Source organism: Eurosta solidaginis, chromosome 1 (assembly GCF_040869045.1).
Source record: "Eurosta solidaginis isolate ZX-2024a chromosome 1, ASM4086904v1, whole genome shotgun sequence".
In the NCBI taxonomy this organism is placed as follows: Eukaryota; Metazoa; Arthropoda; class Insecta; order Diptera; family Tephritidae; genus Eurosta; species Eurosta solidaginis.
Genome location: NC_090319.1, coordinates 260,025,733 through 260,168,796, shown reverse-complemented (window position 1 = coordinate 260,168,796; position 143,064 = coordinate 260,025,733). Strand labels below are relative to the sequence as shown.

General features: G+C 38.4%; 5 protein-coding genes across 19 annotated transcripts; 2 read left to right on the top strand and 3 right to left on the bottom strand.

Moving 5' to 3' along the window:
- Positions 1–55,815: 55,815 nt before the first annotated feature.
- On the bottom strand, positions 55,816–96,965 carry Tmtc4 (Transmembrane O-mannosyltransferase targeting cadherins 4). The gene is made up of 2 exons (XM_067760555.1): positions 95,470–96,965; positions 55,816–59,595 (listed from the first exon to the last, which is right to left on the bottom strand). The coding sequence occupies exons 1-2, from the start codon at positions 96,829–96,831 to the stop codon at positions 58,816–58,818; spliced, it is 2,142 nt and encodes a 713-aa protein (XP_067616656.1). The 5' UTR covers positions 96,832–96,965; the 3' UTR covers positions 55,816–58,815.
- A 2,232-nt stretch (positions 96,966–99,197) lies between these two features.
- On the top strand, positions 99,198–105,294 carry LOC137237205 (uncharacterized). Of its 5 annotated transcripts, XM_067760557.1 has the most exons (9): positions 99,198–100,117; positions 100,174–100,588; positions 100,657–101,034; positions 101,105–101,273; positions 101,460–101,572; positions 102,304–102,755; positions 102,825–103,437; positions 103,743–104,043; positions 104,103–105,294. In XM_067760557.1, exons 4-7 carry the CDS (start codon positions 101,148–101,150, stop codon positions 103,172–103,174), a joined length of 1,041 nt encoding a protein of 346 aa, XP_067616658.1. In that variant the 5' UTR covers positions 99,198–100,117; positions 100,174–100,588; positions 100,657–101,034; positions 101,105–101,147; the 3' UTR covers positions 103,175–103,437; positions 103,743–104,043; positions 104,103–105,294. The 5 variants fall into 5 exon arrangements, with proteins under 5 accessions (XP_067616658.1, XP_067616657.1, XP_067616661.1 ...); XM_067760556.1 differs by having other exon boundaries at positions 102,825–104,043; XM_067760558.1 differs by lacking the exons at positions 99,198–100,117; positions 100,174–100,588; positions 100,657–101,034 and having other exon boundaries at positions 101,154–101,273; positions 101,382–101,572; positions 102,825–104,043.
- A 702-nt stretch (positions 105,295–105,996) lies between these two features.
- Positions 105,997–113,471, bottom strand: LOC137237208 (tRNA (guanine(26)-N(2))-dimethyltransferase-like). 6 transcript variants are annotated; one of them, XR_010948866.1, is made up of 8 exons: positions 112,799–113,463; positions 112,533–112,660; positions 112,036–112,476; positions 111,619–111,967; positions 111,381–111,549; positions 109,815–111,194; positions 107,332–107,716; positions 105,997–107,272 (listed from the first exon to the last, which is right to left on the bottom strand). XR_010948866.1 is itself a non-coding variant. In XM_067760567.1 (7 exons), the coding sequence occupies exons 2-4, from the start codon at positions 112,040–112,042 to the stop codon at positions 111,514–111,516; spliced, it is 396 nt and encodes a 131-aa protein (XP_067616668.1). In that variant the 5' UTR covers positions 112,043–112,476; positions 112,533–113,471; the 3' UTR covers positions 105,997–107,272; positions 107,332–107,716; positions 109,815–111,194; positions 111,381–111,513. The 6 variants fall into 6 exon arrangements, 4 of the variants coding, with proteins under 4 accessions (XP_067616668.1, XP_067616665.1, XP_067616666.1 ...); XR_010948865.1 differs by having other exon boundaries at positions 112,036–112,457; positions 112,533–113,462; XM_067760567.1 differs by having other exon boundaries at positions 112,032–112,476; positions 112,533–113,471.
- A 4,343-nt stretch (positions 113,472–117,814) lies between these two features.
- Positions 117,815–136,167, bottom strand: LOC137237203 (tRNA (guanine(26)-N(2))-dimethyltransferase-like). 5 transcript variants are annotated; one of them, XR_010948864.1, is made up of 7 exons: positions 135,945–136,167; positions 123,883–124,069; positions 123,466–123,814; positions 123,228–123,396; positions 121,662–123,041; positions 119,150–119,534; positions 117,815–119,090 (listed from the first exon to the last, which is right to left on the bottom strand). XR_010948864.1 is itself a non-coding variant. In XM_067760553.1 (6 exons), exons 2-4 carry the CDS (start codon positions 123,887–123,889, stop codon positions 123,361–123,363), a joined length of 396 nt encoding a protein of 131 aa, XP_067616654.1. In that variant the 5' UTR covers positions 123,890–124,069; positions 135,945–136,167; the 3' UTR covers positions 117,815–119,090; positions 119,150–123,041; positions 123,228–123,360. The 5 variants fall into 5 exon arrangements, 4 of the variants coding, with proteins under 4 accessions (XP_067616654.1, XP_067616651.1, XP_067616652.1 ...); XM_067760553.1 differs by having other exon boundaries at positions 119,150–123,041; positions 123,879–124,069; XM_067760550.1 differs by having other exon boundaries at positions 119,150–123,041.
- Positions 136,168–139,746: 3,579 nt separating this feature from the next.
- On the top strand, positions 139,747–141,149 carry 140up (RPII140-upstream gene protein). 2 transcript variants are annotated; one of them, XM_067760563.1, is made up of 5 exons: positions 139,747–140,178; positions 140,252–140,417; positions 140,476–140,564; positions 140,628–140,898; positions 140,967–141,149. In XM_067760563.1, the coding sequence occupies exons 1-5, from the start codon at positions 139,988–139,990 to the stop codon at positions 141,018–141,020; spliced, it is 771 nt and encodes a 256-aa protein (XP_067616664.1). In that variant the 5' UTR covers positions 139,747–139,987; the 3' UTR covers positions 141,021–141,149. The 2 variants fall into 2 exon arrangements, with proteins under 2 accessions (XP_067616664.1, XP_067616663.1); XM_067760562.1 differs by having other exon boundaries at positions 139,761–140,178; positions 140,951–141,149.
- The last annotated feature ends 1,915 nt before the right edge of the window (positions 141,150–143,064 follow it).

Genomic DNA, 143,064 nt, shown 5'->3' with positions numbered 1-143,064 from the left:
TTGTTAATTTTCTCCACTACCTCTTTTGCAGAGACCCCGGGTTTGCCGCCCTTGACGACCGCCGACCAGGTGTGGAGCGGCTTTGGTACAGCAGGCGCAGGTACGATGGCAGCCGGGATTGTCGTGACCGGAGGCGGCATCGCCAAACGATCTGCGGCGGCAGGTCCACCGCTTCGCGGGGATGCACCTCCCAGCACGACGCCCCGCAGTGACATCGCCTCAATTTGTCCGCGGAGTCGGGCATTCTCGGCTATAGCCGTCATTAGGAGGGTCTCATATTCTGAGGAAACCTCCATCAGCCTCTCAGCAGACTTGAGGTCTGCACCGCTGTCTCCAAAGACCACCTTGCTAAAGCTAGCGGTGATCCTCTTTAGGGCAACAACCCAGGAGCCGTCCACTCCAGAGGCAGCTCTCGAAGCACTAGCGCTCCCTCCAGCTGTAGGGGATCCCCCACTCGCAGCCTTACCTCCAGCGGACTGGCCGCCGGAAAGCTCGGTGCCAGCGGGTGGTCCACAGCTGTCAACAGCGCCAGCGCCCTTCTCCCCAGAATTTTCTACAGAATTCTTTCCCCTTAGCTCCCCCCCTAAAGACTTCGCCGGCTCGTTTGGGTCATTGCCCGCAGATTTACCACCGTCGATTGCACCCTCAACGTCGGCAGCAGTCTTTGGCACGCCATCGGCTGCTCTACCTTCGGTTGAGGAGCCAGCGACAGTAGTCACCACGGACTCAGCAGCGAATCCGGCACCCCCCACTACGTCTGATTTGTCCCAGCTTAAGGGACATACCCCGGATACCCCGGATTCGGGCAGACTGGGTAAGTCCGCGTCGTCGTCGGATTTCGGGAGAACACTCTCCTCATCCTCTGACTTCGCGGACTTACTCGGCCCGCCCTTGCCTCCCCGTTCAGCGATTTTTGAGGTGGTCGCCCTCCCCGACGCCACCGGTATCCCCGACTTACCCGTCTCCTTTACCGCTTTTCGACCGGGTTGCACAGCGGTAGCCTTCCCGGTGTTCGTTTTAAGGAACTGCCGCGAGCTTACCCCCTTTTCGTCCCCCGAGGTCGACCCATCAGCGGCGGCCGCAGAAGCACGACCTCCGGCGGAGCGCGGCCCCGGACGCTTCCTTACACCGCCCCTTGTACCGCCCTTCATTTCCCCAAAGCGCCTGCCGCCAGAGACAAACTTGGTCACACTTGCACGACACGGATGTGGAAGTAGTCACCAGGAGAAGACCGATGCCCACTGGGCGAATGTAGGCTGTCCTAAATTAGAGGGCTATAACCACTCGGAACCAGTGGTCAGCAGCAGTAGCAGCCCAACCCGTCAGCTATAGCAAAACGCGGTGACGTAGCTCGTACGCTGTTTGTCAGCAAAATGCTGACGTGGTCACTACCAACGCCCCGACGGACGGAACACTGTTCCCCGTATCGGGGACGAGTCGACCGGCACGAAGCTACGCCGAGCTGAACGGACAGACTATAAATGCTACAGCTGATACTGCCACTAATTCGAGTTTGGGTTTATGCCCCCTTACGCAGGCAGTCCACAATTGCTCACTGAGCGAGTAGACCAACACTGGTCCCAAGCGGAACAGTGTATATTCACACACAAGTTTTCACCTGGGTACTCACACACAACCGGTTTAATGCGCGCACACACACAAGTCTACCTCCACGTGCAAGCACTTTGAGGTTAGGGTGAAAATTGGTAACAACCAAAACACGCGCACAGAAATTAGGGCTCCGCCGGAGATTGACCTTCGGCTGACCGCTAACTTGGGGCTCCAATTGTCCAATACTTACAGTAATTGCTGTAATTGCTTACAGTAAGTAACACAAACAACGGTTTTTACAACTTTGTTTTTCTACAAAACGCACTAATCACACTCTCTCGGTATACACACTGAATTTGTTTAGCACAACTGTCCGCGACTACAAAACACGTCCGTACACAGCGAAATCCACACTCAGAGTGAGTGTGATGCTAGTACAATTGGATTTGGTGCTGTCTTACTACAGAGGCAAGACGACAAAAAATTTCATCCAGTTTCTTATTTCTCAAAGACTGCGTCAAGCGCTGAATCCAGGTGCCATAGTTTCGAACTCGAAACTTTAGCGATTATTTACGCCTTAAGAAGATTCAGAACTTACTTGGAAGGTATGCTTTTAAAATAATCACGGACTGCAACTCCTTAGCCATGACTTTAGAAAGGAAGCAGCTGAACTCAAGAATTGCTAGGTGGGCGCTCGAACTAGAGAACTACAATTATAAAATACAACATAGGAAAGGAGCCTCAATGGGACATGTTGATGCTTTAAGTAGGGCAGAGATAGCATTAATTATAAATACTAACGACGTAGAATTTCAGATTCAAATAGCACAGGAGAGGGATGAGACTATTGCTTCCTTGAGAAATCGTCTCACCGAAAGCGCTGTTGAGGGTTTGATCTAATAGATGGTTTGATATGTAAGATTAAGCACGACAAAAAAGGAGGTTGTATGTACCCTCCGAAATGGAAACAAATGTCTTACAAGTGGTTCACGAAAAATTGGGACATCAATCCGTTGATAAGACAGTTAGTAAGCTAGACATGTATTATTGGTTTCCAAATATGAAAGCAAAGGTAGAAATGTTTGTTAGAAACTGTTTAAAATGCCTAATGTACGCAACTCAACCCAGAGCCAAGGAGAAAAATTTTCATGCAATACCAAAAGTTCCACTTCCGTTTGATACATTGCATATTGATTATTTTGGCCCATTACCATCTATAAACTCAAAGAGGAAGCACATATTAGTGGTAGTTGATGCCATTACTAAATTTGTTAAGTTGTATCCAACAAATTCCACTAGCACTCGAGAAGTTACTGCCGCACTTGAAAAGTATTTTAGCTACTACAGTCGCTCAAGAAGAATTATTAGTGATAGATGAACAAGTTTTACATCTTTGGAATTTCCCGATTTTGTTTCCAAACGAAATATGTATATACCATGTTAAGGTTGCTGTCGCCTCTCCACAAGCCAACGGGCAAGTTGAACGCATAAATAGGATTATTAAAACAATGCTATGGAAATTAACGGATCCAATAAACCATGCCGACTAGTGTAAAAAGCTGCTGGAGGTTGAATAAGCTATAAATAATTCGGTTCATAGCACCTGCCGTGACACACCCAGTCGGCTGCTATTTGGGGTGGAGCAAAAAGGAACTTTAATTGATGAATTCACGGAATACTTTCAGGACAAACTATATTCCGATGCAAATCGAGACTTGGTCACTATACGGGAAAAGGCCTCCAAAGAAATTAAATATAGTGAAGAATATGATTCAAAACGGCTCTCGCGTCTGGTACAAAATGCAAGACGTATGAAGTAGGAGAATACGTAGTCATAAAAAATGTTGATACGGCCGTAGGTGCCAATAAGAAATGTTTGCCTCAGTATAAAGGACCTTACGTAGTGCACAAGGTATTAAGGAATGATCGCTATGTCATTCGTGACATTGAGAATTGTCAACTGACCCAGCTTCCATATGATGGGGTCATTGAAGCCCATCGCATTCGGAGATGGGTGAGTAAAGCCGATAACTGCGACATTGGTAGAGAGGATGCAGTGACTGATCCTTTAGCTTAATTGCCATTAATATATTTATACATAGGATCGAGGGCGATCCATGGTCAGGAATGACCGAGTTGTAAACATTGTATAAGATTAGATTGTGAACGTATAATAAGGTTAGATTGTAAACGTAGTATAAGGTTAGTTAAGGGTAACCCTATAAGCACAACATATTCTGTAAATATTCACAACACCAGATACATATATATAGAGGAAGATGGCGGAACACTTCCGACTAGAGGAGAAAAGCGTGGACAACGTGGAAAACTAAAATCCAAATAAAGCAAATAATAAAACCAACATCCACGCATTTTAAAGATGCGAGGTGGAATTCTGTTGTTTTCGCCAGTGTTGTCAGCGAAAATTCCACTAATTCTCTTAAATCTTGCTATTTTGAACAAATAAATAAAGATAAGAATTTTCACTTAGGAATTACTTAAATTACTAATCAAAGTTGCAATTGCCTTTTTGTAGGCAGTACTAAAAAATTTAAAATAAAAAAATGATAAAAAATTTTTAAAGACTACGTTTATATAAATGGACCAAAATATAGAAGGCAACTTTTCCTTTAATATAGACATAGTCTTGTAGAATTTTGACAAAACAAGTTAACAATAGCTCTTGTAAAAGAATTTTGGGATTTAAAATTATAAAGGTAGAGTGCGTGTTAAAATTTTAAATAATCACATAGTTAATCCCAAACAGACCTGTTAAATATGAATTAGCATTAGTGTTGCGGCCGGGGTAGGCTTGAAAATTAACAGGCGTTCGAATTCCGTAGTATTGAGGTAATATGCTCTGTTCTATTTCCTAAATAATTATGATGTTACAACATATGTATAAAATACAAGTACTGAAAATAAACTTACGTTTTGGTTTCGCCTCCCGTCTAGCTCGCCGCAAATCGTAATCGCTTATCGAGGCGAATATATATGTACATGCAACATATAGGGCGAATGGTATATGAGAATTGATCTACACATATTCTCCGGTAAGTATACACACCTGTGCATATTTTAATAAACTCATTATATAAGATAATGTGGGATCGGAAACGGCGGTTTTTCTAATTGCCCAGACAATATGTAAAAAAATATTGGATTCATAGGTGGGCGTCCAAAAGCTTTCATTTAGCAACAATCCTTTATGGTTTCATCCTTAAGTCTAGCCAATTTTGTTATATCCAAAATAAATATATCCATTATTTTGGATAACGTTATGGCTATGTACTGATTATTTTGTACATACAAGTACATTGGTGGATGTAACGGTATATCGTGAGCGTTTATCTAGGCATATGGGTACATACATACCCACCTAAAAGTTATCGTGTCTATAGATGTATCCGACGAATAACTTGCGGGGAAGTGCGTATTGTTTTACGACAAAACAATATGTTCAAACAATATGTATGAGTAGTACTACTTAGGTTGATAGCATCACTTCCAACTGGAGCGATCCTCTAAATTGTCATTCATCATCATGATCACTTGTCTAAGGCAATAAGGCACATTTGTATATACTTACCTGAGAATATGTTTAGATCAACGCTCATATACCATTCGCCCTATGTGTTGCATGTACATATATATTCGCCTCGATAAGCGATTACGATTTACTATTGCATCCTAAAATGTACTTGTATGCCATCAACAAAAGAGAATTTTTCTTTCAACAAAGCGGAAAAATAATCAAAAAGAATTTAAAAAATCAAAAATAATCAATTACTTTAGATTATTTTTTTTTAATTTTTGATTACTTTTGATTATTCTTGATTTTTTTCAATAATCGTCAAAAATCATGATTTTTTTGATTATTTTTTTAATCAATTGAAAAGTAATCAATAAAAATAGAAAATAATGGCAAGTAATCATTAAATGGCGTTTAAAGAAAATAATAAATGGAACGGCTAATCATTACCATTAGTAATCATTATTTAACAGGTCTGCTTTTATCGCTATTCAATTAAATTTTAAACCTATTAATGGTATTCTTTTCTAGGAGCTACAACCTATTAATGGTATTCTTTTCTAGGAGCTACATATAGAAAATGTAAAGTGTTCCATGTTACTGCCCAGTTTTCTATACACAACAACAAAATACATTTGTGAAAAATGTTCTACGGTCTCTACATGTTCTATTCTCAAGCCGATGTATATTTGAATGGTAAATTTTAAATTTTAACAAATTCGTTAAAAACTGAAATTTAAAAGCAAAAATCAATAATTTTTGTGTCTCATTGCAGAAAATCTGCATTTTATTATATTTCATCTTCGCCGCTAATTACATTTTTAAATCGAAAAGAAACTGCTTGTGTAAAGGGTGCGTTCTGTGTGTTACTTAAATTTGGCCTAGAAAGCGTGGAAAATATTCTACATTTTCTACGGATACTAGACTGAGAGAATTACCCTGCTTTATTTACTCAATCCCATGTATATTTGAATAGAAAACTTATAAATGTGAAAAGAATGTTGAAGCTGAATTTTTAGTGAAATAAGCGCGGTCGTTTTTTAAACTTTATGAATGCAGTTAACTTTTAGCTCTAAATGCAGGTGCAGATCGCAACGAAACTAATTGCATAAGTGGTGCATTCTCTGAGTATTGTACATTTGGTCTAGAAAATGTGGAATATTTTCTACGTTTACTACGCTTCCTAGACTGGAAGATGTTAACACCCCTTTACATATATTTTTATACCTTTCATGAAAATGAAATGGTATATTAATTTCGTCACGAAACCCAAAATTGTAAGTCTTAAAGGAAAATAGATAGACCCACCATTAAGTATACCGAAATAATCAGGATGAAGAGCTGAGTTGATTTAGCCATGTCCGTCTGTCCGTCTGTCTGTTTGTATGCAAACTAGTCCCTCAATTTTTGAGATATCTTGATAAAATTTGGTGAGCGGGTGTATTTGGGTGTCCGATTAGACATTTGTCGGAACCGGCTGGATCGGACCACTATAGCATATATCCTCCATACAACCGATTTTTCAGAAAAAGAGGATTTTTGTCATATCTTACTCAATTTAAAAGATTGAAGCTTCAAACTTCACCATATAATTTCGTATATTGTACATATTGTTGCCTGAAAACATTGATGAGATCGGTCATATATATAGTATATATCCCCCACAACCGATTGTTCAGATAAGAAACTTTTCGTTATTACTGCCCTATTTTAAGAGCTAGAGGCTTCAAGTTTCAACGAATGCTTACGCATATAGCATATATTTTTGTCTGAAAAAATCATAAAGATCGGTGGTATATATAGTACATATATAGTGGTATATATAGTATATATATATAGTATACATATATATTTTCGCAATTTTAGCCCCATTTTAACAGCTAGAAGCTTCAAATTTCACCGAATGCTTACGTATATAGCATATATTGTTGTCTGAAAAAATCATAGCGATCGGTTGTATATATAGTATATATCTCATACAACCGATTGTTCAGATAAGAAACTTTTCGCAATTTCTACCCCATTCTAACAGCTATAAGCTTCAAATTTCACCGATTGCTTACGTATATAGTATATATTGTTGTGTCAAAAAATCATAGAGATCGGTGATATATATTGTAACGAATTTACGTGCAAATCCTCTTATTTGCAACCCTCTGCTAAGTTCGAATCACTAAACTGTTGAATAAATAACTCCAATATGTAATAATGCAAAATGGCCTTTATTAAAGTACTTCACAATAACACTCAAACTGTGCAACGAATAGCTTGCTTAATAACCAAACTGATTGATAGCTCAAATGGAAATCTACTATTGCCCGCCAGATTGTGTGCTTAATCAATAACTGCTTGATAGATCAACTCAAACTGAATTCCAGCGCCTCTACATTTGCTGCCTTTTATACTCTCTGATTTCAACGTTGCATCTTCTAGGCGCTTCCATTTCCAGAATCTTCTAGTCCATCAGCTCTCAAACTTCTCAGCTGTAACTACAATTGCACGATTTTATAGCTTTTCTCATTGCATACTTTCAGAAGTATCTCAGATATATGCATGTGTTTGTGCATTGACTCTCCGCTGCTCGTATTCGTACATGGTACATATGTGTAGACGCAATTATTGTTTCGTTTATGTAGATACATAATGATTGAATTATTGATGTGAATTCACGTCACTGCTTAGCATCGGCTTATAGATTGCAGCACCCCTTAGTTTTGCTAATATTCGTAACACTGCCCTCCACCTAAGTCTGATCGTCCCGATCAGACAAATCTCCCGATCTAAACGTTGCTAGCATCGCCAAATGTACCACTCTTCTATTTCGTGATTTCCCAATTGCTTGTATGCGGTAGATGACATCACTGATCGTCTTCACAACTCTGTACTCTGTACGGGCCTTCCCAACTGCACCGATATTTGGATGGAACACCTTTCCGCCGGTAAGGGTTGTATAACAGTACCAAATCTCCTTCCAAGAAGCCTTCCGAATTTTTGTTCTCATTGTACCTGCGTTTCAACTTACGACTCATTATTCTTGATCGTTCCCTCGCACTCTGTTGTTTGGCCAATGAACTTCTTCGCAGAGCTTGCACTTGACGGATTGACTTTGGATGTTTCACAACAGTAGTGCGCGCTGGCTTGAAACCACCCTTGCATTCTTTCTGAAAAATTCTTTTAGTCATTTTAGTGCGTCCATTAGGGTTTGTCGATGCCGGTCTTTTTCTCGCAGGTACTTTTAATTTCGCTTTATTTGGCCCATTCGATCCATCAACCTTTTCTTTTGACTTTCGTGGCCTTTGTCGAGTCTTCTCCACCATTACTCGATTACTACTGAACCCTTTCTCCAACTTGAAGTTAAGTGGTATATCCTGGTTCTCATAACACATCAGCCTTCTCTGCATATCGATCTTGATGTCATGGTCAACCAAGAAGTCCACTCCCAATATGACTTCTTCAACGATCTTCGCCACAACGAATTTGCGTAGAACCGTGACCTTTCCAATCAAGACTTCACATATCAATTCTCCCTGAACTTCGTTATACTCGCCAGTGACCGTACGCAACCTTGCTCCAGGTAACGGTTTTATTCTACTGTTGACCAAGTCAGATCGGATCAAGGAATGAGATGCGCCCGTATCTACAGTCAGTACACGTTCTTTACCATCCACATTCCCTCTGACGGTAAGACTGCTCGATTTTCTACCAATTTGCAACACAGATATCACAGGGCATTCAATAGCTGGATCTAGCTCTCGATCTCTACCTCTTACTCGCTCTTGCTCATCTCCTCCAGCTTTGCGTTTACGGCCACCCACATTGTTGGAACTATTAGGACCAAGATCGCAATGACCGGACTTCCCGCATTTGAAACATTTGATAACTTTTTCACTCCGCTTTTGCGATCCTTTCAGCGCCTCCAATATTGGGTCTACCCACTCTGGCATTTCTACCTCCACACGGCGTGCTTTGAAAACTGGCTTACACAGAAGCAATGCTGTTTCTTGAGTCAGTGCATGGGATACCGTTTCTGCGAATGTGGGTTTTGGGTTTGCATATGTCGCTCGCTTCGTTTCTACGTCCCGTATGCCATTCATAAAACTCTGGATTTTTACCCTCTCGGTGTACTCCACGGGTGCGTTCCCATTTGCCAAATTTGCCGGATGTTGTCCGAGGCAAACTCATGCAAAGTCTCATTCGCTCTTTGGTGACGGTTTTGCAATTCTATTTGAAATATCTGTTTCCTGTGTTCGCTTCCGTATCGCCGTTCTACAGCAGCGATCAATGCGTCATAACTGTTCCGGTCGTACTCTGGAATAGTCTGTAAGATTTCGGCAGCTGGTCCTTTCAATGCCACGAACAGAGCTGCAACTTTATCTTCAGCATTCCAGTTGTTCGCTGCCGACGTCTTCGCAAATTGGAGCTTAAATACCTCGAATGGAACAGAACCATCAAACGTTGGGGATTTTACCTTCAGAGTAGACGTTGAAGTGATTGGACGGTTCAATTGTAACTCCTGAATACGATCTTTTAAAGCATCTATCTCGGGCTCCATTTTATCTTGTCGACCACTGAACCCTTCCTGAAACTGCGTTAGTTTCTCTTCCATACGCGTTTCTAGTTGTGCGGAGATCTGCGATGATACCTGTGCTGAAATTTGTGTCGACATTTCTGATATACGTGCCTCTTGTGCTTCAATTTTAGATGTTATTTCTGACGACATTTCTGAGATACGTGTCTCCTGTGATTCAATCTTCGCTGTTATACGGTTCTCCTGCGATTCTAGTTGTTTTTCCATCTTGGATGTTACGCGGTCCTCCTGGGATTCCATATATGTCTTCTGTTCTTCCAGTTGTGATGACATGTTGATGGATATTTGTGATGACATTTCGGACATTTGTGCAGATATTGCAACCAATATCATGTTCAAGTCTGTGTTCGTCATTGTCTGCGGTGTTTCATTTTTCTCCTCCAATTTTGTTGTCTCATCGCCATCAAGATGAAAGACATACTCTTCCACGTCAATTCCTTCTAATTCCATTGCCTCTCGCAGTCGTGCCTGAAGTTCGAGTTTAATGCCGGTTGTTTCAATCCACGGCTCTCCAACTCCTTCTTCAGTTGCTGGATCTTCAATTCACTAAACTTTGCCATGTCCTTGTTGTCCTCTGGAATTTATTCAACAATTCCTCTTCTGACACCAATTGTAACGAATTTACTTGCAAATCCTCTTATTTGCAACCCTCTGCTAAGTTCGAATCACTAAACTGTTGAATAAATAACTCCTATATGTAATAATGCAAAATGGCCTTTATTAAAGTACTTCACAATAACACTCAAACTGTGCAACGAATAGCTTGCTTAATAACCAAACTGATTGATAGCTCAAATGGAAATCTACTATTGCCCGCCAGATTGTGTGCTTAATCAATAACTGCTTAATATCTCAACTCAAACTGAATTCCAGCGCCTCTACATTTGCTGCCTTTTATACTCTCTGATTTCAACGTTGCATCTTCTAGGCGCTTCCATTTCCAGAATCTTCTAGTCCATCAGCTCTCAAACTTCTCAGCTGTAACTACAATTGCACGATTTATAGCTTTTCTCATTGCATACTTTCAGGAGTATCTCAGATATATGCATGTGTTTGTGCATTGACTCTCCGCTGCTCGTATACGTACATGGTACATATGCGTAGACGCAATTATTGTTTCGTTTATGTAGATACATAATGATTGAATTATTGATGTGAATTCACGTCACTGCTTAGCATCGGCTTAGAGATAGCAGCACCCCTTAGTTTTGCTAATATTCGTAACAATATAATATATATATGATGGTATATATAGTATATATACATAGTATATATATATTTGTTTTTGCGATTTCGGGCCCATTTTAACAGCTAGAAGCTTCAAATTTCACCAAATGCTTACGAGTATAGCATATATTGATGTCTGAAAAAATCATTGAGATCGGTGGTATACATAGTATATATCTCATACAACCGATTGTTCAGATAAGAAACTTTGCGCAATTTCTGCCCCGTTTTAACAGCTAGAAGCTTCAAATTTCACCAAATGCTTACGTATATAGCATATCGGTGGTATATATATTATATACTTCATATAAACTGTCATTTTTGCCCCTTTTTTACGGCTAGAAGCTTCAAAATTCATCAAATTTCATCAAATAGTTACGTTTACGTCATATATTTTTGAAATACGTGATTCGTAGTCATAGTTTTTACATGCAGACCACAAAAAACGTGAAGCTTTGCATCCTCACATAAAGTACCTACCTATTTTTATACCTTTCATGAAAATGAAATAGTATATTATATATATTATTGATATATATATAGTATATATATGGTGGTATATATAGTATATATATATATTTTCGCAATTTTAGCCCCATTTTAAAAGCTAGGAGCTTCAAATTTCACCGAATGCTTACTTGTATAGCATATATGGTTTTCTGAAAAAATCATAGCGATCGGTTGTATATATAGTATATATCTCATACAACCGATTGTTCAGATAAGAAACTTTTCGCAATTTCTGCCCCATTCTAACAGCTATAAGCTTCAAATTTCACCGATTGCTTACGAATATAGTATATATTGTTGTGTCAAAAAATCATAGAGATCGGTGATATATATAATATATTGTAACGAATTTACTTGCAAATCCTCTTATTTGCAATCCTCTGCTAAGTTCGAATCACTAAACTGTTGAATAAATAACTCCAATATTGAATAATGGAAAAATGTCCTTTATTAAAGTACTTCACAATACCACTTATACTTTGCTACTCGCTGGCTTAATAACCAAACTGATTGATAACTCAAATTAAACTGAATTACTTCTTACTCGCTGGCGCCGCTTTTATAGTTTACGCTGCATACTTCTAGGCTCTTCGATTTCCAGAAGTTACTAGTTGTTTCGGCTACAAAATCGCCAGCCACAACTACGTGCACAAATTATTGCTCTCTCTTGTGACAACTCAGATAAGGTATATGCATGTGTTTGTAGTTTACAGTCTCCCGCACACACATAAGCGTATAAGTAAATTCATCGGTGTGTGACATCTCATCTCTTGCTGCCTTGTATGTAAATGTTGCTCGTCGGAATGTGTACATATGTGTAGACGCAATTATTTATTCGTTTATGTAGATACATAATGATTGAATTATTGATGTGCATTCACGTCACTGCTTAGATCGGCTTAGAGCTGGCAGCACTCCTTAGTTTTGCTAATATTCGTAACACTGCCCTCCACCTAAGTCTGATCGTCCCGATCAGACAAATCTCTCGATCTAAACGCTGCTAATCTCTCCAAATGAACCACTTTCATTTTGGTTCGTGGTTTGGTAGTGGTTTGTATGCGGTACACTACATCGTTGATCCGTTTTACAACTTTGTATGGGCCTTCCCAGTTACACTGCAATTTCGGGGACAAACCTTTTTTTCGTTGTGGGTTGTATAGCAGCACCAAATCTCCTTCCTGAAACCCTTCCGAATTAATTGCTTTATCGTACCTCGCTTTCATCTTGTCACTCATAATCTTTGCTCGTTGCCTTACCAGATCGTGTATCTCTCTCAGCTCTTCTTCTAAGACATCAGTGGATTTCTTGACATTCCTCTCCGCATCGGCATCTATCCCATACTTCAAATCAGCTGGCAGTCGAAGGTCATTGCCAAAAATTACCTTTCCGGGAGTTTGGCCCGTTGTGTCATGTACTGCCGATCGGTAGGCCATCAAGAATAATGATATGTGTGTATCCCAGTCCTTATGGTACTTGTCGACTACTTTCCTTAAATGCTCCTCCAATGTTCTATTGAAACGTTCCACCATACCATCGGACTGAGGATGCAATGCAGTTGTCCGTGTTTTTCGAATGCCCAACTTCTTGCACAGTTCTTGGAACACAGCTGATTCAAAATTCCTGCCTTGGTCAGAATGTAACTCCATTGGTACACCATACCTTGCAACCCATTCGTTTTTAACCACTTCTGCTACTGTTTCTGCTTCTTGGTTTGGGATTGGGTATACCTCTGGCCATTTACTGAAATAATCCATAACCACCAGTACGTATTTGTTTCCGCGGTTGCTAGTAGGAAATGGACCTGCGACATCCATGGCGATCCTTTCAAATGGTGCACCTGAAATATACTGCTTCATCTGGCCACGACTTCGGGTTTTGGGCCCTTTCGCTCTGTTGCATACCTCGCAATTGGCAATCCACTCGGTGACCGACTGACGGCAACCAACCCAATAGAATCTCTGCTTAATTTTCTCGAGTGTCTTCGTGATTCCAAGATGGCCTCCACTTGGACCATTGTGCAACTCGCTGAGCACGTCAGGAATCCTCTTTCTGGGAACAACTATAAGTTTCTTCTTGCACTGACCATCCTCACTCTCCCATACTCGATGCAAGCAACCGGATATCAATTCCAAACTGTTCCACTGTGCCCAATATGACTTCGCAATGGGACTCTCTGCTGACATATCCTCTCTGCTTGGTCTTTCGTTTCGTTCGAGCCCTTGCATAACATGTGACAGATCTGTATCTTCTAGCTGACACTTTCTTAGTTGTTCCTTGTCCCATTCATCCGTACACGTTATAGTCATTAGCCGGACATCTATAATGTCTGCTTTAGCCTCGGCCTTTGAACAGTGCTTGCATTCCAAACTACATGGCCTTCGTGACATTGCATCGGCATTTCCATGGGTACTACCTTTTCGATGCTCAATGGAAAAGTCATAGCTTTGAAGTCGCTCGATCCACCGTGCCAATTGTCCTTCCGGATTACGGAACTGCAGAAGCCATTTCAATGCTGCGTGATCTGTCCTGACATGGAATCGCTGGCCGTAGAGGTATTTGTGAAAATGTTTAATGCACTCTACCAATGCCAACAGCTCTCTCCGCGTAACACAGTAGTTCCTCTCTGGTTTTCCAATCGAACGGCTGTAATATGCAACTACCTTCTCCTGTCCATCGACCAGTTGTGATAAAACGCCTCCTATAGCATATCCACTTGCATCTGTATCTAGAATAAATGTTGCTCCTGGAATCGGATATGCTAACATTGGGGCAGTGCACAAACGCTCCTTCAATGTTTGGAAAGCCACTTCTTGCTCCTTCTTCCATTCAAAAGCTTTGTTTTTTCTTGTAAGCTCATGGAGGCTATGGGCTACGCTGGAAAAATTTGGTACAAATCGGCGGTAATATGTGCACAGCCCAAGAAAACTTCTCAATTCATGTAGATTCTGTGGTCTTGGCCAATCCTGTACAGCCTCTATTTTTTCGTTCGCAGTGCAGATGCCCTCTGTCGTTACCTTGTGACCCAAATAATTGACTTCCTTTTTAAACAGCGCACACTTTTTGGGACTTAACTTCAGACCAGCGCCAGCTATTCTCTGGAAAACTTCCTCCAAGTTCTTAAGATGTTCATCAAAGTTCTTGCCCAATACGATGATGTCGTCCAGGTACACCAAGCATGTTTTCCAATGTAGTCCTTTCAGTACCTGGTCCATGAGTCTCTCAAAAGTAGCTGGTGCATTACAAAGTCCAAAAGGCATCACTGTAAATTGCCAAAGACCATCACCGACACTGAAGGCTGTTTTCTCTTTATCTTCCTCCTTCACCTCCACTTGCCAGTAGCCGCTTTTCAAGTCCAATGTGGAAAACCATTTCGTACCAGAGAGCGAGTCCAGAGTGTCGTCAATTCTAGGCAATGGGTAGCTATCCTTTTTCGTAACGTCATTCAACTTCCGGTAGTCCACGCAAAACCTCATTTTTCCATCCTTCTTCTTTACAAGTACTACCGGTGAGCTCCAGGGACTAGCTGATGGTTCGATGACGCCGCTGTCGCTCATTTCTTGTATAATTTGACTCACAACTTGCCGCTTCGCCAGTGGAACACTACGTGGAGCTTGACGGATCGGCCTCGCATCTCCAGTGTCAATTTTATGTTTCACAACGTTGGTGCGGCCTGGTTTAGAACCATCCTGGTCAAATATGTTCGCGTACTTTAGGAGCAGTTGTTTTGCCTTACTCTGATATGCTTCCTCTAACCCCTGCGTCCATGCCGTGATGTCATTTGAAAGATTAGTATTACTAGCTGAAACGTGTTCCTGGAGCTGTTCACAGTTAATAACTACTTCAGCCTCTTGGCATCTTCCCAAAATAGCTCCTTTAGTCAGTTTGAGTGGTGAATTGAATTCATTGAGTACTCTTACCGGAACACGTCCCTCTTGTTTTGTCATAGCCAGGGTTTTTCCTACAAGTATGTTCAGTGCTGATTTGTTTGCTGCTTCGACAACCCACAATTTGTTTGTCCCACAATCTCCATCAACCTTTGCCCAGATGACTGCTTCGGATTTTGGTGGTATTCGCTGACTCTCTTCCACCAGCACTCGTTTACTGCTGTAGCCTCTCTCGTAGCCGAAATTAAGTGGTACATCCATATTCTTATATCGCATCGTCTTGCTTTGCATGTCGATCTTGATGCCCTGGTCGATTAAGAAGTCCACTCCAATTATGATTTCATCAACAATCTCTGCCACTATAAAATTGTGTACTACCGTGACGTTCCCAATTGCGACTTCACATGATACTTCTCCTAGAACCGTGCTGTCTTCTCCAGTGGCTGTACGCAATCTTGCTCCATGCAATGGTGTTATCTTCTTGTTGACTAAATCCGCTCGAATGATGGAATGCGATGCACCCGTATCTACAGTCAGTAAACGTTCCTTTCCATCCACATGTCCTCCGATAGTAAGATTGTTTGACCTTCTTCCAATTTGTGAGATAGAGATTATGGGGCATTCAATTGAGGGAGCCAGCTGTCGCCCCTTGCGGCTGACTCGCTTTAGTTTAACGATTGAGTGGACTTGGAGATTTGCTCATCTCCTTCAGCTCTGCGTTTACGGCCACCCACATTGTTGGAGCTATTGGGACCGGTGCTGCAATGTCGTGCAATATGACCTGGGTTGCCGCACTTGAAACATTTAATAACTCCGGCATTTTTCTGTTGTGATCCCTTCAGTGCTTCCAAAATTGTGTCTACCCATTCTGGCCTTTCTACTTCTACACGATGAGCCTTATATGCTGGTTTGCTTAATAGGGAGGCAGTTTCCTGAGTCAATGCATGTGATACCGTTTCAGCAAATGTCAGTTTTGGGTTCGCGTATGTAGCTCGCTTCGTTTCCACGTCTCGTATGCCATTTATAAAACTCTGGATTTTTACCCTCTCGGTGTATTCCACGGGTGCGTCCGCATTTGCGAGATGAGCCAACCTTTCAACATCTGAAGCAAACTCCTGCAAAGTCTCATTCGCTCTTTGGTGACGGTTTTGCAACTCAATTTGGAATATCTGTTTCCTATGCTCGCTTCCATAACGTCGTTCTACAGCAGCCATCAATGTTTCATAACTGTTCCGTTCGTACTCTGGAATCGTCTGTAAGATTTCCGCTGCAGGCCCTTTCAATGCCACGAACAGTGCAGCAACTTTATCTTCTGCATTCCAGTTGTTCACTGCTGCGGTCTTCTCAAACTGTAGCTTGAAGACCTGGAAAGGAACAGAACCGTCAAATGATGGTGTTTTTACCTTTGGATTGCTTGCTGAAACAGCTGAGCGGTTTAGTTGTAACTGCTCCATACGACCTTTTAACGCTTCTATTTCGGCATCAATTTTGTCCTCGAGTTGTAAAATTTTTGCATCCTGCTCTTCCAGTTTCACAAAGAGCTGCGATGATACCTGTTCCGAAATTTGTGCCGACATTTCAGATATACGTGCCTCTTGCGCTTCCAGTTGAGATGCTAAATATGCCTTCTGTTCTTCCAATTGTGATGTTATACGGGTTTCCTGCGCTTCAATCTTCGATGTTATGCGTGTCTCTTGGGATTCCATCTGTGATGACATTGTCGATGTTTGAGCAGATATTGCAGCCAAAATCATGTTCAAGTCTGTGCTCGTAACTGTCTGCGATGTTTCGTTTTTCTCATCAATTTTTGTTACTTCCTCGCCATCAAGATGAAAGTCATACTCTTCCACATCAATTCCTTCCGCTTCCATTGCCTTTCGTAGCCGTGCCTGAAGTTCAAGTTTAACGCCGCTTGTATTCAATCCACGGCTCTCCAACTCCTTCTTTAGTTGCTGGATTTTCAATTCACTGAACTTTGCCATGTCCTTGTTGTCCTATGGAATTTATTCAACAATTCCTCTTCTGACACCAATTGTAACGAATTTACTTGCAAATCCTCTTATTTGCAATCCTCTGCTAAGTTCGAATCACTAAACTGTTGAATAAATAACTCCAATATTGAATAATGGAAAAATGTCCTTTATTAAAGTACTTCACAATACCACTTATACTTTGCTACTCGCTGGCTTAATAACCAAACTGATTGATAACTCAAATTAAACTGAATTACTTCTTACTCGCTGGCGCCGCTTTTATAGTTTACGCTGCATACTTCTAGGCTCTTCGATTTCCAGAAGTTACTAGTTGTTTCGGCTACAAAATCGCCAGCCACAACTACGTGCACAAATTATTGCTCTCTCTTGTGACAACTCAGATAAGGTATATGCATGTGTTTGTAGTTTACAGTCTCCCGCACACACATAAGCGTATAAGTAAATTCATCGGTGTGTGACATCTCATCTCTTGCTGCCTTGTATGTAAATGTTGCTCGTCGGAATGTGTACATATGTGTAGACGCAATTATTTATTCGTTTATGTAGATACATAATGATTGAATTATTGATGTGCATTCACGTCACTGCTTAGATCGGCTTAGAGCTGGCAGCACTCCTTAGTTTTGCTAATATTCGTAACAATATATATGATGGTATATATAGTACATATATATAGTATATATATATTTTTTTTGCGATTTCGGCCCCATTTTAACAGCTAGAAGCTTCAAATTTCACCAAATGCTTACGTGTATAGCATATATTGATGTCTGAAAAAATCATTGAGATCGGTGGTATATATCTCATACAACCGATTGTTCAGATAAGAAACTTTGCGCAATTTCTGCCCCGTGTCATATAAACTGTCATTTTTGCCCCTTTTTTACGGCTAGAAGCTTCAAAATTCATCAAATTTCATCAAATAGTTACGTTTACGTCATATATTTTTGAAATACGTGATTCGTAGTCATAGTTTTTACATGCAGACCACAAAAAACGTAAAGCTTTGCATCCTCACACAAAGTACCTACCTATTTTTATACCTTTTATGAAAATGAAATGGTATATTAATTTCAACACGAAACCCAAAATTGTAAGTCCTTAAAGGAAAATAGATAGACCCACCATTAATTATACCGAAGTAATCAGGATGAAGGGCTGAGTTGATTTAGCCATGTCCGTCTGTCCGTCTGTCTGTTTGTATGCAAACTAGTCCCTATATTTTTGAGATATCTTGATAAAATTTGGTGAGCGGGTGTATTTGAGTGTCCGAAGACATTTGTCGGAACCGGCCGGATCGGATCACTATAGCATATATCCTCCATACAACCGATTGTTCAGAAAAAGAGGATTTTTGTCATATCTTACTCAATTTAACAGATTGAAGCTTCAAACTTCACCATATAATTTCGTATGTTGTACATATTGTTGACTGAAAAAATTGGTGAGATCGGTCATATATATATAGTATATATCCCCCACAACCGATTGTTCAGATAAGAAACTTTTCGTAATTACTGCCATATTTTAAGAGCTAGAGGCTTCAAATTTCAACGAATGCTTACGCATATAGCATATATTGTTGTCTGAAAAAATTATAAAGATCGGTGGTATATATAGTATATATATATATTTTCGCAATTTTAGCCCCATTTTAACAGCTAGAAGCTTCAAATTTCATACAACTGGGAGGCTAGGGTCTCGAGATATAGCCCAAAAAGTGGACCCGGGTACCCCTAGAATCTTTATATATAAAAAGAAGTGTACATTTTGATTGTCACTCCATAACTCGAGAACGGATAGAAAGATTGCCATGAAATTTTTAGGAAAGATACAGGAAGGAGAGATGATGGTTATTTGATTTTGAAATCCGAAATCGGTTTAGCCATTCTTGAGTTATGATTTTTTTTTAGAAAAAATTCAATCTAATATATAAAACTATTCTGTCACGCTTTTAGCGGCTGAACTCCTCCGAAACGGCTGAACCGATTTTCATGAAATTTTCTGAGCATATTGGGTAGGTCTGAGAATCGGCCAACGTCTATCTTTTTTCGCTACGTGCCTAGGGTCTTGAGATCAAAACGTGGGCCCGGGTACCCCTAGAATGTGTTCATACAATATGGATATCAAATGAAAGCTGTTGATGAGTGCTATAGTATAGGATAATTTCCATCCAACTGGGAGGCTAGGGTCTCGAGATAAAGCCCAAAACAAGGGCCCGGGTACCCCTAGAATCTATATATGTATATAAAAAGAAGTGTACATTTTGATTGTCACTCCATAACTCGAGAACGGATAGAAAAATTGCCATGCAATTTATTTATTTAAGACATCTATAAAATATACATTTTCATACATAAATTTAATTTTTGGTAGAGAGAAATAAACATCATGTACACTTGAGTACAAATTAAATTCTCTTAATGCTCTTAGAATAGGAGAATTAAAAGCATACATTGTTCTAACTCGATCAATAAAAAATATGTCATTACTCCTCAGGCTTCGGGCTGAGATATGAAATGAAATGCATTCTAGCAAGGCAGAGGCATCAATAGTTCCACGAACTATGTCATAAACAAAAGAAAGTGACAGAATGATTCTTCTGGAGTATAACAATTTCAAGTTAATTAGCTGGCATCTAGCAGTGTACGAGGGTAACGGATCCATGCTCGTATACAATAATTTCAGTGTATAAGGGTCCTTAAAATCTGAGCCAAACCGGCGAATAAATGCAAGCATTGAGTAGGATTTAGCAATTATGTAATTTATGTGACCAAGAAATAAGAAGTTGGAGTCAAAGACAACACCGAGATCCGAAATTTCTCTAAGGGAGCAAAGTTGAGAGTCCTCGATACAATATGAGGTGGGAATGGGAAAACGAGACTTTGAGAACGAAATATGAAAACACTTTTTTATGTTCAAATGTAATCGGTTACTATTAAACTAGGCTACAACGTTATTAAAATCCTCTTGTAACTTAACAGAGTCCAGGTGACTGGTGACAGCCGAAAATAATTTCAGGTCATCAGCATATAACAGAAACTGTGAGTGTCGAAAGCAGCTTGATATGTCATTTATAAAGATAATAAAGAGCACCGGACCCAAATACTACCCTGGGGAACACCAGAGGAGGCAATAAAAGAACGTGATGACGTATTGTCAACTTTTACTACACAGCTTCTAGATGAAAGATACGACCTTATCCACAATAAAAACATGGAGTGAAATCCCAAACTAGCTAGTTTGGATAATAAAAGCGAGTGGCTAACTTTATCAAAAGCTTTCGAAAAGTCCGTATAGAAGGTGTCAACTTGACAACGGTTACCAAAAGCTGATAAACAGAATTCTGAAAATATGGCTAGATTTGTTGTGGTAGATCTTCCTGGCAGGAAGCCATGCTGATTAGGTGATATCAAGCTCTTAACGGCAAACAACATTTTCTGTTTAACGATGTACTCAAATAATTTAGAAACCGTAGACAATTTAGAGATGGGTCTGTAATTGGCAATATCATTCTTGTTACCGCTTTTAAAAATAGGGGTAATAGAAGTAATCTTCCAAGCATTGATAAATTCGCCACTATCAAGCGATTTATTGAGTAAAATTAAAAGAGGGTAAGCAAAAGCTGCACAATTTTTAAATAGGCAGGCCGATAAACCATCGACATCAGTCTGTGTTGTGTAACTAATATTCCTAATGCCATCTATTACATCATCAATTATTAGGTTGAGAGAATCAAAATTGATAGGAGAGTCAACGACTGGGCCCTGGTTTGTTACGTTACTGCCTGCGGTGGTGAGTCACGGCGGTATGCAGGCATGCTTGTTAGCCCACGCTAGCTCGTCGGATGGGGGGTCTTTTCCACCGGCCTCACCTGCGGTACTCGTAAACAAATTATAAGTAGATCATGCCTATGCTTGTGGAAGGTGATAACGTGAAATGAAGCGAAAAGAATGATAGGAAAGAAAAGCCCGTCTAGGTCAGGTGGAGTCTGCCCTTCCACTTCTACGTAGTGTACGTAGCCTTGGGCTCCGCTAAGACTCCGTATACCGAGCGAAGCCGCCTTTGCCTGACACTTATCCGTCCGTTAATTGCCCACTACGTCCCTGGTCAACCTAACATCCTGTCTCTACGTCTGTCTGCACACCCACGTCCCCTCTTACGCCCTTGTGTAACGCCCACACCAACCAACCGGGTATCTTATCTACGCATCATGGTATTTTACCCCGTTAATCAAAAAAAAGGTGGAAATCCAAAAAAAACAAAACCAAAGTTATTCCTTCAAAACGTTATAAACATATTCACATTCCTTTATTTAATTCAGATATTAATCTACTCTTATAGCTACACATATAGGCATTAATGATTTTCCTATACTAATTCCTCGTCCAAAAATAAACAGCCGTTGGCATATCTACACTTAGGCCTACCTATGTGCAAAAAAAAAGGAAAAGAAAAGGTGAAACTATCTTACAAGTTAATTTCTAAACAAATCCATAAAAAATTATATTAAACTTTTGTAAGTGGTGGAAACTTCAAATACGTGTGGCTTCAATTCTACAAAATTAATCGAGCTTAGTAGATATGGAGTTACAGAGCCTATCATAAAACTATAAAAATAACATAATTATACTAATAAAAAAAATAAAAATAAAATCCAATCATAACTCCGTTTATTTTTCAGTAGTGGGCCTAGTTCAATGGCCACCGCTGTTGGGTATGTAATCCCCAAACTAATCCCTCTCTTAATATTCCAACAGGCAGAAAAAAAAAACGTATGATAAGAAAGACATGTAAAGTAAAATATGTATGTAAAATTGTATGTATATGTATATACTTAATTATGGGTATTATATTTACGTGCTAGCACTTACCGGTTTATCCCACGATGAGGCGCCGCATCTAGGAGAGCAGTGCTAAAGATTTTATATATATATATCCATACATATGCACATAAAGAAGACTCATTAAAAGGAAAGCTAAGTGAATGATCTGATTTCCAATGCCTAACGCTGGCTGGATCTCAGAGAGGAGTTATTTTGGAAGCACTTCCGCCTTTAGTCATGCGGTTGTGGGCTGGATTACAACAGCCAATTCTATTTCGGGCTTTACGGCGGTCAGAAAAAAATTGTTTAAAATTCGGAAACAACAAAGAAAAAACCCCACAATGGGGTTAAAAGTGCACAGAAGGTGAAGTGAAAAGAAAAAAAAAATTATTGAGTGCCTTGTGACGGGGGAAGATCTGGTTCGTTCAACCGGACCTAAGTGTGGATTACAGGTGGGTCAAAGGAGAAAAAAAAAGGCAAAGGCGGAAGGAATTGGGAAATCTAAATTTCCGATTACCTCAATCGAAATCTTCCCCCTCCCTGTTTTCCCCTTTTTTTTCTTTTGTTTTAATATATTGATTTGACCAAAAGAAACCCAAAAAAAGAAACTGCGGCAAAAAAAATCAAAAGCTAAAAGTGGGTGCAAAGGAAGTTAATCCGTGAGAAAAAAAAAATAAAAAAACGCCGTGACTTATAAAAAGGTGTAACCCAAAAAAACGTTTTCCTTGGAATTCCCCCAAGGAGGGTTAGCCTAACAAGAAAAATTCGCTGCTATGTATGTACATAAGGCTATCATACAGTTTTGATATATATTTATGTATATGTAAATGTTTCGCCGCCAGTCTTTTCTCCGTATGTTTGTTGTTGTTGTCGCTGGGCTGATGCTGTGCGCTGGCCTCGCTGGTCTGGTGATTAAGTACTACTTTATTTGTATCGCCGGTGTCGTTCTCCAAATAACATAGCTTTAGGTGTGTATAAATATGCTGCAATTGTTTATTGCCTCCAGGCAGTTCAGCTGCAGGAACCTCGCGACTGCTTATTAGTTTAATGGCCTTTCATTGAGGCCCAGGAATACTCCTACCGGGTGAGGACCTGAAATAGACGACGTATATTACCATCTACCATTGGCATTGATTTTACACCTTCTAATTATTTTATGTAGATTTTATTCAGTTTCAGTTTATCTCATTAACTTAAAAATTTTTCTTCACTTTATTAGTAGCCTTCACTTACATTTTAAAAATTTTTATTAAATAAATTTTTAGGTTTTATTTAAATTTGAATTTATTTTATTAAATTAAATTTTTAGGTTTTATTTAAATTTTAAATTATTTTATTAAATTTATTTTTAGGTTTTATTTAAATTTGAATTTATTTTATAAAATTTATTTTTAGGTTTTATTAAAATTTTTAATTATTTAAAAATGGGATTTTATTTACAAATAAAAAAGAGGGAAATAGGATTTCATATAAAAAGAAAACGGGAATACACTTCCTTTTGTTTTTCTTACCTCAGCGGCGGCAGGTTACTTAAGTGTCCTTTGGCTGGTGTACCGGTGGCCGGAACCGTAACTGTAGCGGGTTATGGCAAAAAAAACTATCACTTTGTTTTTTTTTTTTTTTTTTTTTTTTTGATTTTTGTAAGTCACTACTGCGGTTTAAAAATTCCCGGTCGCACTTCCTTCGCTGTGTTGAACACTTTGAATAATGATCCAAAGTCCCATTTCGGTTAGTGAACGAAGCCCCAGACAAGTGCCACGAAATCTTTCCTTCGCCATATTTTCACTCAACAGACGAGGAAAGTACGCACACACCCTTACCACAAAACGTTACCTACAGATACATGTTTAACGAGGCATAACCGAACAAACTACAAGCTATACATAGATTATGACGGCCAAAGGAGAAATTGCTTTCGCGCGCATACACCCATACATACACATGAAGTACTTCAGATGGTTTGAGCGTTCGACGTGACTTAAAAATGTTTGACGTAGATATGCATGGTTCGACATAATCGGAAGCGCTTGAAGTTTGACCGTAAATATGTTGCGCACAACCAAAGCGTATACATGGTTGTATATAGGTATGCACCACTTTTTGCCGTAATGCCACAGTGTCACAGGCTGTCGTTACAGGCTCGCGGCCGTCGATGTTGCCTGCAACTTAGAATGTGCGCGTAAAAACGGTTTCCTAACGCAGCCTGTAAGCTTATCATTTTGCCTAACGTGTAGCTTCGACCCATGCCCCAGAGCCGGGCTTCGTCGTTTCCTTTCATATGGTCTGCTGAGTGATGCCCCTGCTTTACTTCGTTGGTATTCATGCTCGACTACTTGCTATATCACCGACTAGTTCTTTAGCTAAGTATATCACAGATGGTTAACTGTCGCTAAATTAAAATAAATAATACTGAAGGGAGATAAATATAAGTGAAAACAACCTAACATGAGGTGGGAAGACACCAGCATACGTAAGATACCAATATCACGAAAAGAATTAAAAGAAAAATTAAATAAATAAGTAAAACAAAATAACTTGGGATAGGTAGTCAATAAAATAAGTTCACATAGGTATACATATCATACTACGTCAATCAATAATGTCGCAAATAATTACATTACTTTACAATTAATTCCTGCGGTTGCAGTTCGTCGAAATAGGTGTCCGTGTTGTTACTGACAAAAGCACATCCATTTTATTAAACACATATATGCACTAAACACCTATCTAAACAGCGAACATATCTTTAGCATGGTATATGCCGATTTTCTTGCCACTAGTGTCACCAAGCTCATACATGGAGTTCCCTATCGAGCGCAACACCACGCACCTGACCTGTTTTGGTGCAAGTTTGGCGTTGTAATGGTCCACTTGCGAGCTTTGCTTGAAATTTCGGCGATATACCACTTGTCCTATCTGAAACCTTACTTCTCTACACCTCGTATCATAAGCTTTTCGACTTCTTTCATGTGCTAGCTTTAGTTCCTTCATGATTTTTTCCTGAATGAGTTGCAATCGGTCTGTCCCTGCCTCCACTTGAAAATCTGCGTCCTTGACGGAATGAAGTCGTCGACATATTTCGTAGGACGCCCCGTGTTGCATCATGGGCATTCCGAATGTGGCATAATACGGTGAACAGTTGATAGCGGCGTGCTCTGCGCTACGGAGCGCAAACGCTGCGTCGCTGATGTATTTATCCCAATTGCGTTGATTTTCGTTTATGTATGATCTTATGATTTGCAGCACCGACCGGTTAACCCCTACGGCTGCATTTCCCTGCGGCGTATAGAAAGCTGTTCTAATATGTTTTGTTCCATATTTTTCTAAAAACTCCAAAAATAGCTTTGATACAAATTGTTTTCCATTATCCGAGTGGAGGTATTCAGGGACACCGAATACATGAAAGACGTCGCGCTCTAAAAATTTTATAACTTCCGCTGAAGTCGCCTTCTTCATGGGTTTCAGAAACACAAATTTCGAAAAATGGTCAAGACATATAAACACATAAACATTACCATCACACGTACGCGGCTATGGACCCATAAAATCTATAAATACACGTTGAAACGGCCGTTCGGTGATGTGCTGTTTTCCCATCATTGGCTTATGAAAATTATTAAGATTTTTATTCCCCTTACAAGTATCACATTCTTTAACAAATGTTTGTACATCGGTCACCATCCCTGGCCAGTAGTATTTCTCTCGGATTCGTGCTAGGGTTTTGTGGATACCTCCGTGGCCAACAGATGGCGAACGGTGGGCACGTTCCACTAACCCCGCTCTCAATCCCGACGGAACCCAGAGTTTCCACGTCTGGTCCGATAGAAGTTCGTCTCCCCGGTCAAATTGCGTTCGCCGATAAACGTAACCGTCCGAGGTACACAGGTCAGGTAGTTTGTCTATGTTTCCGTCAACCATCTTTATAAGTTCCAAGTATTCGTCCGATTTAAAGCAAGGTGAGTCCAGGCAGACTTCGACATTCCTTTCACCCAAGCTTAGTTCCTCCATATTCATCCTCGACAAGGTGTCGGGCACTACATTCTGCGAACCTTTCCGGTGTTGGATGTCGAAGTCATACCTTTGAAGTTTTAGGCTCCATCGTGCCAGTCTGCCTGATAAGTCTTTTTGGTTCATCAGCCACTTAAGGCTGGCATGGTCAGTAATTATGGTGAATGGAAGTCCTTCTACGTAGGGTCTGAATCGTTTTACACTAACGATAGCAGCATAACACTCAAGTTCGGTGATGCTATAATTCTTTTGAGCTTTATTGAGCTTAGCGGAAACGTATGCTATGGGTCGTTCGTTGCCGTCCTCGTCTAATTGAAACAAAACCCCACCCACTCCGTCCGTCGACGCGTCACATTGGATGTAAAAATGTTTAGAAAAGTCGGGATGCGTCAGTACAGGGGCAGTAATCAGGCTTTGTTTTAGTCGGGTAAAGGACTTTCGTGCGTCTTCGGTCATTGTAAATCGCTTAATCTTGTCCTTTTGGAGGCAGTCGTGCAGCGGCGCTGCGATCGTCGCATAGTCCTGGATAAATCTTCGGTACCAGCCGGACAACCCGAGGAACCGTCATAATTGCTTCGGCGTTTTGGGTTCCGGAAAGTCCCTCACCGCTGCTACTTTGTTGGCATCAGTACGAATGCATCCGTCTCCAACTACATATCCTAGGTATCGGACCTCCTTATAGCAAAACTTGCTTTTCTCGACATTAATTGTTAGTTTTGCTTCGCGCAAACACCAAGCGACCTTTTCTAACAAAGACAAATGAGACAAGAAATCCTCCGAACACACTAACAAATCGTCTAAATACACAAAAACACATTCACTTAAAGAAGCGGGTATAACTTTGTCCATTAACCTGCACATTCTTTGTGCAGTATTGCAAAGGCCGAAGGGCATCACAGTAAAATGGTAAAGGGGTCTTCCTGGCACAGTAAAAGCGGTCTTTTCCTTGGACTTTTGCTCCAGTGGTATTTGTCAAAATGCATCTTTAAGATCTATTGCGGAAATAAAACGTGTGTTTTGCAAACGGCTAAGAATCCCGTCGATGTGGGGAAGAGGGTATGCGTCCTTCACCGTACGTTCATTAACTTTTCTCGCATCTATACAGAGCCTATTTTTTGTTCCTTTAATTACTAACGATACGGGAGAACTCCAACTACTATTACTCTCTTCTATCACTCCCATATCCATCATTCTGTCTAATTCCTGGTACACAAGCTTCTGTATCGCCGGTGAGATCGGGTAATGTCTCTGCTTAACGGGTAAGTTTTCATTAACGACCTCAATGATGTGTTCCTCTACATCTGTACACCCTAATCCTAACACCGCAAAAGATGGAAACTTCGCTTTCACCTTTTCCAACGCTTTACTCTCTTCCAGCGTCAACGTATGCTGCACGGCATCAAAGGACAAGTCGCCTTCGGCGGGCACGAGTTCTGCAACGGCAACATGTTTTGAATGTAACATAGCTGCCCTACTCACCACGTTCAAGTCAAACACCTGCCAAAAGTCGATACCAAGATACACTTCCTGTTGCAACCCCGGGACAATCAAAAACTCCAATTCCTTACACATTCCATCCCAATGCACGGGAAGGGTGATTACTCCCACAACTGGCGTTTCTCCACCGTTTGCGGTACGAATGTTTTGCCCACTTATCGGGAGTATTAAGTTTTCTTTGCCCTCTAATAGTCTTTGACAATTTTTTCCTAAGCAGCTAGCCACCGCACCCAAATCCAAAAGAGCCACCGCGTCACGGCCACCAATGGTTGTCTGGGCGAAGATCCTATTGTCTCCCCTAACCGTTACTATCGTTGAGATAATTTTATTAAAAATCCTCTTAATTCTTTTTGCCTTTTCTCTCATCTTTCTTATTTTCTCAAAGTTTCGTTTCTTTTTCTTTAGTATTATTTCCTCACAAAAAATTCTCCTACGTGCTGCTTCATAATCAATTTTCCTTTGGTGCAAACTTTTTAAATCGGTTTTCACTTCAGATCCTACTTCCTCTGTACCACGAACGGTTCTATCCCTTTTCAAAACCCTGTATTCCGGTTGGTCTCCGGTTGCGCCTGTGCCTGGCTGGAGGTCCCGGAATTCTCCGCCAGTGTGGAGTTTCCCTTCCCGGGCCTAAAAACACAAAAAGACGTGGCACTACCACAAGCAAAACAAACCATACTGTGAAAACGAGACTTACACCTATTTTCTTTCAACGCCTCCGACGGATTCATGACAAAGTAGTTCACAGGCATACCACACGTAACACATAACATTAAGTGGAATGGCGACGTACAGAAGGAGTTAACAGCGGGTTTGGGACTTGTCGTGGAGTTAGTTCCAACAGACACACCGCCAGCAGTGGAAAAAGGCCCAGAATTATTACTATTAAGCGGCTGATTAAACCCTAGTCTCTGTTTGACTGGCTTTTCGAGTGCCTCGACGAGCTTGCCCCCTTCTGCTTAAGCCTCAGCTTGTGCTACGGGAAAGACCATCTCGTTCACTGCTCTTGCCGACCTACTCCTATTCTCTTTAATTAGGCGTTCTGCACGCCGACACTCCGTCTTCAGATCGGCTAAGGTATCAATTTTCGCTGCGAACGTTAAATTTGCTAAATAAGGCTTTAAATTCCCCTTAATGATGCCGACTAGTTCCTTATCTGGAATTTTCTGCTTCAGCCTAAACGTCAAGTCGTGGACCTCTCCATAAAATTCATCGAAGCTCTCTTGAGCTGACTGCTTCCTCTCCATGATGTCTCTTATTATTTCGTAATCAGACTCCGCGGTTTTAAAATGGGCCAACAACTCTGCCTTAAGCTCGAAGTAGCCAAAGGCAGGGTCGTCGGCATGGTCCTCAAGCACTTGCCAATACCACTTAAGTGCGGAGCCTGTCACGAGATAATGAAAATCTGTGAAGATGCGTCCATATGTTATGTTATACTGTGCCTTCAACTTTTCAATTCTAAATAAAAAGCTCTCTACGGTGAACCCTTTAGCAGACCCATCGAACTTGACGTGCCATTTATCTAGGTCGACTTTTCTCCAGTTTGGGTGCGTATGTTCCTCACTTCTGCCCTGACCTGTGGCAGCTTCGGCGTTATTCCCATTTTGGCCCCTTTCCTTTCTCCCTTCCGGAGTGGATGCGTTGGCGGCTGGATGGTTCAGCGCTTGAGCCGAAACCTCTAAGTCTCCCATACGATTGCTGAGGTGCGAAACGTCGGTCCTCAGATCACGAACCGCGCTCATGTACTGCTCCATAACTTGGTTTTGTGTAGCCATCATATCCATCATCCGCTCTAGCTGTTCGGCACCGGCGGCAGTTGCACTTGGTCCGTTTCCTGAGGCCCTCGAACCACCAGCTCCCGAATTTCCTGGCTGTCCATCCTGCACGACATCCGCTCCTCCGGTAGCCCCTGGTGTTCCGTTTTCTGGCATATTTAGTAGTCGCTCAATTTTTGTAGAAAAACTTAGGCTGTTGTTGGATTCGTTGATGGCCACTTGGTTGGTGATCGACACTGCAGAACGCCTATTTGTATCTCCTTCGCTTGTACCGAAAATTCTGGCTGCACACCGATTAAAAAGGTCAGTAGGTACGAAGTCAACCGGAAATGGTATTCCCGTATCGATTTGGTTAAAAAGGAATCCTGCCACCTGATTTTCTAATTGCCTAGTAACACTCCTAGTGATGCGCCTATCGGTACCAAATAATCCCAACCCACCAGTAACTATATCTGGGTTGTCCCCTTCCTCCATCTACGCACACACACACGAGTGAAGGAGGCTTGGCTTCCTGGGTACTTATATTCACAAGGCCGAGACAATGTATTGGGTTTGAGAATCCAACAAGATACACTCTATCACGAGCTTACACACCACCGAGCTTCACGAAAAATTAAAGTAAAAGAATTCAAGAATTTATAAATAGGCTGTTATGTAAAAAGAGAAATATTCGAATAAACGTTGCAAAGCAAGGCTTTAGTTCAGTAACGCGTTGACTATAACGTTATTAACGATATTCAGTAAATCCAGGTGAAATATAGCGTGGACGCACAATCAAAAAAATTTGAATCTGTTGAATGCTTACAACTCAAGCCAGGGTAAATTCAAGATGTTTTAACCTAATCACTACCGGGGTGATGTAAATTTCTGACGAGGTTAAGTGTATATGAAAAACACTACGTATACAAACAAATAACTTGAATACCTGAGCAAGTACTAGTAAAATGCTTGTTTGAAACTTAATCTCGATTATATATTAGGTTAACGATTTCAGGAACTTGAAAAGTAGAATTCAGGCAAAAAAATGTTTTTTTTTTCTTTCAATTCCTTAAAAGGAAAACAATAATATAAAAAAAAAATTAAAAAAAATTGGGAAAAGCAATAATTCAATTCACTATGTTTTGGCTCTTAACTAAAATAAGTTTATTATTATTATTATTCAAATTCAATAAAAAGGAAATATTCTTAGAAAAAATTCCTTGACTGAGTATTTAAAATTTTTTTTTCTTTCTTTTTTGTTTGGGTAAATTAATTCAGAATAATTAATATATAAAAAAACTAAGGCAATAAAAAAACTCGAGAAGCAAGTGTAAAACTATTAATTTTGAATCCATGTTGACTTTATGATGATAATATATTTAACCGGATAACCCGGTGGAAATTGGTGAAGAAAATTTGCACCTCTAATAACTATAAAAAAACTTAGGAAATGAACTAATCAATAAAATAGACGTGTGAGTAGTTCTAACAATACTTCTAAATATGTTTATTAAAAAGGTATTTTCAAATCCATATGAATATATGTGTATATCTGTTTGAGAAAAAAAATTAAATGGCGTAGGGATTATTTACATATACATGTAGACTTATTTACGTAATACTCATGTATGTACAACCGATGTGTAAAGTGGTATGAAATTTATTTTCTCCTTATGAAACAAAAAATCTTTTAAAGGTTCGGTGTGTTATGGCGTTGCACCTTAGCAAGGTCGTAATGAGTGTCCAAAGTCACCGTCAGCTAGATTTCCCCTGGTGTCGAATGTGGTACAACAGTATTCGAAACCTGAATCCAAGCCTGGACACCACATTCTCCCATATCCCATTACACCCCTTACCCCCACTGCGTTGACTCACTGCAAACCTCACATGCACGCAATGCTGGACTGCGTGCATGGCAGCTTGAGCAGCGGCCAACTAACTAAAACAACAAAAAAAAAAATTGGAATATTATCCCCCCCTTCTGATATTCGCCAGACATCAGGATTCCACTTGCAACAGCACTGAGGTCCTTACAAGGTACTACTAATGCCGGACAGATATACCCCCTTATTGTCATAGCAGCAATAACAGTTTTGACTGGTCCAAACTGCGTTGCTGCTATAACCCTAACATGTCGAAAATCTGAAGGATAGGTAATGAAATTTGAAAGAAAAATCGAAAGAGATAGAAAAGTGATAGGTACTTAGGTAGAGGGAGGAAAGTAAGGGAAGAATATTAAAATGGTAAAACACTAGAAAGAGTTTGGGCTGTTACGTTGGGCGCCATTGTTACGTTACTGCCTGCGGTGGTGAGTCACGGCGGTATGCAGGCATGCTTGTTAGCCCACGCTAGCTCGTCGGATGGGTGGTCTTTTCCACCGGCCTCACCTGCGGTACTCGTAAACAAATTATAAGTAGATCATGCCTATGCTTGTGGAAGGTGATAACGTGAAATGAAGCGAAAAGAAAGATAGGAAAGAAAAGCCCGTCTAGGTCAGGTGGAGTCTGCCCTCCCACTTCTACGTAGTGTACGTAGCCTTGGGCTCCGCTAAGACTCCGTATACCGAGCGAAGCCCCCTTTGCCTGACACTTGTCCGTCCGTTAATTGCCCACTACGTCCCTGTTCAACCTAACATCCTGTCTCTACGTCTGTCTGCACACCCACGTCCCCTCTTACGCCCTTGTGTAACGCCCACACCAAACTAATGGGGTAAGATACCATGATGCGTAGATAAGATACCCGGTTATCAAAAAAAAGGTGGACATCCAAAAAAAACAAAACCAAAGTTATTCCTTCAAAACGTTATAAACATATTCACATTCCTTTATTTAATTCAGATATTAATCTACTCTTATAGCTACACATATAGGCATTAATGATTTTCCTATACTAATTCCTCGTCCAAAAATAAACAGCCGTTGGCATATCTACACTTAGGCCTACCTATGTGCAAAAAAAAAGGAAAAGAAAAGGTGAAACTATCTTACAAGTTAATTTCTAAACAAATCCATAAAAAATTATATTAAACTTTTGTAAGTGGTGGAAACTTCAAATACGTGTGGCTTCAATTCTACAAAATTAATCGAGCTTAGTAGATATGGAGTTACAGAGCCTATCATAAAACTATAAAAATAACATAATTATACTAATAAAAAAAATAAAAATAAAATCCAATCATAACTCCGTTTATTTTCGGTAGTGGGCCTAGTTCAATGGCCACCGCTGTTGGGTATGTAATCCCCAAACTAATCCCTCTCTTAATATTCCAACAGGCAGAAAAAAAAAACTTATGATAAGAAAGACATGCAAAGTAAAATATGTATGTAAAATTGTATGTATATGTATATACTTAATTATGGGTATTATATTTACGTGCTAGCACTTACCGGTTTATCCCACGATGAGGCGCCGCATCTAGGAGAGCAGTGCTAAAGATTTTATATATATATATATATCCATACATATGCACATAAAGAAGACTCATTAAAAGGAAAGCTAAGTGAATGATCTGATTTCCAATGCCTAACGCTGGCTGGATCTCAGAGAGGAGTTATTTTGGAAGAACTTCCGCCTTTAGTCATGCGGTTGTGGGCTGGATTACAACAGCCAATTCTATTTCGGGCTTTACGGCGGTCAGAAAAAAATTGTTTAAAATGCGGAAACAACAAAGAAAAAACCCCACAATGGGGTTAAAAGTGCACAGAAGGTGAAGTGAAAAGAAAAAAAAAAATTATTGAGTGCCTTGTGACGGGGGAAGATCTGGTTCGTTCAACCGGACCTAAGTGTGGATTACAGGTGGGTCAAAGGAGAAAAAAAAGGCAAAGGCGGAAGGAATTGGGAAATCTAAATTTCCGATTACCTCAATCGAAATCTTCCCTCTCCCTGTTTTTCCCCTTTTTTTTCTTTTGTTTTAATATATTGATTTGACCAAAAGAAACCCAAAAAAAAGAAAATGCGGCAAAAAAAATCAAAAGCTAAAAGTGGGTGCAAAGGAAGTTAATCCGTGAGAAAAAAAAAACAAAAAAACGCCGTGACTTATAAAAAGGTGTAACCCAAAAAAACGTTTTCCTTGGAATTCTCCCAAGGAGGGTTAGCCTAACAAGAAAAATTCGCTGCTATGTATGTACATAAGGCTATCATACAGTTTTGATATATATTTATGTATATGTAAATGTTTCGCCGCCATTCTTTTCTCCGTATGTTTGTTGTTGTTGTCGCTGGGCTGATGCTGTGCGCTGGCCTCGCTGGTCTGGTGATTAAGTACTACTTTATTTGTATCGCCGGTGTCGTTCTCCAAATAACATAGCTTTAGGTGTGTATAAATATGCTGCAATTGTTTATTGCCTCCAGGCAGTTCAGCTGCAGGAACCTCGCGACTGCTTATTAGTTTAATGGCCTTTCATTGAGGCCCAGGAATACTCCTACCGGGTGAGGACCTGAAACAGATAACGTATATTACCATCTACCATTGGCATTGATTTTACACCTTCTAATTATTTTATGTAGATTTTATTCAGTTTCAGTTTATCTCTTTAACTTAAAAATTTTTCTTCACTTTATTAGTAGCCTTGACTTACATTTTAAAAATTTTTATTAAATAAATTTTTAGGTTTTATTTAAATTTGAATTTATTTTATTAAATTAAATTTTTAGGTTTTATTTAAATTTTAAATTATTTTATTAAATTTATTTTTAGGTTTTATTTAAATTTGAATTTATTTTATTAAATTTATTTTTAGGTTTTATTAAAATTTTTAATTATTTAAAAATGGGATTTTATTTACAAATAAAAAAGTGGGAAATAGGATTTCATATAAAAAGAAAACAGGAATACACTTCCTTTTGTTTTTCTTACCTCAGCGGCGGCAGGTTACTTAAGTGTCCTTTGGCTGGTGTACCGGTGGCCGGAACCGTAACTGTAGCGGGTCATGGCAAAAAAAACTATCACTGTTTTTTTTATTTTTTTTTTTTTTTTGATTTTTGTAAGTCACTACTGCGGTTTAAAAATTCCCGGTCGCAGTTCCTTCGCTGTGTTGAACACTTTGAATAATGATCCAAAATCCCATTTCGGTTAGTGAACGAAGCCCCAGACAAGTGCCACGAAATCTTTCCTTCGCCATATTTTCACTCAACAGACGAGGAAAGTACGCACACACCCTTACCACAAAACGTTACCTACAGATACATGTTTAACGAGGCATAACCGAACAAACTACAAGCTATACATAGATTAGGACGGCCAAAGGAGAAATTGCTTTCGCGCGCATACACCCATACATACACATGAAGTACTTCAGATGGTTTGAGCGTTCGACGTGACTTAAAAATGTTTGACGTAGATATGCATGGTTCGACATAATCGGAAGCGCTTGAAGTTTGACCGTAAATATGTTGCGCACAACCAAAGCGTATACATGGTTGTATATAGGTATGCACCACTTTTTGCCGTAATGCCACAGTGTCACAGGCTGTCGTTACAGGTTTTCAGTTTCTTCAATGTCAGACTCAAAGTTGGAACTAAAAAAGTCCGCAAAAAGATTTGCAGCTTCATAGGAGGTCGAAGCAATGGTTTCTTTATAGAATACCTCAGACGGAATAATAGAACACGATTTTTTAGACTTAACATAAAGCCAAAACGCTTTAGGGTTCGTTTTGATTTCAGTTTCATATTTCTGAACATAATTTTTATGTAGCACCCTACTCATGGATTTAAACTCCTTCGAGTAACGTAGATATAGATCTCTATGGGAAGAAGAGCCTGAAGACTTAAATTTTTTATAAAATTTGTTTCTAAAATTTTTTAGAGTCTTTAAGTCTTTAGTATACCATGGAATTTTATAAGATCTTTTTTTATTAATAGGAATAATGCTCTTCCAGATGCTGTTAACTTTAAATTTAAAAATGTCAAAGCAGTCATGTAAAGATAGACCATAGAAAAGACAATCCCAGTCTACAGAGGACATTTCAGAGTTGACACAATCAAAATCGCAATTTTTAAAACAAAAACTAGTAGGATGGTTATCTTCACAAATAGAGATAAATTATAAAATTCCAAGTTTAACACTAGTGGAACATGATGTTGATTTGCAGCCGACAAAGGATCCAGGCACTCATTTAATAAAAAATTCATATTATGGCTAATAAATATAAGATCCAAAATTTTTAAGAGTCTGTTAATGAAACTACTAACCTGGACAAGATTAAGACTTAACAAATTATCAATTACATAAGACTCAGCGAAACTAGTAACATTATTAGGAAACAAAGAAAAACTATCATCTAGTCTATTCCAGCTTATATTGCACAGGTTAAAATCACCAAGAATACAGTAATTACTGTTAGAATGCTTAGTAAATAAAGCTAAAATGTTATCAATATGTGTTTATAAAGTCCATCAGCACTAGACGGCGGAATATACGATGCACAGGTTAGAAGTTTAGAGCTGCCGCAAATTGATACATAAAGTTGATCTAAGAGCGAGTCCCCATTTGCCAAGGGAACCAATGAACAGCGATATTTCGTGGAAACTGCAATGAGTACACCTCCACCTCTTGAAGTCTTGGTTTTCGCGAAGTCTCTGTCCTTCCTAAAAACATTATATAGCTTAGGATCGAAGAATTCGTTGCTAAAAACATTTTCATTGAGCCAGCTCTCAAAAAGTACCACAATATCATAGTCCGAGTGAGAGCTCAAGTCGAAGAGTACTTTAGATTTTGTTCTTAAACCAGACACGTTATGAAAATATATTTTCAAGGGCTTATTATGCATTATGACCGGAGACTGGGCCTTCATGGTTTGGGTGGTGACACCACCTCTTTTCGAAAAAACTGGAAGGGACGAAGTTTAACATTCGCAGGCCAAATATCGGCATTTAACACCTTCTCATAGCACCAATCTTCAACACCCAATTTAAAGTTGACTTTTCTTAGATCACCTTCAATAACATCCTTCTTCACAAGCTTAATGCACACCAGAAACCTCTTCTCAATTGAGGCATGTTTAGAAACATAAGATATAATATTGTCGGAAGTTACGTTAGGTAAGAACGAGGATATGTGGAGCCACTTCATCGATCGTACAACACCAAGTTCCTGACTGTGGCTGGATCCAACAAGTAAAGGCTGTTTACGAGGCTTTCGGTTAGATTTATTATTAGTTTTCCATTCGGAAACATGAGACACAGTATGTGTTGGACGACAAATCAAGTCAGCGGTCCAATCCATTGGAGGACAAATTTAAATTTAGAGTAATATGCCAGTACTAGGACCATTAATGAATGAATATGGAGTAGTATCACTAATAAGCTTAGTAGTAGTAGACTGCTGGGATGCTTGCATAGGTACAGCAAATTTTTAGGAAAGATACAGGAAGGAGAGATGACGGTTAGTTGATTTTGAAATCCCAAATCGGTTTATCCATTCTTGAGTTATGATTTTTTTTTTGAAAAAATTCATCTTCTAATATATAAAATTCTTCTGTCACGGTTTTAGAGGCTGAACTCCTCCGAAACGGCTGAACCGATTCTCATGAAATTTTGTGAGCATATTGGGTAGGTCTGAGGATCGGCCAACGTCTACCTTTTTTTTCGCTACGTGCCTAGCGTCTTGAGATCGAAACGTGGACCCCGGTACCCCTAGAATGTGTTTATACAATATGGACATCAAATTAAAGCTGTTTATGAGTGCTATAGTACAGGACAATTTTCATACCCCTGGGTGACTAGGGTCTCGAGATATAGCCCAAAACGTGGACCCGGGTACCCCTAGAATGTGTTTGCACAATATGGATATCAAATGAAAGCTGTTGCTGAGAGCTCTAAAGTTCATTGTGATATTCGATTTAGTCGCATCCACCTGGTAAAACTGATAAATATACATGCGAAGCCGAAATAAAGACAAGAATTAATAATACCCACATACCTATTTACATACGTCCTATTCGATTTGCCTGAAATCTATATATGTATATAAAAAGAAGTGTACATTTCGATTGTCACTCCATAACTCGAGAACGGATAGAAAGATTGCCATGAAATTTTTAGGAAAGATACAGGAAGGAGAGATGATGGTTAGTTGATTTTGAAATCCCAAATCGGTTTAGCCATTCTTGAGTTATGATTTTTTTTTAGAAAAAATTCAAATCTAATATATGAAATTCTTATGTCACGGTGTTAGAGGCTTAACTCCTCCGAAACGGCTGAACCGATTGTTATGAAATTTTGTGAGCATATTGGGTAGGTCTGAGAATCGGCCAACGTCTACCTTTTTTTCGCTACGTGCCTAGGGTTTTGAGATCAAAACGTGGACCCGGGTACCCCTAGAATGTGTTTATACAATATGGATATCAAATGAAAGCTGTTGGTGAGTGCTATAGTACAGGATAATTTTCATACAACTGGGAGGCTACGGTCTCGAGATATAGCCAAAAACGTGGACCCGGGTACCCCTAGAATGTGTTTATACAATATGGATATCAAATGAAAGCTGTTGATGAGTGCTGTAGTACGGGATAATTTTCATACAACTGGGAGGCTAGGGTCTCGAGATATAGCCCAAAACGTGGACCCGGGTACCCCTAGAATGTGTTTATACAATATGGATATCAAATGAAAACTGTTGATGAGTGCTATAGTACAGGATAATTTCCATCCAACTGGGAGGCTAGGGTCTCGAGATAAAGCCCAAAACGTGAACCCGGGTACCCCTAGAATGTGTTTATACAATATGGATATCAAATGAAAGCTGTTGATGAGTGCTATAGTACAGGATAATTTTCACACAACTGGGAGGCTAGGGTCTCGAGATATAGCCCAAAACGTGGACCCGGTACCCCTAGAATGTATTTATACAATATGGATATCAAATGAAAACTGTTGATGAGTGCTATAATACAAGATAATTTTCATACCCCTGGGTGACTAGCGTCTCGAGATATAGGCCAAAACGTGGACCCGGGTACACCTAGAATGTCTTTTACATTGTGGGTATCAAATTGAAGCTGTTGGTGTAGGCTTTAGTACAGAGTAAGTTTTACACCGCTGGGTGACTACGGTCTCGAGATATAGGCCAAAACAAAGACCCGGATACACCTAGAATGTGTTTTTATATTATGGGTATCAAATTGAAGCTGTTGATGTGTGCTTTAGTACAGAGTAAGTTTTATGCCGCTGAATGACTAGTGTCTCGAGATATAGGCCAAAACATGGACCCGGATACCCCTAGAATGTGTGTGTATTATATATAGCAAATGAAAGCTGTTGCTGAGAGCTCTAAAGTTCATTGTGATATTCGGTTTAGTCGCACCAACCTGGCAAAACTGATAAATATGCATGCGAAGTCGAAATACAGACAAGAATTAATAGTACCTCTATTTACATACGTCCTATTCGATTTGCCTGAAATTTCATATATAAATTTGCCTATATTAGTATTTACGATGCTTTTTTTCCGGAAAGTATACCAGAGACGGACTGGGGCTGGGATTAGGACTAGGACTGGGACTGAGACTGAGACTCGGAGTGGGACTGGGACTGGGACTCGGAATGGGACTGGAACAAAATACATACCACCCTCTGGGACAGGCAATAAGAGGTGAAGAAGAACGAGAAAAACTTGAGAGAAGAGAAAAGAGAGAAGGAGACTGAGAAAGAGATAGAATGAGACGAAGATGGACATGAAGCGAAAAAGACAGAGGGAGGAGTGAATAAAAAGATTAGGAAAAAGTGTAGAGGGGTAGGGCAGAGTTAGACGGAAAAAGCTTATTAAAATGTATGCAGATAGGCCAAATTTAGGACAGAACAACGTCTGCCGGGTCTGCTAGTGTGTTTATACAATATGGATATCAAATGAAAGTTGTTGATGAGTGCTATAATACAGCATAATTTTCATACAACTGGGAGGCTAGCGTCTCGAGATATAGCCCAAAACGTGGACCCGGGTACCCCTAGAATGTGTTTATACAATATGGATGTCAAATGAAAACTGTTGATGAGTGCTATAGTACAGGATAATTTTAATACAACTGGGAGGCTAGGGTCTCGAGATATAGCCCAAAACGTGGACCCGGGTAACCCTAGAATGTGTTTATACAATATGGATATCAAATTAAAGCTGTTGATGAGTGCTATAGAACAGGATAATTTTGATACAACTGGGAGGCTAAGGTCTCGAGATATAGCCCAAAGCATGGACACGGATACACGTAGAATGTGTTTTTACATTATGGGTATCAAATTGAAGCTGTTGATGTATGCTTTAGTACAGAGTAAGCTTTACACCGCTGGGTGACTACGGTCTCGATATATAAGCCAAAACATGGACCCGGATACACCTAAAATGCGTGTGTATTATGGATATAAAATGAAAGCTGTTGCTGAGAGCTTTAAAGTTCATTGTGATATTCGACTTAGTCGCATCAACCTGGCAAAACTGATAAATATACATGCGAAGCCGAAATAAAGACAAGAATTAATAATACCAACATACCTATTTACATACGTCCTATTCGATTTGCCTGAAATTTCGTATATAAATTTGCCTATATTAGTATTTACGATGCTTTTTTCCGGGAAGTATACCAGAGACGGACTGGGACTGGGATTAGGACTAGGGCTGGGACTGAGACTGAGAGTCGGAGTGGGACTGGGACTGAGACTCAGAATGGGACTGGAACAAAATACATACCACCCTCTGGGACTGGCAATAAGAGATGAAGAAGAAGGAGAAAAACTTGAGAGAAGAGAAAATAGAGAAGGAGACTGAGAAAGAGATAGAATGAGACGAAGATGGAGATGAAGCGAAAAAGACAGAGGGAGGAGTGAATAAAAAGCTTAGGAAAAAGTGTAGAGGGGTAGGGCAGAGTTAGACAGAAAAAGCGTATTAAAATGTATGCAGATAGGCCAAATTTAGGGCAGAACAACGTCTGCCGGGTCTGCTAGTTTATTTATATTTATTGTATTGTTAATTTTAATGTAGTTATTACGTCTAAACTCTAAACAAAATTCCATGTTTTAAAGTAAATGGGTCGTCCGGTATCACTTTCGATAAAACTATAAATTCCTTAGTCGATGTGCTTTGGAAAAGCACAAAACAGAACTGCACCTTCACAATTTGACGAAACACGAATTATCTTCACAGTTGTACTTGTAAGCATAGCATATTTTCGAAATTATTATCTTAATTGGTTTTCTCACGTTCGCTAATATCGAGTTTATCATTTTTTGAAACGTTACAAGTAATAATATCCTCTTTTTATTTATATAAAATTTGTTGACGAAATTGTGCTAAAAAATATTTGCAGAAATAAAAAATATAATATATTAGGAAGGCGATATCATCCACTGCAAGTTTCAAAAATTAGCAGAATCGCTTTAGCCAGCAGCGAGAAAACGAATGAAAAATATTGAACCAATCGGTTCCTCCACTTGTTGCGCTATATAAACTGTCTAAATATTTAAAAACAATATTGAAGGATACAGTAGAACTAAGGAACGAATACACAATGACTACACAACAGAGCGAATAGAGAAACTTCCGACCGTTGACATAAAATATCTACACCCATCAATACCTCTATCGGGTGCATTGGGCATAGATAACTTAACAATGTTTCATAATACAAAAAAAAAAACAAAGCTAAAAGCATGCAAATAACGAGCACGCTAAGAACCACTTTACGACAAAACCATTTTCAAGTTGACAATAAAATAGAACGATAGCACGGAGCCAACGCGAATCTATACAAGGTTATGGCAAAGCGAATTCAACACAATTTGCCAAGGCGAATTCATACGAGGCGGTGGCAAAGCGAATTCAACCAATTCGCCCGTGCAGAGGAATGTCAAGTCAAAAGAAAATTTTAATTGATTTCGATTAACTGACATATTAAAGTACAAGGCGCTGTATGAAAAATAATCAAGAAGATGCAACCAGCTGTTGGGACAACACGACAACACTTGGACAACACGAAGGTCCGTTGTGATACCACATACACCAAAAATAACGGTGACTTAGATCTAGCTACTTAGAGAATCGTTGGGTAGCAACGATAAAGCTCCGAATGATACCGATCTCAACTTTGGATATATCCTCGGGAGATCCAAGTGAGTCGCGACCGAAGTACCTTCGCCTAGTTCTGGCAAAAGCTGGACAATCAAGCATAAAGTGATTTGGTGATTCCACCTCATCATCCTCCATACAACTGCAGCAGGATGGAGTTTCCAGTATATTGAGACGTACCGCATGGATACCCATGGGACAGTGCCCTGTCAAAACCCCAATGACCATTGATAGGTGAGCCTTAGTGAACCCAATTATTTCAGCAGGCCTCCTGCCATCCACTTTTGGCCAGAAAGATCTTGCTACCCTGCAAGACGTGGTATCCGCCCAACGTTTGCTGAGCTGATTCGAGGCCCAGCTATGGAGGAGCAATCCACAGGTGGCCAGCGGGATCCCGAAATCCCTACAGCCATCTTCATCCGGTTCAGTTGTACCGATGCGGGCTAAGAGATCCGCTTGACAGTTACCCGGGATATCACTATGGCCAGGGACCGAGATAATCTTAATTGTAAAATAATTCGATGCAATCGCAAGCGAGGTCAGGCACTCCCAGACCACCCTCGATCGCACTGTAGTTGAGCTCAAGGCCTTGATAGCCGCTTGACTATCAGAGTAGATGTTAAATTCCCTAACCGTGGTAGCACTGGATAGCATTCCATCCACCGCATCCTTAATCGCAGCAATTTCCGCTTGGAATACACTGCAGTGATCAGCCAACTTAAACTTGCGGCTTAAATTTAGCTCTAGACAAAAGACCAACCTTGCCATTCAGCTTTGACCCATCCGTGAACAAGTTAACCGGTCCCATGCCCCAGATAATTCCTCTTCCCCAATCCTCTCTCTCTGGAATAACTGGGGTGAAGGTTGTATAGGGAGCAGTTATCGGCATACAGTAGTCCGTTCTGTCCGGGATGAAGTCGAAACTGGTAAGTAGGCTAGAGTGTCCGCGGTCAGAAAGTCTATATCCCATATCACGAAGCCTGACCAACGACCTTGCTGCGGCCGCCTTTCCCGCAATATCTACTGGGTATATGTTCAGCATGACGTTCAGTGCCAAGGTAGGTGTTGTTCTGAGAGCGCCACTGATACAGATCAGCGCCGTCCGTTGCACTGACACTAACATTTTGGAGGTGCTCGCCGTGTCCAGTGCTTTCCACCAGACCACCACCCCATATAGCAGAATCGGTTTGACCACCATCTCATAAAGCCAGTGTACTATTCTTGGCGAGAGTCCCCATCTCTTTCCTATAGCTCCTCTGCAGCAGTACAAGGCAATGGCGGCCTTCCTGGCCCGATCTTCCACATTGGGTCTCCAGGACAGTTTCTTGTCCAAAACAATCCCCAAATATTTAACCCTATCAGAAAGTACCAACGGTACCCCTCCAATAGAGGGAGTTCTGAAATCGGGCATCTTATATCTCCTTGTGAAAAGGACCAATTCCGTTTTTCCCGGGTTGACCGCCAAACCACATGATTCAGCCCACCTAGCCACAGTATCCAGGTAGCCCTGCAGAACATCGCGCACGGTGCCCAGAAATTTGCCTCTGACTAGGATAGCGAGGTCATCTGCATAGGCAACCACCCGACAACCATTGGCTTCCAGCTCCACAAGAAGCTCGTTGACTACCACAACCCAAAGGAGAGGGGATAGGGCACCCCCCTGTGGCGAACCCCCGCACACCTTCCTCTTAATTATGGCCCCTCCCCACTCCGCTGCGACAATTCTGCCGCATAGAAACTTGCTAATAAATTCAACCAGAGCCGCCTCGACTCCTAAACCCACCAGAGCTCTTTCGATTTCCCCCCGTAAGACATTGTTAAAAGCTCCCTCTATGTCTAGAAAGGCACCCAGAGCATACTCTTTGTATTCTAGGGACGCCTCTATTTGCTTTACAATCGAACGGAGAGCCGTTTCCGTCGATCTGCCCTTGCAGTACGCGTGCTGTGAAGCCGACAGTAACCCCCGAGGTATCCTTTCCCGTAGGTACAGGTCAATCAACCGCTCAAACGTCTTAAGAAGAAACGACGAGAGACTGATTGGCCTGAAATCCTTAGGTGATACATGAGAGCTTCTGCCGGCCTTCGGAATGAAAATAACCCTCACCGTGTGCCAAGACTTCGGGATATAGTTAAGCCTGAGGCAGTTAGTATATATGATGGCGAACCAGCGGCAGGAAATCCCCAAAGACCTTTGAAGCTGCGCAGGAATGATTCCATCCGGGCCCGGAGACTTATAGGGCTTGAACGACCCTATAGCCCAGGTTATTTGACTTTCCCGTATTGGAATGGCAGGCACTTCTGCATGGCCAACGACCGCCGACCATGCAGGCGAAGATCCCTGCGCAACTGGGACATCGGGAAAATGATTGTCCAGTAAAAGCCTTAGGGACTCCTCGCTACTCATCGACCAGTCCCCACCATCATCTCTCAGATACCCCAGAGGAGCGGGGTTCCTAGAGAGTATTTTTCTAAATCTCGCGGATTCATTGCAGCCTTCTACGTTTTCGCAGAAGCTTCGCCATGCATCTCGCTTGGCTATCCTTATTTCATATTTATAAATCCCCAGACTCACCTTATAGAGCTCCCAGTCCGAGGGTAATTTACTCCTCCTGGCTCTGTTGAAGAGCCGCCGACTGGACGCTCTTAGGTCGTCAAGAGAATCCGACCACCAGGGCGGCTTGCCCTTCCCCCTGTAAGTTTTCAATGGGCAGGACAGCTGAAAGGCGCTATTGCTTGCCGAGGTGAAGTTTTCCACCAGAACGTCTATCTCAGACTCGGACAGGCCCGAACTAATGATAGGTACCGCAGGCAGTAGCTCTCCCAGCTTCCTACAATACAAGTCCCAGTTAGTACTTTTAGGGTTCCTAAAAGATATTTTACCGGGACGCTCTTCGTTCAATGAGAACTCAATATATCGGTGATCAGAGAAGGAGTGCTCGTTGAGAACCCTCCATCCAGATATCCGACCTTCCAGTTCTCTACTAACCAGGGTGAGGTCCAGGACCTCCTCCCTTACCGCAGTAATAAAAGTCGGGTCATTCCCCCTATTACATATACAAAGTCCCTCATCTACAATAAAAGTAAATAAAGACTCACCTCTAGTGTTGGTATCCGAGCTTCCCCAAATGCTATGATGGGCATTAGCATCGGCACCGGTGATCACGCTAACACCTCTCCGCCTTGCTTCAGCGGTGATTTCACCCAGTATAGCAGGTGGTGGTCCCTCTACGTCCCCGTGGGGCATGTACGCTGAGACCACCCACATTTCATTACTTCCTCGCTCGAGGCAGACCGTGGTAACGTCAGCATTGCTGAAATTAGAGAGAATAAAAGCTTTAATCTTTTTTTTAACAAGCACACAGGATCTGGGCCTACTTGCCTCCCCATGAACCAAGGTGTTGAATTTTCCAGTCCTTAATCCAGAAATCTTACTGCCGTTACTACTCAGCCACGGCTCCTGGACAAGGACTATATCCACTCCGCCTTTTTCAAGGCAGAGCAACAAATTTTCGGAAGCCGCCTTAGAGTGCTGAAGATTGATTTGACGGATTTCCATCAAAAGCGCTCTTCTTCCGCACCCCATCCTTGGCGGATTCGTATTAGTCTTGTCCATTCTAAAAAAGTCCCCCCTCAAGGCCGCTATCCGGAGCCGATTGTGTAGTCGCCCTTTAACGGTCTCGTGGTTATCTATGCTACGCAGGGAGGCCACGCGAGGGTTGACGCATTACCTTATGAGTAATGCATTCAGAGCCAGACCGGACGCGAAGCGGGAAAATCTTCAACCGCACCTACACCACCAACTTAACGGCGACGGAGCCGGAACGTAGATTGCGGCCCGCCACGGTTTTAACGGGACGTGGGCAGGTGCAGCATTAGCCTACCAGCCATTTCGGTAGGGTTTCACCCCGACCTACTAAAGTGGCAGAATACCGCACCTACCAGCCCAAAGTCATCAAGTCAAAATGTAATGTCAAATCAAAGCCCTAAAACAGCCCAGTTCGTCACCGTTGTGTACCGATCTTGACTCTTAAAGAGTCCTCCCTCCCCTGAGCTCAGCAAAATGACTCAGGGGGTGCGGGATTTATCGAGTTGTCCTCTCTAGATCCGCCATTATCAGTAAAAGCACGGGCACCTCGTGCAGGACGTGAAAACTAATCACGCGTGACATTCGTCACTATGGCCGGTCTAAGACTGATATCAGTCCCTGATCCAGAGCCTGAAACCACTTATGATATGCAAGCCAAGTATCTTAGCCCCCTTTTGTCAATTAGCTTTGTTATGAATGAAACGTGTCCTTTTTGTTTATATAATATTTAATTAATAAATAATTCATAATTATAAATTTTTTTACAATTTAAATTTTATGATTTCGTGAACTCTAAACGTAGGGTTAAATGGTTTCCTTCTGGTATGAAATACCGTGATGATTTCTCTAGCGACGATCAAGATATCGCTAACTTCTTTGCACAATTTTTTAAATCTAACTATTCCGCTGAATTAATTTCTCTGTCTAGTGAATACCCATATTAACTTAACTCACTTAACGCAATTAATATTCCCTCAATATCTCCAGAAGAGGTTTTTCTCAAAAAATGCGCTGAACGCATTTATCAGCCCCTAACTGATTTATTCAACATATCCCTAAAACATGGTGTTTTTCCTGCTGCTTGGAAGGAATCTTTTCTAATGCCCCTCCACAAAAACGGCAGTAGGTCATGTGTAGAAAATTATAGAGTAATTGCAAAATTGTCTGCCATCCCAAAGGTATTTGAAGCCATTGTTACTAATCAGCTAACATTTTCCATTTCTACGTTGATTGCAGACTCTCAACATGGATTCTGTAAAGGCAAATCTACCATTACCAACCAACTTGAATTCATAACTCATGTTTCTAATGGATTTAGAGAAAATCTTCACACCGATGTTGTTTACACTGATTTTCACTGGATCGACTTGGCTTCCAACCTGGTCTCACCCAGTGGATATCTTCGTATGTCTGCGGTAGAACGCAACAAGTAATTTTTAAAAATACTCTTTCAGATGTCATTAATATTCCCTCTGGCGTCCCACAGGACAGTCATCGCGGTCCAATTCTGTTCTTGCTATTTATTGATGATATCTGTACCACAATAAAATATTCCAAAATTTTAATGTATGCTGATGATGTAAAACTTTTTAGGTCCTATGCGTCTATTGAAGAACGTCCCTTGCTTCAAGCGGATTTAAACTGCTTAGTTGCTTGGTGCAACGCGAATTCAATGCCGCTGAACATCAATAAATGTAAATTCATGTATCTCTCTCGGAGATCTTTGCCAGCAGCCCCTTACGTAATTAATAATTTTTGTCTTGTATCAGTAAATTATTTTGTTGACTTCGGAGTCACGATGGATGCTAGATTTAGCTTGAACCTTCATATTATGACTACTGCCAATAAGGCTAGTGTTCTATCATTCGTGAAGAGATGGTCTAAAGAATTTAATGACCCTTATGTAACCAAAGCCCTTTTTACCACATTAGTTAGACCGATACTAGAATACGGATCAATAGTCTGGAATCCGCGATATCAAGTTCATGCAGATAGGCTTGAGTCAATACAGACGCAATTTTTACTTTTTTCTTTAAGGAATTTTCATTGGTACTCTGCGTATAATCTTCTACCTTATACTAGTCGGTTAAAGCTTATCAATCTTCCAACTCTCGCTAGTAGTAGAGAAATGCTAGGCGTATTATTAATGGCTAAACTACTGAATGGACTAATTTCTAGCCCCTTTCTTTTGAACGAATGATGTCCCACCAACAGCGTCAAGATATTACAAACCTCTTCTTTTGAGGCAGTGCAGAACTAATTTCGAATTAAATGAACCATTTCGGTGTTTGTGTCATGATTTTAACACTCATTCTAGTTCATTTGATATAACGGATTCACGTTTTACTATAAGGAAAATTATCCTATCCTATCTTAAAACTCGTAACAAAATAAAAAAAATATATACAAAAAAAAATCTTTATATGCTAAAAGCGTTAACTTATTTAACAATTTACTATATGTATAATTTTCAACTGTTATGTATATAATACTCAGCTGATGATTTTTATCAACAACTCGGCAAAAACAAAGTCCGTGCGTCATGCGGATGCGCCCCTCGTGTCGGTTGGGCGGGCTTTGGAATGTATTAATCCGTTGGGTTTATTATTAGGGGGACTCATGTAACCGTATAAATGCCTTATAAAGTGTGTAAACGTATAAATTTATCTAGTGCGTAAACGAACTGTCAAATTTTGTATGAACAAGTAAGGAAGGCTAAGTTCGGGTGTGACCGAACATTACATACTCAGTTGAGAGCTATGGAGACAAAATAAGGAAAATCACCATGTAGGAAAATGAACCTAGGGTAACCCTGGAATGTGGTTGTATGACATGTGTATCAAATGGAAGGTATTAAAGGGTATTTTAAGAGAGAGTAGGCCATAGATCTATGGATGGACGCCATTTAGGGATATCGCCATAAAGGTGGACCAGGGCTGACTCAAGAATTTGTTTGTACGATATGGGTATCAAATGAAAGGTGTTACTGAGAATTTTAAGAGGGAGTGGGCATTAGGTCTATAGGTGGACGCCTTTTCGAGATGTCGCCATTAGGGTGGGACAGGGGTGACTCTAGAATGTTTGTACGATATGGGTATCAAACGAAAGGTGTTACTGAGCATTTTAAAAGGGAGTTGGCATTAGGTCTATAGGTGGACGCCTTTTCGAAATATCGCCATTAGGGTGGGCCAGGGGTGACTCTAGAATGTGTTTGTACGATATGGGTATCAAATGAAAGGTGTTAATGAGTATTTTCAAAGGGAGTGATCCTTAGTTCTATAGGTGGAAAGAAGCCTTTTCGAGATATCGCCATAAAGGTGGACCAAGGGTGACTCTAGAATGTTTGTACGATATGGGTATCAAACGAAGGGTGTTACTGAGCATTTTAAGAGGGAGTGGGCATTAGGTCTATAAGTGGACGCCTTTTCGAGATATCGCCATTAGGGTGGGCCAGGGTGACTCTAGAATGTGTTTGTACGATATGGGTATCAAATGAAAGGTGGTAATGAGTATTTTAAAAGGGAGTGATCCTTAGTTCTATAGGTGGACGCCTTTTCGAGACATCGCCATAAAGGTGGACCAAGGGTGACTCTAGAATCTTTGTACGATATGGGTATCAAACGAAAGGTGTTACTGAGCATTTTAAGAGGGAGTGGGCATTAGGTCTATAGGTGGACGCCTTTTCGAGATATCGCCATTAGGGTGGGCCAGGGGTGACTCTATAATGTGTTTGTACGATATGGGTATCAAACGAAAGGTGTTACTGAGCACTTTAAGAGGGAGTGGGCATTAGGTCTATAGGTGGACGCCTTTTCGAGACATCGCCATTAGGGTGGGCCAGGGGTGATTCTAGAATGTTTGTACGACATGGGTATCAAACGAAGGGTGTTACTGAGCATTTTAAGAGGGAGTGGGCATTAGGTCTATAAGTGGACGCCTTTTCAAGATATCGCCATTAGGGTGGGCCAGGGTGACTCTAGAATGTGTTTGTACGATATGGGTATCAAATGAAAGGTGGTAATGAGTATTTTAAAAGGGAGTAATCCTTAGTTCTATGGGTGGACGCCTTTTCGATATATCGCCATAAAGGTGGACCAAGGGTGACTCTAGAATCTTTGTACGATATGGGTATCAAACGAAAGGTGTTACTGAGCATTTTAAGAGGGAGTGGGCATTAGGTCTATAGGTGTACAACTTTTCGATATATCGCCATTAGGGTGGGCCAGGGGTGACTCTAGAATGTTTGTACGATATGGGTATCAAACGAAAGGTGTTACTGAGCATTTTAGGAGGGAGAGGGCATTAGGTCTATAGGTGGACGCCTTTTCGAGATATCGCCATTAGGGTGGACCAGGGGTGACTCTAGAATGTGTTTGTACGATATGGATATCAAACTAAAGGTATTAATGAGGGTTTTAAAAGCGAGTAGCCCTTAGATGTATATGTGAAGGCGTTTTCGCGATATCGACCAAAATGTGGACCAGGTGATCCAGAAAATCATCTGTCGGGTACTGCTAATTTATTTATATATGCAATACCACTAACAGTATTCCTGCCAAGATTCCAAACCCTGTTGATTTCGCCTTGTAGAACTTTTTCATTTTCTTCTACTTAATATGGTAGGTGTCACACCCATTTTACAAAGTTTTTTCCAAAGTTATATTTTGCGTCAATAAACCAATCCAATTACCATGTTTCATCCTTTTTTTTTCGTATTTGGTATAGAATTATGGCATTTTTTTCATTTTTCGTAATTTTCGATATCTTTAAAGTGGGCGTGGTTATGGTCGGATTTCGGCCATTTTTTATACCAATATAAAGTGAGTTCAGGTAAGTGCGTGGACTAAGTTTAGTAAAGATATATCGGTTTTTGCTCAAGTTATTGTGTTAACGGCCGAGAGGAAGGCCAGACGGTGGACTGTGTATAAAAACTGGGCGTGTCTTCCACCGATTTCGCCCATTTTCACAGAAAACAGTTACCGTCATAGAGTCTATGCCTCTACCAAATTTAAGAAGGATTGGTAAATTTTTGTTCGACTTATGGCATTAAAAGTATTCTAGACAAACTAAATGAAAATGGGCGGAGCCACGCCCATTTTGAAATTTTCCTTTATTTTTGTATTTTGTTGCATCATATCATTACTGGAGTTGAATTCTGACTTAATATACTTATATACAGTAAAGATATTAAATTTTTTGTTAAAATTTGAATTTAAAAAAATTTTTTTTTAAAAAGTGGGCGTGCTCTTCATCCAATTTTGCTAATTTTTATTTAGCACATATATAGTAATAGTAGTAACGTTCCTGCCAAATTTCATCATGATATCTTTAACGACTGCCAAATTACAGCTTGCAAAACTTTTAAATTACCTTCTTGTAAAAGTGGGCGGTGCCACGCCCATTGTCCAAAATCTTACTAATTTTCTATTCTACGTCATAACATCAACCCACCTACCAAGTTTCATCGCTTTATCAGTCTTTGGCAATGAATTATCGCATTTTTTCGGTTTTTCGAAATTTTCGATATCGAAAAAATGGGCGTGGTTATAGTCCGATATCGCTCATTTTAAATAGCGATCTGAGATGAGTGCCCAGGAATCTACATACCAAATTTCATCAAGATACCTCAAAATTTACTCAAGTTATCGTGTTAACGGACGGACGGACGGACGGACGGACATGGCTCAATCAAATTTTTTTTCGATCCTGATTATTTTGATATATGGAAGTCTATATCTATCTCGATTCCTTTATATATGTACAACCAACCGTTATCCAATCAAACTTAATATACTCTGTGAGCTCTGCTCAACTGAGTATAAAAATCATTTACAGATGTTGTATAAATTTACGCGCACATTTCATTGTGTAAACGCGGTAAACTCAAAGGAATGCAACCTTGCAGACATTACAGCAGGCATTTTCATCAGAAATCTCCAACATCAGCAAGTCATTTACAAGAATAACTTAGTAAAGACGTTTTAGTTTTGATTTTTCACTTAATCCTGGCATTTTTTAATTTGTTAACAATCAAAAAATTTTTGTTTGGCAATAATACATCTGATAAACAATCAAGTTTATCAAGAGTATTTCTAGGTGCGTTCATATAACAGCGTGTGTAAGTGGATATAATTTTACACCTAATAAGTTTATATGCTTTCGTGAGTCCCCCTATTATTATTACTCTGGTAAACTTTACATATGTGCATTGATATGTGCATATTACATAAATACATTACGGCCTATTCATAGTCGTGCCCTTCCATTGTTTTGAAGTTCCTAGTGGCCTAATTTTTCCTGCGCTGATGGTGTCGTTCAACATCAGTTTACAGTCATATGAGTTTTGTAGGTATAATAAGATCAGATATAGGCAGCTCAAATTCGTGCTATCAAAGTCGATTAAGTGTATGTCAATTCATATTTCACGGGTTCTCTCCAAGATTTGGCGCATAGGTCACGCTTTGTTGATGGTAGACTTACCAGGTCTGAACTTGCACGGTTGAGCCTTTCCCATAATATGCTTGGTAGAACCTTATAAGTGATACCAAAAGGTCGTGGAGATAGTTGGCTCTGTTTTCCTTTAGTTTGGGCAGACAGATCGTCAGACCGCACACGGCCGACCATATTCCGCATAGAAATGTATGTATGTCCTTACAGCCACAGCCGATTTTTGTTTGGAATATTGCTATTCGAACATCGCCACGGTCGTATGGGTTACTATCCATCCATCATCTTTCATTATGAACTTGGATCCAACATATTCCCCGATGCTTTATATCACTCTCTAGCGCTCTAGAGAGGCGATACGGAAGCGAACATAGGAGACAGATATACCAAATGGAGCTACTGAACCGCTTCCAGAGGCCTGGTGAAACATTGCAAGAGTTTGCGTCGGATATTGAAAGGCTAGCACATTTAGCGAATGCGGACGCACCCGTGGAATACACTGAAAGGGTAAAGATTCAGAGCTTTATAAATGGCATACGGGACGCCGAAACAAAGCGAGCTATATACGCAAACCCAAAGCCAACATTCGCAGAAACGGTGTCACAAGCTCTGATTCAGGAAACAGCGTCGCTTCTGTGTAAGCCAGTTTTCAAAGCACGCCGTGTGGAAGTAGAAAGGCCAGAGCGGGTAGACGCAATATTGGAGGCGCTGAAAGGATCGCAAAAGCGGAGTGAAAAAGTTATCAAATGCTTCAAATGCGGGAAGTCCGGTCACATTGCACGTCATTGCGATCTTGGTCCTAATAGTTTCAACAATGTGGGTGGCCGTAAACGCAAAGCTCTATTGAATGTCCTGTGATATCTGTGTCGCAAATTGGTAGGAAATCGAGCAGTCTTACCGTCAGAGGGAATGTAGATGGCAAAGAACGTGTACTGACTGTAGATACCGGCGCATCTCATTCCTTGATCCGATCTGACTTAGTCAACAGGAGAGTAAAACCGTTACCTGGAGCAAGGTTGCGTACGGTCACTGGCGAGTATAACCAAGTCCAGGGAGAAGTGATATGTGAAGTCTTGATTGGAAAGGTCACGGTTCTAAACAAATTCGTTGTGGCGAAGATCGTTGAGGAAGTCATATTGGTAGTGGACTTCTTGGTTGACCATGACATCAAGATCGATATGCAGAGAAGGGTGATGCGTTATGAGAACCAGGATATACCACTTAACTTCAAGTTGGAGAAAGGGTTAAGTAGTAATCGAGTAATGGTGGAGAAGACTCGACAAAGGCCACGAAAGTTAAAAGAAAAGGTTGATGGATCGAATGGGCCAAATAAGGCGAAATTAAAAGTACCTGCGAGAAAAAGACCGGCATCGACAAACCCTAATGGACGCACTAAAACGACTGAAAGAATTTTTCAGAAAGAATGCAAGGGTGGTTTCAAGCCAGCGCGCACTACTGTTGTGAAACGTCCAGACGATAATGATGATGCAAAGTCAATCCGTCAAGTGCAAGCTCTGCGAAGAAGTTCATTGGCCAAACAACAGAGTGCGAGAGAACGAACAAGAATAATGAGTAGTAAGATGAAACGCAGGTACAATGAGAACAAAAATTGGGAAAGTTTCTTGGAGGGAAATTTAGTACTGTTAAACAACCCTCACCGGCGGAAAGCTGTTCCAGCCAAATGTCGGTGCAGTTGGGAAGGCCCGTACAAAGTTGTGAAGAAGATCAGTGATACCATCTACCGCATACAAACCACTGGGAAACCACGGAGTAGAAGAGTGGTACATCTGGAGATGCTAGCGGCGTTTAGATCGGGAATTTGTCTGATCGGGACGATCAGACTTAGGTGGAGGGCAGTGTTACGAATATTAGCAAAAGGGGTGCTGCTATCTCTAGGCCGATGCTAAGCAGTGACGTGAATTCACATCAATAATTCAATCATTATGTATCTACATAAACGAAACAATAATTGCGTCTACATATATGTACCATGTATGTACGTATACGAGCAGCGGAGAGTCAATGCACAAACACATGCATATATCTGAGATACGCCTGAAAGTATGCAATGAGAGAAGCTATAAAATCGTGCAATTGTAGTTACAGCTGAGAAGTTTGAGAGCTGATGGCAACTAGTAGATTCTGGAAGAGCCTAGAAGATGCGAACGTTGAAATCAGAGAGTATAAAAGGCAGCAAATGTAGAGGCGCTGGAATTCAGTTTGATTTGAGCTATCAAGCAGTTTCGATTAAGACGATATCTAGCGAGCCATAGCAGTATTATTTTGAAAGTCAATTTCATTTAAGCTATCAGTTTGGTTATTAAGCCAGCTAGTTGCAAAGTATAAGTGTTATTGTGAAGTACTTTAATAAAGGCCATTTTTCCATTATTCAATATTGGAGTTATTTATTCAACAGTTCAGTGATACGAACTTAGCAAAACGGCAAATAAGAGGATTTGCAAGTAAATACGTTACAGTATTATTGCGCAGCCTTGTAACACTATTAAGGACACAAAACAAACACAACAGCATTTCAACTGTACAGCTGGGTATGTAATGTTCAGTTTCGCCCGAATTTAGATTTCCTTACTTGTTTTACTTGCTTTTAGCTGCGCAGAGACGGGCACGTATTTTGGCTGCGACGAGATAGAGATTCGAGTCGATGTTAGGTCCTCGAACGTATGTTCATGTAAAACACTGGAAACATGCCGTTCTTCTATCACAACCAGCCAAATAGGTTCAATTTAATTAATACAATAAAACGTAACTTGATAACGGTCCATACTATTTTAAAAACTCTTGGTGTGTTCTACACTTACATTATTATCAATCGTGCTATACAACAACAAATACATTTGTATAATAAATTGTTTATTTGTCTTTAATTTAAGAATTCTAATTAATATACACAATTATTATTTACTATATTAAAAATACTGATATATACGTAAAAATATTCTTTATAAACAAAATAGCGGTTATAATGATAAAATAAATAAATAATGACTACTGAATTTTATAAATAGTAACATGAGTATTTTCGACCAATTCAGGCCCGTATTAAGTTTAATGATCAGTGACTGAAAACCATTTTCACTAAAACGATCGCTCTGCAATTGTCAGACTATTTCTAAAAATTATAAAAGTTATAGATCTAACGAGTACTATTTAGGGCTAGTTCACATACGTCATTATTCCGCTCCACAATTTCAGAGCTATTGTGATTTAAAAAATGAGTTTCGATCACGGATCGTAAAACGTAAACGGACCCAGGATTTTTTCGGGATTGTTTAAAGATTATCTTGGGACCATTTCATAACTGATTTAAGAACGTTTTTGAGACTATATCGGGATTTTTTATTTGTTTTCAAGTTTATTTCGGGATTGTTTCAGGGATCATTTAAGGACTATTTCGAGCTTATTACCGGATTATTATTCTGTCACGAAGCAGATTTGGTAATGCAAGTGGGGAAAAGTAGGTGTTATTATATATGTAATACTCCCATATTGCTAATAGAAAATGCTCGCAATGTGTTTTGAATTCGAAATCAAAACAAGACAGCCTATAAAATTTTTGTGATTGCAGCAGCATAATGCCAATTTCACACAGAGGCTTAATGAAATAATTAGTCAAGTTTTCTACATTAAAACCCTAATTGAACTCAATCTTCCATACAAAATACAAATTCTTAATTATCTCATTATTGCTTTATTGAATGGGTAATCGAGTGAAAAATCCAGTCGGTTCTGCTTGGTGCTTCGATTTTTATTGTCAATGTTACAAATGACAATCATAAATAAATTATTTTCAATAATTTACAAAAAATAGAAAAACACGAAAAAATTCAAAATTAAATTTTCGCTGCATTTGCTGCAAAAGATATGGCTTTTTCGAAAATAGGCACATATTTGGTTAGGTGCAACATCCATAGGTAGTTGCGCATGCATTTTATTTTGATTGTATTTATAGTTAAGAAGGAAGCGGCTGCTTTCCATTTTAACTATTTTTTTGTAAAAACGGCTGCTGACAGATTTTCGCTTAATGAAGCAAAAGGTCCTGTATGAAAAGGGAAACTTAATTATTTCATTAAATAAAATTGTGCTTCGATTAAGTTTTTGCGTGAAAACGTTTTAAGTGTGACAAGAAAAAATTAAAATTTAGGTACATTCGATTATTGAATACAAAAACAAAAACGTTTAAGCAGCAATATATCGGTACTCTGAATGTACCTAGTCTTTTGTAGCAATATAGTAGCAGGGCCGCAGAGAGCCGAGCCGGGCCCCTGGACAGTTCGAGTTTACGGGCCCCCTAAAAAATAAAGTCAACCCAGTAAAAAAAGTAACATAACATACATAAATTTTTCAATTCACATTGTCAGTTTTATTTCATATAAAATAAGATATACTGGAGCAGTTACATAAATGAAATGTTAGATTTCATTGTTTGATTTGCCTACATTAACATTTTCTAAATATGTACATTTTAAGAGCTTGAATCAGCCAAAGAAACTCTTCCGTGCTTTTTGGTCTGCGAATATGGAAATTACCGATTCAAAACTAATGCTGCGAGCAAGGCTGGACTCCAACGCCAATGTTCCAAGGCTTATTCAGTCACACTGACTGGAAGTGTGAAAAATATTCTTAATTCTATGCAGATGTTAGGAAATAATACTTCCATCTTGAAGTCATGAAATGTGTTCAGAAGTTGAAATGGTGGCAGCGAATCCCATCCCAAATTTGCTAAATGGATGACTTTGAGATGAATGATTTCATCTATTAGATCCGTAGAAATATCGATGCCATAAATCGTGCAGAATACCGCTGCCTTTTCTCTGAGCTCTTCTTCAGTCAGATCCTGATACTTCCACAAAAAACTAAATTTAATCGCAATGTCATTTATGGCTTCGAAACGTCTTGTCATGTTACCAATCAAGCAGTCCAAAAGAACGTAAAAAACTTGCTGTTTGAATTGAGTTTCGGAATCACACTCAGGTGATTCGCCAGGTAATTCATCGAAGTGGCGCTTTCTTATCTTCCTTCTTTCTCTGCGAAGGTATTCAAAACTCCTATACTCTCTGCCAGAACCTTACCAGATTTCGATGGTTGATTACCGTCAACACTTTGAGCCAAATGTAGGCTAAGAGGATACACTCAAATTTCCCCATATATGCTTCAATACCTTCCACTTCCGTTACTGTTTCTGAACTCAGATTCAAAAGCTTGATTTCATCAATAGCTTTCAATATTTGGGGAATGTGAGTTGCGGAAGGTTTCACACTATCCACACCAGCAGACCATCGTGTTTGTGCCATGCTGCGCAAGGAGTAATTAGTTTTTTCCTTGAGAATTTCCCATCTCTGAGGGCTTGCGCTAAAGATATTATACAATTTCTGCATAATACCGAAAAATGTGATGACTTCTGCACATTAAAAAATTTACCAATAATTGCACCACTGACAAAAGAAACACGAAGCTTGAAACAATTAAAGCGAAACTGACATAGTTATAGTCGAAATAAAATGTGATTTTAAGTTAGTTGAAGCATTTTTGACAGATAGCGCTTATAAAGTTGTGTCAAATGCGTTAATCTAACTTAAAATCACATTTTGGATGCTTATGATTTTAGTTTAGTGATTTTCAATTTTAAAACAATTTTTTATAGCAACAAAATATGTATATATCTATGAAATCCTAGTTAGAGTACTGTCAATACTGCTTTGCCTTGTCGGGCCCCCAAAAACCTTCCGGGCCCAAGGGAAATTGCCCTGCCTGCCCCCTCCCTCTCCACGGCCCTGTATAGGAGTATTACATATATGGGTATTACGAATGTGTGTTGTTGTTGTTGCTGTTATTGTAGCAAATGCGAGTGAAGGGGAGATTTAGCTGGCTTCTTAAAGAATTGCTTCCCTTACGTGCACTTGCAGAACGATAAGTTATCTTTTAAGCTAAGAGTTAGCTTCCCTCATGAGGGGTTTTTAAGCCAACTACAATTTAAAAAGTTCTGCCAATGGGCCTTAATAAATTAAAAGGAACGCAGCAATAATATTTAAATTATGTAATTGTATTTTTAATGAAAATATACTTATTTGTGTAAATATGTACTAGAAACGGTAATAACTACTCTACAATAATACTCTTTATTTTAAATAAATGCAAGGGGAGATATACCTCCGAAGAGAGCTTAGGCTGAGCTTCTCTTATAATTCACGTGCTCCTTTAAGTTTTTCTTACAAATTGAAGGGACGGGACCGGGAAAGGACCTCTCCGAGCCGTTCGAAACTAAATGAGGTTTCAAACAGGGTGACGCCGTATCGTGCGATTTCTTTAATTTGATGCTGGAGACAATTATACCAGCTGCAGAACTAACCGCTCTGGAACAATATTCTATAAACGCATGTAATTACTGGCGTATGCTGATGACATTGATGTCATCGGCTTGAACACCCGCCCCGTAACTTCTGCTTTCTTCAAAAGAGAAGCGGAAAAGATGGGTTTTATGGTAAATGAGGACAAAACGAAGTACCTGCTGCCATCGAGCAAAGAGTAAGCGCATTTGCGCTTTGGCAACCACGCCTCTGTTGGCAGTCATAATTTCGAAATGAAAAACTACAATATCCAGTAAAGAATCACTCCTGCCAATAAATGCTACTTTGGACTAGGTAGTCAATTGAAAAGTATAGTCCTCTCCGGGAAACGAAAATCATGATCTAAAAGTCACTTATCCTACCTGTCGTACTACATAGCATGGACCATGACGATGGGACGGGACTCTGGGAGTATTCGGGAGAAAAATTATTCGAAAGAGTTACGGGCCTCTACACGTTGGAAGGATCAGGAGGAAAAAGTTTTAAATTCCCTTGGTGTGACCAATTGGCGCCAGTTAAAGCAAACAGCGACTGGCGCTCCTTGTTGGACGGCAATAACCGTATAAACGGTTAAGCACCAACTAAATAAGTAAGTATGCAATGTTTATATTTTTTTTTTTTTTGAATTTCTCAAGCGAAAGCAGAAATGCGCTTGAAGTACTATTTCGCAAAACAGCTGACTTCAAAAATTCGAAATTTCTATTTTTTTCCGTGGGACAAAAAATAAATTCGCGAGAACAAAATTCTGGGCGTATATCTCGAACTGGGCTACTATTGACTAGCTCAAATCTTATGAATAACACAACATTAGATCTATGACTATGCAGTAGATTGAATGATTTCTTGGGTCAGAAACTCCAGTAAATTTTTGCAATTGTTTTGGCTTACGGTATTGCTAAAACATGAACTATTTATATGACTATTGTTTGTTCAAAATTTTCATAAAATGCTAAATGAGATGCGTCTATTTACTAGATACTATAAAATCACAATTTAAGTTTTCATCGATTTTTCTTTTCTTTTCCTTCTTAATAGCTTAGCAAGATTTTCACGTGCAGTCACAGCCTTCTCAGGATTCAGTTTTAATGCATTTCGATAAGACTCAATCGCCTCATTCAACTTATCCCAACGATGATATAGCACGCCCATGTTTGTATGAAATAACAAATTGAATGGTTCTTTTTCAATAATTTCCTTATAAAGCTCCTCCGCTTCAACATAACGTTGAAGTTTTCCCAAAACATTAGCGCGTATAAATAATATATTTGTTTCATTTGGCAAATAATTTAAAGCCTGCGTTGAAAGACGTATAACATCTTCATATAAACCACGATTATCCAACATTGTCAGTATATTGGCCCAAGCTTTAGGTTGTTGTGGATTTAATGAAACCGCTTCTTGCCAATGTTGCATTGCCTCCGAATGCATTTGAATATCAAGATAAAGATTGCCCAAATTATAATGACAAATGGCATAACTTTTACGATATTTTAATGCATTTTTATAACTTTGTAATGCATTATAGGCATCTTTACGTGCTGCTTGTACGATGCCCAAATTCATCCATGCAGTGGCAAAATCCGGTGCCACCGCCAATGATGCCTTAATGTACTTTTCAGCATTATCTAAGTCACCCATTTCGCGATATAAATTCCCCAAATTCATTAATGCTGCCTCGTATTGTGGATAGAGTTCAATGGCTTTATGATAATGTAGGAGTGCTTTGTGACGTTCAAATCGATCTGTTGACAAGCGTGCAATATTGTAGTGTACCTGAAAGTATAAAATAAAAATAAAGTAAACTAAATTAATTTATTACTTTCTTGGTCGTTAGTATTGTGACGAATATTACCATCTCTAAGGTTATTAAATAAAGGCACAACAACAGAAATATTAAGCAAGCTACATAAGCACATTAATCATCATTTACCCACATACATACCAGGCAACGAAGAGATAACTCACATACAGATGTAGTCATCGGTGGAAGTATTACTCACATATACACGCGCATATGGCTATGCGAGAGGCTATAATAAACGTGTATCTGTAGTTTATAGCTGGCAGCGTATAGCTGGTAACCAAGTAGAAAATTCTAGCAGAAAAAACGTCTAGACATTTGGGCACAGAGTATAAAAGCAGCGAAAGCTTAGTAATCTGAAATCAGTTTGATTTAAACACGCTATCAGTTGCGAAGTGAAGTTTAATTGCGAAGTACTTTCAAATTAGTCAAATAATTTTGCACTATTGAATATTGGAGTTATTTTATTCAACAGTTTAGCGATACGAACGTTTGCAGAAGGTTGCAAATAAGCGGAATTTCAGTAAATTTGTTACAATATAGAACAATTTTATTTTATTGAGCTCAAAGACCGTTTTTTTAATTAAAACAGGAATCTTAAGTGCTCTAAGCATAGCTTCAGATATAAATTGAAACATATTAAATTGTTGTACCGGCTTTTGAGCGAAATAAATTATAATAGTTCTAAATGTAATTGATTTAGGATAGGAGATGGATCTACACATATGTACTAAATAAACCATAAATTCAGAGACCGGTTTCGGCGTTGTGCCATCTTCAGTATAATTTGTCCAGAAATAATATTTAAGATGGCACAATGCCGGAAACAGATTGTCTCCAAGCCAAATTTGACAAGGGATGGCGGGAAATCGTTCCAATGTACAACATCATGATTCAATTACTAGAGGTTTGTTCTCCAATGATGACAGAGCTTTAACACTCCCAAGTTGGAAAATCTGGACGGATTGCTTTTACGAAGTAAGGAAAACGGGGAATAATTCAATGCCCTTCAGCGAAAATTGTAGTAGAAAAGTAGCATATTAGCAGTGATAGTAAATTTGAAAATGCCAATTGATAAAGAGTTATGTTGGTTTGGTTATTTTTTCAGAACTTGTTTGAAGAATTCAAAAACTCCCTAACTTAGCATAAGTTAAATGCATTTCGACATAAGAGAGAGTTAATGAAAAGCATTCTGAGATAAGGTGTTCTTTAACCTAATTCTGAAATAATGCGTTTTGGTGCCAATTCTGAAATGGAAAATTTTTTAAAAATATTTTGAGATAGGATGATTTCGAAATGACAGCTGACATGGGGTGATACTCTACTCAGCAGCTGCAATGAACTGACAAAAAAAAAATAAAAATAAAAAAATGGCTTATTGTCTTAGAACTTTATATTCCGGTCTTGACTTTGACAAAAGAGGTAAGCTTTTGTGCGGTGCTGCTACACATGGAGTATTTTTATTTCAGAAAGCTCTTTTCCGTTTAAGTATTCATGAAAGTGAACGATGAATTTTAAATTGGTTTAGGTTTCGTAGGTTCAAATTAGGCTTGGTCAGTGATAGCAGACGTATGAAGTGCGGGTTGGAGGAGGAAACGAAGGAGCACGTTTTGTGCGCATGCCCTGCGCTTGTCAGGCTAAGACTCCAGCTATAAGGAGTGATAAAGCGTTCAGATCTAGAAGCAGCAAGTAGCATATGTTCTCTATTTTATAGCATAGGTCTTGTTTTTTGATACGGTTTTTCAGTTTGGTCGTTAAATAAACTTTTGGTAACACTACGGACTCATTCATTCTATGTGATGTCCTCATAGACCGCTCAGTTCAACCTAACCTAACTTATGTTCAGCATAAAATTTAAAAAAATTGTTCTAAGAAATTGTGCAGTTCAGTACTTATCGGGTATTTGTAAACTGATTGCTTTCTATTTCTACTACCAATATTTTTCGAAAAATCGCAAAGAAAAAACACTGTTAACGGATGTAAATTAGATTTGGGAGCAAAATGGCTGCAATTGTCAAAAAATGTGTCAGCCGAGCAAACCTCTTGTGATTGAATCATGATACAAAATTAAATATTACTTTAAAAAACCGCACAGTGTACATTAGTTGCACCTTAAAGGACGTAAACTGCACTTCCAATTTAGAAAACGTAGTTCAAACGAAGACTGAGTTGAAAAAAATTGCATACGACCACCCTTAATTTGAAGCTTATGTTGAGAGGATCTCAGAAAATACAGCTGGATAGCAGTTTGTTGTATCTTGGTTATTTGAAATTAGATTTTCAAAATATATTTTTCATTATTTTGGTATTTAGGTGCTTTATATTTCCTTCCAATCCTCTTTTGAAATCTAAAGAACATAGTTTAGTTATTGGGTATTGAACCAAACCAATTTTTTTGAAGATTGATCCATGAGCAAAAAGTACATTCCCAGTTTTGAAACTAGCCTACAAAACATAGATATTGGCTTTCGAAGTTCGATATTGAAACTTTTCTAACATATTTCATTTATGTATTGTATTGAAAAAATACAAATGTAGGTGTGGTCTGCGTTCTTTTTTTAATTGAATTCTACAATTTTTTTTCTAGTTTATATAACAAGTATAAGAATCGACGTAGCGATTTTTAATAATTTCAAATTTTGATAATCGATTCAGACTCGATGCATCAAAATGCATGGGCATACACGTATCGTATTACTAGATCCGCCTTTTTATTTTTTGTTGTTTTACTAACGATAAAGATACTCCCCGAAGGAGAGTGTTATCGATGTTGATGGTCCTTTGACTGATATGTGTCCGGTACGTTCCGGTAACAAGCACCATTGGTAATTTATCCCCACGTAGTACAGCAGCTGCTTTCTGAAACGACTTACAACATTTTACCTAAATTACTTATTTCTTCTTACTTTCACCTCAGGCTTCTTTAATCATTAGATATACATACATATGATGTTTCTTTTTTAAACGGTTTTATTTAGCTTGAATTGACAGGCTGGCTGGCACGAATTTTGTGATTGAAATTTAAGTAACTTCCCGATAAGCTACAAGCTTGAAACTTGGAATATAGTTCAGAACCCGATGACAATGCAATAATAAGAAAACAACTCCGATAGGTGGCGCATAGATGGAAATATTTCAAAAAATCGTATTTGTGGTCCAATTTGGTTCATATTTGGAACACATAATACATACATGAATAGAAAGAGACCTATGAAAAAAATCGGCGCTAGGTGGCGTAAGGAAGGAGATATTCAAAAAATCATATTTGTGGTCCGATTTGGCTTATATTTGTGGAACACATATTACATACATGAATAGAAAGCGTCATATGAAAAAAATCGCCGCCAGGTGGCGCAAGGATTGAGATATTAAAAATACTCGTATTTGTGGTCCGATTTGGCTCATATTTGGAACAAATATTACATACAGTCCTGTAGAAGTGACATCAAAATACTTTGGAGTTCGAGGAGGGACAAGCATACGTGGCGCAGAGTCGAGTAAAGTCTTTGGAAAGATTATGGATTGAGGACTTAGATTGTAACAAATCGTCAGGAAAGAGTCCTTGTAATAATGAGTCACTAAAAGAACTAAATAGAATGAGATATAATAGGCAATTAAATAAAGACTAAGAACTTGAAAATAAAATAATTAAAAATTGTTTTTTTTTTATTTTTTTTTTTTTATCGGCCTATTGATAAATGATTCAAGGTTCGATTCGAGCTCAAGGCCATAACAACAATTTTTTTCTAATGATAATTATTGTTATTTTTTAATTTTTCTAAATTCGAAAAATTGTATATGTATAAAAAAAAAAATACAGCAGGTTGTCTGAAAAATTTTCTACTTACTATTCCAAAAAAAAAATACAATTTTCGAATTTAGAAAAATTAAAAAATAACAATAATTATCATTAGAAAAAAAATTATTGTTCTGGCCTTGAGCTCGAATCGAACCTTGAATCATTTATCAATAGGCCTAGGCACTAGTCATCACACTCCTCATCAATCTAGGGCGTTGATCAGACAATTAAATAAAAGCGTTGGACGCATAAAGTTTCTATTGATAGTCATATATAAGACCAACTGAACTTTAATCAGCTTATGCTACGCCTCATATTTTTAGAAATTTCACGCGCCAACGCTTTTATTTAATAGTCTGATCAACCCCCTAGATTGATAAGGAGTGTGATGACTAGTACTTAGGACCTACCTAATTATTTTCTAGCTTTTAGGGTTATATTGTAGCGCCAGCTACAAAATCAAAATGGTCTTTCTAGATTGTCGTTTCATTTCACATGTTCCTCTGTTCACAATAGCTCCGTTATTTACAGTAGCTCCGTTATTCAATAATATTTAAATTCCGTTATTTCTCGAAATGTTAATTTTTTGGTTTTTAAATGGCACCACGCCAGGCACAAAATCAATAGTAATTTGGTTTTTAAATGACACGATAATTTTTATTCATATCAACAATTTTTATAATATTAACATATACAGCCCAATTCTAAACGAAAATTCCGTGCGAGTTTTTTCCCTTCTCCCATTCCTCGTATTCTAAATAAAAATTCCTTGTGAGTTTTTTCACTTCTCCCTTTCCTCATATTCTGAACAATGTTCGAAAAAGAGGAAACCGGTTATGGGAGAAAAGTATGTATTATGAATGTGAGGGAGAGGGAGATTTCTTTGCCATTTCATAGGAGTTTTTTCACTAGTTAAATTAAAGGGAATGAATCAAAATAGTTAAAGGAAATTCGTTCTTTTAAGAAAGAACACTTATTTGTAAAAAATGTGTGCTAAAATATGTATTTACATTCTACCACAATATTCTCACTGTTAATACAACAACAACCACAATATTCTTTATTTTAAGTCGAAAAGTATATCATAAGCAACGGAAGAGCTCTTTGTATATTTGATGCAGCCATCCAGAAATTGCGCAAGGATTTTTTAAGAAGGCTTAAGTAGATTTTGGCTAATGGCGAAAGGCGAACTCAACTCGACGTGGCCGCCAGAAAATTGCTTTGCAGAATGAAAGCAGGCAACTCCGGCGGATTTGTGTTATCCCGCCGTCTTCTTCTTATGCTACTCTGTTGATGTTGCTGTGGCACCAATTCATTACTCATTTCAGTGAATACCACATGAAATGCAATAATGTGCATTGCTTATACCTTATTTCTTAATTTCAAACAAATTCGCAACAATAATTAAACTTTTAAATTTTTTAAACAAAAGAAAATCATATTCCCCAATTTTTCTTCTCCCTAGGATAAAAGAATTGGAGGAATTTTTCTGCGGGAATAAAAAAATCCGCGAGAATATTTAGAATTCGTCTGATAATATACACATGCATTTACATAAGGGCTCTTGGAAATATTCGAATAGTTCGATTAATCGAGTATTAGATTTTTCTACGTTTGTTAATCGAATTTCATTATTCGACTAGTTGATTTATTTAGGTTATTCGAATAATCGCAACTCAACGATAATCCGATTATCCGATTTTCAAAAACAAATTCGATTTTGCATGAAGTGTTCATATAAAAAAATTGGTCTTGTGCGTGCTTACCACCAAATTCCAATGGCAGAAGAAGACATTCATAAAACAGCAATAACTACCCCTTTTGGAATGTTTGAATTCGTTAGAAAGCCTTCGGTTTACGAAACAGTGCTCAAACTTCCCAACGCTTTATTAATGAAGTATTTTCTGAATTAGATTTTGTATTTACATACATTGATGACATTCTTATTGCCAGTGATAATGAAGATCAACATATAAATCATTTAAAATCCGTTTTCAAAAGACTTGAATATAATTTAAATATCAAACCTTCAAAATGTACTCTCGGTGTAAATAAATTAAATTTCTTAGTTACGAAATTTCAGGCGAAGGCATTAAACCATCTTTAGATCGAATTGAAATCATAACAAATTTAAAAAAACCCATTTCTTATAAATAAGTTACAAAAATTTTTAGGTATGGTAAATTACCATCACAGATATATTAAAATAATTGCAACAGAACTCAGTCCTCTGCATGAAATGTTAACACATGCAGTTAAAAACAAACTCAAACAATTAAACTGGACAAATGAGACCACAACAACTTTCGAAAATGTTAAAAAACTTTTTACTAAAAATACTTTACTTACACATTTCGACAAAAATGGTACTTTATCATTAGCAGTAATGCATCAAATGTTGCTATTGGAGCAGTTCTTCAACAAACTAGCAATAATATACTAGAACCCTTAGCTTATTTTTCAAGAAAATTAACTACAACAGAAACTAAATATTCAACATTTTATCGTGAACTTTTGGCAATTTATAATTCAATTAAACATTTTAAACATTTTCTTGAGGGTAGAACTTTTACAATTTATACTGATGATAAACCTTTAATTCATGTTCTAAATTCTAAAGTGGATAGATCTCCTCGTTAACTACGTCATCTTGAATATATTGCTCAATTTACAAATGATATACAATATATACGTGGAAAAGACAACATAGTTGCCGATACACTTTCCCGTATTCCAGAAGTAAATGCAATTTCAACTCAAGATATTAATTTACAAACTTTATATAAAGAACAACACACTGATAAATTTTTACAAAAAACCATTTTTGATCAAAATTCTAAAAATAATTTAAAACAAATTTATATTCCAGTTATTAATTTAAATATATGGTGTGATGTTTCTCTACAACCTTTTAGAGCTTATATTCCACTTTCTATGAGAATAATTATATTTGACAAAATTCACTCACTACCTCATCCAAGTACAAGAACAACCAGAAGATTAATTCAAAATAAATATTCACCCCTATTCTGCATTTCGATTACGTTCCCGTTCTACGCTCCGCTTTAATCGATGTTGGGTATTCTGCATTACGACGGAATCGTAACGAGAAGAGGAAGAGCAAATGATTTTTCGAAATCAGCTGTTTGTACGGAATGTGTGAACATTGGAACAAAATAAATTAAAGAAAATTAAAAAAAAAAACAAAACGAAAAACGTTTATATTTTATTATCCACGCTTGTGCTTTCATAATTGTAAGTGTGCCTTTGTCGTTCTTTTGGCCAATTCTCTGCCGTGGCCACCAAGTTTTGTTAAAACGGATTCCTGCACGAATATAGTTGACATTTTCTGAATTTTATGGATGCTAATTTCATTGCACTGGCCCAAAATACTTTATAAAGTTTTATTTATTCTTTCCGCAAGGATTGTTTACGTTTTCGCTTCACCTTCCTCTACTCCGGCAGCTTGCTTTGGCATATAACTGGACCCAACGAACAGACACAAATTATAGCTGTCTGTTATAATGGAATCAATAGCCGCGGCATTATTTGTGGAGTTGGAAAGCAACGCATACGAAAATGGCAAGGCGAGAATGGAAAGGCAAATTTTGCGAGATTTGTGTAATCCATTTGAGATGAGTGACGAATTGTAAGAAATTGAACTTAAAAGTGGTAAAGTTTAATGACTTATTTTCTTATTTAGGTTCAAAAAACTTTCAACTTAATTAGGATGCTTTCAAGTACGTGTTAGATACTTTTGCGGGGCAAATACGTCCAAGGACTTCGACATCGACATGTTGTTTTTGACCTGGAAACATATAAAAAACAATCATCATCAAGCCTTCTACGTTTCTTAACAAGTTTTACTTACATTTTTGTTAAAATTCTGTTACAAATTAAAAAAAAAAAATAAAAAGAAAATATTTTTCCGCCAACTAATTTGCAACTTAGAAAAACGGAACTACGATCGAAATGCAGAATGCACAAAATCGAACGATTCGAAGTTGGATCGAAAGAGATTGGAACACAGAATACCAAATTGCCAAATCGAACAAATTCCAATCCAAGTCGAAATGCAGAATAGGGTTGATTATTGGCCTAACATGAGTAAAGAAATTAACGATTGAACTTCATCTTGCATCAATTGTCAAAAATTCAATATTTCAAGACATACTAAATAAGGTGAATGAAACGGTAAAGCAAATCAAAAAAGCTGTAGAAGACAAAAGTGCAAACAAAGAGAACCATTTTGAAATAAGAGCAACCTATGAGGATAAACCATATATGTAATACTTCTATATCACTACTACTGAACTGTGCAGCCTGTCAAACATTACAGTATAGATATACAACGAGAGAAGGAGACAAAATCTCAAGGCTGTCGTTAAATTTTTGGAAAAAAGGTGCTTAAATATATGTATATTTCAACAAGCCGTCTTCCTTCTTTCAATATTGTACATTAGGAAAAAGTAAGCTATTTTCCATTAGTATTATAAAATTTTTATTGTTTTAAGAACTCCGGAGAATAGCATTACCGATTTGTACTGAGTGCGCAAATATAAGTATGTAAATGAGCCCTTAGTGACCAAAAAGCGACAAAAAAAAGCAAATAATGCCACCTGACAACTACGAATGTATGTATAAGTATATTTTTATACATGTGCATTTGAATTTTTTTCATTTCAAAAATATGAATTCTTCGCCTTGTTTTTTTTTTACTATTTATGTAAATAATGTACTTTGTATGGCTGCAGCGCATGTTTAAATAATAAATACATCAAGCCTTGCTTGTATTGTATTTGTTGGCCTTTTCATTGTTTAATCGACTAAACTGAGATTTTATAACAATTAGTATGCGGAAGTTGGGTAAAGGGGATAGTGACCCGTTGTGACCCCTTTAATACTTCTTTTACTACGGGGCGCCCTTGGGCGTGAACAGCAAGGAGCCACAAAAGATTTATAAAAGTTACGTGGACGTCGGGTTTTGGGATCAAGCCCAGAACAACCTGTCCGATGCAACCATCCTTTACACGAGACACACTGAACAGAGTATGACCGTCCTAAAAAGATTCTATCTATTCAGATCTATGGCATTCAAATTTGCGGGCGGACAGTAGGGGCGAGATGTTGGCGGATCAAATAGAAGAAACGACGTTCTGCACAATAAACGGAGACGCCCCCACACGTATGGTAGGAAGCTGTCACAGTTCGCCAGATATCTCAATCGTGAGCGCAGAACTCGTAAACTGCGTCAACTGGCAGCCGATGGTATCATTGGCATCCGACCACCTGCCTATACTTGTTTCGCTCGAGCGTACCGCCGACTTCATCGTCACCGAAAAACGCACTTTCATAAACTTTAAAAAAGGAAAGTGGGAAGAATATAAATCCTTTACAGACAACCTCTTTGCTGCCCTCCCTATCCCGACTGATGCCCGCCAAGGGGAGCGTGCCTTCCGCAAGGTCATTGAATCCGCCTCGGCACGTTTCATTCCCGCCGGGAGAATTCCCGAAATCCGGCCCCACTTCCCGGCGGAGGCCGCAAACTTAGCGAGAGAACGTGACCTTATAAGGCAGCTTGATCCAGGCGACCCCCAAATAAGGGATATAAACCAACACATCAGATTGCTTGTGGATGAACACAAGCGGGCGAAATGGGAGGAGCACCTAAGAGGTTGTAACCTCTCTACCGGTGTGGGTAAACTTTGGTCCACCGTAAAGTCCCTATCGAATCCGACTAAGCACAAAGACAAAGTTTCCATCGCCTTTGGCGACAAAGTGCTGTCGGATGCGAAAAAATGTGCGAGCGCTTTCTGCCGACAATATATAATGCATTCTACGGTCGACAAAGTTAGACGGAGGGCCAACAGACACGCACATAAACACAAATTCAGCGCGTCACCAATCACCATCACCGCTAAAGAGGTTGAGGACGCCATTGGTCGGGCTTACCCATCCAAAGCAGTGGGCCCAGACGGCATAGCCATGCCGATGCTTAAAAGCCTAGGGAAAGAGGGTTTCAAATATTTAGCGCAGGTCTTCAACCTGTCTCTTTCCACCTTTGTCATACCCGAGAAATGGAGAATGGCCAAGGTGGTCCCGCTACTAAAGCCTGGTAAACCAGCTAACATAGGAGAGTCGTATCGTCCGATATCTCTCCTATCGCCAGTAGCAAAGACGCTCGAAGCAATTTTGCTCCCTTATTTCCAAGCAAATTTGCAACTAGCCTCCCATCAGCATGGCTTCAGAAAACTCCATAGCACTACCTCCGCGCTAAATGCCATTAGCACCCAGATAAATTGCGGTTTAAATCAAAACCCCCACCATAGAACAGTACTCGTAGCGCTAGACCTATCAAAAGCTTTTGATACGGTCAACCATGGCTCGTTACTGCAAGACCTGGAAGGGTCTACCCTTCCCCCATGTCTTAAAAGGTGGACCGAAAATTATCTGGGTGGTCGGCAGGCATCGGTGCTATTTAGAAACGAAACATCAAAGCCAAGGAGAATTAAATAAGGGGTGCCACAGGGTGGTGTCCTATCCCCACTTTTGTTTAATTTCTACATATCTAAGCTACCTTCACCACCGGAAGGAGTCGCAATCGTTTCCTACGCCGATGACTGCACAGTAATGGCCACAGGCCCAGGCCCACAGATCGATGAGCTATGCAAGAAAATAAACGGCTACCTCCCTGATCTCTCCAGTATTTTCGCCTCGCGAAACCTGGCATTATCACCGACTAAATCTTCCGCGACCTTATTTACAACATGGACGTCCCAAATGTCGACCATTTTGAACATCCACGTCGATGGCTCTACGCTACCGACTGTCCTACACCCCAAAATCTTGGGTGTGACGTTTGATCAGGATCTACATTTTGGTGAGCACGCAGCCGCAATTGTTCCGAGAATTCAGAGCCGTAACAAAATCCTCAAATCCCTTGCTGGCAGTACCTGGGGAAAAGATAAAGAAACGCTCATGACTACATACAAAGCAATTAGCCAGCCGATTACGTGCTACGCGTCACCCATATGGTCGCCAAGCCTAAAAATTACCCACTGGAAGAAGCTACAGGCCTGCCAAAATACTGCTCTCAGAATTGCCACGGGCTGTCTTCTTATGTCCCCAGAACACCATCTACATAATGAGGCGAGAATGCTCCCCATCAGGGAAAGAAACGAGATGCTGACCAAACAGTTCCTGTTGAATACCCAGAAACCTGGGCATCCCAACAGACATCTGATTGACGAGCCAGCACCGCTTAGGGGCTTAAGGAGTCATCTCCGTAAGCATTTTGAGGAAATACGGCATCTGAGAACACAGCCGTATGAAGCGAAAAAACACAAGCAGGTCCTTGGTGAACTCCACAAACAGGCGTCGGACCTTTGTGCCGGGAATTGCCCGGTGAACCCAGTACTCAAAGTAAAGTATCCAAAACTTGCGGAAGAGGAACGCATACTCCCTAGCGAAACGCGTGTCACTCTGGCTCAACTTCGTTCTGGATACTGTAACAGGTTAAACTCTTACCTATCCAGAATCAACCCCGACATACAAAATGTATGCCCCGCTTGCAATGTGTCTCCACATGACACCAACCATCTCTTTAATTGTAATGTGGAACCAACGCCTCTAACACCCCTTTCCACCCTGTTGAAACAGCAAGTTTCCTTGGACTCCCGTTAGAGGATATTGATGACAGTTTATGATCGGTCGCGTCTGTTAGGTGGGGCGAAGCACTGCTACAACAACAACAACAACATACTTCTTTTACACACGCTATTACAATTCACTAACACTAACAAAGCCCGCGCATGCGCAGAACATACATTTACACAGTTTCAGCAAATAATGATTGACAGAAAATTTGCACATTAGGAAGATAGGAAGGTATTGATATAGAAGTATTATATTGTGACGAATATTAGTGACACTAAGTGATACTCCCATCAGTAATCTGATACTAAGTAAATAAAGCCACAACAACAAATAAGCAAGCTGCTACACTTGTATGTACGTAAACAAATTAATCATTGTCTGCACACATACGTGCGGGGCAACAGAGAGAGATACTCACAAGCGCATGTCGCTCATCAGACGCTCAAACATACACACACATATGGATACAAATTGCAAAAATTCGTGTATATAGCTAGTAAACAGGCATCAGGTTCACGAAACTACTAGACCTTAGGAGAAATGGGTGAACGAGGAAAACGAAGAGTATAAAAGCGGCACAGGCTGAGGCATCACAATTCAGTTTCATTTAAGCAAGCAATTGGTTGTGAAGTATCAGTGTTATTGTGAAGTACTTTAATAAAGGCCATTTTGCATTATTAAATATTGGAGTTATTTATTCAACGGTTTAGTGATTCGAACTTAGCGGAAGGTTGCAAATAAGAGGATTTGCAGTAAATTCGTTACAATTGGTGTCAGAAGAGGAATTGTTGAGTAAATTCCGAAGACTTCGAATACAACTTGGACATGGCAAAGTTGAGTGAATTGACGATCCAGCAACTGAAGGAGGAGTCGGAAGTCCGTGGAAGTCCCCGTTACAAAGACGACTAAGTGTAGCTATGGTATTTGAAGGAATCAATGCTGAGGAGTATGTCTTTCATTATGATAGCGACAAAACAACAACAAAAATGGAAGAAAAAAACAAAACACCGCAGACAGTGACGAGCACAATATCTGCACAAACATCGACAATGGCATCTCAGCTGGAGTCACAGGAGGCACGCATTTCAGAAATGGCATCGCAAATGTCATCTCAATTGGAAGAACAGAAGACATATATGTCATCTCAACTGGAAGCGCAAGAGGCACGTATATCAGGTATCATCGCAGCTCTTTGCGAAACTGGAAGAGCAGGATGCAAAAATTTTACAACTCGAGGACAAAATTGATGCCGAAATAGAAGCGATGAAAGGTCTTATGCAACAGTTACATCTAAATCGCCCAGCTGTTCCAGCGAGCAATCCGAAGGTAAAAACTCCATCTTTTGACGGCTCTGTTCCTTTCGAGGTATTCAAGCTTCAATTTGAGAAGACGTCAGCAGTGAACAACTGGAATTCTGAAGATAAAGTTGCTGCACTGTTCGTAGCATTGAAAGGGCCTGCAGCTGAAATCTTACAGACAATTCCAGAGTACGAACGGAACAACTATGAAACATTGATGAGCGCTCTAGAGAGACGTTACGGAAGCGAGCATGGGAAACAGATATATCAAATTGAGTTGCAAAATCGTTACCAAAAGGCGAATGAGACTTTGCAGGAGTTTTAGTCGAATGTTGAAAGATTGGCTCATCTCGCAAATGCAGACGCACCCGTGGAATACACCGAGGGTTAAAATTCAGAGCTTTATAAATGGAATACGGGATGCCGAAACGAAACGAGCTACATATGCGAACCCAAAGCCAACATTTGCTGAAACGGTAACGTCACTTTTGAGTAAGCCCGCATACAAAGCTCATCGCGTGGAAGTGGAAAGGCCAGATTGGGTAGACACAATTTTGGAAGCACTGAAGGGATTACAACAAAAAAATGTTGGAGTTATGAAGTGTTTCAAGTGCGGTAACCCAAGTCACATTGAACGTCATTGCAGCACCGGTCATGGTAGTTCCAACTTGGCTGATCGTAAATGCAAACTGGAGGAGATAAGCAAGAGCGAGCCAAATGTAAAGATCGATAATTTGCCCCAGCTATTGAATGTCGTGTGATAACTATCTCGCAAACTGGAAGGAAATCGAGCAGTCTTACTGTCAAAGGGAATGTGGATGGCAAGGAGCGTGTACTGACTGTAGATACGGGCGCATCTCATTCTTTAATCGGATCCGATTTGGTCAACAGGAGAGTAAAGCCATAACCTGGACCAGGATTGCGTACGATTACTGGCGAGTATAACCAAGTCCAGGGAGAAGTGGTATGTAAAGTCTTAATTGGGGAGGTCATGGTTCTACACAAATTAGTTGTGGCAGAGATCGTTGATGAAGTCATATTGGGAGTGGATTTCTTAGTTGACTATGACATCAGGATCGATATGCAAAGAAGGATTATGCAGAATAAGAACAAGGATGTGCCACTTAACTTCAGTTTTGAGCAGCCGTTCAGCAGTAAGCGAGTGCTGGTGAAAGAGATTCGACAAAAACCACAAAAGTCAAAGGCAGCAGATCGGGCAAGGGTTGATGGAACGAATGGGCCAAACAAATCAAAACCGAAGATACCTGCGAGAAAAACACTTGCATCCTAATGGACGCACTGAAACGACTGAAAGAATTTTCCAGAAAGAATGCAAGGGTGGCTTCAAGTCAGCGCGCACTCATGTTGTGAAACGTCAAGGCGATACTGATGAAATCCGTCAAGATAAAGCTCTGCGAAGTAGTTCTTCATTGGCCAAACAACAGAGTGCGAGGGAACGATCCAGGATAATGAATAGTAAGATGAAACGCAGGTACGATGAGAATAATAATTCGGAAGGTTTCTTGGAGGGAGATTTGGTACTGCTATACAACCCTCACCGGCGGAAAGGTGTTCCATCCAAATTTTGGTGCAGTTGGAAATGCCCGTGCAGAGTTGTGAAGAGGATCAGTGATGTCATCTACCGCATAAAAACAATTAGGAAACCACGAAATAGAAGGGTGGTTCATTTGGAGAGGCTAGTGGCGGTTATATTGAGAGATTTTTCTGATCGGGACGATCAGACTTAGGTGGAGGGCAGTGTGACGAATATTAGTGACACTAAGTGATACTTTTTTTTTAAGTGATACTCCCATCACTAATCTGATACTAAGTAAATAAAGCCACAACAACAATAAAGCAAGAAGCTACACTTGTATGTACGTAAACAAATTAATCATTGTCTGCACACATACGTGCGGGGCAACAGAGAGAGATACTCGCAATGGCATGTCATCATCAGCCGCTCAAACATACACACGCATATGGATACAAATTGCAAAAATACGTGTATATAGCTAGTAAACAAGCATCAGGTTCACGAAATTACTAGACCTTAGGAGAAATGGGTGAACGAGGAAACCGAAGAGTATAAAAGCGGCACAGGCTGAGGCATCACAATTCAGTTTCATTTAAGCAAGCTATTGGTTGTGAAGTATCAGTGTTATTGTGAAGTACTTTAATAAAGGCCATTTTGCATTATTAAATATTGGAGTTATTTATTCAACAGTTTAGCGATACGAACGTTAGTAGAAGGTTGCGAATAAGGGGAATTGCACGAAATTCGTTATAATATATATGGGATAAACTAAAAAACCCGATAGCTGGAAATGCACCTGTTATACTGAAACCAAAAATAAATCAACAAAGTGAAGTAACGAAGAGTGATGTAAAAACAATAATAAAGCCATCAAAATTGAGTGTAGGTATAAGCGGGATAACTAATAGGCAAAACGGGGCAGTAGCTATACGATGTGAAAGCGATGAAGCGAGAAAAAATTGAGCAATTATGTGAGTGGTAGAGAAGATCTCATAATGGGTGATTTTATTATTGATTGGCTTGGAAATAGTGCCTACAGGGACCAAATTTGTCAGTCAGTGTCAGACAATGCATTAAAGCAAATAGTTCTTGAACCAACAAGAATCACAAGAACTAGCGCAACGCTAATTGACTGTGTACTAATTAGACTGGGTTGGTCCCCATACAAAAAAACAAAGTTGCTAATATCCGCCCCTAAATTTAAAGATTATGTTGAGAGGGTTTCGGAAAAAAAAAATTTTTTTTTTTGATCCTTCGAAATACAGCCGAAAAGGGTTTTTCGTTATAACTCGGTTATTAGACGTCCGATTTTTAAAATTGGTATGCCAGTATTTTGGCCTTGAGAAGCTTCACATTTCCGTTTAATGTCCTTTTAAGCTATGAAGCCGTTTTCACATGATCAGGTCAGCTAACAAAATTTAAGCCCCTAATATATGTTTTTTTCCTTACCAAACGAAAATACTTAAAAATTCAAGAAAATGTTGCTTTGAAACCATATTACTAAAATAATAAACAAAGAAGTTATGGCACTTTCAATATTTATTGCAACTGTTATTTTACCTGATTCTTATTATACTTAGACCTGAAGCTCATGATATTTTTGGAGGAAAAATTGCAGGGTTTGCATTGAAAAGTTAATAAAGATATGCCAAATATCATAAATAGGGTAAGTCAAAGTAAATAAGTGAGTCAAACCTGTTGTTTCGTATTTATAATAATAACGCTATGCGACAAAATCAACTTTTTTTCTGGGTATTGGACAAAACCCACTTTTTTGTAGAGATTGAGGCTTAAGTAAACAAAGTACTATCTCCATTTTTCGAACTTAGACTCCAAAACATAGATATCGGCTTACGAAGTTCGAAATTCTACATTTCGAAATTTTATTTTTTTGTTAACGCGTTCAGCAAATTGAAAAAGTAAATGTGAAAAGTCAGAAGTCAGAGTCTGACTGTATTCAGAAGTCAGAGTCTGACTTTTCACCTCGTATAGCAGCTGTTATACTAAATTTCTCAAAAAAAGAATTCAGCCCTTCAAATAAGGGAAAAGAGCAGATCACGCCCACATTTTTACTCTTTCAATTTGCTGAACGCGTTAACAAAAAAATAAAATTTCGAAATGTAGAATTTCGAACTTCGAACTTCGTAAGCCGATATCTATTTTTTTTAGGCTTAGTTCGAAAAACGGAGATAGTACTTTGTTTACTTAAGCCTCAATCTCTACAAAAAAGTGGGTTTTGTCCAATACCCAGAAAAAAAGTTGATTTTGTCGCATAGCCTTATTATTATAAATACGAAACAACAGGTTTGACTCACTTATTTACTTTGACTTCCCCTATTCATGATATTTGGCATATCTTTATTAACTTTTCAATGCAAACCCTGCAATTTTTCCTCCAAAAATATCATGAGTTTCAGGTCTAAGTATAGTAAGAATCAGATAAAATAACAGCTGCAATAAATATTGAAAGTGCTATAACTTCTTTGTTTATTATTTTAGTAATATGGTTTCAAAGCAACATTTTCTTGAATTTTTAAGTACTTTCGTTTGGTAAGGAAAAAAACATACATTAGGAGGGGTAAAATTTTGTTAGCTGAACTAATCATGTGAAAACGACTTCATAGCTTAAAAGGACATTAAACGGAAATGAAGCTTCTCAAGGCCAAAATAATGACATACCAATCTTAAAAATCGTACGTCAAATAACCAAGTTACAACGAAAAAACATTTTCGGCTTTATTTCGAAGGATCAAAAAAAATTTTACAAAAAAATGTCCGAAACCCTCTCAATAATCCGCTCGAATGATGGAATGAGATGCACCCGTATCTAAAGTCAGTAAACGTTCCTTTCCGTCCACATGTCCTCCAACAGTAAGATTGCTTGATCTTCTTCCAATCTGCGAGATAGAGATTATGGGGCATTCAATTGCGGGAGCCAGCTGTCGCCCCTTGCGGCTGACTCGATTTAGTTTAACGACTGAGTGGTCTTGGAGATTTGCTCATCACCTTCTGCTCTGCGTTTACGACCACCCACATTGTTGGAGCTATTGGGACCGCTGCTGCAATGTCGTGCAATATGACCTGGGTTGCCGCACTTGAAACATTTAATAACTCCGGCATTTTTCTGTTGTGATCCCTTCAGTGCTTCCAAAATTGTGTCTACCCAATCTGGTCTTTCCACTTCCACACGATGAGCTTTGTATGCTGGTTTACTCAATAGTGAGGCCGTTTCCTGAGTCAATGCATGTGATACCGTTTCAGCAAATGTCAGCTTTGGGTTTGCGTATGTAGCTCGCTTCGTTTCCACGCCTCGTATGCCATTTATGAAACTCTGGATTTTTACCCTCTCGGTGTATTCCACGGGTGCGTCCGCATTTGCGAGATGAGCTAACCTTTCAACATCCGATGCAAACACCTGCAAAGTCTCATTCGCTCTTTGGTGACGGTTTTGCAACTCAATTTGTAATATCTGTTTCCTATGCTCGCTTCCATAACGTCGTTCTACAGCAGCCATCAATTTCATAACTGTTCCGTTCGTACTCTGGAATCGTCTGTAAGATTTCCGCTGCTGGCCCCTTCAATGCCACGAACAGTGCAGCAACTTTATCTTCCGCATTCCAGTTGTTCACTGCTGCGGTCTTCTCAAACTGTAGCTTAAAGACCTGGAAAGGAACAGAACCGTCAAAGGATGGTGTTTTTACCTTTGGATTACTCGCTAAAACTGCTGGACGATTTAGTTGTAACTGCTCGATACGTCCTCTCAAAGCATCCACCTCGGCCTCGATTTTATCCTGTCGACCACTGAAGCCTTCATGAAACTGGGTTATTTTTTTTTCCATATGCGCTTCCAGTTTAGATGATATACGGACTTCCTGCTCTTCTAGTTGTGTGGAGATCTGAGTTGATATCTGTGCTGAAATTTGTGAAATACGTGTTTCTTGTGCTTCAATTTTCGATGTTATTTCTGACGACATTTCTGCAATACGTGTCTTCTGTTCTTCCATCTTGGATGTTATACGGTTCTCCTGGGATTCTAGTTGAGATGCCATATTTATCTTTTGTTCTTCCAGTTGAGATGCCAGTTGAGATGTTATATCTGTCTTTTGCGATTCCAGTTGAGAAGCCACCGTCGATGTTTGAGCAGATATTGCAGCCAAAATCATGGTCTGTGCTCGTAACTGTCTGCGATGTTTCGTTTTTCTCTTCAATTTTTGTTACTTCCTCGCCATCAAGATGAAAGTCATACTCTTCCACATCAATTCCTTCCGCTTCCATTGCCTCTCGTAGCCGCGCCTGAAGTTCAAGTTTAACGCCGCTTGTATTCAATCCACGGCTCTCCAACTCCTTCTTTAGTTGCTGGATCTTCAATTCACTGAACTTTGCCATGCCCTTGTTGTCCTCTGGAATTTATTCAACAATTCCTCTTCTGACACCAATTGTAACGAATTTGCTGCAAATTCCTCTTATTTGCCCTTTTGCTAGGTTCGTATTGCTAAACTGTTGAATAAATAACTCCAATATTGAATAATGGAAAAATGGCCTTTATTAAAATACTTCACAATAGCCGCGTTTTTTAACACGCGCGTATACGTTTCGTTTGCGCGTGTAAAAAAACGCATATCCTCGCTTAGATAATGCTTAGGAGACCCATCTAGCGGATGTGGTTAAACAACTAGCTACATCAACAGGGTGTACCGAAAAGCGGAGACGCAACGCTCTGATGGCCATAGGGTATAACATATAGCTGAATCAGTTGCGATGAATTGTGGACACACATAGAATACATAGAATTAGTGTAGAGGGTGAAACAAAGACACATATTTCAGTTACATCTGAGTATAATGCGTATTGAAATTTAGTAGGACAAAATTTATGCGCAGCAATTTCAGAGGTGTATTTATAGTTTGTCGCTTAGCAGTCAATATAAAGTTTAAGCGTAAACGGATATACGCGTGTTAAAAAACACGGCTAATAACACTCAAACTGTGCAACGAATAGCTTAATAACCAAACTGATAGCTCAAATGAAACTCCACTATTCAAAATAATACTGCTATTGCTCGCTAGATATCGTCTTAGTCGTAACTGCTTGACAATTCAAATCAAACTCAAACTCCTCGCCTTTACTGTCGCGCCTTTTATACTTTTTGATTTCTAATTGCATACTTCTAGGCTTTTCCATTCCAGAACTTACTAGTTAGTTTCGGCTACAAAATCGCCAGCCACAACTACGTGCACAAATTATTGCCCTCTCTTGTGACAACTCAGATAAGATATATGCATGTGTTTGTGCATTGCCGCTCCACTGCTCGTATACGTACATATGTGTAGACGCAATTATTTATTCGTTTATGTAGATACATAATGATTGAATTATTGATGTGAATGTTTGTAGTTTACAGTCTCTCGAGTACACATAGGCGTATAAGTAAATGCATCTGTGTGTGACATCTCTCTGGGCTGCCTTATATATGTGTATACTTGATTTGATTATTGACGTAAATACTGCTTAGCATGGCCTTAGTGATGGTATAGCTTAGTGATGCTAATATCCGTGACAATATATAATGTCTTGGTAAAGCCACATGTTGAATATTGTTCAACTATACTGTTCCTGGGATCCAACCAAATGAAAAGCAGACTACAAGAATTGCAGAATAAGGGAATGCGGTGTATTATTCTTTGTAATAGATTGACACCAACCTCACACAGGCTCGATACCCTGAAATGGCTTAACATAAACCAAAGAACTATCATGAATGTTCTACTTTTTGCATTTAAAATGAAGTATAATCTGCTACCTAAGTATTCAACAAGCCAAATTGTGTATGTTGGGGATGTGCAACCCTACAGTTTAAGGAACAAAAATGATTTTAGAATTAACTTTTATAAGTCTAATAAGGCACAAAATATTTTAATGTATAAAGGCCTAAAACTATTTAATGAATTACCAATATCAAAAATGAAAGAATCATTAATGTATTTAAAAGATTACGTTAGAGCAGTATTTTAGCCCACAATTCCTAATAAGCAAATTACTATCTAACAGAGCTGTAAAAGTGTGCAATCATTTGATATTTTAAATCATTGATTTATGAATGCTTTCTTTTCATTCATTCATTCTTTGCTAAGGAATGTGGCTTAAAAGTCAAAAAAAAGAATGCACTCCTTAACTCATTCGAAGAAAGAATGAAGCAATTGAATGAAACACAAACATTTTTCAACACAGAATAAGCATTCAAATGAATGCAGCCTTTGGTGAGTGTGCACACACTTTTCTAGTAGCAATCAATTATGAAAAATGTCGTACATGCACAAAACCCGCTCAAATATCACATGGTTGCATTTAATTAAAGCCACTTCAAAATATCACCACAAAAATTTATTTATTGTCCGTGATGACCAGTTTTTTCCATATTTAAATGACAATAAAGTACGAAGAAGTTAACTGGAAAAGTACTCATTTTGAAATTTTCCTAAAAATTTAATAATAAAAAGAAGCAAATTACAAATATTTCAACATCTCAGTTCCGAAAATTGTCATCGTTCTAAATGGGTGTTGCCAATGTGCCATATAAAAGGCTTGCATTAAAAAGTACTAGCCTACATTTGCACGTCCTCAATTGGTGATTAAACAATTGAAGAAAAGGCAATACATTATAAAAGCTCTTAAGTTCCTCCATATATTCTTCCTAGCGGTATGTGGTCAAATACTGTATCTATGCTAGTTTGTGAGTTAATTGCAATAGCAATATCCTATTTTCTAAGAAAAATATTCTTCTAAACACAATAGTTAATGAAATGAAATGAAATGAAACACAATAGTTTGTAATTACAGCCATTTAAAGTAGACTTTATAGGTAGTTGTAGCTTTTTTGATAGCAATGAAATTAACTTTGGATACAAATCTGCTCAAGTAAGATAGAATTCAACCAAAACAATTTCAATCTTTTACCAATGCCGTGCAAATAGGCAGAGAGACTATTCTCAACCACTCGTGGTTCTCCTATATTTATATTCCGTCAAACACTGTTAAAATATCAGCTGTGAAAAAACTGTAGTCCGATGGAGTCAGTCAATAAGAGTTTCTCCAATGGAAAATTTTTTTTTGTGGTACAGATGAAGGAAAACGGGGAAGGTGAATCAGGTGAATACAAAAAGCCTGAATCACCGTAGGACGATGCCATGGAAATAGACATATGTTTATCGAAATTCTAGGAGTTATGAAGCTCCAACGAAATCGCCGGTGGACCTATGCACTTTGATGTATTTAAATGACTTAAACTCAAGTATCTGTTTTTGTTACATTATCGACAAAAAATATCCACAATTTACGCTATTTGGTCAATGCACCATGTGTTCATTTACAAAATCTCTTTATCAGTAACATTATTGTAATGCGGTGCATACTGTTGTTGTAGCTGCTCTGCGACAGCATTATTCAAGGAAATACACTCTTCATGATGAGCGACGGCACAATCACCACAAATATAAACTTCATCTGGATTTTTAAAATAATCCAAATCACCAGCCAATGTACCAACAACGCACTGGTAAACTTTTTTGCACTTCTCCCATTGCACACTGCTTTGAGCGCGCTCAACTCGATGACCACAAAAACAAGGCATATCGAACGAAGCAACGGGAAATGGATAAAATAATAAATATTAGAGTAACTAACAGTCTTCAACACAAATTGATAACTTTCAAAACCGTTTTTATTTTCATTTTTTATTTTGTGAGGAGCCAACAGTGTCTAGTCAAATTCTTTATATTATCCGTGAAAATATTTGTATTTCACAATTATGTATAATATCAGAAATACAACTCGAAAAGCACAGAGCTCAAATAAACACGTCCGTACACGGCAAAGAACTTTCAAAAGCAAAATAAGTAGTAACATTTTGACATATAGCAAGAAAGCAATAGATTGTCTTTGCGAAGTTTCAGCCAAATTCGACTATATCTTCATGCCTTTTGAATACTTTATATAATCAAGAGCCCTATGGTTTTATGTAAGCAAGTTATCCGCGACATTTACCTAAAAAGGAAACCAATCAACTCACAGGAGCCTAACATTTTTTGATCTCACACGATTAATTAAAAAAACTAACCCAATTACGAAGTATACAAAGTCTGCTATGAAGTACTACTTCTTGTATGTCTTATGTTCCGACACCATGAAAATGATTTAAGACTTTCCTGGTTTATAATTAACTACTTGTTTATTTGTTTTCGAAATGGTACCGTCGCAATATACCAGTAAATGCTTCTTTCTTTTCAGTTGCTCTTAAACAAACATAATAATTCATATTCAATAATTATAAGCCGGCGTTCGGCTCGTGAATTCTTAAATATTAAACTACTTGAATAATTAAAAGGGGCTATTTTTGCTATTGACCAATTTTACGGCTTTTTTGCACCCAACTCCTAAATTGATTTAACATATCTGATGGCAATGAAAGTATACAAAAAATAACCTTGGGGAAAAAGTATTTAGTACTGCATGGGAAAAAAAGTGTGCATTCATTTCAAGTTTACATTCATTAAAGATTGGGAATGGTTCTTACATTCACACTCTATATTGAATTATATTTTACCATTCAATAACACACACACTTTAGCTTTGAGTTAAAGTATTTTAAGCCATTCAGGAATGGATATTTATAATATGCAACTAAAAAATCACAGATTTTTAAAAGAATGCTGAGAGAATGCACACACAATTGATTCAATCTTTTTACAGCTCTGCTATCTAATTACTTAATTGTACCTGAAAATTTTTTATTTTTAAATAGTAAAAAAAAGCTAAATAAAGAAGAAACTAACTAACTAACTAAATCTCCTATTCAAAAAATTCAAATACCATCAGGTCGTTTTGACATATTCATATGGATATTGTCGGACGGAACTGTTCTAGTTTCAAATGAAAATTGTTATATTTTAACAATTATTGACAGATTTTCACGTTCGCCGAAGAAAAAAAAAACTTTTATTCAAAATTATATACCACGATTTGGTATACCATTGAATATTACAGTAGATCAAGGTTCACAATGCATTTCAAAATTTTTTACAGAATTAACTAAACTTTTAGGTTCTCATAAAATTCATTCATCTCCTTACCATCCCCAAGCAAATGGCATGATAGAGATATTTCATCGAACTTTAAAAGCAGCAATTATAGCATCAAACGATTCGGTTCATTGGTCTGACATTTTACCATTCATTCTTCTTGGTTTACAAACTTTTATTAAAGAAGATTTAAAATGTTCATCTGCTGAACTTGTTTATGGCCAAACACTTAGGATACCTGGTAAATTAATTGTTTCTAATAGTAATAAAGAACATGATTTTTCTAATGACGCTCTTCACAAAATAAGAGAATATTTCGTTCGTTCGTTAGTTCGTTCTAAAGTTTTTCATCATAACAAAGAAAACTTTTTCGTTCCTAGAAATTTAGAAAGTTGTGAATATGTTTTTGTTAAAGTTCTTCGTAAATCTAATTTAGAATCACTTTATGAAGGACCTTTTAAAGTTATCTCTAAGAAATATAAAACATTTCCAATTCAATACAAAAAACTATAAAAAATTTTTCGATTGATTTACTTAAACCGGCAAACGTACTTATTAACACTAATTTAAATACAAAAACAAATACATTAAGCAACAAAACCCACCCAACGCTTTGAGTCTGATCCCCTCTCAAAACGATCCTTCACCCCAATTGCAAGAGTTGATAGACCTAGCTTTCCCAAATCCGCAAGCTGTAGTGCCTTCCACTTCGAAGGTCACGAATACAACGATCCCTGAGTCTCAAACTGCACCTATAGCAGAAATATCCGTTAAGAAGCTGGTTGCGGTCCCGCAAAAAAAATCTATTTTTGTGTCTAGATTTGACGAAGACACCTCTGTTGATGACATTAAGTCCCATGTTACCTCAAAAATAAAGGCTGACGGAATGGCGATAAGAAAATTCAAGTTCAATTATGAAAGAAATATTTCCTCGTTTAGAATTGATGTTTATTTAAAAGATTTCGAAACCCTTTTAAATAGCTCGTTTTGGCCGCCCGGGTCTTTTGTTCGCGAGTTCCTTCATAAGACAAATGAGAATATCGCCCAATTTCCCCGTTAAAGCTCTGTTTCAAAAACTGAATTTTGAATCGACCTTCAGTATATATTACCAGAACGTTAGAGGTTTAAACTTAAAGTTAACCGATCTGTATTTAAAATCGTTTCACTGTAATTACAAAATTATTGCATTTACTGAAACCTGGTTGAAACCACATGTTTTTGATTCCGAAGTTCTTTGTGACGAGTATCAGTCTTATAAAAAATGATCGCTTAAACAGAACTGGGAGTGGTGTTTTGCTGGCTGTACATTCTTCAATACCATCCGAGGAGGTTAATTTACCAGCTACAGATGACATCGAATTTAAATGCGTCCGAATCCTGCTGGACAGAGGACAGATTTACTTAGTCGTTTGCTACATTCCTCCCTCACCTGATCAATCATTGTATATGCAGATGTTTCACTGATAAAAGCTGCTTATACGATTATGAAGCCATGCGATTCAATGCTTGTCTTGGGCGATTTTAACCTGCCGCATATATCATGGAATACCTATGATTATAATATTTTACCAGTCTCATCTAAGACTTGTAACAGCGACTTTTTGTATGAAATATCCGACCTTAGTCTTAATCAGATCAATATTTTTTGTAGATGACTTATCTAAATTCTCTGTGAACCGATGTAGGCCCCTAGTGTTACCTGAAGATATTTACCATCCTTCCCTCGAGATAATTTACGAAACCATGGGCAACGTTTATGGTTGCATAAATAAACCAGGTGTTTATACCAGTCGTTTTGATTTTCCAAGAGCCAATTTCAAAAACTAAATGAAGAGCCTTCTAAAATAACTTGGCCTCAACATAATGCGGACGTGGATCAGATGGTTTTTTATTTTAATAGTATCATTTATAACTTGTTTGAAAAGTATGTGCCCTAAACGTATTTGTTCATATGATGAACCAATGCAACCCTGGATCACTAAAGAACTAAAATCTTTGAAATCAAAAAGTCACGTTACTTCAAATTATATGAGAAGACTGGGTTACATTCCGATTACGTTCGTTATGCTATTCTGCGTCATAAGTATTTTGAACTTAATAAAAAGTGCTATAAAGCTTACGTCTGTAAAATTAAGAAGAAAATTATAAGCAACCAGTGGTCGTTTTATGGTTTCGGAAATTCGAAACGTGGGGTAAAGGGTTTTCCTTCCGCTATGAAGTTTAATGGTAACATTTCTAGCGACAATCAAGACATTGCGAATTTCTTCGCTCAATTTTTCAAATCTAATTATTCCGGCGATATTATTTTGCCACCTGGGAAATATCCTTATGAACTGCATTCAAGTAATTCAATCCCTGTTCCATTCTTATTACCTGATGATGTTTTATTGTACCTAAAGACCCTAAAAGAATCTTTTACATACGGCCGATTTAATTCCCACATGATTTCTTAAAAAATGTGCAGAATTCATCTACAAACCTCTTACTGCTCTGTTTAACCTATCTTTGAAGTATGGAACTTCCCGACGGCATGGAAGGAATCCTTTCTCATCCCTCTCCATAAATGTGGCATTAAGTCGTCCATTGAAAACTAACGTGGCATAGCTAGACTGTCCGCTATTCCAAAGTTGTTTGAAGCAATCGTTACAAATCACCTAACATTTTCGATTTCAACATTAATTGCAAGTTTTCAGCATGGGTTTTGTAAGGGCAAATCAACCATAACTAATTTACTTGAGTTCACAACTCATATTTCGAACGGGTTCAGAGACGTTATATACACCGATTTTAGTAAAGCATTCGATAAAGTATGCCACTCATTACTTATATATAAAATCGACATGCTTGGGTTTCAACCTAATCTCTCTCGGTGGATTTCCTCCTATCTCTGTGGCAGAACACAAAGAGTAATCTTTAAAAATATGTTTTCGAGTATCATTACTGTCACCTCTGGTGTTCCTCAGGGCAGCCATCTTGGCCCGATTCTGTTTTTGCTATTTATAAACGATATCTCGACAACTATAATAATCTTGATGTATGCTGATGATGTAAAACTTTTTAAGACTTACGCGTTGATTGAAGAACGCTCTTTACTTCAGACGGATTTAAATTGCTTAGCTGCTTGGTGCAATGTGAACCACATGCCGCTTAATCTTCAGAAATGTAAATTTATTTTCGCGCAGGAGTTTACAACCAGCTTCTTTCACAATTAACAACCAAAACCTTGAAAGTGTTAATGTCACTGTCAATAGAGCTAAAGGTGTCTTAGCATTTGTGAAAAGGTGGTCAAAAGAGTTTAGCGACCCCTACGTTACGAAAACCCTCTTCACAACATTGGTTAGACCGATATTAGAGTATGGCTCAATAGTCTGGAATCCGCGTTTTCAAGTCCATACAGACAGCCTCGAATCAATACAAAAACAGTTTTTACTATTTGCCTTAAGGAATTTTCAATGGGACTCTTCATTTAATCTTCCACCTTATACTAATCGATTAAAACTTATCAATCTTCCAACTCTTGCTAGTCGTAGAGAAATGCTTGGCGTAATATTTATGACAAAACTACTGAATGGATCGATTTCAAGCCCATTTCTTCTGAACGAAGTGAACTTTAGTGTTCCCTGTTGCACTACGAGGCACTTCAAACCTCTTCTTTTAAAACAATGTAGAACGAATTTCGAACTTAACGAACCTTTCCGGTGTTTGTGCCAAGATTATAACTCTCACTCAAACACATTTGATATGTCTGACTCCCTTTTTTCTATAAAAAAGACTGTCCTTATCTCTCTTAATCGTTAATGCTGTATATGTTTGTTTCTATATTTTATTAATTTAAGTTTTACGCTTAGCTGATGATATTTCTTCTGTAGCTGAGCAGTTTTAGATCTCGACGCTTGACAAACCACTGCCCATCAATGGCCCAACAAAAAAAAAATATATTATAAAATTAATAAATAAAAAAAAAAGTTATAAAATTAATAAATAAAAAAAATTAAAAAAATTAAATAAGAAAAATATTGAACAGGATTAGCCTGGTGTCATTGGGCCACTTGAGGGCAGTGCGCTGCCACAACGTCCAATTATTATTATTATTACCAAAAAGGAAAAAAGGTTACATTTAATATTGATTAATAATTTATTTGTTTTAAATTTTCTTGGAGGGGGAGTAAATATAGTGTTAACTATTTTGCTATATACTTTGTACTTTAATTTTTAAATAATTTTTAATTGAGTTTTCTTTTTAATATGAACAAGTTTGAATTACTTCAAAAAGAAAATTTTTGATTTTAATATTTTAAACTTCAAATAAATGAAATAATATTTTTGAAAAAGATAAACATTTTTCTATTTGGTTAACCACCAAACGTACTTTTCCAACTTGTCATTCCTGATCTTTTTAAGATGAAAAGATGTGATGAGTGACAATCGGCTCACATGAGAGCAAATAACCGATTTCTCGAAAAGTTCTATGCAACTCAAAGAAATGTATGTATCTCATACATAGTTTTGACCGTCTTGGCTTCAGGAATACTTGGGATAAGTATTCAAACGCCATTTTGGATCACTCTGTGCATAGCACATTGGATCAAATTTAAATTCACCTTATTATTCGCAAAAATGAATGCATACGGTGTTTACCATACATCCTTGAGTGAGAAAAAACTAAATATGTGCGTGGGAGTGGTAGCTTTAATAGCCAATTACCAGAGCTGTAAAAGTGTGCAATCATTTGATATTTTAAATCACTGATTTAAGAATGCTTTCTTTCCATTCATTCATACTTTGCTAAAGAATGTGGCTTAAAAGTCAACCCATTCTTCATTCAGTATTGGAAAAAAAGAATGCACTCCTTAACTCATTCGAAGAAAGAATGAAGTAATTGAATGAAACACAACATTTTTCAACACAGAATAAGCATTCAAATGAATGCAGCCTTTGGTGAGTGTGCACACACTTTTCTAGTAGCAATCAATTATGAAAAATATCGTACATGCACAAAACCCGCTCAAATATCACATGGTTGCATTTAATTAAAGCCACTTGAAAATATCACCACAAAAATTTATTTATTGTCCGTGATGACCAGTTTTTTCCATATTTAAATGACAATAAAGTACGAAGAAGTTAACTGGAAAAGTATTCATATTGAAATTTTCCTAAAAATTTTATCAATTTTTGTTGTTATATCGGCCTACTGATTTGTAAGATCGCGGGTTTGAATCGAGCTCAAGGCCGAACAATAATTATTTTATCATTATTATTGTTATAATATATTTTTTCTTAATTGAAAAAATTTTAAATTAGAATAGAAGAAAGAAAAAATTTAGACAACTGCCAAAGCTCGTTGTATAGATCCATTTCGGGAACTGCTAAATTCCTTCATCGGCAACGTTTAGGCGCCGCTGCTATAACCATTCAGCCATCACAGCGGTTTTTTGTTTGTCTTCATTATTCCTACTTCAATTCTGGTTCTTGCCAATTGCTATTCACAGCACTGCGACATTTGTTACAGAATAGTTGTGAAAATTGGACTTTTGTTTATGGCGATTATGCCATAGTGTCATATTTCATTGACACTTTTTCCCCGTGCTCTGGAATGTATTAACAATTTTTGTTGTTATATCGGCCTACTGTTGTTGTTGTTGTTGTAGCAATGTTTCGCCCCACCTAACAGCCGCGACCGATCACAAATTGTCATCAATATCCTCTAACGGGAGTCCTAGGAAACTTGCCGTTTCAACAGGGGTGGACCATAAGGAAAGGGGTGTAGAGGCGTTGGTTCCACATTACAATTAAAGAGATGGTTGGTGTCATGTGGGGACACATTGCAAGCGGGGCATACATTTTGTATGTCGGGGTTGATTCTGGATAGGTAAGAGTTTAACCTGTTACAGTATCCAGAACGAAGTTGAGCAAGAGTGACACGCGTTTCCCTGGGGAGTATGCGTTCCTCTTCCGCGAGTTTTGGATACTTTTCATTAAGTACTGGATTCACCGGGCAATTCCCGACATAAAGGTCCGACGCCTGTTTATGGAGTTCACAAGGACCTGCTTGTGTTTTTTCGCTTCATACGGCTGGGTTCTCAGGTGCCGTATTTCCTCAAAATGCTTACGGAGATGACTCCTTAAGCCCCTAGGCGGTGCTGGTTCATCAATCAGATGTCTGTTGCTCAGGTTTCTGGGTATTCAACAGGAACTGTTTGGTCAGCATCTAATTTCTCTCCCTGATGGGGAGTATTCTCGCCTCAGCACGTAATCGGCTGGCTAATTGCTTTGTATGTAGTCATGAGCGTTTCTTTATCTTTTCCCCAGGTACTGCCAGCGAGGGATTTGTGGATTTTGTTACGGCTCTGAATTCTCGCAACAATTGCGGCTGCGTGCTCACCAAAATGTAGATCCTGATCAAACGTCACACCCAAGATTTTGGGGTGTAGGACAGTCGGTAGCGTAGTGCCATCGACGTGGATGTTCAAAATGGTCGACATTTGGGACGTCCATGTTGTAAATAAGGTCGCGGAAGATTTAGTCGGTGATAATGCCAGGTTTCGCGAGGCGAAAAACTGGAGAGATCAGGGAGGTAGCCGTTTATTTTATTGGATAGCGCATCGATCTTTGGGCCTGGGCCTGTGGCCATTATTGTGCAGTCATCGGCGTAGGAAACGATTGTGACTCCTTCCGGTGGTGAAGGTAGCTTAGATATGTAGAAATTAAACAAAAGTGGGGATAGGACACCACCCTGTGGCACCCCTTGTTTAATTCTCCTTGGTTTTGATGTTTCGTTTCTATATTGCACCGATGCCTGCCGACCACCCAGATAACTTGCGGTCCACCTTTTAAGACATGGGGGAAGGGTAGACCCTTCCAGGTCTTGCAGCAACGAGCCATGGTTGACCGTATCAAAAGCTTTTGATAGGTCTAGCGCTACGAGTACTGTTCTATGGTGGGGGTATTGATTTAAACCGCAATTTATCTGGGTGCTAATGGCATTTAGCGCGGTGGTAGTGCTATGGAGTTTTCTGAAGCCATGCTGATGAGAGGCTAGCTGCAAATTTGCTTGGAAATAAGGGAGCAAAATGGCTTCAAGCGTCTTTGCCACTGGCGATAGGAGAGATACCGGACGATACGACTCACCTATGTTAGCTGGTTTCCCAGGCTTTAGTAGCGGGACCACCTTGGCCATTTTCCACTTCTCGGGTATGACAAAGGTGGAAAGAGACAGGTTGAAGACATGCGCTAAATATTTGAAGCCCTCTTTCCCTAGGCTTTTAAGCATCGGCATGGCTATGCCGTCTGGGCCCACTGCTTTGGATGGTTTAGCGCGACCAGTGACGTCCTCAACCTCTTTAGCGGTGATGGTGATTGGTGACGCGCTGCATTTGTGTATATGTGCATGTCTATAGGCTCTCTGTCTATTTTTCTTTTTTCAATTAAGAAAAAATATATTATAACAATAATAATGATAAAATAATTATTGTTAGGCCCTGAGCTCGATTCGAACTCGCGATCTTACAAATCAGTAGGTCGATATCTTTTTTCTGGACAAAGATATCGGCCTACTGATTTGTAAGATAGCGAGTTTGAATCGAGCTCTAGGCCTAACAATAATTATTTTATCATTATTATTGTTATAATATATTTTTTCTTAATTGAAAAAATTTTAAAATCTAAAAATTTTATAATAAAAAAAAGCAAATTACAAATATTTCAACATGTCTGTTCCGAAAATTGTCATCGTTCTAAATGGGTGTTGCCAATGTGCCATATAAAAGGCTTGCATTAAAAAGTACTAGCCTACATTTTGCACGTCCTCAATTGGTGATTAAACAATTGAAGAAAAGGCAATACATTATAAAAGCTCTTAAGTTCTTCCATATATTCTTCCTAGCGGTATGTGGTCAAATACTGTATCTATACTAGTTTGTGAGTTAATTGCAATAGCAATATCCTATTTTCTAAGAACATTCCGTTCTAGTCGTTCAGTCAGAGTGGTCGTGCGGGTCATCCTCGGCTCAACTGTAATTTGTCGGGCTTTTTTAGGTGAGCCGAAAATTTAATAGGCCTCAAGGTTGGCTTAGTGCTTCCTTCTGGCTTTTCGGCGGATTTGGGAGATGCAGTGCTTCACTGATCTGGTGTCAGATAGGGGTTGTGCACTCCCAACAGGAATCAGCGAAAGTATAAGTGAAAACATATTGAAAAATTGGAATTGATAACCTGGCGTGGGCCACATAATACCAACTCGATTTACGTATAACTTTCGTAACGGGAAAATGTTGAGCACATGTCAACAGGCCATATACTGGAAATTTTACGGATTATAATTTTATGCTGAATAAGCGCTCGTTTTAAAAGCTATGCAATACTGTGCATATCTATGAACATTAAATTGCAATTTTGATTGCAAAAATTTTAAAATCACTTTCTGTGAACATTAATTAATTAATTGACAAATTGAATATAACCTGGCGTGGGCCATCGAAATACCAATCTCAATTGAACTTGAGAACAATTACAAAAATTGACATCCATTCGCAAGCTGCTACACGTGGTTCTGGCCTCTTTAAAATTACATCTTAAAAAAAAAAAAAAAATATATATAGAACACTAAAAACGAAGACTATTTGAATATAACCTGGCGTGGTGCCATTTAAATACCATTTTACAAATCACGGATAGTCAAATACTAATAGCAAGCTGCTACAAATGGTTCTGGCCGAATTGGTATTACCATTGTGTATTGGTGGAGCTCAACGTGCGTCTATACAACATTAGAAATTTAATCCATTAATTAAACAACATATAATATTGATAATAACCTGGAATATGGGAATTTTAATATAGTCCCCTCCACTAAACCAAATTTCAAAAAAAAAAAAATATTTTCTAAGAAAAATATTCTTCTAAACACAATAGTTTGTAATGACAGCCATTTAAAGTAGACTTTATAGGTAGTTGTAGCTTTTTTGATAGCAAGGAAATTAACTTTGAATACAAATCTGCTCAAGTAAGATAGAATTCAACCAAAACAATTTCAATCTTTTACCAATGCCGTGCAAATAGGCAGAGAGACTATTCTCAACCACTCGTGGTTCTCTTATATTTATATTCCGTCAAACACTGCTAAAATATCAGCTGTGAAAAAACTGTAGTCCGATGGAGTCAGTCAATAAGAGTTTTTCCCAATGGAAAATTTTTGTTTGTGGTGCAGATGAAGGAAAACGGGGAAGGTGAATAGAAAAAGCCTGAATCACCGTAAGACGATGCCATGGAAATATCGAAATTCTAGGAGTTATGAAGCTCCAACGAAATCGCCGGTGGACCTATGCACTTTGATGTATTTAAATGACTTAAACTCAAATATCTGTTTTTGTTACATTATCGACAAAAAATATCCACAATTTACGCTATTTGGTCAATGCACAATGTGTTCATTTACAAAATCCATTTTACAACAAAAGCAAAATAAGTAGTAACATTTTGACATATAGCAAGAAAGCAATAGATTGTCTTTGCGAAGTTTCAGCCAAATTCGAATATATCTTCATACCTTTTGAATACTTTATATAATCAAGAGCCCTATGATTTTATGTAGGCAAGTTATCCGCGACATTTACCTAAAAAGGAAACCAATCAACTCACAAGAGCCTAACATTTTTTGATCTCACACAATTAATTAAAAAAATTAACCCAATTACGAAGTATACAAAATCTGCTATGAAGTACTATTTCTTGTATGTCTTATGTTCCGACACCATGAAAAGGATTTAAGACTTTCCTGGTTTATAATTAACTACTTGTTTATTTGTTTTCGAAATGGCACCGTCGCAATATACCAGTAAATGCTTCTTTCTCTTCAGTTGCTCTTAAACAAACATAAGGATTCATATTCAATAATTATAAGCCGGCGTTAAGCTCATGAATTCTTAAATATTAAACTACTTGAATAATTAAAAGGGGCTATTTTTGCTATTGATCAATTTTAGGGCTTTTTTGCACCCAACTCCTAAATTGATATAACATATATGATGGCAATGAAAGTATACAAAAAATAACCATGGGTAAAAAGTATTTAGTACTGCATGGAAAAAAAAGTGTTTACATTCATTAAAGATTGGAAATGGTTCTTACATTCACACTCTATATTGAATTATATTTTTAAGCCATTCAGGAATGGAGATTTATAATATGCAACCAAAAAATCACAAATTTTTAAAGAATGCTGAGAGAATGCACACTCAATTGATTCAATCTTTTTACAGCTCTGCCAATTACATACTACTAATACATTTTGTTTCCGACATATGTTACCACTAGTTTCTTCATTATTATATTTCGGAATATTTTTGGGATTCTCGATATTACATTCTAAGGGATTACTTAAGAACCATTAAACACCAGACATGTTCGGCGTCAAGATAATCCGCGCAATTCAGTGCATCAATCATGAATGCAGCATTACAACAACAGCATTTTGTAAGATACAGCATAATTGAAACCTCATATATATATCTAATGATTAAAGAAGCCTGAGGTGAGGGTAAGAAGAAATAAGTAATTTAAGTAAAATGTTTAAGCTGCTGCTGCATTATGTGGGGATAAATGACCAAAGAATTACCCTGAAATCGTCCCCAAAATCATCATGAAATGACACAAAAATTGAAATAGTCCTTAAGATCATCACGATATGAACCCGAAATTATTCCCAAATGACCCCGAAAAAGGCTCCAAAATCATCTCGAAATTACCATGAATTGATCCCTAAATGGCCTCTGGAGAATCCTAAAATTACCACAAATTGACCTCGAAATGGCCTTGGAAGTACCACGAAATAGCCCTCAAATTATCCCGAAATAAACTCAAAATGATCCCGAAATTACCTCCAAATAGTCTCCGAATTTACGCGGAAGTGATCTTTAAATTACCCCAGCAAAACCTGGAAATAGTCCCCAAGATCATCAAGAAATGCCCACAAATTGACCCCGTAATAGCCTCGAAAAACCACGAAATAGTCCCCATTTGGCACCTAAAACGATCCGCAAATGACAACGAAATAGTTCCTAAACTGCTACTGCTGCTCTAGAATAGTAAATACAAACATTGGTTTAAAATAAAAAATTTTTATATTCTCTTAGAATATATTGAATATTCAATTATTATAAGCCGGTGTTAAGCTCATGAATTCTTAAATAATAAGTATAAATTGAACACACCATTAAACAAACAAACATAAAACATATTGAGTTTTATGTTTAAAGTTTACCTATCGACATTCGAATGATCGACGAGTATTAAAGCATTCGAATATTCTATTAATCGAATATTTCGAGCTTTAATTTACATATGTATATAAATTCTTAGATTCATACATATGTACATTAAATTAAGAATGGCTGCTCTTATGAACAAAAATTTATGTAAAAAATTTGAATTTTTCCTAGTTAAAAATATTGACAAATAGTTTTTTCGTGTTTACATTTACAATGCACCTTCAGTTAACCTCCAGCGGATTAGGGGGCTTAGAATATACCCGCGGCAGGTATGTCTGTCGTAAGACGTGACAAAAATACCAAATTGATTTTTTTTTTTTCTCGGACATTGTGGCAGCGCACTGCCCTCAAGTGGCCCGATGAAACCAGGCTAATCCTGTTTTTTTGGTTTTTTTTTTTAATTCATACATACTTTTTTTTTGTTTTTTTTTTTATGTATCCTAATTCTTATTTATGTGTTATTTATAATTTTTTTGTTACCGAGTCTTTGAGAGGCAGTGGCTTCTTAAGCGCCGAGATCTAAAACCGCTCAGCTACAGAGAAACTCATCAGCTGAGAAATATAGATTCACAAAATACAATAGACTAAAAGTAAATATAATTTTTTAATTATTAAGAGAAGATAGAACCGTATTTTTTATGGCAAAGAGCGAGTCCGAAACATCAATTATTCTCGAGTGAGAGTTATAATCTTCACACAAACATAGAAAAGGTTCGTGTAGTTGGAAATTGCTTCTGCATTGTTTAAGAATTATAGCTTTATAATGCCTTGAAACTCGGCATTCAAGGGGTTGCCAGCGCAATATATAGCTTCTCCAACCCAATTGTCTACCTCACTTACCCGTGGCGAATCCTGTTTCTTTAACAGCAGAGGCTCTGGCGACCCCAAGTTCCTTATGTATCTAGGGGGTGGAAGGGCCTTATGGCCTAGGTTTCATGTGGTCGTACCAATTCGTTCCCAAAATGGTCCGGCTAGTACCTTAATGGTGCTTGTTACCGGAACGTACCGGATCTGCATCCGGCAAAGGACCATCAACATCAATAACACTCCCCAAGTCCTTCGGGGAGTATCCTTATCACTACAACAACAGTTAAATTATTTATTAAGACTTACCCTCAACGGTCATAAAATGTTTTCAAAAACGTTAAAATATAATGTTACTTTTAAAAACAATTACAGAAATGCCTTTTTGGTAGTTTTAAGATGATATATATGTACCTTAGCGTTTTTGGGGCAGACTTTTAACGCAGATGAGAAGAGTCGTTCTTCTGAAAGCCAGTCTGTGGCACGTTCACGTGTACGTAGCAACAAGCATGCAAATAATAACATTAATAGCCATTTAAATATCGACATTAGCCATGGTTTTGTATTCGAATTTTGTACGTAAGATAATGCCTGCGCGACTAAGAAACAAAATCCAATCGAAGGTACATAAAGAACGCGCTCGGCTATAACAAACCCAACTGTTATTATACCGCTAGCAGGTAGAAAAGGTATCACCATCAGAACCAAACCAAATATAGGTGCAAAGTTTTGTTTACTATTAATAAATGCAACAATTTTCAATGAGTACATTGCCAGTACTGCTTGTAAACGCAAGTCGCATATATTTTTAATCAATTCAATGCATCCTAGCGCCCAATCAAAGCTAAGCCAATCCGGACATAGTAGAATCCACCAGTTAATTACATATAAGTAGTTTTGCGAAAAAATACTTGTCAAAGGATCGTCATTAAACGCTATTGGATTATCCATTGGCTTAAATTGAGGCTGTTGAAAGTCTTGTAACCATAATCGGAATACAATTAAAGTTATAATACCAATAGCTAGCACCATATTTCGTAACGAGCAAACAAGTTTCAGTTGTGTAGGCCAAGGATGTAGATAAACACGTGCACGTGTATAATCGATGAAAACGCAAGCAATTGGTATAGTCACAGCAGTTTCTTTAATAAACATTGCCACCGCAGTAAGTAAGAGGATGCACAAATCGGTTAGAAAACCCAAATGTTTTTTTGATAATGTTATCAAGAGCGTTAGTAAATAAACTAAACAGAATAACAATTCAGCTCTGCCAACAACGCCACACACCGCTTCAGTATGTACTGGATGTATGGCGAAAAGTGCTGCTGCCATAGTTGCTGATTTAGTACGGTCGATGTATTCGAATTGGAATTCACGTAGAAACCACCACAATAGCACGGTATTTATGCAATGCACAGCTAAATTAACAATTTTCATATGTTTAGCGCTTAAACTAAGTTGGGCATATTCAAAATGGAACAACAATATCGTAAGCGGACGGTATGATTTGTGGGAATCTTTATTGAGTAGTGGTGTTCCCCAAAAATCATTACTGAAGATCGATGTCCAGTTTGCGGGAATGGTTGTCACATCAGTGTTCCTCACAATTGCCACTTTATCATCAAAAACAAATGTGCCATTAAGTGCATGGTAGTAACAACCCAAGCACAAGAGGATGAGAAAACATTGATACAACAGTGTTGTGGCTAAATAATTGTTTTCGACCGTTTTCTGTGTGTCTTCGGGTTCTTGTTCGTTTTCTTGTTTATACTTCATATTCACGGGTAAATCAAATTTTCACCTTGATTTTATTAGAAAAAACATTTTCAGTGCATTTTAAAATTTATTTTTTTTCAGCTCGATTTGGTGGAGAGCATTGTAAACTTTACCAAGTAGCAATGATGACATGATACGAAACATTCATTCTCTCTCAATTCGTTTCCAGGAATGGGTCTTAAAGTTCATTCAATTGTAAACATTGGTTCATTCGATTGTAAACAAACTTCATTCGTTTCCAAGAATGGGTCTTGAAGAGCAAAGTTGCGTAAACCGCGCAAAAAAAATTCCAAGAAAATCGGTGCGTTTTCATTATTTTTCATTTCAAGTGTATTCAACTACATAAGCGGATCAAAAATTTGTAAAAAAGGTACAAGAAATAACAAAATTAAATGAGCTGTTATATTAACGCACGAAAAGAGATAATTACATTTTATCTTAGCTATCAAAAAAATAAATTTCACGTGTTGTCACGGAAAAATTTTTAACGGGTAAAATAAGCTTTTTTTTGTATTTGTGATCCTGAAAAAATTCGAGTTTTTTGATATCCCATTTGACAATCTTGAGTAAGTTTTCGGTGAAAATCATAAATTAAACCTTTACCATGTAAAATACCCCAAAGTTATTCCGAAATGCCCAAATTTGATTTTGAGGATGATGGCATCTATGGTCAATGTTATAAAATATGCACATTTTCACGCGCTCTCAGAGAGCGCGAAGTTTCATATCATGTCATCATTGCCAAGTAGCGCAACTAGCAGCTGAGCTCAAAATTAGCACACACCCACAAACATCACTAAGGGCCATATTATGGAAATCCTTAGGGAAATTCAAGTTAAATTTTTAGACATAAAATGTTATAACTTTGGAATATATAGCATCTAGTAGACCTTAATTGCAGTAATTCAAAGAAAATGTTTGTTTATACTCAAGTAATTAATTATTTTTTCTAAATTTATTTGTAATATTGATACAATGATTGAATGTATTTGATCCAATGCAACTCTGCTCTTCCTACTGTTCTTCATTCCACTCCATTCGAGTGCCTTTTTTCACCGAATTCGAGTACCTTCCACTCTATTCGCAACATAACCTCAAATTAAGCTGCCAAACTATATAGTAAACAATGGTGGAGAGTTATTTTTTTTACTCTACAAACCAGTCATAACCAGGTTATTTGTATTATTTTATTTGTTTAAAATTCGTTTTGTGCTTCGTCAAAATCATGGTTCAACTATATACAGGTTGGCTCATCTGTAAAGCAACAAAATATGTCTGTTCAAATTGTCAAAATCTGTGTATTGGTGTTGGTGCGAATGGTATGGAATGGAAACATAAAACTTAGACGGCCCATACATGATACAAAAGCCATGCGCAAATATAAAACGACGGAATTTGTGCAAATGAAAATTTTGACATACACGGCTCAAAAACACTACGCAATATTCATTTTTAATGTAGCGCCACAAATGAAGCATGTGTTTTAATTGTATAAAAAAGGCACTAATTGTATAAAAAAACACTATTTATTTTCCACAGTGCTGGTAATTCACAGTATAAGTGGAAAAACTGGCACCAGAAGCGTTTATTTTCCATAGTATTTATAATTTTTATATTTCAGTTGCAAGACCAGCTCAACTCATTGCAGCACTGCGCAATATTCATTTTTCAACTAGCGCAACAAATGAAACGTTTTCTAATTGTATAAAAAATTATTATGTATTATTAAATTTGTGTGAATTCCTGTTGCAAGCTAAGATGGTCCTTATGCCTTCGATATTAACAGTTTTAAGCAACAATTACTGTTGTTATATTATCAGAAACAACGGGTAAACTGTGTAACATTCACCACACACGAAGAAAAAAGCATGTGCAATATTTGCAGACATGCGTAAATATCAAAATCGTTTTGATTTTAGCGCAGTTCTCTGCGCAAATAGCGCAACCAGTGCACACACCGGGCAAATCCTTGTGCAAATTGGTAATTGGCACAAGGATATTTGAGCCGTGTAATTGGCGTATTAGCAGTTTTTTGTATGTTCAAGTAAAATGTTGCCAATGTGTTGGTTTCATTTTGAGTTTACCATCTCCTTTTGACAATCCCTTCGACCATGCAATGACATAAATAAAATCAGCTGATGAGATGAGCCAACCTGTACATAATTGAACTTGATTGAACCATGGTCAAAATGTATACATCAAGAGACAGCTGTGCGTGCTGTCATGTGCTTCCATGTCCACAGTGTTGTATTGCGTTACTTTATTCGGCTTAAATACATTCTTCAGGTCCCTATCATTGGTGGTAGCCCTGCAAAAATCGTGTGACCAAAAACGCACACAGCCACACGAATTTTTGACAGGGGTGACGATTTGGAATGAAAAATTGTGCAAATGAAATAGCATGCTGACAAATTTTGCTTTCCCACAATGTATCGTGCTCTCTCGCACCTATTATTTTCAAAGGGATAGCAAAATACGTCATTTTTGCGTGCGAAAAATCCGCCATTTCTAATTCTGCAGAAAAGTGGAAAATTTTTTCAATTTGTGTGATTTACATTTTGCAGAATTTAATATACGCATTCTTTAATATTTTTTGGTCTACTAAAGTGTGTTTTAGCAAAAAAAACTTATATCAATGTGTGCATGTTTATAAAGAAAGAAAGTGAAATATGTAATAGTATAGTATAAATAATCGTGAGCAATTCTAATGCAGAATAGTAAATTTTGATTTCCACATACATACATACAAGAAAAAAATTCTTGTTACCATTAAGATTTATTATCCATAATTGAAAAAAAAAAAGATTAGAAAATTCGGTGTAAAAAAACGGCTATGTGTGCAATAAAATAGCCTCTCTTGTTGAGATACCCCTCCATGGTCTCCATTAATTATTGTGACGGAGGTGTGTTTGCAGCAGCAAAGTGAACCCAAACAGTGTAGGTCGTGGTGGTTGCTGTTCGTGGTCCGCATCAACTGGACCAGGTGGGGCAATGACGCCACATCCAGTTATACCAAGGTATATACCACAACAGCAACCGAGTAATGCAAGGCCACGATAGCAGCAGCAACAACCTCCCAAGGCTGGCTATCATCGTTGATTTATAAAAAAACAGTGTTGTGCATCTTTATTGCTTAAATATTTCCTCTGTTGAAACAGTTTCCACGATTCACTGTTCAACGAAAGCAGCAGCCAGCGTATGCCACCACCGAACAGCTGATAACAAAAACTTGGATGCACAGCAGTTTAAAGCCAAAATGGAAGTTGAGGAAATGTCTGAAAATAAGGTAAATATATGTTTCGCGTTATTAACAAAATCGCCCTAAATTTTATGAATTAACAGATCGCTACGAACGACAAAGCACCCGAACGTGTGACCAAAGAAAGCACTACAGAAATTATTGCCGGCGGGGCCGTATTCTACAATCCAGTACACGAATTTAATCGTGATTTAAGTATTTCAGTACTTAATGTATACTCAAAGCGGTTGATAAGAGAGCGGGAAGCGGCGGCGCATAAAAATCCACAAAATACAAAGGAAAGCAAGCAATGCTAATGACAAGAAACCATACACGGTTGGTGGTGTAAAATACGATGATGGACTGCGAATATTGGAAGCGCTTGCTGCAACAAGTTTACGTAGCATAAGTTATGCAAAAGAAGTAGCAGGCGTGCGTGAAATTGTTGCAAATTATCTATCTAAGGTGGCAGTAGATTCCCTTGGCACATTTAATTGTGCCAAGCGAAGGGGATGCAATGTAGGTTTGATATACGAATCAATAGCTAGTGATTTAACTGTAATAATCAATAATAAAATTCGCAATAGGACTCTCATGTACATTTCAACTTCATATGAGAAGCGTTTCGATGTTATAGACCTAGATCCTTATGATTGTCCGAATCGCTTTCTGGATGGCGCTATACAATCACTGACGAGTGGGGGTTCATTACTTGTAACTGCGAATGATATGGCTGTGCTGGCAGGCAATACGCCTGAAGCCTGCAATGCCAAATATAGTTCTGTGCCTTTGCGTATGAAATGCTGCCATGAGATGGGATTGCGTATACTATTGCATTGCATTGAAACGAACTCTAATCGTTATGGAAAATATATTGAGCCACTTTTGAGCATTTCTGCCAATTTTTATATACGCGTATTTGTGCGTATGCATAGTAGTCAAGCGAAGTGTAAATATAGCATGAGGTTGGTATACAGCATTTTGGCCTTTTACCACAATCCAATTACTTACCATATCTTTATATTATGAACACAGCAAACAATGAATAGTATTTCAATGCACTGGTTGTGATACCTATATGCTACAGGCAATAGGTATTGTAAAAAGCAAGATCTCAGATAAAGGCAATGCGGAAGAAAAATTCGGTATACCAACTGGACCAAATGTTAATACAAATTGTGCGCATTGCGGTGATAAACATCATGTAAGTTTCAACTATCCCACTTAAGTATTTAAACTCGAATAAATCAAATTTTTTCCTTCTAACTTAATTGGTGCTTAACCGTTTAAACGGTTATGTCCGTTCAAAAAGGCGCGTCAGTCGCTTTTTCAGAGGGTTAACTGGCACCAATTGTTCACACCAAATTGTTTCTTATATTCCCAAATATAGATGGGCGGTCCACTTTGGTCGCATCCCATACATGATCCAACGTTTGTTGAAGAATTGCTACAAATCATAGAAGAAAAACCGCTAAGTGATTTGGACACAACGTCGTTTAAAAGGTGTGTTATCGGCGGTATGCCTGAACTTGTATTGGGTACATGAGTTTTTATGTAAAAAATATTCATCATATCCAACATCAATACCTCGCATTCACTTGTGGGCGCTGTACGCACTACATTGGGTTCACGTAATATGGACAAGCATATTGTTGATTCCAGTGGTAAGGCCACAATTTCAAATGATGGGGCAACCATTAAGAAACTATTGGATAAAATAATAACACAACGTAGCGTGCTCAAGTGGTATAAGCTTATCTGGAAAAGATATTTCGTAACAAAAACCCTGGAAGATTACCGCGCCTTGTCTGCTGTGGTTCAACAAAATATAACTTGGATATTTGTTGCTCTTTTTCAATTTTCCTGAATACAAATGTCTGGATTGGAAAAATTTCAAGCAAATAAAGCTTGGCGTGCAAAAGTCAAGAAATTACTTGTCATGCAACGGTAAATGCTTATAAATATATCATTAAAATTGCATGCTTGTTTATGATGAGCCATTCGAGTGAGCATGGAGATGGATGTTTTAAATACTGTAGAGTAAATTGGCTTACTATATAAGAATTTGAAATTTTTCCAAATCTTTGACTAAAAAGTAGCTACTAGCTTGTAGAACTTTATTACTTTACTTTTAAAAAGATAAATCACTTTAGCATGGTAATATATACCTATTATTAAAAATTAATACAAACAATATCTTCAATATTTTTTTCTCGATTCACGAACACATTTAGAAAGGCTACAACGCCTGCTAAAGAGCCGGTATCTTGCCAACGCTTTAGCTTGGATTTAGAGGAGGATCTACAAACTTTGCTAGAAGCACGCGCAGCTCCTCATGTAGCGAATGTGGATCAACATGAAAGTAACGTTGCTGTTAGCGGAAATGCAATGAACAAACTATTTGAAATGGAGGATGAAAATAAATCCAACAATGCAAACACTATAAAGAGGATTCCTTATAATTTTTCAACTAAGGCATCTTGTGACGAAACTATATTTGAATGCCAACAGCAACGCACGTCTGATGAAAGTTTTATGGCTTTGGAAAAAATGTGTGATAAAACAGCATCCGATCCTAACAGCACACTATTTAAGTACATACATAGCGAGAACAAGGATATGGTTAAAGAAGACGCTAAAAAGCGCAGCGCCGATGGAAACTATTTTAAAATCCCTTGTAAACAAGGTAAGTGAATATACAACATATTGAAAGTTGATAAGATTGCGTGGTATAAATTTAATAATATAATCTTAGAACTACAAGAAATAGATGAAGAAGCACAATCACTGCAACGTCTATTGCATGACTTATGCGTACAGGAGCAGCATCAATTGGATAATGAAACTCCTTTAAAAAGTATTGATGTAACACTACTAGAAAATATTGAAGCGCCATCTAAAATGTGGGACTCCACAATAGTGGGCGATACCACTTTACAAACTTCACCTTTGAAAATGGTGAGACTTCTCAGACCATCTACTATACTAGAGGAAAATTGCGAAGATCAGTCTAATAGTTCTTTGGGTGGTGATGATGCATCATCACACATAAGCTTTCAAAGCGCTCAAAAAGGCAGTGAAACTTCAGCGACAACAAGCTTTTAAAAAAAAAAAGCTTTACCTACGCTCTAAATCTACGCCGTCATATACGTACTCATACCGGTGGAAAACCATACAAATGCGAATACTGCGAATGCACCTTTGCTGTAAGCGATCCAGTGCTGTCGCATTTACGTACACATCTGGGCAAAAATATTCATAGATGTGAGAGATTGGGGAGATAGCTGTTTATTTTATTACAAAGCTCATCGGTGTAGGAAACAATAGCATAGGTGTAGAAGCAACAGTGACTCCTTCTGGTGGTAAAGGTAGCTATTGATATGTAGAAGTAAAACAGAAATTTGATGAATATGAGTTTTTTTTAAGTTATTGCAAAAAAGCGTTGAGGATTTTTAATATCTTACAAGGTACCTTCGTACATGTTTCTAAGAATGAAGAATGATACCTATTCAAACTTCGCTATACTTTAACATACGATACTTTACCCCATTTTAACACAACTATCATTTATTGATTTTATTAAATTTTATAAAATGTTTCTTCCTCCACATTTCCATTTCCGTATTGGATGGTAAATATGGCTTTCGCATTTTCTCCATCAATAACTGACAAGGTGGAAAAAATCTATGCGTTTAAATCGCAACATATCTTGGTCGAGCGTTTCTTCAATAGCTCTCTAGTGGTGATGGTGACAGCAGAGAAACCCAACTGTTTACAAATGTTACAATATATCAATTGCGTCTACGGCTCAAATACCCACAGTATATGAATGAATCGAACGCACATAATTGTCTGCCTAACGGATAGTATACGTATTCATCAAATCGAAAATATTGCATCAAACGAACTGGGTCTGAATACTGAAACAGTACACATATTCAAAATCGATGAGGAGGCTGTGATGATGGTATAGGGTGAGTTGTTGAATAACATACGAAAACCACTTTAACCCATCTATATATTTGCATTACAGCTAAAGCTTTACAAACAGCAAAAATTGCTGGCGCCAAGCAATTGGAAAAGGCAGTGAAGCATTCATCACACTGTACGGATGGTGTAAAGTTAGAAACTGCTGTTGTAACAGCTGCCACCGACACAACGGTCATCTCTACTTCGCCGAGTAGCGGCTCGTCCGACTATCTATCGAAGACAGTATAATCATATGTTTTGCCAACACAGGTTAGCGATATGCTTGCACAGGAAAAGATTTCAATTGGAAAACAAAAACCAATTAAGAGAGTTTATTTATTGTTAAAGTATTTTCTTTCTTTATATCAACAGTATTAATTTAAGTTGCAATATCACGTACATATATAATAAGGGATGTGATACGATTAGCTGTCGGAATTAGATTTGAAACCAATCAATACTCCTGCTAAGGGTTGCAGAATTATTGCTTGAATAATTAGATTTAGAACAATAATAAGTCTGACTTTATTACAAGTCGTACATTTTTAAGTTCATCAATTACGACAGCAATCGGATTCCACGACACCTTTGAATATTCTTGATTTGAAAAAAGAGTAAACGTAATCTGAATTTCTACTAAGCTTTAAGTTGTAGATTATTCAAATAATTGAAGTTTTTTCTGAAGCTTAAAATTATTTTCTGCTCGCTTAGAAAAGATTTCAATTGGAAAACAAAATCCAATTAAGAGAGTTTATGTTATTATTAAAGTACTTACTTTTCTTTATATCAATTGTATTAATTTAAGTTGCAATATCACGTACATATATAATAAGGGATGTGATACGATTGCTGTCGGAATTAGATTTGAAACCAATCAATACTCCTGCTTTGGGTTGCAGAATTATTGCTTGATGATTAGATTTAGAACAATAATAAGTCTGACTCAATTAATAGTCGTACATTTTTAAGTTCTTCAATTACGACAGCAATCGGATCCACGACACCTTTGAATATTCTTGATCTGAATTTCTACTAAGCTTTAAGTTGTAGATTATTCAAATAATTGGAGTTTTTTCTGAAGCTTAAAATTATTTTTTGCTCGCTTAGAAGAGATTTCAATTGGAAAACAAAAACCAATTAAGCGAGTTTATTTATTATTAAAGTTCTTCTGTTTTATATGAACTGGATTAATATAAGTTCCAAGTTCATGTACATATATAATAATATTGAAAATAATAAATATTGAAAATTCAAAATTTTTGGTTCATATTTTATTCATATGGCTGCTCCAGTAAAGTAAATCTGCAGGTAAAATTCATGTTATATGGCGGTTATATAAATGGTAAAACCGCAGTAAAATTGATTGCCAAATGACTCGAAAATGTAGAGTGAAATGACGGAAAAATGACCGCCATTTGACGAGCATTGTGACGTGTGTGAGCAGCACAGTGCTATGCTCACATCCTATAAGTGGGAGCGGAATGCACGATCACATTAATAGGAACGAAACGGAAAATTTGGTCACAAAAGTTCATCACGCCCATGCAAACGTGACTATGAATATAACCGCTGCAGAAAGTCAGAATGACCGTAAAATGACTAGTAAAATGACGTGGAGCGTTTTTGCAGGGACTTTCTGCAGCGGTTATATTCATAGTCATTTTTGCATGGGGCGATTAGGTTTTGTGACCAAATGTTCCGTTTCGTTCCTATTAATGTGATCATGCATTCCGCTCCCACCTATAGGATGTGAGCATAGTACTGTGCTGTTCACACACGTCACAATGCTCGTCAAATGGCGGTCATATTCTCCGCCATTTCACTCTACATTTTCGAGTCATTTGACAATCAATTTTACTGCGGTTTTACCATTTATATAACCGTCATATAACATGAATTTTACCTACAGATTTACTTTACCTGGAGCAACCATATGATTAAAATATGAACCAAAAAAATTGAATTTTCAATATTTATTATTTTCAATATTATTATATATGTACATGAAATTGGAACTTATATTAATACAGTTGATATAAAAAAGAAGTAAGTACTTTAATAATAAATAAACTCGCTTAATTGGTTTTTGTTTTCCAATTGAAATCTTTTCTAAGCGAGCAGAAAATAATTTTAAGCTTTAGAAAAAACTCCAATTATTTGAATAATCTACAACTTAAAGCTTAATAGAAATTCAGATTAGGTTTATTTTTTTTCAGATCAAGAATATTCAACGTGTCGTGGAATCAGATTGCTGTCGTAATTGGTGAACTTAAAAATGTACGACTAGTAATTGAGTCAGACTTATTATTGTTCTAAATCTAACCATTCCAGCAATAATTCTGCAACACTTAGCAGAAGTATTGATTGGTTTCAAATCTAATTCCAACAGCAATCGTACCACGACATACTTTATTTATTTATTTATTTATTTATATGTACATGAAATTGTAACTTAAATTAATACAGTTCAAATAAAGAAAAGTAAGTATTTTAATAATAAATAAACTCGCTTAATTGGTTTTCGTTTTCCAATTGAAATATTTTCCAAGCGAACAGAAAATAATTTTAAGCTTTAGAAAAAACTATAATTATTTGAATCAATTTAAATCTAAAACTTAAAGCTAATTAGAAATTCAGATTAGATTTACTCTTTTTTTTCTGATGAAGAATATTCAAAGGTGTCGTGGAAACCGATTGCTGTCGTAATTGAATTTGAAAGTAATAAAGTAAAGTAAAATATGAATTTAAAAATGTAGGACTAGTAATTGAGTAAGACTTATTATTGTTCTAAATCTAATCATTCCAGCAATAATTCTGCAACCCTTAGCAGAAATATTGATTGGTTTCAAATCTAATTCCAACAGCAATCGTAACACGACATACTTTATTGTATATGTACATGAAATTGTAACTTAAATTAATACAGTTCATATAAAAAAGAAGTACGTACTTTAATAATAACATAAACTCGCTTAATTGGGTTTCGTTTTCCAATTGAAATCGTTTCCTGTGCAAGCACATCGCTAACCTGTGTTGGCAAAAGATATTATTATACTGTCTTCGATAGATAGTCGGACGAGCCGCTACTCGGCGAAGTAGAGATGACCGTTGTGTCGGTGGCAGCAGTTGCAACAGCAGATTCTAACTTTGCACCATCCGTACAGTGTGATGAATGCTTCACTGCCTTTTCCAATTGCTTGGCGCAAGCAATTTTTGCTGTTTGTAAAGCTTTAGCTGTAATGCAAATATATAGATGGGTTAAAGTGGTTTTCGTATGCTATTCAACAACTCACCCTATACCATCATCACAGCGTTCTCATCGATTTTGAATATGTGTACTGTTTCAGTATTCAGACCCAGTTCGTTTGGTGCAATATTTTCGATTTGATGAATATGTATACTATCAGTTGGGCAGACAATTAGGTGCGTTCGATTCATTCATATACTATGGGGAATTGAGCCGTAGACGCAATGACAGATATTTTTATTCTTTTTGAAGTGTAACATTTGTAAACAGTTGGGTTTCTCTGCTGTTCCATCACCAGTAGAGAGCTATTGAAGAAACGCTCGACCAAGATAATATGTTGCGATTTACGCGCATAGATTTGTTCCACCTCGTCACAATTATTGATGGAGAAAATGCGAAAGCCATATTTACCATCCAATACCGAAATGGAACTGTAGAGGAAGAAACATTTATTAAAATTTAATAAAATCAAAAAATGATAGTTGTGCTAAAATGGGGTAACGTATTGTATGTTAAAGTATAGCGAAGTCTCAGCGGCTTTGTCCTGGTCAAAATTGAGTTTGAATAGGCTTTATTCTTCATTCTTAGAAACATGTACGAAGGTACCTGGTAAGATAATAAAAATCCTCAACGCTTTTTTTGCAATAACTTAAAAAAACTCATATTCAAACTTCTGCTTAACTTCTACATATCAATAGCTACCTTTACCACCAGGAGTCACTATTGCTTCTACGCCTATGCTATTGTTTCCTACACCGATGAGCTTTGTAATAAAATAAACAGCTATCTCCCCAATCTCTCCATTTTTGTCGCCTCGCGAAACCTGATATTGTAACGAACCAAATCATCGGTGATCTTATTTAAAACATGGCCGCGCCAAATGTCGACCATATGACATTACCCTACCGACTGTCTTACACCTTAAAATTTTGGGTGTGACTTTCATCAGGACCTACATTTTGGTGAGCACGCAGCCGCAATTGTTCCGAGAATTCAGAGCCGTACCAAAATCCTCAAATCCCTCGCTGGCAGTACCTGGGGAAAGGATAAAGAAACGCTCATGACTACACACAAAGCAATTAGCCAGCCGATTAAGTGCTATGCGTTACCCATATGGTCGCAAAGCCTAAAAATTACCCACTGGAAGAAGCTACAGGCCTGCCAAAATACTGCTCTCAGAATTGCAACGGGCTGTCTTCTTATGTACGTAGAACACCATCTGCATAATGAGGCGAGAATACTCCCCATCAGGGAGAGAAATGAGATGCTGACCAAACAGTTCCTGTACCCAGAAACCTGAGCATCCCAATAGACATCTGATTGGTCAACCAGCACCGCCTAGGGGCCTAAGGAGTCATCTCCGTAAGCATTTTGAGGAAATACGGCTCCTGAGAACCCAGCCGTATGAAGCGAAAAAACACAAGCAGGTCCTTGGTGAACTCCATAAACAAGCGTCGGACCTTTATGCTAGGAATTGCCCGGTGAATCCAGTATTCAAAGAAAAGTATCCAAACCTCGCGGAAGAGGAACGCATACTCCCCAGAGAAAAGCGAGTCACTCTAGCTCAACTTCGTTCTGGATACTGTAACAGGTTAAACTCTTACCTATCCAGAATCAACCCCGACATACAAAATCTGCTAGCACTGACCAAGCCTAATTTAAAGGCATGTGACGCCAGAAAGCAGTGACGAGTCAGAATACCAGTCATGAGTCTACAGGCCTCCCTTTTTAATGATATAAGTAACTTTGTTTGTCTAAGGTTGTAAGACCTACACATAATCTTCGACAATTTACAGCCCCGTGCTTGGATCCGCGCCTTTCCTGCTGGTAGATCATGTGTACCTCTCGCATTCTCTTAATCAGGCAATTAAGATATAAAGGTAATTCTTTACTTTAGCGCCCAATAATGTAAGTCATGAATAAAATAACTTCTGAAACAGGTAGAACAAGTAAGGGTGTCTAAGTTCGGGTGTAACCGAACATGAGCTTCATTTGTACATTTCATTTCAGATGAATTACTTTTCTACATAATTTTAATTAGTTCTTGACGAGCCTTAATGTAAACGGTTTACTTGAGCTGGCCGGTCAAAGCACTTCATATAGGGTGTATGTGTCCGCAATGTTACCAGAATCGGTATGATGACCAAACGGAAAAGCCCGATTGGCAAATACTAGAAGTTTTCAAGGTAACAACTAAAATCCTGGCTCTAAGTCTGATAACTATGCTTCCTCGAGGGAACGGAGCCTTAGCTACGCGCGCGCAAAAACGAACGCATGCACTAAGCATGAGACCCCCGGAGGGAATGTCCTCGTAAACACTCGCCTCATGAGCCTCAAGTCTTCTTTCTTCAGAGGCAAGAGCAACTTTGCCTGATTTGAAGGCCTTCTTACATGAGTTAAGAAATCTATTCATTTAAAAAGTTAAGAAAATGGAGAGGAAAAAGGTAAGAATATTTTTGTTAAGTCCTGATGTGTGTCATGCGTTAAGGGGCCGAATAGTCACCGATAGAATACGATAAGGAAAATTACCTTCAATCACACGTTCACATCGTGCCGAACACGAACAAAGTAGTAGGAGCACGTACATATAGCTCATTTATTTCAATAGTGTCATAACTCAAAAAACATGACTTTTGAGTTAATAACATATAAACGTACCCAATATCATAATCTATGTTGCATAAAAAAATCTTTGTGATCAGTTAAAACTTTACCACTATAGCACAATGAAAATAAGCCTTTATATGGGCAACATATGGCAGTTAAAATCTTTGAATGGCTCTCCTGGAAAATTGTGTTTTTGGAGTTATGACACCATTGAAGTAAATGAGCGATATGTTATTATGCGAACCCATATTTTTACGTAAAAGTCCAACGATCACGGATGTTACGGCTTTATTTGAGGTTGTTGTTGTATTAACGGTAAAGACACCCCCAAAGGTTTGCAGCAGCTTTAACTCCGACGTCGGCAGTATGACATCATCCATGACATCATAATAAAAAATTTGGGTAATTCTTTACTTTAGCTCACAACTGCTAAAACTCGTCTAAAAATATCGGGAGAGGTGTCAAAAGACGCGCTTTGGACCCAGGATCACGAATCTGAAAGCGGAAATTGGAAATTTTATTTCGTTTCGGAGATATTTGCAAACAAAATTAAAAATTTTCATGTGGATATTGTAATTTTGATGATTTTGTGGTACCCACAAGAAAAACTGTGGGTAAAAGTGTTTTGCGCGGATATAATTTGGGTCTCCAAACCGGTGTTGGACCCACCCAGGGTAATTTTTTATAAGCGCGGCCGAAGGCCCCCAATGCAGAAAGCTGTTCTGCACAAAAATACTATGGATCCCACCTCCGGTTTCGGAGCGCTCCGTGGCCATTTTGCGGTTTTTTTAAATATCTTGTGACAGAAATTAAATTCTTAATTTCCACTCTCGGATTCGTGGTCCAGGGATCAAAACGTTATATTTTGTTGAACCACAGCAGACAAGACGCGGTAATCTTCCAGGGTTTTCGTTACGAAATATCTTTTCCAGATAAGCTTATACCACTTGAGCACGCTACGTTGTGTTATTATTTTATCCAATAGTTTCTTAATGGTTGCCCCATCATTTGAAATTGTGGCCTTGCCACTGGAATCAAGAATATGCTTGTCCGTATTACATGAACCCAATATAGTGCGTACAGCGTCCACAATTGAATGCGAGGTATTGATGTTGGATATGATGAATATTTTTTACATAAAAACTCATGTACCCAATACAAGTTCAGGCATACCGCCGATAACACACCTTTTAAACGACGTTGTGTGGCCAAATCACTTAGCGGTTTTTCTTCTATGATTTGTAGCAATTCTTCAACAAACGTTGGATCATGTATGGGATGCGACCAAAGTGGACCGCCCATCTATATTTGGGAATATAAGAAACAATTTGGTGTGAACAATTGGTGCCAGTTAACCCTCTGAAAAAGCGACTGACGCGTCTTTTTGAACGGACATAACCGTTTAAACGGTTAAGCACCAATTAAGTAAGAAGGAAATAATTTGATTTATTCGAGTTTAAATACTTAAGTGGGATAGTTGAAACTTACATGATGTTTATCACCGCAATACGCACAATTTGTATTAACATTTGGTCCAGTTGGTATACCGAATTTTACTTCCGCATTGCCTTTATCTGAGATCTTGCCTTTTACAATACCCATAGGCTGTAGCGTATAGGTATCACAACCAGTGCATTGAAATACCATTCATTGTTTGCTGTGTTCATAATATAAAGATATGGTAAGTAATGGATTGTGGTAAAAGGCCAAAATGCTGTATACCAACCTCATGCATACGCACAAATACGCGTATATAAAAATTGGCAGAAATGCTCAAAAGTGGCTCAATATATTTTCCATAACGATTAGAGTGCGTTTCAATGCAATGCAATAGTATACGCAATCCCATCTCATGGCAGCATTTCATACGCAAAGGCACAGAACTATATTTGGCATTGCAGGCTTCAGGCGTATTGCCTGCCAGCACAGCCATATCATTCCCAGTTACAATTAATGAACCCCCACTTGTCAGTGAATGTATAGCGCCATCCAGAAAGCGATTCGGACAACCATAAGGATCTAGGTCTATAACATCGAAACGCTTCTCATATGAAGTTGAAAGGTACATGAGAGTCCTATTGCGAATTTTATTATTGATTATTACAGTTAAATCACTAGCTATTGATTCGTATATCAAACCTACATTGCATCCCCTTCGCTTGGCACAATTAAATGTTCCACTCCATTGTGTCGCATATTTACGCTAATGGATTCTACTGCCACCTTAGATAGATCATTTGCAACAATTTCACGCACGTCTGGTACTTCTTTTGCATAACTTATGCTACGTAAACCTGTTGCAGCAAGCGCTTCCAATATTCGCAGTCCACCGTCGTATTTTACACCACCAGCCGTGTATGGTTTCTTGTCATTAGCATTGCTTGCTTTCCTTTGTATTTTGTGGATTTTTATGCGCCGCCGCTTCCCGCTCTCTTATCAACCGTTTTGTGTATACATTAAGTACTGAAATACTTAAATCACGATTAAATTCTTGTACTGGATTGTAGAATACGGCCCCGCCGGCAATAATTTCTGTAGTGCTTTCTTTGATCACACGTTCGGGTGCTCTGTCGTTCGTAGCGATCTGTTAATTCATAAAATTTAGGGCGATTTTGTTAATAACGCGAAACATATATTTACCTTATTTTCAGATATTTCCTCAACTTCCATTTTGGCTTTAAACTGCTGTGCATCCAAGTTTTTGTTATCAGCTGTTCGGTGGTGGCATACGCTGGCTGCTGCTTTCGTTGAACAGTGAATCGTGGAAACTGTTTCAACAGAGGAAATATTTAAACATTACAGATGCACAACACTGTTTTTTTATAAATCAACTATGATAGCCAGCCTTGGGAGGTTGTTGCTGCTATCTTGGCCTTGCATTACCCGGTTGCTGTTGTGGTATATACCTTGGTATAACTGGATGTGGCGTCATTGCCCCACCTGGTCCAGTTGATGCGGATCACGAACAACAACCACCACGACCTACACTGTTTGGGTTCACTTTGCTGCTGCAAACACACCTCCGTCACAATAATTAATGGAGACCATGGAGGGGTATCTCAACAAGAGAGGCTATTTTATTGCACACATAGCCGTTTTTTTACACCGAATTTTCTAATCTTTTGTTTTTCAATTTTGGATAATAAATCTTAATGGCAACAAGAATTTTTTTCTTGTATGTATGTGGAAATCAAAATTTACTATTCTGCATTAAAATTGCTCACGATTATTTATACTATGCAATTACATATTTCACTTTCTTTCTTTATAAACATGCACACATTGATATGAGTTTTTTTTGCTAAAACACACTTTAGTAGACCAAAAAATATTAAAGAATCCGTATATTAATTTCTGCAAAATGTAAATCACACAAATTGAAAAAATTTTCCACTTTTCTGCAGAATTAGAAATGGCGAATTTTTTGCACGCAAAAATGACGTATTTGCTATCCCTAAGAAAATAATAGGTGCGAGAGAGCACGATATATTGTGGGAAAGCAAAATTTGTCAGCATGCTATTTCATTTGCACAATTTTTCATTCCAAATCGTCACCCCTGTCAAAAATTCGTGTGGCTGTGTGCGTTTTTGGTCACACGATTTTTGCAGGGGTAGTTACCTCCGTCTTGTAGGGTGGTGATCGGTGAAAATTCGCACATTCACACTTCTCGACTCAGTTTCAAAAAAAAACTTTAGATTATTTAGCTCAAATTTTAAAGTGAGATAATCCTTACGAATTTATGTATATAGAATATATAAGGCGTTTTTGTTGTTATTAAAACAATATTTTTATTTATATTAAAGCTTTCATAATTTTTTTTTTAACTTTGAAAAGACTCCTTACACCATTCCTTCATTATATGTCATTCGACTGCCTAGTCCACTGCCTTCCACTCTATTCGCAACATAAACTCAAAATAAGCTGCCAAACTATATAGCAGGCGTGCTTAACCAACGAACCGATATCATTTCGTTACGATAATTAACGTTAATAAACGAAACAAAGTCATTTCATTTCGTTTATTAACGTTAAGAACGTCAAATTAACGAAATGATTTTGTTTCGTTTTCTGCCATATCAAAACGAAATCAAATCGTTTATGTTGATTATTAATTTCAAACTATGCTGGCAAAGCTGATTGATGGCGGAGTCATAAAAGGTGAAAACATTAGGGGGACTCATGTAAATGTATAAATGCCTTATAAAGTGTGTAAACGTATAAATTTATCTAGTTTACGCACGAGCTGTCAAATTTTGTATGAAAAATCTTTTACACAATTTGTATAAATTTACGCGCACATTTCATTGTGTAAACGCGATAAACTCAAAGGAATGCAACCTTGCAGATATTACAGCAGGCATTTTCATCAGAAATCTCCAACATCAGCAAGTAATTTACAAGAATATCTTAGTAAAGACGTTTTAGTTTTGATTTTTCACTTAATCTTGGTATTTTTTAATTTGTATAACAATCAAAAAAATTTTTTTGGAAATAATACAGCTAAAAAACTATCAAGTTTATCAAGAGTATTACTAGGTGCGTTCATATAACCGCGTGTGTAAATGGATATAATTTTACACCTTATAAGTTTATATGCTATCATGAGTCCCCCTATTAGCCAAGCTGATTGCAACTTTTCTCATGAATTTTGACAGTACGAACATTTCTCAGAGTATTTTTGACATTACCACCAACGAACTACACAAACAAATTACATTTACAATTTTTAACGTTAACGAAGGCTTTTCGTTTCCGTTAAAAACGAGATACAATTTATCTTGATATTTTCTTTATCGATAATATTTCGAAGTGTTTCAACGGAAACCGTGGAAATTTTTTGATAAACGATTAGATTAACGTTAAGGTGCATCCCTGCTATATAGTAAACAATGGTTGCAATTTTGTCTTGCACCATGGTTCAACATCATTGTACAGGTTTACAAGTATGATATGTATGAGAGGGAAACAATTTCTTTCCTTTTCTAACACACGGCAGTTTGACACTTCGGTCAGTGTCAAACTAGCGTGGAACCCAGTGGAACATGAGTTTTGACACTGAACGAAGTGTCAAAATTACCGGGGTTGCTTCGTCGAAAGCGACACAGGGAAGCAAAAAAGGGATCGGAATATTAGATATGGGTTGCTGTGGTGGTAAATTTTTTTGAACGAAATTAGTAGGAAATTTTAAGTGCACCCATATGGGTCCTTCAGAAAATTATAAAAAAGTCTTCAATTGGGGTATCTGAGGACGCGTAGTTATTCCAGTATTAAGAATACAAACACGGGAGTTAAGTTTTTCTACCCGTTCAAAAGTTCTCCGCGAAAAACAGTTTGAAACCGAGGTCCACTGCAATAACCCGTCCATAAAAACGGAAAAAAAATGAAAATACGCGTTTTGTCCTGTTATCAATAGTACAAAGGCGGAAAAGTATTCGAATTATTGGAAGCGAGGCAAAAACGCGTCTATTAATACCTCCCCCGACGGTTTTGGTCGTGTTTTAGCAATCTTCCCCGGTAATAAAGTATCATAATTTGTTAAATAAAATTGTCCAAAATATATGGATATTAAAGAAAGATGTAATTAAGTGCTCGTTTGAAAGTAAATAAGTATATTTCTTTGTAATATAACAATAAAAATTTTAAGCAGTTTTCGATAGCAACTACTAAATTTTTTTTGTTCCTAAGAAGTACAACAGTGCCAAATAGCATCCACAAAAAAAACGAACAAGAACAAGCATTTTATCAGGTGAGCGTTGCTGTGTATGTGCGTCCTTCTACATATCCTACTTGTAGACCTGTACTATGGTTCAACATAATTGAACCATGTCTTGCACATAAAGCTGGAGACATTGGTGCTTTATCGGTAACCGTATCGGTAACCTTTTAACAGCTGATTCGACCAACCTTATGAGAATCAATGCAATCGATTATTGGTGCCGCTAAAGTCGTAACCGTATCGTAGCCAACCAATTGGGTTTTGGTTTACCGTCGTAACGATAAACAGCTGATTACGTTAGGGATACGGATACAGCGATACGACATACGGCACCAATGACCCCAGCTTTAAGCCGGAAAAGGCAGTGAAGCATTCATCACACTGTACGGATGGTGTAAAGTTAGAAACTGCTGTTGTAACAGCTGCCACCGACACAACGGTCATCTCTACTTCGCCGAGTAGCGGCTCGTCCGACTATCTATCGAAGACAGTATAATCATATGTTTTGCCAACACAGGTTAGCGATATGCTTGCACAGGAAAAGATTTCAATTGGAAAACAAAAACCAATTAAGAGAGTTTATTTATTGTTAAAGTATTTTCTTTCTTTATATCAACAGTATTAATTTAAGTTGCAATATCACGTACATATATAATAAGGGATGTGATACGATTAGCTGTCGGAATTAGATTTGAAACCAATCAATACTCCTGCTAAGGGTTGCAGAATTATTGCTTGAATAATTAGATTTAGAACAATAATAAGTCTGACTTTATTACAAGTCGTACATTTTTAAGTTCATCAATTACGACAGCAATCGGATTCCACGACACCTTTGAATATTCTTGATTTGAAAAAAGAGTAAACGTAATCTGAATTTCTACTAAGCTTTAAGTTGTAGATTATTCAAATAATTGAAGTTTTTTCTGAAGCTTAAAATTATTTTCTGCTCGCTTAGAAAAGATTTCAATTGGAAAACAAAATCCAATTAAGAGAGTTTATGTTATTATTAAAGTACTTACTTTTCTTTATATCAATTGTATTAATTTAAGTTGCAATATCACGTACATATATAATAAGGGATGTGATACGATTGCTGTCGGAATTAGATTTGAAACCAATCAATACTCCTGCTTTGGGTTGCAGAATTATTGCTTGATGATTAGATTTAGAACAATAATAAGTCTGACTCAATTAATAGTCGTACATTTTTAAGTTCTTCAATTACGACAGCAATCGGATCCACGACACCTTTGAATATTCTTGATCTGAATTTCTACTAAGCTTTAAGTTGTAGATTATTCAAATAATTGGAGTTTTTTCTGAAGCTTAAAATTATTTTTTGCTCGCTTAGAAGAGATTTCAATTGGAAAACAAAAACCAATTAAGCGAGTTTATTTATTATTAAAGTTCTTCTGTTTTATATGAACTGGATTAATATAAGTTCCAAGTTCATGTACATATATAATAATATTGAAAATAATAAATATTGAAAATTCAAAATTTTTGGTTCATATTTTATTCATATGGCTGCTCCAGTAAAGTAAATCTGCAGGTAAAATTCATGTTATATGGCGGTTATATAAATGGTAAAACCGCAGTAAAATTGATTGCCAAATGACTCGAAAATGTAGAGTGAAATGACGGAAAAATGACCGCCATTTGACGAGCATTGTGACGTGTGTGAGCAGCACAGTGCTATGCTCACATCCTATAAGTGGGAGCGGAATGCACGATCACATTAATAGGAACGAAACGGAAAATTTGGTCACAAAAGTTCATCACGCCCATGCAAACGTGACTATGAATATAACCGCTGCAGAAAGTCAGAATGACCGTAAAATGACTAGTAAAATGACGTGGAGCGTTTTTGCAGGGACTTTCTGCAGCGGTTATATTCATAGTCATTTTTGCATGGGGCGATTAGGTTTTGTGACCAAATGTTCCGTTTCGTTCCTATTAATGTGATCATGCATTCCGCTCCCACCTATAGGATGTGAGCATAGTACTGTGCTGTTCACACACGTCACAATGCTCGTCAAATGGCGGTCATATTCTCCGCCATTTCACTCTACATTTTCGAGTCATTTGACAATCAATTTTACTGCGGTTTTACCATTTATATAACCGTCATATAACATGAATTTTACCTACAGATTTACTTTACCTGGAGCAACCATATGATTAAAATATGAACCAAAAAAATTGAATTTTCAATATTTATTATTTTCAATATTATTATATATGTACATGAAATTGGAACTTATATTAATACAGTTGATATAAAAAAGAAGTAAGTACTTTAATAATAAATAAACTCGCTTAATTGGTTTTTGTTTTCCAATTGAAATCTTTTCTAAGCGAGCAGAAAATAATTTTAAGCTTTAGAAAAAACTCCAATTATTTGAATAATCTACAACTTAAAGCTTAATAGAAATTCAGATTAGGTTTATTTTTTTTCAGATCAAGAATATTCAACGTGTCGTGGAATCAGATTGCTGTCGTAATTGGTGAACTTAAAAATGTACGACTAGTAATTGAGTCAGACTTATTATTGTTCTAAATCTAACCATTCCAGCAATAATTCTGCAACACTTAGCAGAAGTATTGATTGGTTTCAAATCTAATTCCAACAGCAATCGTACCACGACATACTTTATTTATTTATTTATTTATTTATATGTACATGAAATTGTAACTTAAATTAATACAGTTCAAATAAAGAAAAGTAAGTATTTTAATAATAAATAAACTCGCTTAATTGGTTTTCGTTTTCCAATTGAAATATTTTCCAAGCGAACAGAAAATAATTTTAAGCTTTAGAAAAAACTATAATTATTTGAATCAATTTAAATCTAAAACTTAAAGCTAATTAGAAATTCAGATTAGATTTACTCTTTTTTTTCTGATGAAGAATATTCAAAGGTGTCGTGGAAACCGATTGCTGTCGTAATTGAATTTGAAAGTAATAAAGTAAAGTAAAATATGAATTTAAAAATGTAGGACTAGTAATTGAGTAAGACTTATTATTGTTCTAAATCTAATCATTCCAGCAATAATTCTGCAACCCTTAGCAGAAATATTGATTGGTTTCAAATCTAATTCCAACAGCAATCGTAACACGACATACTTTATTGTATATGTACATGAAATTGTAACTTAAATTAATACAGTTCATATAAAAAAGAAGTACGTACTTTAATAATAACATAAACTCGCTTAATTGGGTTTCGTTTTCCAATTGAAATCGTTTCCTGTGCAAGCACATCGCTAACCTGTGTTGGCAAAAGATATTATTATACTGTCTTCGATAGATAGTCGGACGAGCCGCTACTCGGCGAAGTAGAGATGACCGTTGTGTCGGTGGCAGCAGTTGCAACAGCAGATTCTAACTTTGCACCATCCGTACAGTGTGATGAATGCTTCACTGCCTTTTCCAATTGCTTGGCGCAAGCAATTTTTGCTGTTTGTAAAGCTTTAGCTGTAATGCAAATATATAGATGGGTTAAAGTGGTTTTCGTATGCTATTCAACAACTCACCCTATACCATCATCACAGCGTTCTCATCGATTTTGAATATGTGTACTGTTTCAGTATTCAGACCCAGTTCGTTTGGTGCAATATTTTCGATTTGATGAATATGTATACTATCAGTTGGGCAGACAATTAGGTGCGTTCGATTCATTCATATACTATGGGGAATTGAGCCGTAGACGCAATGACAGATATTTTTATTCTTTTTGAAGTGTAACATTTGTAAACAGTTGGGTTTCTCTGCTGTTCCATCACCAGTAGAGAGCTATTGAAGAAACGCTCGACCAAGATAATATGTTGCGATTTACGCGCATAGATTTGTTCCACCTCGTCACAATTATTGATGGAGAAAATGCGAAAGCCATATTTACCATCCAATACCGAAATGGAACTGTAGAGGAAGAAACATTTATTAAAATTTAATAAAATCAAAAAATGATAGTTGTGCTAAAATGGGGTAACGTATTGTATGTTAAAGTATAGCGAAGTCTCAGCGGCTTTGTCCTGGTCAAAATTGAGTTTGAATAGGCTTTATTCTTCATTCTTAGAAACATGTACGAAGGTACCTGGTAAGATAATAAAAATCCTCAACGCTTTTTTTGCAATAACTTAAAAAAACTCATATTCAAACTTCTGCTTAACTTCTACATATCAATAGCTACCTTTACCACCAGGAGTCACTATTGCTTCTACGCCTATGCTATTGTTTCCTACACCGATGAGCTTTGTAATAAAATAAACAGCTATCTCCCCAATCTCTCCATTTTTGTCGCCTCGCGAAACCTGATATTGTAACGAACCAAATCATCGGTGATCTTATTTAAAACATGGCCGCGCCAAATGTCGACCATATGACATTACCCTACCGACTGTCTTACACCTTAAAATTTTGGGTGTGACTTTCATCAGGACCTACATTTTGGTGAGCACGCAGCCGCAATTGTTCCGAGAATTCAGAGCCGTACCAAAATCCTCAAATCCCTCGCTGGCAGTACCTGGGGAAAGGATAAAGAAACGCTCATGACTACACACAAAGCAATTAGCCAGCCGATTAAGTGCTATGCGTTACCCATATGGTCGCAAAGCCTAAAAATTACCCACTGGAAGAAGCTACAGGCCTGCCAAAATACTGCTCTCAGAATTGCAACGGGCTGTCTTCTTATGTACGTAGAACACCATCTGCATAATGAGGCGAGAATACTCCCCATCAGGGAGAGAAATGAGATGCTGACCAAACAGTTCCTGTACCCAGAAACCTGAGCATCCCAATAGACATCTGATTGGTCAACCAGCACCGCCTAGGGGCCTAAGGAGTCATCTCCGTAAGCATTTTGAGGAAATACGGCTCCTGAGAACCCAGCCGTATGAAGCGAAAAAACACAAGCAGGTCCTTGGTGAACTCCATAAACAAGCGTCGGACCTTTATGCTAGGAATTGCCCGGTGAATCCAGTATTCAAAGAAAAGTATCCAAACCTCGCGGAAGAGGAACGCATACTCCCCAGAGAAAAGCGAGTCACTCTAGCTCAACTTCGTTCTGGATACTGTAACAGGTTAAACTCTTACCTATCCAGAATCAACCCCGACATACAAAATCTGCTAGCACTGACCAAGCCTAATTTAAAGGCATGTGACGCCAGAAAGCAGTGACGAGTCAGAATACCAGTCATGAGTCTACAGGCCTCCCTTTTTAATGATATAAGTAACTTTGTTTGTCTAAGGTTGTAAGACCTACACATAATCTTCGACAATTTACAGCCCCGTGCTTGGATCCGCGCCTTTCCTGCTGGTAGATCATGTGTACCTCTCGCATTCTCTTAATCAGGCAATTAAGATATAAAGGTAATTCTTTACTTTAGCGCCCAATAATGTAAGTCATGAATAAAATAACTTCTGAAACAGGTAGAACAAGTAAGGGTGTCTAAGTTCGGGTGTAACCGAACATGAGCTTCATTTGTACATTTCATTTCAGATGAATTACTTTTCTACATAATTTTAATTAGTTCTTGACCAGCCTTAATGTAAACGGTTTACTTGAGCTGGCCGGTCAAAGCACTTCATATAGGGTGTATGTGTCCGCAATGTTACCAGAATCGGTGTGATGACCAAACGGAAAAGCCCGATTGGCAAATACTAGAAGTTTTCAAGGTAACAACTAAAATCCTGGCTCTAAGTCTGATAACTATGCTTCCTCGAGGGAACGGAGCCTTAGCTACGCGCGCGCAAAAACGAACGCATGCACTAAGCATGAGACCCCCGGAGGGAATGTCCTCGTAAACACTCGCCTCATGAGCCTCAAGTCTTCTTTCTTCAGAGGCAAGAGCAACTTTGTTAGTCTAATATGATAAGGAGTGCAAATGCCTGATTTGAAGGCCTTCTTACATGAGTTAAGAAATCTATTCATTTAAAAAGTTAAGAAAATGGAGAGGAAAAAGGTAAGAATATTTTTGTTAAGTCCTGATGTGTGTCATGCGTTAAGGGGCCGAATAGTCACCGATAGAATACGATAAGGAAAATTACCTTCAATCACACGTTCACATCGTGCCGAACACGAACAAAGTAGTAGGAGCACGTACATATAGCTCATTTATTTCAATAGTGTCATAACTCAAAAAACATGACTTTTGAGTTAATAACATATAAACGTACCCAATATCATAATCTATGTTGCATAAAAAAATCTTTGTGATCAGTTAAAACTTTACCACTATAGCACAATGAAAATAAGCCTTTATATGGGCAACATATGGCAGTTAAAATCTTTGAATGGCTCTCCTGGAAAATTGTGTTTTTGGAGTTATGACACCATTGAAGTAAATGAGCGATATGTTATTATGCGAACCCATATTTTTACGTAAAAGTCCAACGATCACGGATGTTACGGCTTTATTTGAGGTTGTTGTTGTATTAACGGTAAAGACACCCCCAAAGGTTTGCAGCAGCTTTAACTCCGACGTCGGCAGTATGACATCATCCATGACATCATAATAAAAAATTTGGGTAATTCTTTACTTTAGCTCACAACTGCTAAAACTCGTCTAAAAATATCGGGAGAGGTGTCAAAAGACGCGCTTTGGACCCAGGATCACGAATCTGAAAGCGGAAATTGGAAATTTTATTTCGTTTCGGAGATATTTGCAAACAAAATTAAAAATTTTCATGTGGATATTGTAATTTTGATGATTTTGTGGTACCCACAAGAAAAACTGTGGGTAAAAGTGTTTTGCGCGGATATAATTTGGGTCTCCAAACCGGTGTTGGACCCACCCAGGGTAATTTTTTATAAGCGCGGCCGAAGGCCCCCAATGCAGAAAGCTGTTCTGCACAAAAATACTATGGATCCCACCTCCGGTTTCGGAGCGCTCCGTGGCCATTTTGCGGTTTTTTTAAATATCTTGTGACAGAAATTAAATTCTTAATTTCCACTCTCGGATTCGTGGTCCAGGGATCAAAACGTTATATTTTGTTGAACCACAGCAGACAAGACGCGGTAATCTTCCAGGGTTTTCGTTACGAAATATCTTTTCCAGATAAGCTTATACCACTTGAGCACGCTACGTTGTGTTATTATTTTATCCAATAGTTTCTTAATGGTTGCCCCATCATTTGAAATTGTGGCCTTGCCACTGGAATCAAGAATATGCTTGTCCGTATTACATGAACCCAATATAGTGCGTACAGCGTCCACAATTGAATGCGAGGTATTGATGTTGGATATGATGAATATTTTTTACATAAAAACTCATGTACCCAATACAAGTTCAGGCATACCGCCGATAACACACCTTTTAAACGACGTTGTGTGTCCAAATCACTTAGCGGTTTTTCTTCTATGATTTGTAGCAATTCTTCAACAAACGTTGGATCATGTATGGGATGCGACCAAAGTGGACCGCCCATCTATATTTGGGAATATAAGAAACAATTTGGTGTGAACAATTGGTGCCAGTTAACCCTCTGAAAAAGCGACTGACGCGTCTTTTTGAACGGACATAACCGTTTAAACGGTTAAGCACCAATTAAGTAAGAAGGAAATAATTTGATTTATTCGAGTTTAAATACTTAAGTGGGATAGTTGAAACTTACATGATGTTTATCACCGCAATACGCACAATTTGTATTAACATTTGGTCCAGTTGGTATACCGAATTTTACTTCCGCATTGCCTTTATCTGAGATCTTGCCTTTTACAATACCCATAGGCTGTAGCGTATAGGTATCACAACCAGTGCATTGAAATACCATTCATTGTTTGCTGTGTTCATAATATAAAGATATGGTAAGTAATGGATTGTGGTAAAAGGCCAAAATGCTGTATACCAACCTCATGCATACGCACAAATACGCGTATATAAAAATTGGCAGAAATGCTCAAAAGTGGCTCAATATATTTTCCATAACGATTAGAGTGCGTTTCAATGCAATGCAATAGTATACGCAATCCCATCTCATGGCAGCATTTCATACGCAAAGGCACAGAACTATATTTGGCATTGCAGGCTTCAGGCGTATTGCCTGCCAGCACAGCCATATCATTCCCAGTTACAATTAATGAACCCCCACTTGTCAGTGAATGTATAGCGCCATCCAGAAAGCGATTCGGACAACCATAAGGATCTAGGTCTATAACATCGAAACGCTTCTCATATGAAGTTGAAAGGTACATGAGAGTCCTATTGCGAATTTTATTATTGATTATTACAGTTAAATCACTAGCTATTGATTCGTATATCAAACCTACATTGCATCCCCTTCGCTTGGCACAATTAAATGTTCCACTCCATTGTGTCGCATATTTACGCTAATGGATTCTACTGCCACCTTAGATAGATCATTTGCAACAATTTCACGCACGTCTGGTACTTCTTTTGCATAACTTATGCTACGTAAACCTGTTGCAGCAAGCGCTTCCAATATTCGCAGTCCACCTGTTATGGAAACGCATTTACAAGGGAGCAGTAAGGAAGGCGGTCGGCATGATGTGTTGGTGCACAGTGGCTAGTCATTGTCGGCTGGGGCGTGTCCTTGCCAACCTTACTGTTCCTGCGCCATAAGCAGAAAAATGTTCCTATCATGCCTATCAAAACGAGCAGCTGTCAAATTCAAAAAAAAACCTAACAGAAGCGCAGAGACAACTCAAAACGCTTAAAAATTCAAAATAAAACAACATCCGGCCGAACCGGATGTCACGGACAGACCGTTGACATTCAAAATCTAAATTCAAAAAAAAATTCAAAAATTTAAAATTAAAAAAAATAACCGCAAAAAAAAATTACCGAACCGGACATGGCCGGTTACCAACGTTGAAAATCAAACTAAAAAAAAAACGGCTGAAAAATAAAAATACAAATAAAAAGGCCGAATATATATAGGGGGGCGCCGCGGGTGGTGTTGCGACGCCCGGTGCTTTATCCCACCCTCAAATAACCATGGCCACCGACGCACCTAAAATTTCGGTGGCCCCTTACCTGTCTTACCTTATGCCTTCCAAATAATTGGCGACGCCAGCATTCCCATTTCAATTACAAATTTATTTATAACTCATCATTTATAAAAAAAAAATTTATATGAAGATGTATATATATACTACTCGATCCTGAGTTTTATCTAAATTTGTTTTCTTCAAAATAAGGTATACGCATTAAGTTATAGAGAAAAATGTGATAAAATGCTTGTTTAAGAGGTACAAGAAATAATTTCGAACAAAGAAATTTGTACATAAGTATCTATTTGATAGAGTTCATTTCGATCCCGGTATTAAGAAACATGAATAGTAAATATTAACTTTGTAAAGCCAAAGTAATAATTCCTTTTTGGGGCTTTAGACGTTTTTAAATGGTTCTAAAACAAGTTTGGTTGCAAGTTTATTGCAGCTTTTCAAATAAATGATCCTTCTTTTACTAATAAAAGGTGTTTAATATCTTTAACTGCTATTCTTTTGTTCGCAGCTGTATGTACATATAACATTTTCTTTTTTTTTTGTTTTTTTTTTTTAAGAAACAATTATACAGGAAATTGTATTCCTTCTTATTATAACTAAATTTGATAACATTGTTGCTGCTGTTGCTCTGGTTTACAGGTCATTTGCTGGGAAAAATGTGTAATTCATCTAAATGCTCTTTCGAATTTATTTCCATACTGCTGAATAGATTTTAATTTCATAGGTATGCTTGTACATGGCAAATAACGTGGAAACCAAGCGACGCACACTGGAGTAAAAAAAAAATACCTTAAAAATAGTTGTAGTTATTTGGCTCAAAATTCCTATAGTAGATCGTGGACCGCATTACAGAATTTGCAGACTTCTTAACATTTACATTTTATATATTCATTTCTAGATATTCTTGCGTTCCACTCGAAAACGTCTACGCCAATATGCTGGAAGTGTTTTTTTTTAAACCGGGCATTCTCTTTTTTTTGTTGGGTATACTAAATTTGGTGTTCGCTTTCTTTCTTCTATATGCATGTAAATGCATATGCTTAAGTTAATTATATATATAGATGTATGAACCGCGTTTTAAATAGTTGTTTCTCTAAATGTTTTCTTTTTTTTTTTTTTTAAACCAACATTATTTTATTTTAACAATTGCGCTAATGGTTTGAATTCTGACCGGACTTCCTACACATTCATAGGGTACATAAACGCACGACCCATAACCAAAAGGCAAGCATTAGCGCCCAAAGATGCGTCCGCGCTTTTAAGCACAAAAAAAAAGGAACTGACTCACCCAGTAGGCCGGCGTTGATGGTTGTTTCACTCTGGTCTGAGGTGATCGAGCGGACCTGGTGGCAAGGCAACTTCGTGTGGACCTTTACCTTCTGGATGACTTTGTGCTAACTTGGGCGTTCGCTGTATTACGCTGCAGCGTACTGCTGGCCCTGGAGGCGGATGGGGTGTTGGACGCTTTCCAAAGGTGGTGGTGTACTTCGCAAACGTAGAGAAAGAGGTCTATCTTCGAGTATCAAGGCTTCTCCTCACAATTAGTTAGTGCCGTCCGAATCCGAGTCGGAATCCCTAGAACTTTCCTCACTAGGTTTGACTTGGAAGCGCTGACTTACTACTTCAGCTGGATATTTGGATATTCTTGTAAGGGTTATTACCACTAGTTCCTCGGCATTTTGCTGATTGTTCTTTGGCCTTTTAAATGACCTTCTTCCTTGTTTTCCAAAATTTTTCCCACGTTTTTCTCGGCCAGTGCCGGAAACTCAATCAATTCTTTTTATTTTCTCGGTTTCGAATAGCGTTTTGATATTTGATTTGTACGGATTTAAAAAAAGGTATATAAATCGTTGATACGATAAGACTTGGCAAAAGCAGACACGTTATGGTCTAGCTCCGTTCATCAGCGTGGCAAATCCAAAAAGGAAAGAGAAGGGGCCGAGCGAAAAACTTTTTGTCCGGAACTCGTGGTGGTTTTTTTTTTTTTTTTTTCTCTCCCCGTCTTCTAGTGATGGCCGGTCTGTCTGTTCCCTTCTTTTTCGATATTTTTCATCGCAACCCTTTCCACATCGCTAGGTGTGTTCCCGTGAACACGCTCCCAAGTGGGTCGTAGCCGTAGACCGTAGCAGCAGACCGTAACAAACCTGCTTCGCTTTGAAGACCTGACGATGAAGCGAACAGGGAACCGGATCATCTGTGGGAAGCCATTGCCAGGGATCTCCGATGACAAGCAACGTGGGGCACGACTCACCCCTGAGATAAGAGTCTCAAAGTCCTACTACGAAGCTAGCCGGGCAACATGGGGCCATCAAAAAAAAAGTTAAGTCAAATTTGGGAATTAATTCTGTTTCCTAGTTTAAAAGGGCTTTGCGGCAATTAGACATTTGTTATGGAGAACTCGTCAAAACTCCGAAAGGTTTCAGTGGTTATCGCCCCCACAAAAGGCAAGACAAAAAAAAAATAGACATTTTGATACGGAGAACTCGTCCAAACTCCGAAAGGCTAGTCCGACCTAAGCGTGGACTGCCAGGGTGTTCACGGTCCTCGGTGAGTACGCGTGTGAACAACCTATGAGGTCAGTGCTCGGGGAGAATACTGGGCGAGATGTCCCCGACCGCCAAAACGCCCAGACAAAAAAAAAGGTCCAATTGGTGGGTGTATAAAAAAAAATCAAATTGTAAATTGGCAAAAGAAACGTTTTCTAGTTCATTGCGGGCGAATGTCCGACGCGTGAAAGCGACCTATCAATTTCCCGTTTAGGTCCTCGAGATCATACAATGCGTTGCCTATTTTTCGAAGCACGCGACACTTCAGGTATTTGGGTAGGAATTTGGCATTAATGCCCTGTTTAAAATTACTTAAGGCAAAGTTTCTCCGAAAAACTTCCTGACCTTCCTTATAGTTGACGTGTCTAGAGCGCTTGTTATAGGTGGTTACTCCCCTATCTTTGGCCTGATCTAAATTTCTACGGATCTGCTCACGAATATTAGTCAACTTGTCAGCTCGGCTTACTACCTTGACCTGGTCTTCTCGAAGGCTGCCGAGTTTCCCTAAAATGTTGTACGTTGAGGCATGTTGGACCATGTTTTGGCCATATAACGCAAAGTATGGAGAACACTGAATCGCTGTATGAAAATCACTTCTCAAAACTGATAAAATCTCGGGTATATGCTTATCCCAATCAGTATGGTCAGGTTTATCTTTTAGGAAAATCCTAATCTTAGAAACAATTTCTCTGTTGACGCGTTCGGATGCGTTCGCTTGGGGAGAATATAGCCCCGTCCTCACGTGCGTCACCCCGTAGTTTGCAAAAAATTGGTTCATTTCCTTCGAGATAAACTGTTTACCATTGTCACTGTGAATAAACTCGGGGACCCCTACAGCCGGAAAAATTTCTGAAGCGAAGTAATTTATAACGTTAACGTGGTAGCTCTCTGCATGGGCTTTAGCCAAACGTATTTTGAAAAATGGTCTAGTACTATGAAAAGAAATTGATTTCGCCGCTTAGATCTCGGATACGGCCCTAGAAAGTCGCAATACAACCGCTGAAATGGCCTTTCGGATTCAAAGGCACTCCCTATAGGTGGTCTCGACTGCTGATTGGTGGGTTTTACCGTTTTGCAGGTGTCACAACGCTGGACGTAGTCCCTGACGTCCTTAGCCTGCTGCGGCCAGAAGTACTTCTGCCTAACACGTTCTAAGGTTTTCAGCCATCCGCCATGGTAACTCCGGTTAGCGTCATGTGCTAATCTCACTGCTTCCTCAGTCAACCCTTTTGGCAACCATAAACGCCACAGCGAGTCTTCTTCCCCTTCCATCCCCTTACGAAACTTAACTCTTTTGAAAATTACACCGTCCACCACTCGTAAATCCGGAAGTGATTCCTCGTTTTCGGTGACGGTCCGAATTAAGTCTAAATACTCCTTGCTGGCAAATTCGGGAGAGACTAAGTCTATTTCTCCGGGTGTGGTAGTGAAAGTTAATTCGTCAACGTCAAAACGCGACAGCGCGTCTGGTACTACATTCAGGGTGCCCTTACGATGTTCCATTCTAAAATCGTATCTTTGCAGTAAGAGTGACCATCTCGCCAACCTCCCGCTCAAGTCCTTTTGTGTCATCAACCACTTGAGACTGGAGTGGTCCGTAATAATCCGAAAAGGTAATCCTTCGACATAGGGTCGGAAACGCTTCACGCTAATTATGGCTGCAAGACATTCCAGCTCGGTTACTGTATAATTGCGTTGAGCATTATTCAGCTTTTTCGATACGAACGCGATTGGGTGCTCAGCGCCGTCATCATCGACCTGGAACAACACTCCGCCAACACCTATTTTGGAAGCGTCGCATTGTATTACGAATTCTTTGGAAAAGTCTGGTTGGGCCAAGACAGGCGCCGAACTCAAGGCTACTTTTAGTTTTTCGAATGCCTCTATAGCTTCAGGAGTAAGCTTGAACGGGCCTGCTGACTTGCGGAGACAGTCGGTCAAGGGACCTGCCAAGTCCGCAAAATTGGTAATAAACGCTCGGTACCAATTCGCCATGCCCACAAACCTACGCACTTGCCGAGGGGATTTAGGGATCGGGAAGTTTTGTATTGCTTCTACTTTTCCCGGATCCACTTTCAGACACCCGCTGCCTATCAAGTACCCTAAGTAGCGTATTTCCTTCTGACAAAATTTACTTTTTTCCACATTTATTGTCAGACCTGCATCTCTCAAACAGTTCGCCACTTCCGCTAGCAATTTTAGATGATCCTCAAAATTAGTGCTACATACCATCAGATCGTCCAGGTAGACAAAGACGTTCTCTCGCAGACGCGAAGGGATCGCCTTGTCCATCAGCCTACTCATAGTCTGCGGTCCATTGCACAGACCAAATGGCATCACCTTGAAGTGGTACAGAGGCCTCCCCGGAACTGCGAATGCTGTTTTTTCCTTAGAGGACTCTGTCAATTTGATCTGGAAGAACGCGTCTTTCAGATCAATGCCACTAATAAAATGCGTATCTTTCAGTCTGCTCAATAAGCCGTTGATATGAGGCAGGGGGTACGAATCCTTCTTAGTCACCGCGTTGACCTTTCTCGAATCTATACACAGCCTGACTTTGCCTGGTTTCCGGACCAGTACTACAGGACTACACCACGGGGAGTTGGATTCTTCTATAACTCCTAACTGTAGTAACCTGTCTAGTTCTCTAAAAGCTTCGGCTTGCCTCGGCGGCGAAAGAGGAAAATGCTTGCTTTTTATAGGCACAGCATCACCGGTGTCGATGTGATGCTCCACTAATTTAGTTTGCCCTAGGCCTAACTTCTCGTACGAAGGAAACGTCTCGATGACTTTTCGCAATTCTGATTTCTGTTCTGGTGACAATTCATGGAGGTTAAGTTCCTCTTCCTTTTCAAGCCTAGTCTCTAAGCACTCTACGCTCGGGAATATTTCGGGAGCTAACGCAAATGCTCTCCAAAAATCTACCCCGAAGTATGCTTCTTGGAGCAATGAGGGAACAAGGTAAAAACGAATAATCTTTGTGATATTTTTAAAAGTGACCGGTAGAGATACTGAGCCTAAAATTTTTTGCTTGTTGCCGCCCGCGGTATATACGAACGCATGTAAGGGCTGATATTCGAAGCCGTTATCCTCTAGGAATTCTACTCCATTTTTCCCTAAGATGGAGACGTTGGCTCCCGAGTCTAACAACCCTACAAGAAAACTATTTTTAATTCTAGCCTTTACTAAAGGCCTTTCGTCCTCTGTAAGCGTTAACGTGGTGGCTTGCAGCAGTCTACGCTCCTGTACTCTCCTGTGGTATCTCTTCCTACACTTCAAAATATTGTCCGATACCGGATATTGGTCAAAAATGGTATGTCTTATTTGTTCATACCTATCCTCCCTTTCTTCTAGGGTTGGGAAAAGTTGCGTTTGGCACGCGACATCCCTATGCTGGCGTCGCAGAATTTTGATTTGCTCGCCCATCGTGAAAGAGGACGTTCGACTCTCGGATTCAGAACTATTCGAATCGTCAGTACTATCGGGGAAGGTTATTATTACAGTCGAGGGTTCTTCTGCCAGGGTACTACTGCACCTCGGAAGCTCACCACCTCCATGCAGAGATTCGCCCTCTGGTTCAGCGCACGGGACGACGCCTCGAGCACTGGCTGATGTGGGAGCTATGAAGCCGAACGAGGTTCCCCCATCTTCTCGCTCGGGTACTGGTTTCCCTGCCTGCGATGGTCCCTAGGGCATTTAGGAGTGAATACACCCTTATACCCACATTTAAAACAAAAAGGACTTTTTATGGGTTCCTCGCAATATATATAGGAGTGCCCCATTCCCTGGCAATTCCAGCACTGGATTCCCGAGTAGTCCGGTCTTCTGCTGCGTCTATATTCCAGCGCCTCTATCTGCGGATCTATCTCGCCGTCCTCGCCTTCCATCGTCATGTCCGGGGTTGTCACGCGTGCCTCGCTTACATGCCGTCCTGGGTAATTGGCTCCCAGCAGCTTGCTCTCTTTCAGCACTTGTTCACCTCGGCGTGCTACATCGCGCAGATCATGGAGGTTCCTTACGTCCGCATTAAAAAGCATTAGCTTAAGGCTACTGTTGACGTTCCTTTTTATTATGTCAATCAGTAGAAGCTCTGACATCGGCTCCCTTAAGCGCGCGTTCAAGGAGATTATGTCCGCGTGAAACACGTCATAACACTCACTTGCCTTTTGCTTGCGCATGCAGATCTCCATCATGATCTCGTGGTCCGTTTTCAAGGTGCCAAACTCTCTCTTTAAGGAGTAGCACAAAAAGGCATATGTCGCATTTGGGTTTTGTTTTGTGAACAGCCAGTACCATTCTTCGGCTCGTCCCGAAAGGAATAAGTGGAAACTGGCCATTATTTGTTCGTCAGGGCATTGTGTGCGCTCACACAAGGTGTTTAATTTGAAGAGGAAATCGCTTACACTCCCAGTGCCGTCGAATGCGATTTTCCACTCCTGCGGTTTTACTGTTATGCTGCTTGGAGTCGGGTACATTGGCGGTACTACCGATGGTAATGGGTTACGGTCCATCCTGCTTGCGTTCCTGTGTTGCTGGTGTGCTTGCTGCGTGGATTCGAGAGCGGCGTTGAGCTGGGCCATGTTGGCTCTAATTGAGCCCATCTCTCTCCGCATTTCCTCCTGCGAAGCCTGGAACAGTTGGTGTAGCACGTCCACCCACGAGCCTCCACGAGTGGCTTCGTCCTGCATTCCTAGGGGGTTCGCCTGATCACTGGTAGCGTCCCCAAAATTTCCAACCTCTTGATTTGGTGGTAAGGCACCCGCTCCATCTGGTGCATAGTTCGACACATTGGTCATTATCCCCGAGATGTTGTGTGTGTTTAGCAGCGATGCATTTAAATTGCTGGTGCTTACAGGTATGTCCAGTTTGTCGCGGTCGTCGTTCGGGCCCGAGCCTATATGAGTCCCCGCGGGATTTCCGTAGGATCCTCCTACTGGGGTATGCACCACCAAAGGACGCCTTGCTTTCGAAAAAGCCCCCCTATTAGCACCGCCCCGGTGCTGGTTCCCTCGTAAACTGCCCGCACTCTCGAACGGAGTGTTCCGGCCCGTTTGCCCGTAGGACTGGTCACGCGACATAATCCGTTAGAAAAAAAAATTCTTTGTCAAATAGTATTCGGAAAAAAAACCTTCTGTTCCCAGAAGATGGTTTGTTAAAAGAGAAAAAAAAAAGTTTATATATCTATATATAAAAAAAATTGTGCGAGAATTAATGCAATCATTTATCAATGATCGCACCAAAATAGAAAAAAAAATTCAAAAGCTGAAAAGAAAACGGTTAGTTATCTATAAATTTTATATGAACAATGTAGGTGGTGATGGGAACGCTGACATCCCATCATTAGAAGGCAGTAGGCTAGGCAAAAAAAAATTTGATACAAACACATTCATACTTGGCCCTAGTGCTCCCAACCGCAATCGAGGGGGGGTCTTAAGGCCCCCTCCGAGATAGGTTGGGCCCACTAGGGTCCGTTCCAGGCACCCACGGGTTGATCTCAACACGCCCAGCCGCAACGCAGGGGCAGTCTCCAGGGGCTTGCCCCTGGGACTGGTTGGGGGTGTTGAGGCCTCCCGTCCATTCTCCCTGGACACGCCTCCTGCCTCCGCCGCAATGGGTGGAGCGGTTTCGAAACCGCTCCCCCAGTCTGGTGGGACAGGAAGGGGTGCCACTCTGAATCCCAGCTCAACCCATCACCATCCAGGTGGTATTCCAAGCTACCACCTGGGACGTGGGATGAGCTGGGGTCCTCACTACAAGCGCACACACATTCACCCTGGACAACACAAATTCGGCTAAAGGAACCTAAAAAAAAACTACTTTACAAAAAAAACCCAAGTTAGCGGACATATAATTTTCCATAGCCGACTAACGGACAACATTCCGGGGAAAATAAAAACCCCAACTACAAAAAAAATAAAGTGCGTGCAGCACTGCCTCATCGGGTGAATACAAAACCCCGATAACTGACGTTAAGTCACGTGGCTCCGTCAGCCACTGCCCCCGATGACCAGCCCGGACAACCTGATCCGTCTAACCATCCCACCGCAACGTAGGTGGCAGCTTCTGTGGCTGCTCACTCGGACTGGTGGGATGGTCAACCTCACAGGTTGACCCGACTGACCCTCGCGGCCAGCGCCTCAGGTGCCACGTTGGGCGCCATCTGTTATGGAAACGCATTTACAAGGGAGCAGTAAGGAAGGCGGTCGGCATGATGTGTTGGTGCACAGTGGCTAGTCATTGTCGGCTGGGGCGGGTCCTTGCCAACCTTACTGTTCCTGCGCCATAAGCAGAAAAATGTTCCTATCATGCCTATCAAAACGAGCAGCTGTCAAATTCAAAAAAAAACCTAACAGAAGCGCAGAGACAACTCAAAACGCTTAAAAATTCAAAATAAAACAACATCCGGCCGAACCGGATGTCACGGACAGACCGTTGACATTCAAAATCTAAATTCAAAAAAAAATTCAAAAATTTAAAATTAAAAAAAATAACCGCAAAAAAAAATTACCGAACCGGACATGGCCGGTTACCAACGTTGAAAATCAAACTAAAAAAAAAACGGCTGAAAAATAAAAATACAAATAAAAAGGCCGAATATATATAGGGGGGCGCCGCGGGTGGTGTTGCGACGCCCGGTGCTTTATCCCACCCTCAAATAACCATGGCCACCGACGCACCTAAAATTTCGGTGGCCCCTTACCTGTCTTACCTTATGCCTTCCAAATAATTGGCGACGCCAGCATTCCCATTTCAATTACAAATTTATTTATAACTCATCATTTATAAAAAAAAAATTTATATGAAGATGTATATATATACTACTCGATCCTGAGTTTTATCTAAATTTGTTTTCTTCAAAATAAGGTATACGCATTAAGTTATAGAGAAAAATGTGATAAAATGCTTGTTTAAGAGGTACAAGAAATAATTTCGAACAAAGAAATTTGTACATAAGTATCTATTTGATAGAGTTCATTTCGATCCCGGTATTAAGAAACATGAATAGTAAATATTAACTTTGTAAAGCCAAAGTAATAATTCCTTTTTGGGGCTTTAGACGTTTTTAAATGGTTCTAAAACAAGTTTGGTTGCAAGTTTATTGCAGCTTTTCAAATAAATGATCCTTCTTTTACTAATAAAAGGTGTTTAATATCTTTAACTGCTATTCTTTTGTTCGCAGCTGTATGTACATATAACATTTTCTTTTTTTTTTGTTTTTTTTTTTTAAGAAACAATTATACAGGAAATTGTATTCCTTCTTATTATAACTAAATTTGATAACATTGTTGCTGCTGTTGCTCTGGTTTACAGGTCATTTGCTGGGAAAAATGTGTAATTCATCTAAATGCTCTTTCGAATTTATTTCCATACTGCTGAATAGATTTTAATTTCATAGGTATGCTTGTACATGGCAAATAACGTGGAAACCAAGCGACGCACACTGGAGTAAAAAAAAAATACCTTAAAAATAGTTGTAGTTATTTGGCTCAAAATTCCTATAGTAGATCGTGGACCGCATTACAGAATTTGCAGACTTCTTAACATTTACATTTTATATATTCATTTCTAGATATTCTTGCGTTCCACTCGAAAACGTCTACGCCAATATGCTGGAAGTGTTTTTTTTTAAACCGGGCATTCTCTTTTTTTTTGTTGGGTATACTAAATTTGGTGTTCGCTTTCTTTCTTCTATATGCATGTAAATGCATATGCTTAAGTTAATTATATATATAGATGTATGAACCGCGTTTTAAATAGTTGTTTCTCTAAATGTTTTCTTTTTTTTTTTTTTTAAACCAACATTATTTTATTTTAACAATTGCGCTAATGGTTTGAATTCTGACCGGACTTCCTACACATTCATAGGGTACATAAACGCACGACCCATAACCAAAAGGCAAGCATTAGCGCCCAAAGATGCGTCCGCGCTTTTAAGCACAAAAAAAAAGGAACTGACTCACCCAGTAGGCCGGCGTTGATGGTTGTTTCACTCTGGTCTGAGGTGATCGAGCGGACCTGGTGGCAAGGCAACTTCGTGTGGACCTTTACCTTCTGGATGACTTTGTGCTAACTTGGGCGTTCGCTGTATTACGCTGCAGCGTACTGCTGGCCCTGGAGGCGGATGGGGTGTTGGACGCTTTCCAAAGGTGGTGGTGTACTTCGCAAACGTAGAGAAAGAGGTCTATCTTCGAGTATCAAGGCTTCTCCTCACAATTAGTTAGTGCCGTCCGAATCCGAGTCGGAATCCCTAGAACTTTCCTCACTAGGTTTGACTTGGAAGCGCTGACTTACTACTTCAGCTGGATATTTGGATATTCTTGTAAGGGTTATTACCACTAGTTCCTCGGCATTTTGCTGATTGTTCTTTGGCCTTTTAAATGACCTTCTTCCTTGTTTTCCAAAATTTTTCCCACGTTTTTCTCGGCCAGTGCCGGAAACTCAATCAATTCTTTTTATTTTCTCGGTTTCGAATAGCGTTTTGATATTTGATTTGTACGGATTTAAAAAAAGGTATATAAATCGTTGATACGATAAGACTTGGCAAAAGCAGACACGTTATGGTCTAGCTCCGTTCATCAGCGTGGCAAATCCAAAAAGGAAAGAGAAGGGGCCGAGCGAAAAACTTTTTGTCCGGAACTCGTGGTGGTTTTTTTTTTTTTTTTTTCTCTCCCCGTCTTCTAGTGATGGCCGGTCTGTCTGTTCCCTTCTTTTTCGATATTTTTCATCGCAACCCTTTCCACATCGCTAGGTGTGTTCCCGTGAACACGCTCCCAAGTGGGTCGTAGCCGTAGACCGTAGCAGCAGACCGTAACACACCGTCGTATTTTACACCACCAGCCGTGTATGGTTTCTTGTCATTAGCATTGCTTGCTTTCCTTTGTATTTTGTGGATTTTTATGCGCCGCCGCTTCCCGCTCTCTTATCAACCGTTTTGTGTATACATTAAGTACTGAAATACTTAAATCACGATTAAATTCTTGTACTGGATTGTAGAATACGGCCCCGCCGGCAATAATTTCTGTAGTGCTTTCTTTGATCACACGTTCGGTTGCTCTGTCGTTCGTAGCGATCTGTTAATTCATAAAATTTAGGGCGATTTTGTTAATAACGCGAAACATATATTTACCTTATTTTCAGATATTTCCTCAACTTCCATTTTGGCTTTAAACTGCTGTGCATCCAAGTTTTTGTTATCAGCTGTTCGGTGGTGGCATACGCTGGCTGCTGCTTTCGTTGAACAGTGAATCGTGGAAACTGTTTCAACAGAGGAAATATTTAAACATTACAGATGCACAACACTGTTTTTTTATAAATCAACTATGATAGCCAGCCTTGGGAGGTTGTTGCTGCTATCTTGGCCTTGCATTACCCGGTTGCTGTTGTGGTATATACCTTGGTATAACTGGATGTGGCGTCATTGCCCCACCTGGTCCAGTTGATGCGGATCACGAACAACAACCACCACGACCTACACTGTTTGGGTTCACTTTGCTGCTGCAAACACACCTCCGTCACAATAATTAATGGAGACCATGGAGGGGTATCTCAACAAGAGAGGCTATTTTATTGCACACATAGCCGTTTTTTTACACCGAATTTTCTAATCTTTTGTTTTTCAATTTTGGATAATAAATCTTAATGGCAACAAGAATTTTTTTCTTGTATGTATGTGGAAATCAAAATTTACTATTCTGCATTAAAATTGCTCACGATTATTTATACTATGCAATTACATATTTCACTTTCTTTCTTTATAAACATGCACACATTGATATGAGTTTTTTTTGCTAAAACACACTTTAGTAGACCAAAAAATATTAAAGAATCCGTATATTAATTTCTGCAAAATGTAAATCACACAAATTGAAAAAATTTTCCACTTTTCTGCAGAATTAGAAATGGCGAATTTTTTGCACGCAAAAATGACGTATTTGCTATCCCTAAGAAAATAATAGGTGCGAGAGAGCACGATATATTGTGGGAAAGCAAAATTTGTCAGCATGCTATTTCATTTGCACAATTTTTCATTCCAAATCGTCACCCCTGTCAAAAATTCGTGTGGCTGTGTGCGTTTTTGGTCACACGATTTTTGCAGGGGTAGTTACCTCCGTCTTGTAGGGTGGTGATCGGTGAAAATTCGCACATTCACACTTCTCGACTCAGTTTCAAAAAAAAACTTTAGATTATTTAGCTCAAATTTTAAAGTGAGATAATCCTTACGAATTTATGTATATAGAATATATAAGGCGTTTTTGTTGTTATTAAAACAATATTTTTATTTACATTAAAGCTTTCATAATTTTTTTTTTAACTTTGAAAAGACTCCTTACACCATTCCTTCATTATATGTCATTCGACTGCCTAGTCCACTGCCTTCCACTCTATTCGCAACATAAACTCAAAATAAGCTGCCAAACTATATAGCAGGCGTGCTTAACCAACGAACCGATATCATTTCGTTACGATAATTAACGTTAATAAACGAAACAAAGTAATTTCATTTCGTTTATTAACGTTAAGAACGTCAAATTAACGAAATGATTTTGTTTCGTTTTCTGCCATATCAAAACGAAATCAAATCGTTTATGTTGATTATTAATTTCAAACTATGCTGGCAAAGCTGATTGATGGCGGAGTCATAAAAGGTGAAAACATTAGGGGGACTCATGTAAATGTATAAATGCCTTATAAAGTGTGTAAACGTATAAATTTATCTAGTTTACGCACGAGCTGTCAAATTTTGTATGAAAAATCATTTACACAATTTGTATAAATTTACGCGCACATTTCATTGTGTAAACGCGATAAACTCAAAGGAATGCAACCTTGCAGATATTACAGCAGGCATTTTCATCAGAAATCTCCAACATCAGCAAGTAATTTACAAGAATATCTTAGTAAAGACGTTTTAGTTTTGATTTTTCACTTAATCTTGGTATTTTTTAATTTGTATAACAATCAAAAAAATTTTTTTGGAAATAATACAGCTAAAAAACTATCAAGTTTATCAAGAGTATTACTAGGTGCGTTCATATAACCGCGTGTGTAAATGGATATAATTTTACACCTTATAAGTTTATATGCTATCATGAGTCCCCCTATTAGCCAAGCTGATTGCAACTTTTCTCATGAATTTTGACAGTACGAACATTTCTCAGAGTATTTTTGACATTACCACCAACGAACTACACAAACAAATTACATTTACAATTTTTAACGTTAACGAAGGCTTTTCGTTTCCGTTAAAAACGAGATACAATTTATCTTGATATTTTCTTTATCGATAATATTTCGAAGTGTTTCAACGGAAACCGTGGAAATTTTTTGATAAACGATTAGATTAACGTTAAGGTGCATCCCTGCTATATAGTAAACAATGGTTGCAATTTTGTCTTGCACCATGGTTCAACATCATTGTACAGGTTTACAAGTATGATATGTATGAGAGGGAAACAATTTCTTTCCTTTTCTAACACACGGCAGTTTGACACTTCGGTCAGTGTCAAACTAGCGTGGAACCCAGTGGAACATGAGTTTTGACACTGAACGAAGTGTCAAAATTACCGGGGTTGCTTCGTCGAAAGCGACACAGGGAAGCAAAAAAGGGATCGGAATATTAGATATGGGTTGCTGTGGTGGTAAATTTTTTTGAACGAAATTAGTAGGAAATTTTAAGTGCACCCATATGGGTCCTTCAGAAAATTATAAAAAAGTCTTCAATTGGGGTATCTGAGGACGCGTAGTTATTCCAGTATTAAGAATACAAACACGGGAGTTAAGTTTTTCTACCCGTTCAAAAGTTCTCCGCGAAAAACAGTTTGAAACCGAGGTCCACTGCAATAACCCGTCCATAAAAACGGAAAAAAAATGAAAATACGCGTTTTGTCCTGTTATCAATAGTACAAAGGCGGAAAAGTATTCGAATTATTGGAAGCGAGGCAAAAACGCGTCTATTAATACCTCCCCCGACGGTTTTGGTCGTGTTTTAGCAATCTTCCCCGGTAATAAAGTATCATAATTTGTTAAATAAAATTTTCCAAAATATATGGATATTAAAGAAAGATGTAATTAAGTGCTCGTTTGAAAGTAAATAAGTATATTTCTTTGTAATATAACAATAAAAATTTTAAGCAGTTTTCGATAGCAACTACTAAATTTTTTTTGTTCCTAAGAAGTACAACAGTGCCAAATAGCATCCACAAAAAAAACGAACAAGAACAAGCATTTTATCAGGTGAGCGTTGCTGTGTATGTGCGTCCTTCTACATATCCTACTTGTAGACCTGTACTATGGTTCAACATAATTGAACCATGTCTTGCACATAAAGCTGGAGACATTGGTGCTTTATCGGTAACCGTATCGGTAACCTTTTAACAGCTGATTCGACCAACCTTATGAGAATCAATGCAATCGATTATTGGTGCCGCTAAAGTCGTAACCGTATCGTAGCCAACCAATTGGGTTTTGGTTTACCGTCGTAACGATAAACAGCTGATTACGTTAGGGATACGGATACAGCGATACGACATACGGCACCAATGACCCCAGCTTTAAGCCGGAGTCATTGGTGCCGTATGTCGTATCGCTGTATCCGTATCCCTAACGTAATCAGCTGTTTATCGTTACGACGGTAAACCAAAACCCAATTGGTTGGCTACGATACGGTTACGACTTTAGCGGCACCAATAATCGTTTGCATTGATTCTCATAAGGTTGGTCGAATCAGCTGTTAAAAGGTTACCGATACGGTTACCGATAAAGCACCAATGTCTCCAGCTTAATGCATAAACAGCTGTTAAATCAGTCGTTGGCATATTTGCTTCTCCGGCATTAAATATTGCATAAAAATTACCAAAAATATGAGTTTCCTAAGGAAAGGACGAGGATTTTTGTTGTGTGGAATTGGGGGAATTGGGCCAACTTTGCCAACTGCTCCCTCGCGAAATGACATAGTGGGTAAAGATACGCCGACATATAAAGCATATTTAGAAAATAAACCCGATCTAAATGAAACTGGATGGGACCGTCTGAAAGATATGTTTACAATTGAGTAAGAAGATTTATTTAATAATAAATTAATAAATGCGTTATACATATATTTGTTTTCTATCTTTGGGTTACAGTGAATTTGGTAGCATCTCCTCGGAATTAAACTCTATATATCAGGCTGGTTTTGTCGGATTTTTGTTCGGCGCTATTTATGGAGGTGTTACGAAATCTCGAATTGCATATTTAAACTTCATGGAGAATAATCAAGCGACAGCATTCAAATCACACCTGGATGCCAAGGTCTGTTAAACATTATCCTTGAATAAATAACAAGATTTAATATGTATTCTTTGGATAGCGTAAACTGCAAGATGAAGTTACAGTGAATTTTGCTAAAGGTGCCTTTAGATGGGGTTGGCGAATTTCGCTATTTACATCATCATATTAGTAAGTAACCGTACCAGCAAAAGCAGTATACAAAAATTTATAATATTAAAATTATATTTGCAGCGGCATTATAACATGCATTTCTGTATATCGTGGAAAATCTTCTATTTACGAATACATTTGTGCCGGTTTAGTAACTGGCAGCCTATTTAAAATGCATTTAGGTATACGTGGCATGGCTGCTGGAGGAATTGTTGGTGGAGTTTTAGGTAGCGTAGCGGGTGCAGCATCACTTGCATTACTCTATGCTTCGGGCACATCAATGGAAGATGTACGCTATTTTCAATATAAATGGAAAGTGAAGCGCGATAATCAAGTGAGCGAGGCAATGAAGGTAAGAATACACCATAATTAATATTATATGCATTTATTTTATTTCATTTAAGTCACAAAACGATTCAGTACCTACTATTTTCAAGAATCATGACGAAGAAGTTGGCGATAAAATCACTTTAGAAGCTATTAAATAAAAGTATATTAATAAAACTACGTACATATGTAAAGACTTAAATATATTTTCGAGAACAATTTTTTTTATTTTCTCTGCTCGTTAGCAAGAAATTAAAATTGTGGTTTAGAAATATATTCGGTGGTCTTTTTGATAGGTTTAAGGTAAGATTAAAATAGCCTTTGAAGTCGTTGCTTTTAAACTTTTCGTGCGTTTAAACCTAAAGACTTTTAATAATGAATTAGTAATTGTCCTTATTTTTGATTTTTCATGTACGGACACATGATGGGAAATGCATAACCAGCTAAGCCTTAAGCTGCCGAATGAAATCGCAGTCTCTATATAAACATTCAGGTTGATATTTTAAAAATCTTTTATTTTGGTTTGAAGTATAAAAATTTATTAATCAAAAATTTTCATTTTGATATCACCAAAATTTTCATTTACAAAAACTAATTCGATAGCAAAATATTTAAAGTTCAAAGTATAAAATACAAAGTTAATAATTTAACAACAATTAATAAACACTATAAATTACTTCCCCTCCAAGAAAATTTAAAACAAACAAATCATTAATTAATATTAAATGTGACCTTTTTTTGTTTTTTGTTCTTTAATGTATTTGTATTTAAATTAGTGTTAATAAGTATATTTGCTGGTTTAAATAAATCAATCGAAAAATTTTTAATAGTATTTTTGTATTGAATTGTAAATGTTTTATGTTTCTTAGAAATAACTTTAAAAGGTCCTTCATAAGGTGATTCTAAATTAGATCTACGAAGAACTTTAACAAAAACATACTCACAATTTTGTAATTTTTTAGGAACGAAAAAGTTTTCTTTGTTATGATGAAACACTTTAGAACGAACAAGCGAAAAATATTCTCTTATTTTTTTAAGAGCGTCATTAGAAAAATCCTCATGGAACTTGGGGGTGGGGAGGGAGGGATGGCCTGAAGGTTCAATGTGGCCATATAAATCGTTCCCGAGATGGTCGGGCCAGCACCTTAATGGTGCTGTGTTACCGGAGCGTATCGGACCTGTATCCGACAAAGGACCATCACATCGATAACACTCCCCAAAGCCTTCGGGGAGTAACCTAATCGCTACAACAACAACAACAACAACATGATGGTTAGTTGATTTGGAAATCCCAAATCGGTTTAGCCATATATATGTATATAAATCAAATTCTGTGTGTGAGTGTTCGCTATGGAAACGTATTTCCCACACATCAATCATCACCAAATTTTGGGTATGGGTTCCTTCGATCAACGGGAAGGTTTTAGGCTAAAAATAATTTCGATATATAAAAGGGCCGTGGCACTTCCCAAACAAATGGAATCTTTGGTACTGCATACCTTTGAAGGTATACATGCCAGAACATTGAAATTCAATGAGGAGTTATATGAGGTTAATCCCTAACACCACCAAGAAAAAGCGGAATTTGGAGAAAGGGGGCGTGGCACCTCCCATACAAATGGAATCTTTAGTAATGCATAACTTTGAAGGTATACATGCCAGAACCTTGAAATTCAGTAAGGAGTTATATGAGGTCAATCCCTAACACCACCAAGAAAATGCGGAATTGGGAAAAAGGGGGCGTGGCACATCCCATACAAATGGAATCTTTAGTAATGCATAACTTTGAAGGTATACATGCCAGAACATTGAAATTCAGTAAGGAGTTATATGAGGTCAATCCCTAACACCACCAAGAAAATGCGGAATTGGGAAAAAGGGGGCGCGGAACCTCCCATTCAAATGGAATCTTTGGTACTGCATAACTTTGAAGGTATACATGCCAGAACATTGAAATTCAGTAAGGAGTTATTTGAGGGCAATCCTTAACACCACCAAGAAAATATGGAATTGGGAAAAAGGGGGCGTGGCACCTCCCATACAAATGGAATATATTATACTGCATATATCTGGACGTTGTAATGGTAGGATAATTAAAATTGATAAGGAGCTATGTGACGTTAAGTCCTCCTAAAACCTCCAGGAAAATGTGGAATGGGGAAAAACAATGGCTGCCGTACAAACTTAAGTT

Bases quoted from the DNA above. Each gene is read 5' to 3' on its own strand.
- Tmtc4 (XM_067760555.1), bottom strand. From the start codon at position 96,831: ATGAAGTATAAACAAGAAAACGAACAAGAACCCGAAGACACACAGAAA. The intron at 59,596-95,469 runs GTACATATATAT...TTATACTTTCAG, and splicing joins TCTGCCCCAAAAACGCTAAG to GTACACTACAATATTGCACG.
- LOC137237205 (XM_067760557.1), top strand. From the start codon at position 101,148: ATGCTACAGGCAATAGGTATTGTAAAAAGCAAGATCTCAGATAAAGGC. The intron at 101,274-101,459 runs GTAAGTTTCAAC...TCCCAAATATAG, and splicing joins ATTGCGGTGATAAACATCAT to ATGGGCGGTCCACTTTGGTC. The intron at 101,573-102,303 runs GTGTGTTATCGG...GAACACATTTAG, and splicing joins GACACAACGTCGTTTAAAAG to AAAGGCTACAACGCCTGCTA.
- 140up (XM_067760562.1), top strand. From the start codon at position 139,988: ATGAGTTTCCTAAGGAAAGGACGAGGATTTTTGTTGTGTGGAATTGGG. The intron at 140,179-140,251 runs GTAAGAAGATTT...TTTGGGTTACAG, and splicing joins AAAGATATGTTTACAATTGA to TGAATTTGGTAGCATCTCCT. The intron at 140,899-140,950 runs GTAAGAATACAC...ATTTCATTTAAG, and splicing joins AAGTGAGCGAGGCAATGAAG to TCACAAAACGATTCAGTACC.
- LOC137237203 (XM_067760550.1), bottom strand. From the start codon at position 123,935: ATGCGACACAATGGAGTGGAACATTTAATTGTGCCAAGCGAAGGGGAT. The intron at 123,815-123,882 runs GTAGGTTTGATA...AATTCGCAATAG, and splicing joins CCAAGCGAAGGGGATGCAAT to GACTCTCATGTACCTTTCAA. The intron at 123,397-123,465 runs GTTGGTATACAG...TTATGAACACAG, and splicing joins TATTTGTGCGTATGCATGAG to CAAACAATGAATGGTATTTC.
- LOC137237208 (XM_067760564.1), bottom strand. From the start codon at position 112,088: ATGCGACACAATGGAGTGGAACATTTAATTGTGCCAAGCGAAGGGGAT. The intron at 111,968-112,035 runs GTAGGTTTGATA...AATTCGCAATAG, and splicing joins CCAAGCGAAGGGGATGCAAT to GACTCTCATGTACCTTTCAA. The intron at 111,550-111,618 runs GTTGGTATACAG...TTATGAACACAG, and splicing joins TATTTGTGCGTATGCATGAG to CAAACAATGAATGGTATTTC.